Source organism: Zophobas morio, unplaced genomic scaffold, assembly GCF_036711695.1.
Source record: "Zophobas morio isolate AGI-343-1 ecotype UQ-CSIRO unplaced genomic scaffold, CSIRO_AGI_Zmor_V1 ptg000029l, whole genome shotgun sequence".
Classification (NCBI taxonomy): Eukaryota; Metazoa; Arthropoda; class Insecta; order Coleoptera; family Tenebrionidae; genus Zophobas; species Zophobas morio.
In genome coordinates, this window is record NW_026972134.1 from 675,905 (window position 1) to 804,845 (window position 128,941).

The window sequence follows — 128,941 nt, forward strand, 5'->3', positions numbered from 1 at the left end:
TGTGGGTGAGTCTGCAGCAGTAGATTTGAATGTTGTTAATGACTGGTTAACTAATGTTTGGCCTCATATTCGGAAAAACTATGACAGTGAAGACATTTTTAACGCTGATGAGACAGGGCTCTTTTATCAAATGACTCCTGATAAGACTTTAAAATTTGTGGGAGAAAGTTGTGCTGGAGGAAAGTTATCTAAATTGAGGATTACAGTTTTAGTAGCTGCCAATATGTCTGGAACAGAAAAAAGGAAATTGTTGGTTATAGGCAAATCTGCCAATCCTAGATGTTTCAAAAATAAACAATTGCCCGTAAAATACAAATCAAACCGTAACGCGTGGATGACCTCTGAAATTTTCACAAATGAACTGCTTGAATGGGATGAACAATTAAAACAAAAAAATAGGAAAATTGTACTTTTAGTTGATAACTGTACAGCTCACCCTGAGATTAAACTAAACCAAATTAAATTAGTTTTTATGCCACCGAATACGAGTTCAAAATTACAACCGATGGATCAAGGTGTAATTCATTCATTAAAGAGCCATTATAGGAAAATTTTACTCGCGCAGATGATAGAGGCTATGGACAACGGAAAAACATTTTCAGTTAGCATTTTAGATGCTGTAAATTTTATTCACATGGCTTGGCAAAAGGTTAGCAAAGATACAATAGCAAACTGTTTCAAGCATGGAGGATTTTCTGAAAAAAGTGCTGAATTTGATGCAGACGATGAGCTTCCCCTAACAGAATGGTTAAAAAAACATGAAGATGATCCTGGACTTATTTTCACAGATGTGGATAATGCAATTGAAATTGCAGTGCAAGAGAAAATCGGGGAATTTAATTTTGAAGAATATGTGGAAATTGATAACGACATAACGGTAACAGAAAGACTAACTGACGAGCAGATTATAGAATCAGTGACATCAGTCATGGCAACAAGTGACGAGGCCGAGGGTGAGGAAAATGAGTCTGATGAAGATGTTGATGTTTATGTTCCTTCTCTTAATGAAATGGCGCAAAAAATGGCAGAGACTCGCAACTTTTTAGAATCGCGCACTGTTCCGGAGCCTATATGGAACAGCTTTTGCAACCTCGAACGCTATATTAGTGACATTCACTTTTCTAATAGATATGTACAGACAAAAATAACTGATTTTGTCAAGTAGACTTGTGTTTATGTGACGTCTTGTTATATGTAATTACATAAATAGCTATGTTTTTTTTTATTTTTAGTTTATAAACCAAGAAATATTTTTTGAATTGTTCCCAACGTAGAATTGAAGTAAATTGAATTTAAACAAACGCAGTTTTTATTTTTCCGTTAATAGTGAACTTCGGATATAATGAACTAGTTTTGTTACATTTTTTGAGTTCATTATAACCGGACGCTACTGTAGTTAGTTTATCTTCTGCCTGAAGACGGTACTGTGTACCGAAACACGTGTATACCAGTGACTACGAATATATTATTTAAACTCTGAAAGTTTTTTCATTATTATTAAAACTATTTACCTATATTCACTTCGTTGGTTTCGACAAAACCTCAAACTTTACCGTTATTCGAGGATTTAATTTGAAGTTTTCAATATTTTAAAATTCTCAAGACATAATTTACAGATTTGATTGATGGTAGAGATGTACCGACTGTAGGTCTGGCCGACTAACCGACTAGCCGATTGTTCGGCCAGTAAAAACCGACTAGTCGGCCGACTGTTCGGCTTTGCTAAAACCGGTTTATAAATGCGACAGACAGTGTGTTTTTTTTTCTATTTCTCTGACTACCTTAAAAATTTGTTTTATTTTAATAAAAGGAATAACTAAAGTTCCTTCGTTTTCCAAAAAATGTGTTAAATTTGTTTGGATAATTTTAACATTTAATTTTTTTAGTAACTCAGTACAAAAATAAAGAATAACACAATTTAGGGCCAATTTAAACAATATTTTAACTAAGATTAAGTTGATCGCGCATTTAACAAGGCCATTAGCGACGTCTGATTGGCGTAGAGTAGGTCACATGGTACTTTAACGCGGGGTTAAAAATTAAATCGCAATTAAATATTTAATTGAGGTTCTGTAAACCGGGTTTAATTGTTTTATATACTATTTTAATTTTAATAAAAAAAGCCGACTGATCGGCTGTTTAGCCGACTAGTCGCCGACTGCAGCCGACGATGAAAAACGGCCGAATAGTCGGCTTATCCGACCGGTCGGCCACTAGTCGGTACATCCCTAATTGATGGTGAAAATAATTCTGTGTCGTTTTATGAAGTTCATTAAAATGCCGAGAAGACGACAAGCTCACATAGGTCGAAGTCAATCAAATGTGCGACGAACTACCTCAGGTGCAAACCGCAATGATTTATTTCATGGGTAATTCGGATATGGAAGTTGATCAGCGTTGTGCTCATAATCAACATAATCAAACATTGAAGCCAGAATAGAACTGAGTAGATACTCATATTCGTAGTACGAAGTACCTACTTCATTATTAGGTATATATATACCTGAGCATCTACTCTATGTACTGAGTACCTGCTTGGAAACACTGTATCTCCCCGGACACAAATTGAACATCTACGCGTTTTGTGAGCATTTAATCTAAAAATGAGCATCGGCGTGGCAAATAATTGAGCTGTCTGTAAAGCAACTTAGAAAACGAATAGGATCGTTGTAAGAGTGAATTTTAACTAAACATGGCGACTTTCATGAACGTGGAACGTCGTCAAAAGGTACATTCAGTTTGAAAAACACATTAGGAGCGGGAATATTGAAAATTTTTCAGGTAATTAACTTTTATTTATGCATAAATTGTGCAGTGGGTTTTTTCTAACACTGGCCATAGAGATTCCCATCTCAAGGTGTCTACCCCATACTAACTTATATTTTGATGACTCGATTTTTGCCTTGATGGTTGAACACTGTCACTGTTTTCCTTTTTTGTTGTATCGAAATGATACTTGAGCGTCAACTGTTACCTACTGAAGTACCTATGAGCATCATCTAGAAAATCTAAAAATATTTTGATATGATATTCGAGTAGATATTTGGTGTTTCGAGTATGACCATCTACTGAGTTTTATTTATATCAACCATTGTCAAAAAATTGATCGAACGTTGTTTCGACAGAACTTTCTTCGCACCAAAAGTATAATGAAACATATTCAGCATTTTCGAGTTGAGTCTTTCCTTCACACAATTTTGTGATGACCTAATCAACATTTACGATCAACACGTATACCACCTTGGATTGGTGCAGTGTAATACAAAAAATAACTGTATTGTATATTCCCAAAATTATCTGCGAAAATCGAGTGAGCCATTCCATCAATTTTTTGGGGGGAATAAATAAATATTCTTAACAATTTACCATGCTTACAATAACTTTAAAACGTCTGCAAGATCTCAAAGTATTCATTTCTGCAACTCTTGAGTTATTCACTAAAATAAATTGACTGATCCAAATAATATTTTTTTTAGTCACTGTAAAAGCAAATCCAAAAAATATATATGATAAATTACGAAAATATACTGATGATATTTTGCGCATTTTCGATAGGATTTATTCGGCAAAATCTTGAGATGACGTCATCAAGTTTTTGGGCTTGATAAACAGATATATTTTGATTAAAAACGTACCATGTCAAACAGTAACTTCCAAACGTTTGCAATATTTCAAAATTCAGTCTTGCAATTCTTGATTCAATCAATAAAATAAATTGACTCAGTGATTAATTTTTTTGAGACACCCCCTATAAGCAAAACTAAAAATATGAATGGAATGATAAATAACAAGTATAGTCTCATCCTATTTTGGACATTTTAGATAGGATTCATTTGGCAAAATGTTGGGCTGACGTCATCAATTTTTTGGACGAGATAAGTAAATATATTTTGAATAAAAATTTATTATGATTATCATATGTTTAAAACATTAGCAAGTTTTCAAAGCATTCGGTTTTGCAGATTCAAAATTAAATTTTAGGTGAAACGAAGTTCACGGGGTCAGCTAGTAAAAATATAAAAAACATTATTATAATTCCTCTTACCAAACTCATAAACGAATGCATCGCGAAAGGTGTATTTTCAGAATATTTAAAAGTAGCAAGGGTGATTCCACTTCACAAGGGTGGAGAGACAAAAGAAATGAATAATTTTAGGCCTATTTGAACGTTATTCTCTATTCTCCCATAAACAGTTTGGTTATAAAAAATCCATAAACACAAATGATGCCATTTCCGAGTTGTGTAAAGCGATAATTAAGGGTTTTGAATAAAAAAAATACACTGCAGTACTGTTTTGTGACCTACATCGCGCGTTTGATTGTGTCTCGCATAAGATTCTATTGGGAAAATTAAAACATTTTAAATTTATTGGAAATAGTCTAAACATTTTGAAATCATATTTAGAGAAAAGAACTCAACTTACTGACGTAAATCAGGTATTATCAAATCTAATACAGTTGAAGGGAAATGCAGTACCACAGGGGTCGATACTAGGGCCTACCCTCTTTCTCATCTACATAAATGACATGGAGAGTGGGTTACCGGGAGTCGATCACTTGCTGTTTGCCGATGATACATCCGTTTTCACCTCTCACAAAAGCCTAGAAGTTCTGAGTAATAGAATGCAAACGGCAAAGTTAAATGTTTCCAGATGGTGTAGGTATATCTAATTCACTCCATCTGAATGAAGTTAAAACAAAAAATGTAATATTTTCTTTGAAAAGAAACATGCCTGATCTCAACCCGCCGACTGTGAAGTTCTTGGGTGTACATCTTGACCCATCATTATCGTGGGATAAACACACAGACACCCTAGCAAACAAGTTAGCAAGAAGTATTTTTGTAATTCGCAATTTAACTGAGTTCCTCCCACTGCATGTTGTGCTTATTGCATATCACGCCCTTTTTGTTTCTAACTGTAGTTATGCACTTCTAAGTTGGTGACATGCAAGTAGTTTCTCTCGAATATGGTGCCTCCAGAGAAAAGTAGTAAGAATAATGTTGCACTTAGGGTACAGGGATGATGTAAAGTCTTACTTTATTCAGCTCAATATCTTAACTCTTCCCTGCCTTTATGTTTTAACCTCCCTAGTATAGTTATGTTAAAATAAATTTAGACAAATACGTGCACTGCAAAGATACTCATCATCATAATACTCGTAGAGGTACTTCGATTAAAACTGATTTCTGTAGACTGCAGACTAGTCGTAATGCAATTAATTACTATGGTCCAAGATTTTATAATAAATTGCCGGAAAATGTTAGAGTACTAAGTACAAAAATATACAAAGCTAAGGTAAAAAAGTTTCTATTAAGTAAAGCTTACTATCATGTAAACGAATTCTTACTGGATAGTGTTAGCAGCGGTGACTTTTAATAGTGTAATAGTGTATTGTACATTGTCTTGTTTTGTTGTAAGTTGTTTCCCATTTGAATATTTTGACGTTGTGTAAACTATTATGTATTAACACAAAATAAACTCAAACTCAAACAATTCGTAGCTTCCGTGGTTCACTTTTGATATTATTAGGAATGTCAAGTCCAAGTGGAAATTATGGCGCAAGTGGAGCTCAAAGCTAAACCTCCAAAATTTTAAATCTGCTCGCGAGAGAGTTTAAAAGTGCTATCAAAAAGGCTTATTTGCAGTACCCTGTTAATTTGGAAAACAATATTAAATCTAAACCCACATTGGACACATCAAAAATCGGAATAAACGGTCAGGTATTCCGTCTCAAATGAATTATCGCCATATTACTTTATACAATCCGGTCAACCTAGTGAATACGTTTGCAAAATATTTCGGTACTAATTTTTCTAACACCATTTTAAATGCAGATGATTTACTCAAATTTGTTGATTATTCCTCTAACACCACTGTTCATATTTCTTCTGTTGGAAAGAACGAAGTTCTTGAAGCTCTTCAAAGGGTAAAATCCAACTGCACTAGTGGACATGACAACATTCCGGGCTTTCTTCTTAAGGATTGTGCTAATATTTTCGTTCTGCCGTTGTCTATAATTTTTAATCTAATTCTAAAATCTGCCGTTTTTCCAGATGTTTGGAAACTTTCAGTTAAGAAAGGCAACAAAGATCTCATTCTACATAAAATTCTATTGTTTAACCTTCGCAGCCGCATAAGTGAATCCCAGCATGAATTTCCCAGTGGTTGCTCTACAATAACCAATTTGTGTCTAACAACTTTGATAATAAATATCAAGTCGACGTAACCTACACGGATTTTTCGAAAGCTTTCGACAAGCTGAGTCACGAGATATTGCTGGTGAACTTATTGTATGTTGGTCTGTCAGATTCAGCTAATTTATTATAATTTGTCGTCAAGATTTCAGTATGTTTAAACATTATGCTTATGAATCCGATAAGATATGGGTAAATTCAGACGTTCCCCAGGGATCTATTTTAGCCCCTCTTCTCTTCGATTATATTAAATCTGAAGTTTTGATGTATGCAGATGATTTAAAAATTTTCCGGCGTATTTCATCTGTAAATGATTGTCTGAAACTCCAGGAAGATATTAACACACTTCTGGATTGTAGTAAATCTAAAAATTTACCAGTAAATTATGATAAATGCCGCATTATGTCAGTGACAAATAGAAATAAGAATTATAGAATATATGACTATACCGCCGATGCATCTGTGTTATTAAGAGTTAATCCATTTAAAGACTTGGGAATTATCTTCGATACCAAATTTACCTTTTCCTACCACATTGGAAATGTAGTTACAGAAGCTTTTAAAAATCTTGGCTTTATAATTAGGTCTAGTAGCTGCTTTAATAACATCACCACTCTTTATAATTTGTACTGTGCTTTTGTAAGATCCAAATTAAAGTATGCAAGCATCGTGTGTGGGCTCGGTCGTCTCAAATTTATGTTGATCCCCTTGAAAAAATTCAAAGACGGTTTCTGAAATTTTTAACGTACAAGGTTGATGGTGTCTATCCTGTCAGAGGAACTCCTCAGTTCCATCTCTTGCACAGATTTGGCTTTGATACTTTACAGTCTAGGTCTATTAAAGCTTCATTGTTCTTTATTAAAAAAATTATTCACCATAAGATCGATTGTTCACAACTGCTGAATCAGATATGTTTTGGCATACCTAAACGTGAACCGATCAACACGCCAGCACGAATGCGAATGAATCTATTAGGCACTAATCTAACCAGGTCCAGGTATCCATCGCAGGTAGAAAAGTTCACTAAACACAGAGAAACGATGACGGACGCCTCTGAGGGTGCGCCCATTGGAAAATCCTGGATATGTTTCATTGTACTTCAGGAGCGAGGGAAGTTTTGTCGAAACAACTTTCGACCAATTTTTTTCTCTTCTAGGACATTCTATATATTTTATTTATGTTTCAATCCAAAGGTAAGTTCGGAGGTAAATCACTGGCGCTAATTTTTTCTTCGCCATCTTTGTTCTTAAACAGTTCTAATTTGACTTCTTGAGCACTAATGGATAAAATGGGACGTGAAAGATAGAGGGTAAAAAGAATAAGCAATTACTGCCATACCGACAATAGTATATTATTAGCCAAGGTTGCAAAGCCAAGCATTCTAGACCGAGCGCAAATTAGAACCCGAGACGCGCAGCGTCGAGGGCTCTGAAGGGCGAGATCTAGAAGTGGCTTTGCAACCGTGGTTAATATACTATTTTTTTCACTAGCAGCCATGAAGCATGCAAATGTCGACTCATTTAGAGGTAGCAAATTCAACGTTTGCGACCACCGGTTCAAAAAGAAAAATTGCGGTTATGTACGCAATGTTTGATGTGATTATTTCTTAAGAAATGAACAAATGTGTGCTAAAAACATTACTTGAGTATACGCATGGTAGTTGGTAGACGGTAGAAGATAAAATGATTAATTCAGCGACAAGTATAAACGGTTTTCTTTGTGTTGAAGATTTAGATTAAGTATGATTAGAAATCAAAACAAAATCATGTTGCGTCAAAAAATTGAACGTTTATTTTATCAATTTATTATCTTATGGTTTCTACTAGTGAAAAAAATACTTTTCCTAACGGCGTGCGGAAAGTGACTAGTTTCCGCACGCTAACCCGTGCGGAAAGTGATACTTTTCCGCACTAGTGCGGGAAGTAAAATGTAAGTACATTTCAAAGATTTATTGATTAATGATTACAACTATTTATATTAAATGTAAAAGAACAATTTATATAGTTATTTTTCTCTTTGCTTTCATTTCGATCTGTCTCTTCAGTGGTTTTCATCTCAAACACCTTGCTAACATTTGCTGCCTCCTTTTGTTCAGATCCAACTTCAGCTTCGTTTTATCGGTGATAGTAGGGTAAATGTGTACAAGAGTGCGCATATGTATAAGAGTACGCACTGATGATTTCTGCTTATTAGTGCCATCTGGGTAAGATGAAGTTATACCATTCACAATCCAATGCTAAACTTGAGATAAAGGTGCAACAGTGACCTGTATGTAGTTTATAGTTTGATCGTACTGACGATTTTATGTTTAAGCGTTGTGTGGATGTAATTTTTACCGCTCATAGTTTTAGTTTTTTGTAAGGTACGTACCAGTTCTTTTATTTTACAGTAATAATGTTCATTAGCTGTAACTTTTAAGGTGTCGTTATACACTAGCAGTTTTATACTTTCTATACATCAAAAGCTTTTAACTTTGAAAACATTAGGTTATGTACAAATGTACAAGAGTGCGCAATACTTGCGATACGTAGTCTTATAGATACATATAATACTATAATGAATTATTTAACTCTACTGCTTTGTACTGCTTCTCAAGTTGTGTGGTGGTGGTTATGGTGATGTTTGTTTTTTAATTTTTACTTCCTGAGCGTAAGCGAATGAAGTATTGTAATCGAGTCCGTCGACCGACTCTCTACTTTTACGTTTTCTCGAATTTCAAGACCCCTAGAGTACGAAGAAATATGGATCCCGTTGTATGTGTAGTCTGTAGTCACTTGTCCCTATTTATTTTCACCTTAGAAATAAAGATGTAATGCGCACTCATAAGCGTTCAAATGCGCACTCTTGTGCAGTGGACTGTCTAAGAGTGCGCATTTACACATCTTGACAAAAATTGAAATTACTCTTAAAATATAGTGGTCTTGGGACGTACAATTAAATATATCTGATCTCTAAACATGTATATGACGAACCCATATCATAAAATTTGTCTATCCAAAAAAATTAAAAAGTTGTTGACAGTTTTACACTAAGTGCGTACTCTTGTACACATTTACCCTACAACTTGTACGCCAATACAACAACTTCTGAAACTTTCTTTACTTGCTTTTCATTGCACCATGCCCAAAATTCCTTATAAGCCTTCTCATATCGGTCCTTACATGTTGTCGGTATTAGGTCTTGAATTGCATTCTCTGCTTCAGCAACTATATCCGAAGGAATAGAATCGCTAGAGGAATCTTTGTTTTCCATCTTCGATTGGACACACAGAACACAACACACACACTTGTTAGGAAAATAACTAATTTCGCCTACCTAATTGACGATTATACGCCAAGGGACAAAGATGGTTCAATTCCTGGTGGCATTTGACTATTGCCATCTTCATTTGACGGGACAACAGAGTTCTAGTTTGTTTTTTATTGAATTGTCCATTTTTAATTTAAAAATTACTCTTTCAACAATTTGCGCTTATCTAAAAACGTCAAATTTCGTCGCTGCCAACCGTATTGAAGAAAAAATTCAAGCAGAGCAGGGTAACCAACCCCACTTTTTATCAAGTGGACAGGTAGAAATGGCGTGGACTTTATGTATTAACATTTCAACTTTTCAGTGTATTTACTGGGGTATTTATGAATGAATGACGTGACAGATTCTTTGGAGGGAGAATAGATCATAATATCAGAGAACATAATTACAATTATATATAGTGAAGCAAGGTTTTTATTGGCATCAACTATTTAAATTTGGCGCTTGCCTTTGGCGGTTGAGGACTCCATTGTCAATAAGGGTGGTTTTGCAAAATCAGCCTCTATGTCGCTTCTCTATGTTCTCTGATAATATGTACTTGGTGTTTAGATTGTTTAGTATGAATCATGTGATTGGTGAATAATTCGACATCTGTGATTGGCTAATAAATAATATTGTCATAAATGCTAAAGAATTAATGCAGTTTTCTATTATTTAATTTCAATTGATCTGTCTAGGCGTTGCTGCGGTATAGAAAGCTAATGATATAAATAATCCAAACCACCCAATTTGTGCTTTCCATCAGAGGTTTTGAAGAAAGTTATGAATGAGGTTTCCTCACGTTAATTCTATAGTATCCGAAATACTACAACGTTATATGGCCCCACTAAACTTAATAATGGGATGTCATCATTTCCTTTGTGCGGCTGGTAGATTAAACCAACACAAACACAATTTACAACCGTGGCTTTGCCTTATTAGCTGCGCCTTGTCGTCTTCACAATACCCAAATTTTACAACAGCCATAGAACCTTGTAGTGTTTTGGAGACTATACCACCACAGTATATCATATAGTAGAGACATCTCGTCAAATATTGGAATCATGGCCGACTAGTATAAAGATTATGGCCTGTCCAAAGGTACCATACGTGCTGCCATCTATTAATAATTCAAAAACGACAAAAGAATTATTAACACTTTTTGAAAGACACAAAAGCATTCATACCGAAACAAACGACCATTAACGTTTTGAAGTCTCATAATGTCAAATCAAATTAAAATTTTGCTAAATTATTAAGTGTAATTATTAATAGATGGCAACACATATGGTACCTCTTGGACAGGCCATAATCTTTATACTAGTCGGCCATGATTGGAACAAGGTGTCCTTACCCAACCGTTGTTATTAGGCGGTATTTTTGAAACGAAGTGGAATATTGGTTGCCTAAATTACAACTACAGCTCGTCCGTAAAACAATGTAAAAGCATGATACCACAGTAGAGATAACAATTGTTATCTCTACTGTGATGATACCATAAACATCGGATGAATATTAAGAAACTGAAACCAATTTTTGGAGTGTGGTATGAAGACTACGAAGAAAATACCATTTTGAACAATAAAAAAGAATTGTGCTTATATTTATTTTATTCATTAATAAAAGTCTATCACTTTACCATGATACAATAAATACTAGGTATGATATTGCGCTCGTACGGAGTGGGGGAGTGACGTCACTCGGTGAGTAAACACAGGCATTTCGCGCGTATTCTGCGACGTTTTTCTGTCTTCCACGTATTTTTTAGAAAGTTTAGTGGCTATACGTTATGTTTTAATAATTTTATAAAGTCACGACGATATGTTGTGGCGTTTTTGGGTGTAATAGCGATAAACAATCAAGACATTTTCAAAAAGACTTACAATTTTATTCATTTCCAAGAGACAAGTATGGGTTATTTCTTGTTGTCGTTCGGATTCTTTTATAGTAAAAAATGCAAGAGTGTGTTCACAGCATTTTAGTGAAGACGATTTCGAACGAAATTTGCAACACGAACTTCTGAATTATCTTCCTGAAAAAGGAAAAAAAACTAAAGTCTGGAGATCAGCCAAGTTAGTTAAAGAAATTTGTTCTAGGGATAAAATCACAGAAATTAAGTAGGTTATTTTACTTGAATATTGATATAAATCAAACAAATTCAATTACAAAAAATGTTTTCAAAGAACATCTTATAGGACTCTTTTTTAGCAAATATTTAATATTTTCATTTATTTTATAGCACTGAAACCAACAACGCAAGTGCTGCTTTGGATGATAAAACAGAATCTACAAGTAAATCTGTTGGGTATATTGAATATATATTATTTATTGTATTTACTCAAGGAAAGTGCTTTTTTTTTGAAGAATAACTTTTATGTTTGCACGGTTTTTTTTTGCATGATGTATATTTCTTTCTCAAGGGAAACGATTATTTGAAGACCTAGTATATCCAATATTTAATTATGTTTTTTACATAGTACAAATACAGATCAAGATATACAGAGAGAAGATCTAGAAGCAAAAATTGCTTATCTTAAAAACAAAACGACGAACTTGTTTTCATTGCTTGACGAAAATCAAGCTATGAAAACAATTTTCACTCCAAGAAAAATTGTTAATTAACATGTAGATTACAGTTCAATAGTACAATGTATTTATTTTTAGTGGTTACTGTTTCTTGTACTCAGTTTTTGAAAGTTTAGAACAGAATTTCTAAAATAGATTTCTGTTTAAGATAATTATGTTCACGTTAAATGTGCACAATTACCATAACAACGAGTCTGTTCATGATAATCAATAATGAAAACCTAAAAAAAAGCAAAAAATGGATAATTCTGAAGATCTTGGCATTTTCAGATAACCTGTGCGCTACTAACCAGAAAAATAGCACTTTTTTTATAATCATCTCCAAATTAAAGCCGCACTTTTCTATTGAGTACACGAAAGATAATATTAAACGCGAAATTTTAATTTGTTACACACAATAGAAATACATATCAAACTCCGTTAAATTCCTTTTTACAATTTAATTCAGCTAAATGATGTAAATTTAGTTTTCAGGGTTTTTAATGCAGCATTATAATTATTATATTATAATATAGAGATATTATAATGCTGCATTAAACAACCTGAAAACTAAATTTACATCTGTTGTATAATACATTTTTTAAAATACATAACGAATTATAACAATAAAATTAAAAAATATTAGCGATTCTTCGTGCTTTTATGCTGAAATTCCACTAGTTCTACTCACCGAGTGACGTCACTGCGCGAACTGGGATAATTTTGAGCCACACGAGTATCATACCTAAAGAATTATTGTATCATGTCACTTTACCAAGTTAATTTCAACATAAACATATCAATTACCTATTTTGTCAATGCCTTCAATTTTCGCCAAGTGTTAACCGTTTGAAGAGTTAGAAAGTGAACGCTGTTGTTTTCATCTTCCCTGGGAAAAGTACTTTGATGTTTTTGGTTGAATTGTTGTTGTTAATTAAATTAGTGGCGTGATTCTGAGAACCTTTTCATAGTAACATGGACTGCAGTGGTAGACCACCTCGTGATTGCAGGCACAATGAAAAAACCTGCTTCGGGGGCTTCTTTAAATTTCCCTTGGAATCTGTAAGATAAGAAAAATAAAGAAGTTTATTCTATTTTAGAACCATAATCTTATTTATAAGCACCCAAATGCGGGCATAAATTGGCCTTTTTAGCACAAATCTGTCAAAAATTGCTAAGCAACGATTGATTATTCATTTAGGTACGTTATTTATTCAAACAAGCTTTGATATTCGACACTTTTATTGAAATTGAGGAAAATAATACATTATTCTTTACTACAAAAATTAAAAGTTCACTAACAAGACCGATCCTTCAGCTGTCACATTTTGATAACGTAAATCATGAAGTTCTTCGCGTCTACAGGCTCCATGTATTCCAAAAGCTGTAACAACCTAGAAACGAGATTTATTAATTAAGAAATATTAGAACTAACGAACAGGTTTTATCTTGACTAACAAATATGTAAGATCTGGTGCCTTTAACATAAACTCTTCAATTTCCTTTCGTTGAAGTACCCATGACTTTTTAGCTTCGTCACCCACGGAGTTACTCTTCATATATTCAGTAACCAGAAGAAATTTCGAGATATCGACGTTTTCTTTAATTTTTAACATTTTTTTGAGCTTAGAGTAGGTACACCACAGTGATGAAGGTTTGTAAACTTTTGACTATAGAAAACGAAGCACAATTTATTAAATACAATAATTTTAAATACTATCACTTACCATTTGAGACAAGTATGCCATCACGAATTTTTCATCGCAATTAGTAACATTTTTCGAGCACCGCCACTCGCAAAATTTGTCATACTCTCTCGTGTAAAATTCCTTTGATTTATGGGGAATCAGTTTTCTCTGGGCGACCTCAAATTCTTCAACAATTTCTTTTGAAACATTTTCTGCTTTTTGACTTTCCATTTTCAAAACAGAATTATTTAACAAATAAACAACGTAGAATCCATAGCAACATCAAGCTAGCCAGCTATGTATTAAAGTTTGCATCGGCACAATTCACACAATCTTGCCGGAAATACTCAATATTTCGTTAAAAATATTTTAGAAACTAAAATAGAATAAAACGTTGTATGTACCACGTGCATAATTGTCGATTGTGGCACTCGGGAAATTAAAAGCCCTCCTTCGTCGGGCTTTAAACATTCCCTCGTGCCACAATCTCCCTGATTATGCCCTTAATACATAAATAACTAATATTATTCTACAATCAATAAAAAATTATTTGGTATCCAATTTTTACAGCACAGTGAAAATGCCAATAGTTGTAATGATTTAGGATCTATTTTACTAGCAATTGAATCTAAAGAGAGTAACCAGTGTCAAATTATTAATACAGTTTTAAGCTGAACAACTTTTGCACATAAATCTGTGGAAGTAAATATGACAGACTACAGACATCTGGACATGGGGAAACAAAATTCTTTAAGTTATGTCTGTGGGTACTTAATGAAGAAATGCTTGATGAAATATACCCGTGAAACATGTAGTTATTTTGCCGTTGCACGTAATGTCATCATATATGATAAACTTCTCTCTCCCATCAACCCCTTTGATGATGATTCACCATTTGGTAAACCTAAAGCTGGCCATTTACGTTCCTACGCCGCAGTACGATTGTATTGGATGCAACTGTTGTAGAATTCTGTTAAAAAGCAGCAGTGCACACACACGTTACAACCTTGCAGTTAAAAATTTGCGATCGTGATGACAACATGTCCGACGAAATGACGAAAGTGTACTTTTATAGCTGCCCTCATGGCCTGAATAACATACACTGTCGAGTCGTGTCCACACATGATCAAATTTCCATCCAATACAACACGATTGTACTGCTGCAGACAGACTTGTTCACCAACCGTCCACATCCAACCGATTTGTTTGATCGCATACACAGACGTTCAAAAACACTTCAATTTCGTCGTATCCAACACAATTGTACTACGGTGTTAGAACGTGAGTGGCGGGCTTAAGATGCTACATGAAGCATTCACCTTTTATGTTGCAGCCCTAGAAAAACGATTTGCTTCACTATTTTCTACCAACTCAATTTTACCTTCATGTGGCCGATATATAAAAGCAGCCCTCGTATCTGTGTCCATTCTAGTCCGTTACGTACATTTCTTATGGGCTTTTCAAAAGCTGTCCTTACTGTGTAGTATTCTGTGGCTGTTTGCAATCGTTGAAAAATCTTTTAATGTGTAACCTATTGCAGTTTACTTTTCTATAAACTAGAGAGATATTACCAACAATCGTATTATCTGTTTCCCATGTAGGCGGTAATTTTCATTCATTTAACTTTCATTCATTTAGTTTTGTCGGTTGTGATTAATTTCTGCTAAAATTTTAGCAGTATTATTTCCTGATGAACTGATTAAGGTGACCAACTTTCCTAGAGACACAGGCGGGACGGGAGAACCCCCACTAAAACAAAAAAATCGAAGAGAGAAATGTGATGGTACTTTGCTTACCTAGGCTTATAAGGAATAATTATAAGAATTATAATTCGAATACTAGACAATCATTGAAATTTGCTGTATTGATTAGACGTAAGGAGGTCGAAACTACAGTCTACAGATTTTCATTGCGTTGTCTAAGTGTTTGTTAGTAAAAAATCAAAACCGGAAGAAAATTTCAAGACAGAATTAAAGAACACAAATCACTCTTCCTTAATAAAAAAGATCATTCAACATATGCTAAACACCTGCTCGAAAAAAATCACACATTTAATGAAAATTTTAGCATATTACACACAGAACGTAAAGGTCTAAAATTAAATTCGTTGGAATGCTTAGAGAATAGAGATTAATATATAGAACAATCTTAATACTTATACTAATTAACGACCAAACTGAGATGTACAGGGTGTTTGCGAAATGCACTGACAAAAAAATTGGAGGGGTTCCCGAGAGCAGAAGGAATGAAAAAAACTCCTGTTGTATTATCAAAAGTTGCAAAGTAAATTTATTCTTTTAATTCACGTTTTGTAAAAACATAGCAACCAAAAACTGACAACGAAAGGTGAAGTTTGAAAAATGTCAAGTAAAAAGTCTAAAGTATTTTTTCAGAAACAATCAATTGGAAACAATTTTAATTGGATGTTTAAACATTTTGGAGTAAAGAATTAATTTAAATGGTAGTAATTAGTGAACAGGGTCGCGGATCTTCTTTCCCGTTTTTGGCGTTCCGCTGTGTTTTTTTCAGTTCTTATAACAACGCGGTTCTGGACAGTGGTCCGCCGATCTTGGTTCCATTGGAATTCCGACGTGAATTTGCAGGCCGAACATTGCCTCATCAGTGATGACTCTGATGAGGCAATCTTCGGCCTGGAAATTCCTCCTGGTAGAGACGCTGCGCTTCATGAGCAGTTCCAAATGCACTTCTGTAAATCAAGACCATATCGGTCATTTTGGCATTAGAAAAAGCTGTCACGTGCTAAAAGTCAATAAATTTGACGAAATTGTTAGAGTTACTAAGCAATGAAGATTACGTTTTTTTTTTAATTTTTACAATGCACCTACAATGGTACATTTTTCTTAGTAACCTTATTATCTTTTTAATCACTATTAACTCAGTAGCGTACATGCTATTTTGACCAAATTTTCAATCAATTTTATTTCGAAAACTAAAACACTTTTATTAGAACATTTTTTTCTTAATGATATCTACTCATCCAGAGCAATTTTCAGTTTTTTTTGTCGGTGCATTTCGCAAACACCCTGTATAAATCTCATTTACTTAATCTTAAGTTGTAAATCTGTTCCGTCAAGTTCAGATATATAAATTAACATTATTAGCTTAGATACATAGTCATATTTCAGTCATAGCATTCACAGCAGTGCAGTCGGTGAATGAAGACCAGTGCCAGTGTGGTGAGTTCCATCCATGTTTAAATTCTTTTGCACGTTTTGTGGACTCGGTGCTATGCTGTGATTTGACCCAACAAGTGAGCTGTCGCCAGTGAGTTTTCAGTTTTTTTTAGATCTCGTTTCTCCTTTCTCTGCAGATTATTATCTGGAAGTCCTTCGGATAAAAATCCTCCGACAAGCTTTCAAGCATCCTGGTTCGTCAGGAACAACCAGACTCCTCGGCAGGCTAACATTCCAAAGTTAAGGCAACGGTGATCTGCCGTAGGCATTTCCCCTTCCACACAAAAGAAAAAGAAAAAAGAAAACAAGTTACACTTCTGGTAACCTGTGTATCGAAATATTTACGTATAGCAGTGTTCTATCAATATATTATTTTGAATTCGCAAAGTGTTTACTTTTCCTAATTTAGTAAAGATGAAGTTTAAACAAGTAAGAGCCTCAATATAGTCATTACCTTTTATATATAGGTAGTGTTACTGTTACGAAGGAAACCCATACGCCGCCCCGGTACGACGCCTATGGGTTCTAGCACGTACGGCGATGATGGGTGACTGATCGTCGGTGACGGCGGCCGGACGGCGTTCGCTAAAGAAAAACCTGAAAGCGGAAGTGTCGATTGCACCGTCTAGAAAAACCTCGAACCAGCGTTCGCGATCCATCCAGATGAATGTATGGCTTTAAATAGAGGCCACCCTCGGGAACGATGATTATTCAGTTACCGAGTCGAGTGGAATTGAGACAATTAGACCCAATTTACAAAAAGTGAAGTTAAAGTTAATTCGCGATTAACTTTTAATTGAGGTTCGTCGCTAGGCAACGTGCAGGTTTTAACCAATCACGGCCTCATATTCCACATTTTAATCCTCTGCTAAACTAATCGAGGATTAAATATTTAATTCGCTGTTCTATAAACCGGTCCTTAGTCGTGTAAATTCGAGTTACTAAGAAATAAATTGCTGAGTTTTACCCACACCGATTTTAAATACCCGTTCAACGTAACAATCTACTGTGGGGATTTCTGTGATATTGAACACTTGGATTTAATTTTTGGTCGATAAAAAAAAATAAATTTATAAACATAAAAAAATTAAAGTTGGGTGAAATAAAGAAATATATATACCATCACTATTTTACGACAGTTCGAACTTATGCTAAAATAACCACTTTTGAACAGTAATCTTGTTGATTATACATAGAATAAAATAGAAGTGTTTTATTTCACTCAAATTTATTTTTTTTGTTTATAAATTTTATTTTTTATCAACTGAAAATGAAGTAAATATCTAAGTGTTATATGCTATATATATTTATAAGCGTAGTTTACCAATCCCTCAAAACCCGTTCACAAAATGTCCTGAAGTGTAAAAAAAAAAATAGGTTTGCGTAGCGACGCCGACGCCATATATACGTCATATTTGCAACGTACTAAATTATTAAGTTAGGTTATTAAGAAATTTGTAATTAAATCAAAATAAAATACGTTTGAGAACTTGCACTTTTTAACTTTGTAGTGTGTCTTTATATTTTGACGGAATTTCAAACAAGAAAATTGCGTAGTATTCATTGTACACCATCTCTCTATTCAGCAAAAAACAATGGACTGTTCCGTACAAAGCGGGACGATAACGAAAATTCGGGACAAATCGGGATAGAATTTTGAGTGGAACCACAAGCAAGAAACCTAAACCTGCGCTGCTTAAATCGGGACGGTTGATCACCTTAGATTTGCTATAGGTCCGTAGTTAAACACTTTATGGTACGAATTCCGAATTATGCGGTAGGAATGACATAAGCTGGAAAGTTATTGATAAAATAGCATAGAGTTAGATGTGATAAGTAAAAATCTGCAGAAAATGCTGATAAATTTAAATGACGACTGGATTATTTTATGCGCACAGTCAATGGAGGTAACTGAATGCTATTTAGCTTTGAAGTTATATTCAGTTGAATCATCCAACATAAAAAAAGTAGTCATTTGTCGGATGGACCCTATTACAATACTTCTTTAGTTTTCGTAAAAATACTTCTATCAAATTCAATGAAACACTTTATTTTAGTCCAAGAAAATTTAAGCAACATTTTGCACTAATTTATCTCCCACATTAGTATCCTTTTTTTTACGATTAGAACATTTTTTGTATGCATGTAGGTTTACCTTGTTTTAATAGCACTTGGTTGATAATTGTGTGTGTGCTTAGTGATTTACTTGAAAGTAGGCGAAATGCGTACAGTTCAGTTTGCAAGAAGCAATTGAAGTTCATCACAGTCTAATTTTATAAGAAAGTGGTTTGTTGCGACCTCCCGTATCTTCCACTCGTGAAATGTTATGAGAGTGGGCAAATGAACACCATGCTCACTGATTTCATTCATTCTTATTCACATAGTGGCAGTGGTCGGAAAACTTTTCACTTTTTACAGTTTTGAACCGTGTTTTAAAAATATTGTTCGCCATGTGTAATGTGTACGTTTATGTTATGAGTGTGTTGCGGTAAATGTTACTTGACATACTTACTTGGAAATAAAATGAAAAAATATCAAATTTAAGACAATGCTAAATTTAGTGGAGAGAAATTTTGTAAATTATGGATGTGAAAACCAGACGATATTTTACTCCAAAGGTTTTGAAATTTGCTATTAAATAATTTGATTTGAAGCGGTTTAGTGGTTTAGTAAATTTATTGTGTTGCATAATAACTCTTACAATTTGAGTTTAATACTTTCTCGTGTATAAAGAAGAATGACATAGTTTGGTGTTATTTTATAAATTAGAGAGTAAATAGGGAATACAGGTAGGTACTTTTCTTTTGAATAATATAGTGATAGTGATTCAGATTGTGTTAAATGCCACATAATCCATCAATAATTAGTAGACATCATTAAACTTGCATTTGTTATAATTTTTTAAATATAGTTATTATTAAAAATGTCACTACTAAGTTTGGCGTACTTACTTCACTGCTTGTGACGAAAAAAATACAAGTCTTTGTAGGGTAATTTTTTTAGTACTTAATCGAAAATCCTTCTACAGATATGAAGGATTACTAATGCTGTTGACACACTTATAATGCAAATTATCGGTACCGATAACAACGACCTTCTAACAGAAAAATTGAAGTGTGCTTCATTTATAAGAAAACTTAATAATTTTTGTAAATTTAAATAATCATTACATTATTCTTGCAAATATTTTTTGTATACGTTAAACATCGGTTGCGAGGTGGGAGAAAGAAAATTTTAGTCATTTTGCTGAAAGTGAGAACATTTTTGAAATATGCTTGAAAGTCTAAGCGAGTGTTAACAGAAATAAAACAAATGATAAGTGATTAACAATTATAGGATAATTGACATAAGAACAACGAACTCAATATTACTACAAAAATTATAAATGCATACCTACGTTTTTAAATCGATATAAATATTACCCATATAAAAAATTGTTATATATATTACGTTGTAGTCATTTACTGAAATCCGTCACTTCGTAAATTTCCGGGGCGATCCATGAAGTGCCGTCATTGAATGTAATTAAATTGTTTACGCTAATCGACGTCGTCTTTTCATAAAGAAACGGCTTATAATATAAAATAGTGTTCTTCAGCACCAGGCTATTTTAAATGAACTGCACTTCGTGCAGACCCGGCTTGTTATATAGCAGGAAGAGAAGGAGCTGAAGAGACTAAAAGAAATATCATCTTTAGAGATTATTTATTTGCACATGATACGATTTTGTGGTATCTAGTGACTGTTACATTTGATTTGAAGTTTTATTATTTCGACATTGCATTTTTGAGGGTTGATAATTATATTTGGAATAACCTTACCCTCCAAAAAAAGATTTCTTTATAAAAAAGATCCATTATTAATATTATCAATGTTAATTAAACTTTGTCAAAGGCGAAGAAAGCCAAAAACAACTTCAATCAACACAATAACATGGTAACACTATTTGGTGGCTTCAGTTCAGCGTTTTAGTGAAGATATTATTTTATTGTCTTATGCATTAATCAATATTTTTTTGTGAGTCCTCTATAAGTTGAAATAAGCATAAGTATATAATGTTAAAGTACATAAATGTAAAGAAGCGTGCTACGCGCATATTTCAAATGAGTTTTTTTGAGATGACGTCATCAAGTTTTTGGGAGGATAAATAGATACTTTTTGATTAAAAATTTGTCATGCCTATGATAACTTTAAAACTTGTCAAGATTTCAAAGCGTTTGGATTTGCAGATTCAAAATTAAATTGCAATATGTTATGCTTTCTTTTTTAAAAATCTGGACGTCTTAGGCAAAAACTCAACACGGATTTATAAACTACACGTGTAGAACGATGTTATTTTATGCAATTTAAAACCCATTTACTATGTCTTGTACAATTTTGAGGTGACGTGGTCAAATTGTTGATGGACATGATTAATCAAAATTTGGTTAGCAAGCATCTTACCGTCTACATGATATTCGTAATGCACATATGAAATTTGACAACAATTGTAGTATCGGAGATTATTTGGTAATTGTATTTTTATAAGACAGACAGACATACAGACAAACGGAGGGCGTCCCATTTTTTCGTACTCTGGGGGTCATGACCTATCGAGAAAATCTGAAATCTCGATTACAATACTTAAGTAAAAAGACACACACGCTCACACGCACGATTAATCCCGTTGCATAACTATGTAAATTTATATTTAGAATAGTAGGCAACACAGATAATAATTTTATTATATAAACATTTAAAAAATAGCTGCTATATAATGATAGTACCACTGAACTTCTTTCTATTTAATGATGAAAAGTACAGCGTCGTCAACGAGTACCTACTGTTTGAGGTGGCAATGGAATGAACCAATTCTAAGAAAATTTTCTTGCGCTACTATTGTCAAATTTGATTCAAATGGATGGCGCAATGTCGTTTTTAAGCACTCAAGAAATGTATTAATAAACTGCAAGCGTACGCTCATGTCTTTTTTGTTTGTGTAATTTTTGAAGGGTTGTATCGGACAAAATTTGACGCTGCCCTCATTAATTTGGGGGAAGGGGGAGATAAAGTTTCATTAAAATGTTGTTATATAATTTTAACTTTTTTCCAAAAATCTTGATGCCTATACCACGTGTCTGGAAAATGGCGTATTAACTCTTCAGTACGTTATATACGGGAGTTTCGGGAGTTCCAACTGAAATGGTAATTAAACATGGTCATGGGCGAGAAAAATATTAACTAAAAGTTTTATTACTAGTTATTGTGATAATGAATGAGTTGTTTAAGTTGTTAAACGTAGCAAAAGAACCAATTTTAAAATCATTATAACTCCACCAAAATGTGAGGAGTAAAAATTGACACGGATTGATTAACTACAAGTGGAATGTGTGATTTTATAAAATGTAAATAACATTTACTTTTATCAAATTTGGAGATGGCGTCATGGTATTTCGTGAAGACCCGGGTTGTTATAAATGTTATAATGCAGAAGCGACAGAACTAAAGAGGCAAAAGGCAACATCATTTTCAAAGATTATTTATTTGCACACGGTTAAATCTGCAAAACCAAATGCTTTGAAATCTTGCAGATGTTTTAAAATTATCATAAGCATGGTAAATTTTTAATCAAAACATATAGCTTATCCCCCAAAAATTGATGACGTCACCGCAAAATTTTGCCGAATAAATCTTATCTAGAATGTCCAAAATATGATGAATTGATGAGTCTATGCTTGTGATTTCTTGCTGCATCTTTTTTTTTTGAGATTTGCTTATTCAGGCTGACTCAAAAAATTAATGAATGAATCAATTTACTTTATGATCAAATCAGAAACCGCAAAACCGAATGCTTTGAAATCTTGCAGACATTTTAAAGTTATTGTAAACATGGTAAATTTTTAATAAAAATGTATGTGTTTATTCCCGCAAAATTCTCATTAGATGTTGTTGATAGACATGTTATTCTGAGACAAATTATTTAATTACTATGAGAGAAAGTTCTAAAGTGAATAAATTTAGAGGAGCAAATATTGTTAACTCAATTTCTAATTTATTTTCCAAATATATATTTTGCTGTTCATGCTAGAGTAATTTGGCCACTTACTACTTTGTTTACTACTATTAGTACCGACCTATTTAATGCTTTTTTCACTTCTATAAATACTTTCGTGAGCCCTGGTATGGATACAATGAATATGTAATAAGTAGTAATTAAGTGCAGTCTGTGAAAACAAATGGTTTGCTAATTACTAGCTAATTTTACAATTTTTGTTATTGATTTTTTTTTTAATTTATTCCATATTTTTACTTCCCGAGCGTAAACTAAGGAAGTATAGTAATCGAATCTATCTAGCGACTGGCTATTTTCACGTTTTCTCGACCTTTCATGACCCCTTGATTATGTTTCCGTCTGTCTGTCTGTCTGTCTATCTGTCTGTCTGTGTCGATTTTTATTAGACAGATAAACTCCGAAACTAGTGGACCGATTGATGTCAAATTTTGTATGTATATTAGGAATATCATGTATAAGGTAAATCGCTATCATCCCCACCAACGGTTTGATGAAGTCATCTGAGAAGTGTCTACATTAAAATACATAATTTGACGAATGACGACTGAATGTAAAGCACGGAGTAAGTGTCCAAATAAATGATCAAATAAATACTACAGTCAGATGAGTCGCCTATCAAATAATTCAACTAGATTTCACTTTAGTTTTTTTTTTTTGCTATTTTGGTCATATTTATAATACCTAATATTATGTAATGTTATTATATTACAAGTATTATTTATACCACGACTGCACCCAATTTACTAAGTAAATAATATCTTTTTTAGATTTACAAAAACCTCAATAGCATGTTGCGCTGGTGCAAGTATTGAAATTACATATTTTATTTTAAAAACATACTAAATAAATCTACGAATCCTTTCAGTTTCATTATTACACGATAACAACAAAATAGATGTCATCATTTCACTTAAATAAACTACGAACTAAAACTACTTTCTCTTGGACCAAATAACAGGCGGAAGTTACACTTTGAAGTTATGCAAATACCACTGACTTACATCAGGTCCGTTGAAATCATCACGTTACCGTGTGCCGTTATAGTTTGTAACGCAAATTAACTATAATTCATAAGCAATAGTCAATACTAATTACTGTTACAAATGCAGTAAACAAATTTATACATTTGGAGTTTAGCTAATCAATATTTTGATAAGACAGAAGCAGATACGTAACTCAAACAAGAACTGAGATTTTTTTGTGTACCCACCTACATAAGTATTAAGTACAAATGTTATCAGGAATCAAAGTAGATGTAGACACTTTTATCGTTTTTATATAATGAAGGGAATGAACCTGAATAGTTTTTTTCATTTCGTTATGTAGGTTGTACGTTCCTTATCAACCAAAGCATGAGACAAAAGTGTAAATCTATTATTTTATAGATAATGAAGTACTTCTTATCGTTAAATGTGAAGTATTATCTAGTGTATGTACCTCCAATAAGTCAGTATTCATTCTCTAACTTCAATGAATGCATAATAGAGTTCTGTTTGAATTTATATACACCATCATCGCATAGTACGTCGAAAACAGGTAAGTTTTAAAGATTTTGTTAAAAAATATCTATAAATGGCAAAGGATGTCAAAAAGATTTTTTCTACAACTGTCAAAAAACTTTGTAGGCAATAAATGTTTTGATTTTTAAATGTACAGTGTAGTACATAATTATTACAACATTTTATAATGTTACTGTATGGTCAGAATTATAGAAAAACGCGGTTTTTAGAGAATCTGTTTAGTCACTTTTCAAAAATAAAATTCACTTATTGAAGCAGAAGAAATTCATCTTGTTAACCCAAATGGTTTTTAATATGTCAAGAATAAATCAACTTTTCCATAAAAATTTCAAAGAAGTTTTGTAGTTTTACAAATACAAACTTATAACATTTTTTCTTAAATAATAGTCCTTACACCCAAAATTTAGAAGAGGGTATATTTTCTTTTTGTTTTTATACATATTAAAATTTATGGACGGGATGATTACACATATTTTGGTTAGCAGTTTACCACTCCTACGAGAATATTAGGGAACAAATATTTGAAACTTAATCGTAGTAATCGGTACAGATTACTCATTCAAAAATTTCCTATAAAGAGAAAGAGAGAATCCCTTCAGATTAAGAAAATCTCCACTTTCGTAATCTAATACATACCAATAAAATATAACATAACATTGTTCCGATTACCTCTGTTAGCTTAGCTATCGTTCGGGGAGACGACAACCCACTACTTTATTTAACATGCTACATTAACATAATTTGTTTAACAAAGATAATCTACGTCCGCTGCTTAATTTGACTGGTATCGACTGAAGTGAAACAGTAATTTTCATATTATTATTGAAAAATAACCATCAAAAACAGTAATCCTTTATTTATATTTGAATATACTAAGCAATAACATGCTATATTGGAATATGTACAATAATGATAAATGAATCGTAAAAGAATAAAAAGTATTTGAGGCTCTTCGAAAGTTTGTTGGGCCAAGTATGGCAATAATATTATTAAAAATAAGTTTATATAATATATAGTAGTATATATAATATATTAAATAAGTTAACAATATTACATTTTGTTAACTCCAAATGGTTGTATAATGTTTGTCATATAAAGTTACCACTTTTTCAGAAAAAAATATTTATTTATACAGTACTATTACTTAAGTACGCATTTACATACTGATTTGAAATTATAATTCTTACTTTTTTATAAAGATACCAATTTAGTTTGATATTTAATTATTCAAAATTTAACTTGACGGAGATAATATTCCAACAAATTCCAACGAAAATAATAAACAACTTTTTGTACTATTGCTAATTTTTATACAATCGTTTGACAGGATCAGTTACTTATCTTATTAAATCTAATAAGAAACAGTGGGCACACGTAAGCTGCTGCGGAACTAATCCGTTCATCCTCTCCAGCCCATGTTGTAAATTTTTAGAACATGTAAATTGCAGAGGATAATAAAATCAAGTATCAGCCATAAGTAGGGACATTCATTTACCTACAATGACTGGGAATTACAGTATTTCTAAAGAATATTATTATTATTATTATTGAGCTTAATCCCCATAAAAGTATCCGAGTAACCTGTAGTTTCCAAATATCTTTAGAAACACTTTACTCGAAACGCATTTCTTCGTCTTAGCAAATCTGGGTCTGTGATGCTTCTTCTTTAAAATATCGTCACCATAGTTTTTAGAATTACTTAAACAGGGTGGGTGAAAAAAATTACTGAATTCGGCAGTTTGTTGGAGCGAAGAAACAAATCAAGATCTATTCACTCCATTTTCCGGAAAATTTCAGAATACAATACTGTTATTATTAGAGTTACACTGCAGGTATCCACCTTGGTATACGTGTCCTTGTAAAAATGTTGATGATTAATCACAAAATTTTTTAATTGAAAAACTCACTTGAACCAATCCTGCATATTAGCTTTACTGTAACATTACACACGTATCTTTATTTTAACTTATTTTTATTTATTTATTTATTTATTTTTTTTTTATTTTATTAATTACGTCCCCCAACAGATAAGAGTTATCATAAAAAATATATGAATTAAGATAAGTCCTATAATTTTTTGAAACTTCTGCGATTTTAAAGTCACCCGCTCCCTCATTCTTATAACTTAGGAACTACTGGAAGTACAGTAGTATGTATGTATTGAGACAAGAAAGAAACATATTTATTGAATACACAAAAAGTATGTTATCTTAAATGCTCGTTATAAGCTCCTTAGACCTGTTGACAGATATAATAGCCCCAAACATTTAGTGCGTTTATGGTTTTGACGTTTAAAGTATTTTACAGAGGACGTTTCATAAAGTTTAGTAAAAGACAGACTAAGAAAATATAAATAAGAAATATTTAGGTATTCCAGATTCGATGAACTACCTGTATTTTTACCCGAAAACCGAGAAGATCATTTACTTAGAAATTCGTGCACAAGGAAACTTTAAATTTCTTGCGAATCTACTGAGACGTTATACTCAGGATCACGAAGCAATGCGTACACGTCATGGATGACGTAGATCCGTTACCAACACTAAATCAAAAATACGCGCCGCAATACGTGGCAATACGGATCAAAATCGATCAATTTGGGGGAAATTATATTGGTACGACTGATAGCGAAACATATGCTAAAGTTTTATCGATTTCACAAGTGTCATTGGTGTCAACTTTGGTTATGTTGTGTTATTGTTTGATTTTTCGCGTTTTTCTACTTTTCTGCTCGTGTAATCGTATCAGTTCTTTTCAGAACTATAACAGTTCTTTATAGAACTCCAAGTTAACTGTCCTGTACCGTGGTACGTGTCGCTTGCTTGGACGTAAACATTCCACCATGCCGAAGCCCTTGCACAAAGATGTAAAGCAAATGGACGATAATTTAGTGGACTATTTTGCTAAAGAACGCGATAGCGGGGAACCTCTTTTACCACTAACAGCTGTTCAAGACGTAAGTAGGTGTATTTTATTACAATTACTAATGCAGTCACATTGTACAGAGGGTTGCTGCTGCTCTGGGTGTATGTGTGCGAACAGTGAACTCCGTGGTACAACAAATAAAAACCGGAGAAGGTGTACATTCTCCCAAGAAATAGAGACCCCCGAACAAAGCAAGTGTGTGATATTAGCACTTCGGAGCAGTGTGCTATTCGAGAATGCTTATATGGAATGGTCGAAGAAAGTATGAATTTGATGCGCACGCCTTATAGATACTAACGACTATTTTACAGAAATACATGTTACACGATCGCCATTAATTGATTGCTTGAAGGAGAAACATATATTTGAGGGTTCTGTGAGCTCGTTAGGAAAAATTTTACATTCTCAATTGGGTTTCGTTATTCGCCAACCAGTGTACGGAAGCGTCTTATGGAATTACAACATGTTGTTCATGCAAGAACCAAATTCTTACGTGAATACATGCACAATCAGCAGAACCCAAATTCTTTGCCATGTGTATATCTTGATGAAACATGGATATTTGAAAATGGTTCGGTAGTTAGGTCATTGCAAGACGATAGTGTCATAAGTATCAGGATGTTCAAAATAGAAGGGAAAATTTAGTAATGTGTCAGTTTCACGTTAGTTATTTATTCGTCTCACTATATTTTAGGTATATTGTATTACATGCAGGTACAAGCAATGGATTTATTGATGAAGCAGCGCTAGTATTTTCTTCTAATACCAAAAATCCAGACTATCATGGCGAAATGAATCAACAGAATTTTCTCAAGTGGTTTCAATTGCTCATGAACCTTGAAGAACCATCACAGATTATTATAGACAATGCAAGCTACCACAGTACCTTTGCAAACAAATGTCCCAGTGGTTCATGGAAAAAAGCAGAAATTCGTGAATGGCTTTAACAACATGACATAAGTTCAGATTCACAGCTGTTAAAAACGGAACTTCTTCATTTGGTTGCACAGTAATGCATATACTATTCTCTATCATTTCATTTAAAATATCATGTTTTTCAGAAATAAACCTCCAAAAACGTATGTTGCCGTGAATTGGGCCAACAGAATGGCCATAGAGTATTGCGATTGCCGCCATATCATTGTGTGTTTAACCCTATAGAAAATACTTGGGGAATTACTACAAATTTTTATTCCAAACACATTGGGCGTGATGGTTATGGTCAAAAAATTCCGTGGAAATGTGGAAAGAAGCGTTAGCACATGTCACGCCCACAATGTGGAAAAATACTGTTGACCATATGAATAAAATAATACGGGAGTGGTGGGAACGGGAATTAGTATTTGACCGTGAAGAGATTGCGCCGTTTATAATCGACATTAACGAAGATTCACATTATAGTTTTAGTGATTATGACAGTGAAGATTCTAATACTGCAGAGGGCATTCAGCCACTGTAACATGTAGGTTATTTTCCATTACCATTCTAATTGATTGTACTAGCGGCATGTTCTGCTGATGTCTTTTATAATCACACTATCACTTCACTGGCCAAATATACAAATCACTGGTCAGACGACGACGTTGTGCAACATGCATACTTATTATTGTTTATACTTTACTTTTGTATCTATTCCATGTCAATAAAGTAACTTATTCTGTAGATGTGACGTGCCTATTGTGGCATTGAAGACGGTAAGCATATTTCTCTAACTTGAAGCCTGTCACAACTGTTCAATGCTGTCTGTTTGAGACGTATGTTAACATTCTCGTTGGTAGCTTTAAGTACAGTATGAAGCCTTGTACCACCCTCCAAGTATATGTTTAACACCCAATTGTCAGCAGTTTTTACCAGCAGTCAATGCAAAAATGAACGTTCTTAAAGCCAGTCATTCACGTTCCAACGCCGGGGTACGATTGTATTGGATACAACTGCTGTACAATTTTGCTGAAAAGCAGCAGTACACACACGTTACGACCTTGCAGTTAAAAATTTGCGATCGTGGTGGCAACATGTCCGAAGAAAATGGACTTTTATACCTGCTTTCACGGTTTGTATAACATACACTGTCCCCACACGATTAAGTTTCCAACCAATACAACACGATTGTACTGCTGCAGACAGACTTGTTCACCAACCGTCCACATCCAACCGATTTGCTTGATCGCATACACAGATGTTCGAAAACACTTCAATTTTGTCATATCCTACACAATTGTACCGCGGCGTTGGAACGTGAGTGGCAGGCTTCAGTGACTAGGAACACGTGAAAGGGGTTACAGTCGTGATCTTTCCTGTGCCTGAGTTTGTAATTCATAGCGTCTATGCAGCCTGCAGCATGCCCTTGTATGCTGAAACACTGCAAGTGTAGCTTATTTCTAAACTGTTGCTTCACACTAACGGTCTTCTCATGCTATAATCATAAATAGAACAAACCAAAACAATAACAAGCCGACATGTTTGTTGACAGTTTTCAAACCGATTCATTTGTATAATAAACGTGGTAGACGCATGACGTCATACAGAGTCCGTGACGTGTACGCATTGCTTCGTGATCCTGACTTTACTTGATTTGTAGAAGCGTTTTCGGCAAGTTGTATTTAATGTGTGTTATTAATGTTATTATTGCTTTCTGTGTTTATTTTTTTATGTAAGTCTTTTTAAGAACTCTGTTTATTATGCAATTTAAAAAGGGATTTTAATGTTTATATACTAATTATCTCATTGCGCACTTTCACAAATAAGCAAGTATAGTATAGGAGCGAAGTATTTGAATTAGAGTTGCACATACTGAATTCTACTAAGTTCAGAAAGCAGAAATGGCTTCTTATTTGCTTTAAACAAGGATAAATATATAACTATATACATATTGACATTAAAATTTTTAGAAAGGTAATTTTTATATTCACGTCTGTAATTTAAGTTGTCCATTATTTTGATTATTCCTTTTTGAATATTCAAAATATATATTTGCTTACATAGACTAGTACAATTGTGTTTACAGTGAATGATAGAGTGCTAGAACCAGTATCTTTTTGACAAAAAAATCTCAAGTGTTTAGTGTAATAAATACCTATGATATTAAAACAGACCTCAACCTGAAAGCATATTCTTCCCTACTGACTTTAATCACAAAAAAAACACGAACCACAATGACATCAAAATAAAAGATTCTTAGGTCTTTTATTAAGCTAAGAGAAAAGAGAACACCTACAAGTATTACAAGAGAATAGTGCCCCATTTGTTTGAAGTCTTGACTCTTGACTATAAAATTGATCAAAATACGCCCAAATACAGTTATATGTAGGTATAGTGCAAGTAGTATAAGACCGGCAGTGGTGAAGGTCATCGCTAATTACACTTTCACTTTCACCATGCATTCATTAATTAGGTACTGATTATCATTATCAAAATTCCATTAATTGTTGGTTTAATTATTAACCGGATCATTAATTATTTATTTTTTCTGTGAGAGGAAGAGACACAGATTGTCTAGTGAATACGAAATTCGTCTTTATGTATAGGTATGTTGCATAGTAAATTTTTCCAACATTTTTTCGACGTAGAAATGAAATTTCAATATTGATCATGAGTAATAATAAATGTCCCGCGGCTAATTAGCATGGTGAAAGTAAAAGTGCAATTAGACAATGAATTTTACTGCCAATACACTTATGAAATAAATTTTTGATTCAATATAATTGTTAGAATCAATCAATCAATATGTAAAGTATCATTTATTTTAAACTGTGAATGATGATTATTATTTAAAATATTGTTTGTTGTAATATTTATAAAATATGGACCTCTCAAAAAAGAAAAAAAAAAACGCTGAAAACGAATTGCCTAAACAATAATATTTAAACAAAAAATATTATTTAAAATTAATAATTAAATCGATAGTGGAGATTGATTGAAACTTGTTACATTTAGTATCGGGTTTTAAACACTATCAATCTATGTTGCTAATTACCAGCTTCTTAAGGCAATTTTAATGAGAGTGGGGGATCTTACCGAAATCTTTTATTTTAGTTAGAATAGGGTCTTCGTCACGGGTGCACATGTAGTATGTTTGCTTTTTTTTTTAAATAAATTGTGACATTTTTGTGAATTTAACATTCTTGAACAGAAGGGCTGCTGTAGTATTACATTTTGTCGTCACTAGGCCTTAAACACTATCAATCTATATTGCTAATTACCAGCTATCTTATGGCAATTTTTTAAAAGGAACTTTACCGAAACTTTTTACTTTAGTTACTCGAGTGTACGTTGATACGTTTATATTTTAAATAAATTTTGACTTTTTGTGAATTTAGTACCCATTACATTTTGCCTTCGGTAAGTATACCAAAAATTTATTTTAAATAAATTTTTTTGCTTAAATATTTTTGCTTAGTACAATTCGTTTGTAACAGATTTTTTTCTTTTTTGAGAGTTTTCTCGACGCTTCATGAATCGTAAAGGATGAAAGCAATGTCTCCCGTTTCCGTATGTCTGTCATGGCGATATTTTATTAGACAGATGATAATCTCCGAAACTAGTGAACTGACTCTTGTCAACTCATCTATTAGGAATATCCTGTAGATAGTAAAACGCTAACCAAAATTTGTCTGATAATCCTCACCAACAATCTGATAACGTGACCTCAAAATTTTGCATAGTAACTACTATTTAAATTTTAAAATAACATATTCCTGTCTTTACGGTTTATCAATCCACCTTGATTTTTTTTAATATTGTTTTAATTTTTATTGTTTCATCCTTCTAATCGTAAAGCTTAGATACATAATACGAAACAACAGAAATGTGACTTTTGTTTTTGCAAATGAAGGACCCCGGATTCGATTCCTGGTATCTCCAAATTTTTATTAATCAAATTAAGACCAGTTTACCGTATTTTCCCGAAAATTTGTTTATATATTACTATTCTGATTAGTATTACATTACATTTACTCACAGTTATACAGATGTGCCTATTAAAATATTAATGACGTCTTTACAAACTTTTATTATGGAAAAACTCACTTGAACCATATCCATAGCATGCTGATTTACTTGCACTTTAACGGTCCACACATGTCTGTATTTTAACTTATAGGGGTTATCTTAAAAAAAATAAAATTTGCAAAATTAAATTTTATAATTTTTCGAAGCTGCATTTGTTCGACTGTACTTCAGGACAAGAAAGCTTTCTCTTTGTATCAGATTTTTTGGAGTTTACCTTATTCAGAATTACTTAAGCTAGTAGGACAAACGCTAAAAAATATAATAATAAAAAAAGCTTAATGAGCTAAAATTTGAAATAAGTTCGAAAATGTTACAAAATAAAAGTTGTCCTGTTTGAATAAAACTCACAATTTGCAAATTTAATAATTATGTACAAATAAATGATAACACACGTCAACTTTTTATGTTTGTCAAGACAAGGTATCAAAATAAAAAATTCCATATGTATATTGACAAGAATTGCTTAATAACTTTTGACTCTAATACCGCTTTTCTCTTTTTTAATGGTGTGTATTAATGCACACCATTAAAAAAATATTTTCAAAAATCTCCGTATCTTTGAAAATAATTCTAAATTGTAGTCCCAAATGAATTCAGAATCAGAGATAATTAGCCTCAACATCCCCAGGACACCTGTATGTAAATGTTACAGTCAAAATGTCAAATCTTTCAAATAAAAACGACGAGACATATGGCAAAATAATTAATAATATTCCGAAACGCGTTGTTACAAACCAAGAATCTTAATAAGTAGAACGGTAAACTTCATAACATAGTAATACGAATGTAAGTCGAAAAAGTAACCATGATAAAACAAGATAACAAGTCTTTAAACATGTTCCAGACTTCAGTCTATATTAAATTATCAGTATCATAGTTGTTTAAAATACTGGATGTTGGTTACGAAATTTAAACACTTATACGTATATTACATTCCAAATAAGATAATCAGTAGCATGAGTACATGATCAATAACCGTTTTTGACAACACGTACTGAGTAATATTTTATAGCACCTATTATTATTTTTTACTCACAGTCATTGTCTTGTTACAATTTTTTGGTTAAAATAGAACATATTGTTTATTATGAAAATGTATTTAGTTTTTAATTAATTATTCTTTTACGTCGTTGGCAATGGTACTAGAAGTTTCAGTAATAAGGACTAGTTCTGTTTTTACTTATTTTTTAAATTTAGTTTATGATTTTACCCACCGTGCAGTGTATAACACGTTCAATTAAAGAACTAATATGATCAATTGACCGACTTCCTGTGTAATTTTAAATAGGTATTACAAAACACGCGTCGTCACAACACAGCGGAGTGCCATTATATAAAATAATTTATTTAAAATAATGTGAAACAGATCAAACATTATAAAATTACTGCGAGGTAAATCTTTTTTACTATGTCTCTTGTATTAATTTAAATACTACTTTTATTTGTGAATTATTTCTTTGTTTCAGAAAGTCAGTAAGATGCCAGTAAAAGAGTGGTTTCGAAGTTTGCAACCCATACAACTTTACATAATTCTCATACTGACTGTGATGTTTTTCATAACGGAATTAATTTTTAGTCATATCACACATGCTTTAACACTTTTAATGGACTCTTATCACATGTTATGCAATATTTTAGCGTTGACTGGATGCATCATGACTATTAAGGTATGTATTATGTACACAAAGTTTTTCATTTCCACTTACATTTAAATGTTTGACGGTTCTTTTACTGGTAAATGTGTAAGTTTTTCACAGACATGGCTATTAAGATATATGGGTTTTGCATGAAACCTTAATAGATATGTGTCCATACTTCGTTTTACATACCATTAGTCCTCTTCGTTTTTCAAAATGGTTACAAAATCTTATCTTATTTTAGTAGTAAAATTTAAATAGTAGAAAGAATCGATGTCAGTTAAAACTTTTTTCGACTTTAAATCCCACCTACAAAATTTCAAGGTTTGAGGTAACATAATTTCATTTTTACTTCGCGAGGGTAAGCTAAGAAGTATTGTAATCGAGTCCACTGGCTACTTTAATGTTTTTCATAACGCCTAGAGTACGCAAAAATAGGTTTCCATTTGCCTGTCTGTATTTCTGTATCGATTTTTATTAGACAGGTAATCTTTGAAATTACCGGACCAATTGTTGTCAAATTTTGTATATATATATATATATATATATAAGGAATATCCTGTAGATGAAAAAACGCTAACCAAAATTTAGCTAATCGTCTCCACCAAGAATTTGACAACGTCGTCTGAAAAGATTCAATATTAAAATGATTTAAATATTATACAATCACATACTTCTACACGTGTGAATCCGTGTTCAGTTTTTACCCTAGATAAATATGGCCGTATATGCTTGCCTTCCCCCCTCCCCCCCCCATGGCGTCATCTTATAATAATGTTCTTTAAAATTTATAAAATAATATACTCCTGCATGTTTGTACCCTAGATTTCCAGATTTAACAAAAAATCTATATTTTATAACGAAAGCCTTGAAACTGCAAAATCCAATCCCCCGAAATCGTGCCAGCATAATAAATAAAACGTTAATCAAAATTTATCCGTTTATGGCTCTCCCGAAAATTGATGACGTCATCTTACAATTTTGTTTAAAATAAATGTTTTATAAAATAGCACACTCATGCATTTATAGTTTATGAATCAGTGTTCAGGTTATAACAACCTCTTACACTTTAACTTTGGAAGCGCAAAACTGAATAGTTCAAGATTTAACAAACGTTTTAGGGTTTCGTAAGTATGATAAATAAATAATGAAGCATTATCCCTCTCCCCATATTGATGACGTCATCATCAAAATTTACCCGACAGATCTCATCTGCATACATCTTATCTATACAAAAAAGCAAAATAAAATGTTATAATTTTTTAAGGAAGCGAGATTTGTTAGACTCTACCGTAGGGGCGAGGAAAGTTCTATCGAAAAAACTTTCGACCAATTTTTCTATTGATTAATGCATACAATCAATCCAAAGACAAAAAAATTGAATTTTTGACATTAATAAACGCAACCTTGTTTTGAGAAAAATTTTGATTAACAATTAACGATGCTTACGATAACCATAAAATCTTGCAAGATTTCAGAGGTTTCCGTTTTACAGTTTCAAAGTTAAATTTTAAAATGTCCTTATTCATTTTTCATTTTTTTTTTCCAAAAATCTGGATGCCCAGGGTAAAAATTCAACATGGATTCGTAAACTAAAAAAGGAGGAGTTATTTTATAAAATCTAAATAACATTTACTATTGTAAAAGTTGGAAATGACGTCACATCATTGCTGATGCGGATGATCCGATAAATTTTGGTCAGCATTTTACCGTGTAGACGATATGTACGTATAAAATTTGACAACAATCGGTTCAGTAGTTTCGGAGATGATTTGTCTATTAAAAATCCTCACAAACGCGAGCAGACGGCAGATAATAGACGGCAGACGGCAGGCGACAAACTGCAGACGGCAGACAGATAGACGGAAACGGGGAACCTACTTTGGTACTCTAGGGGTCCAAATGGATTCGATTACACTCGGGAAATAAACATCGTAATAACTATTAACTTTAGATATGAAAAATACATTACACACATTATTTACTTTGATTATTTATAAAATAAAGCGTAGGTACGTATTTTAAGGGTACCTACCTTAAAATGGATATTCTAGTTGGAAACTTAGAAAAACGTTACTATATTGCAGAAACGTACTTAGATAACCCATTGTCAGTTACAGATGATCGATTTCAATAATAATTACCTATTGTGTATTTTGATCTAAAAAATAAACAATTTGATATGACTACACCGAAAGAAACAGAGAAAAGTGTTAACCTAATTAAAACGACGTAGTACTATTTAACGATAGTCAGTTACATGTTACTCTTAACCTAAATTGCCATCATGCCCTTAAAATATAGGTGCTGTCTGTAAGATACAATGACACAACTTTGTTTTTTTACAAATAAATAATGACCTCTAAAATTTATTGCCAAATTTAAATTAAATATTTGCATAATATCTAAACTTAACATACAGATTGAAAATTTATGTATACCTTGAACATTTTAAAGTGACGTCTTCTGATAGTATGTCCTTAGTTAAAAATGAAATACGACGTACTTCTTTAATGGTATGTAAAAGTGAAGAACCCATCGTATGTTAAAAAAATCAACACGTGTAATAAAATCATGATAAGTTTTAACCATTAAGTTTGTGCAAATGTATCGTTAATAATAACGTTGTTGAGTAATAATTTAGATATGCAAGCTACTATTAAAGTTGTATGTTGCTTTAAGTAGCATACATGCAGACGGTTCTGTTTCTTCGGCCTAACACCCTATATAGTTTTTTAAAATGGAACAACCTCTAGTTTTTATATAATCTGATTGTCCTCTTCTTAGGCGTTATAGTCATAGTTTATTTTTGAAATTAAGGTTTGCCATGTTATTCCAATTATTTTGAAATTTATTAACAATGCCACAGTTCACAAAAAACTTTCAATAATGTTATTTTTACTTCCAAAGCGTAAGGAAGTATTGCAATCGAGTCCATCGGCCGACTTTTATGTTTCCTCAAACTTTCCTAACTCATAGAGTACGAAAAAATATGTCTCCCGTTTCCGTCCGTCTGTCTGTCTGTCTGTCTGTCTGTCTGTCTGTCTGTCTGTTTGCCGTCTGTCTGGATTTTTATTAGACATATAATCTCCGAAAATCCTGGAGCGATTATTGTCAAATTTTGTATGAATATTAGGAATATCATGTAGATGGTAAAATGCTAACCAAAATTAGGCTAACTATCCTCACCACCAATGGTATGACGTCGTCTGCAAAATTTACAACAGCAATTTTTTTAAATTTTATAAAATAAGATATTTCTGCAGTGGTGGTATATGAATCAATGTCGATTTTTCGGCCTAGACATCCATATTTTTAGAAAAAATTTAATAACTATAATAACCATATTTTGAAATTTAACATGGACGATGCCATCTCAAAATTTTGCCTAACACATCCTCTCAGAAATATGCAAAATGTATTGTGCATATTTGTATATGCACAATATACAAACCATAAATGTATATGTACTCTATATTTATGGTTTGTCAATACACTCGTAGTTTTTAGTATTACTTATACAGCGTTGTTAAAAAAATTAATGAATGGGTCAATTTATTTTATTGATTAAATCAGGAACAACTCACTCCCTTTTCACGAAAATTTGGGAATACAATGCTGTCAACACAAAATTTTCTTAAACTTTTGAAACATACGCACAGCAGGCTTCTTTACATTTACTTAAAACTTAAAAAGCTGGCCAAAATTTGTTTGATCATCGCCACCATATGACGTCATCGACAACTTTTACAATAGTAAAATGTTATTTAAATTTTATAAAATAACATCCTCCTTCACTGGTAGTTTATGAACCCGTGCTGAGTTTTGACACTAGGCATCCAGATCTTTGTAAAAAAATCAAAATCGTGTAACATTTTACAATTTAACACGTTGGCGGACACTGGCAATATTTTTTCCTTCTATAACTCAATAATTCTTGTTCGTAACAATATCATGTGTTCTCTAGGGCAGTGGATCTGCTGCACCATATAAACACATTGAAATACGCCCTGCTGCAGCCGGTGCGACGTATTAGTACTGAAAAGTCACGACGGTTGTACCCTGTGGTTGTACCCGGCCTGTCATGGTAAGCGCGACTGCTATAGCAGGTCTGTCCGCCAACGTGTTAACTTCGAAATTGCAAAACCGAATGTTCTGAAACTTTGCAAACGTTTTAAGGTTATTGGAAATATGGTAAATCGCTAATCAAAATGTATCCGTTTACGCCCCCCCTAAAAAATGATAACGTTATCTTACAATTTTGGCGAATAAATGTTATTTAAATTTTATAAAATAACGTACTCCTTCATGTATGATTTATCTTGACTTGTAAACTTTTAGAAAAAAAAAAACAAAACTGTATAACAGCATTTTTGAACTCAACTTTAAAACTGAAAAACCGAATGCTCTGAAATCTTGCAACCGTTTTACGGTTCTCGTAAGCATAGTAAATCGTTAATTAAAATTTACTTGTTTATCTTAAACATTGCAATTGACAGAGTCTTAGTCTGATTGCCATTGCTACTCCTAATACCGTGGTTTTCAAAAAATTTGGGGCAAATGACATTGACATGAATGTCATATTCCCACTGCTTTTCATTGATCTATGAGAACCTGATTTGCTCATCTTGCCCGAAATTTTTTGGAAATGCGAGCAGCGCTAATTTTCTAATGACTTTTTGGCACCATTCATAGGCACCTTAATAATATCGCCAACCTTCATAACAATAAGTCCTTCTTACTGTACTAGTTGTGGAATAGTTATTTATGTAACAAGTGTTGAAAACGGTCCATTGCATTACGAACGGGAATACGGCGCGAGACGCAGTCGAGCGCTGTATGTAAGTGAGTAATGCAATGGAGTTTTCACAAGAGTATCATACAATATTTTTTGCGCTGCCTTTTTGAAAAAATAACATTTTTCAATCGCTAAAAGCATAAATATCACTGAACCGAAATTATGTTGGTATTGAATTTATCACCAAATACGTCAAATACCAATCTGTCAATTTGTCCGGGCTAGATTTTGAATTTCAAAGTTGAAATGGAAAATCGTGCACGTATTCAGAGAACTGCAGATAAAGCAACTGCAAATTTGTTGCCTGCAAAATCCGCAGGTCCATATGAAGCCGAATATCAAAAATTCATCAAGTGGTGCGAAGAAAATAAAATACGCGAATTTTCTGAAACGACGCTCTTGGTTTATTTCCAAATTAAGTCGGAAATTATGAAAGCATCCACACTGTGGACAATATATTCAGTTCTGAAAAGTACTCTTGGCGTCAAACATAACATAAATCATTCGAAATTTTATAAATTAACAGCGTTTTTAAAGCGGCAGAATGACACAAGCCCAAGAAGTCTGAAATAATTACCAGTGGAAACATTTTTATATACGGCTCCAGATCAGAGAGAATCTTGTGATTATGATTCAGCGTGAGGTTGCGAATAACGTCAAGTTTAAACGGTTTTTTTAATTAACAAGAACTACTAACAAACAGTAATAACATAATAGTTGTCAACAACATAAACCAAACCACCGATTAGTGTCAACTGTCAAATTACTACAAATCTAAATTTTGATCAACAAATTCCCCTATTTAAGATTACAACGTAAATTGCACTTTTTTTAAATTTCGAGCCACTTTTTGTTATAATAACTTTAGATACATGATTATCAATTAGTAGTAATTACTTTGTGATAATCAATTTATTTTTTCAAAGCTTAAATTCCTCGTTTGTATTTTGCAACACTAGATCCTTTTTCATTGCCAATTATTAAAATTAAAAAAAAAATTGATCTTAAAAGGTTAGACGTTGATAGTTCCTTCTACTGCATACATCTTTAAAACAGAAATCGTATTTGATTCATTATTTTAAAATTAAAATGTGCACTTTGTTTCGCGAACATTCCTTAATTTTTAGTTGGATGTCTTCTTCAGTAATATAATTACTGGGATATATACATATGTAGATACATATTATATTACCCACTTTATTATTCATAGAACAATGATTCTAATAATTTAGCTAAAAAGCAGTGTATTATTTTATTATATAAAAAAAAAAACTGGAAAATGACAGTCACATGAAAGTCTTATTCCCAATGGTTTTCATTGATCCATAGGAACCTGATTTACTCATATTCTCCTGTGTTTTTTTTCTTTTTTTTTTGAATAAAATAGTACTACAGGGCAAATAACTAGATTGTCAATATCTTAACAGGTTTCAAAGTTCTCATCTCATCTGTTTTTTTTTTCTTTTGTAGGACAGTAATAGCACTAGTGACAATTACGACTGCACCAAAAATGAAGCTACTTCAGAAACAAGTACAACTAGCGAAGAACTAACTTCCAACCACAACGGTTGTTCTGATAAAAGGCCAAGTCAAACGAAAAAGTCTCCTACAAGAAGTAATCAAGAGAATAAACTGAAAAATACATTTGGTTGGGCACGAATTGACGTAATTTCGTTGTTAATCTATTGTATTTTTTTGGCTTCTCTCTCATTTTCCGTATTCGCGGAAGCGTTACAAACACTAGTCCATATTAATCACTTTGACGAAATGCACCATCCTCTATCAGTTTTATTTATTGGTGCAGCTGGTTTACTGCTAAATGGTGTATGTTATTTGTTAATTGGTGGATACACTTTCCATCAAGGCAGTTTTTTATACGTCACAGAAAGTGGCGACGTTATTTTGGATAGAGTTGTCGTACCTGATGTTGTTAAACAAGGTGGACGAAGACTGTCGAGAACTAGAAAAATACCTCCCCCTCCAAAAAAACAAAGACAAGGCTTTCTAGAAATGTGTAGAGATATCATAGGTATGAACTTTGAGTAGATATAACAATTTTTTTTTATACAAACACTATTAAAAGTAGGTTTTTGACGTCTGTCATGAAACGTTAAAAGTGTCATTTTATGTCACTGGTGTTAAAAGTGAATTACTTTTAACACTAGTGTTCAAAGTAAAATCTATCATATATTTTATTTTAAGGTTTTGTATAAATATTTATAGTAGAATTAGTGCAACTGGACATTGAAACACCCTGAAGGATAGGTTCCCTGACCATCTCTCGTATGTATGTGGCAGCAGCAGGTAGGAAAACACTAGACACACTCGTGAGGCCTCGGACGTGGGAAGAATTTGACAAGCACTATTCTTATTGTTTTCAATTGAGTTCTCTATATATCTTTCTGCCAGCATACTCGATTTCAATCTCCCATGTCTATTAATTGCTGTAAGGTTAGCACCAGCGTCTTCCAACAAATTGACCGAAGACCAACGGAAAATGTCCAGTATAAAGTTGACTGACAAGTCAGGAATTATGCTATGTCGGGCAAATACATTCCTAAAAATTTTGATTCCAATCGAAGTTTTGATACACTTATTATTTACGTATTTAATAAAAACTCGTCGATAGTTGACATTCACTGAAAGGAGAGAGATGTAGTTTTCATAAAAGTTGATGTACATTTCACCAACAACCGTGAAAATTTGAGATATTTTGATTTTCGTGACAGTTAGTGAAGTTCCTAAATCTGCAATGGTAAAGTTTTTCTCACGGGCAGGTTCCAAGTATACCAATAATTGCAGCAAATTTTTGTAATGAGGTTCTTTTCATCTTGCGCTTTTGTGAGGAATTTATTGATTTGTTCCAGGCTCAGGATTTTAGATTTCTTTGCACTGCACTCCTCACCCTTTCGTTTCAAAAACGCAAAAAGCTTATAAAACTTACTTATGGCTTGATTATTTCTTATGTCTGCCATCGCTTTAAAAATTTCTATATTTTGAACTTTTACGCTAACAATATGCTTTCATTGTTCCTACCTACCACATCTTTACGTTCGCACGATTCCAAATGACCAAATATCGACTGTAAGCGATCTCGTCCTGCTGCCTCGATTTCGTCGGGAGCAAATGGAGGGTAGCTCTCTTAGCTGCTTCTTCGATTTCCTCTGGTACTGCATCATTTTCTTTATTTTCTTCAGTATTCATGTTTGTAAATATTTATGCAACGCATTGTTTATAACTAACAACAAACTGACAATTTCTATGAATTTGTTCACGGTGTTGTTCATTTTGTTTGTAAAAATTAATAATAAGCTTTTTGCTGCTTTTTACAGTGTTTGTATAAAAAATAGTGTATGATATTATTCATGTTAAAAGTAATTTTAACACTTATATCTCTCATAAATAACTATTTCTTATAATTATTTCCTTTCAGGTTGTGTGTATGTTATTATTTGTGCTTTAATAGTATATTTCACGGACAAAAATGTTGCCAAATATGTGGATCCTTTAATGTCGGTGGTCTCAGCTGCCTCATTAATGTTCCTCAGTTATCCACACAGTAAGTAATTAAGTATAATTTTAAGTTGACAATTTTATGAACAAAAAAGTAAAAGTACCTACTGAAAAAGACGGGTTAACATTCATATATTATCTTCTTCAATGAAGCTATACCTATTGAATAACAGAAAATATTTTACACATAGAATCCAGTTTTATTTATAATTTAACCGACCTTGTAAAGTCTTACGGATTTCAATATCGCACTACTGAGGAATAATAAAAAAACAATCAAAGCTAGTAACCAAATAGTAAATTTAGAAAACTTTTTATTGAAGTTGATTTTCAAAAAGCTTTATAATAATTGTATGACAAAGAATAAATTGTTTTCGTAGAGTGGAAAAATTTTTGTACTGTTTTTAAAATTCCTTAAACATGTAAAATGTTAATTTATATACAAGACGCTAATTTATGTCCTTCCCAAAATTTAAATACAGACTTTGACAATGACATTTAAAAATCGTAATCTGCGTTGCTTTTTACCATCAGTAGTAGCAAGAACTACAAATTCAAAATGAACTTCAAAATAATGAAACGTATCTACATTGGATTCGAAACATTTTTTAATTACCAAACTGCAATAATTACATCTTTTCTGCAAAAAATCTGGTGACATAGCTTGATTCGATGTAATTAAAATTATTACACTTTACGCCAAATTTTAAGTGCAACAATTTCAACACAGTTTTTTAACAAAGTCTATTAAACATTTAAAGTTGTAATTAATTCCAAATTGATCTCCTTATGGATAAAGAAAAGAAAACTGTGCTCCAAACAACAAGAATCTAATTTGTACTAAAAGGATTAATCTTATTTTTTATTGCGTAACTGTGTGGTGTTCATGTATACCTTCCGGAAAATTTTTTAACCTTACGATTTCCACAAAAGGGTATCGTTATATCGTTAATTTCGCATGAACGTGAGTACATTGAAAGCTAAATCAACACCTAACTTTGACGTATGTCGCATGTAAACGACGAATTTAAACTTGCAGTAAATATCACTTGAAAAGTCGTTATAATGATCTAACAGCACACCAAATCACATAATTTAAAGGACAAAAACCAAATTATTTATGCAATACACACAGCACTTTCAACCTCGTGGCAACTAATAAATATGCAATTCAGATTACATTGTTATTTTTAATTAAATCATTGCACACTTTATTTAGAAATTATTTTTGCCATTAGCATTACAATTAATTAAATGATGTCTTTCCGCAACCGACGAACGGTTTGATTTATAAGAATCGCGATTAAAACAATTCACTGTTTTGTTGGTTTATTCATACGTTGATATTTAACTTTAATCAATTTGAGCTATTTTTATAGGAAGCCCAAACCTATTCACTATTTGAAAATTTGTCTTTACTTAACATTGGACATTGTATATACATCATTTTACTTCGTGTATGTATTGTAAATAAAAAAAAAAACACTCTTAATACGTCGATTCAAGTGTGACTACGTCGTAACTCAGATAAACCTTAAATGTACAAGAAAAATTGTGAGATTATATTTTTTTAATTAATTTTAACTATTGCATTATCTTATTCAAATTTTATTTTACAATCTTTTACAGTGAAGGAAAGTTGTTTGATTTTACTTCAAACCATACCGGACTCCATCAACATAGATGTTTTAAAAAAAGAGCTTTTAAGTCACTTTCCAGACATTATTAATGTTCATGATTTTCATGTCTGGCAGTTGACGGCAACGAAGATTATCTCCACTGTTCATATAATATTCGAAAATCAAAAGGTAAGAATAGTAAATAAATAACTAATTACATTAATATGTAGCATACTATTTTGAGCGTAAAATGTAGGCTGTACATGAGGGTGAAACCGAAGGCGAGTGTGTAAATCATCCAACGGTAATACAGTCCATTGTACTATACTTTATTTCCAAACCAAACATTTTTTGTCGAAATGAAAATTATTATTAAAAATTTGAATTAGTTTCGCTCCTGCGTCGGTATACAGGGTAGTAGATGATCGTCTTAAACAGTATCCGATGTATTCCTGTATTATTACAATACTTCCTTAGCTTACTTAGACTTGGGAAGTCAAAACTAGAATTATGTATGCATGAATTAATAATACATTGTTGAATACCATTGTTGCTAAATATTTAATACCAGGTGCTTCATTAATGAAAATGTTAATTTCATCTCTTGTAAAGATTTTGGATCTCTTTGGTCGATAATCTTCTGCAGACCTTTTCAAAAAGGCTCGCATTTTTGGGTATGATTCAATGTTGAAATCATATTATTTTGAGAATGGGCGTGCTCGTCAACATGGAGTAGTAAGTCCACAATGTAAACTGCTTTTTTTAATTCGTTAGATTACATCAATAAAGTATCTTTAGAAAAAGAGGTCGTATTGTTCACCAAGCGCGAATCCATGAAGTTTTTGTATACCTACGATTTTATAGTATTTTTTTTTATTATTCGGGCAGCAACCTTCATATTCCACGACCAAATAATACGAGTCACATTATAGTATTGATTTGACATATATAAAGGGTTCATTATTTGACTGTTGGAGATAAATATTTATGTTTTTACGGTGATGTACTTTTGTTTTCTGCAACTTTAATAACGAAATATTTTAATTTCATAATGATATATAGAAGAATATTCTCCACCCAAAATTATTAGTTAACCACATTATTGTAACAATAACTGAACTTTTATAATTTAATAATTAATCATTCGGGCTTGGTAAAATACACGATAACTTATTTTTAGAGCTACAGCAAAATAATGGATGATATTAAGGAATTCTTAATAGAAAATGGTATTACGCAAGTGACAATTCAACCAGAGTTTTATACAAAAACAGGAAGTCCAAATAAGCTGGTGACACCACTTTGTCTGATGCAGTGTCAAGGCGAAGGATGTAAACTCAACCATTGTTGCCCCAACTATGAAACTAATAAAGTAGTAAGTATATGGAACTTTTTATTGAGGTGTGTATTTATATATCTGATTTCAGAAATTAAGAAAAGGAAGCAGGTCAGATACCAAAGAAGCCAGAATGTTAAGAAACTCTTTACCAGATTTACGGTCGATTAAAATAATCAGCAACGAATTTTCGAAGACAGCAGAATGTTTAACGAATGCCGGGACAACTCAGAGTAACAACCAAATACAGTTGTCACAAAATTAAACTTAATGATTGTTAGATTTCTGATAATGATAATGAGATGGTCATTGTTAAGTACAAATTTTTCCTACCTTGCCAATATACATATTACGTTTGTATTGTAGCTAAATTTTAATAATTTAATATTGACGTTTAATTATTATTAAGTTTCCTTAAAATTATTCGCTTAAAACTCGCCGTAACAATTAGTATCTTATATACTAATTAACGTACTAGGAGGGTAAAGTAGGCTTAACATTCGAGCATATGTTTACCACTCGAGCGGGCGAAGCGAACTAAAGTGAATCTAACAATAAATTTAAATTAAAAATTAATTTTTCATCCAAATCATACTGCTTATGCATATTTTTTTTTTTATTATAATACCATGGCTATAGTATTATAATAAAAAAAATGTCTGACATTTTATGGCGAAACACATAGGTACTGTTGCCAAGGCTTTTTTTTAACATTCGAGGTGCATGTTAAGGATGTCTTAACATTAAAGGTAGGGTTACCATACGTCCGGATTTTCTCGGACATGTTCTGGTTTTTCGACTGTCCGGGGAGGTCCGGCCGGATTTTTATATTTCTGTCCGGGTTACTTCGACAACTAGATTTAAGTGGTGATACTTTTAACTAATGAATTTTATGTTGTTTTCTCTGCAATAATTTTTTTTATAAGTACTCGTAATTTTTTTGTATCAAAGTGTCCGGTTTTGTCCGAATTTTTATAATTTTATGCCCTAGAATTAACTTTTAGAATATGGTAACCCTAATTAAAGGTGAAGTTTAAGAGGAGCTTCACATTCATCCCCAGCATGCATATTAATAAGAAAGTTTAACAAACAAGTGAACGATCAACTATTTAACACACTATACAACTATGAAGAAAACTGTCGATCTATCGTAAATTTTGTCTCGACAACGGGACAGCACCGTAAATGGTACAATTGAAGTGGGTATCTTCGTTTGATTTTCCGTTGTGTACTTGTTGGGCGTACAACTTTATGAAATCTTGTAAAGCGAACATGTGCTAGGTTACATACCGTGACTGTGGAACAACTTGAGAATGATCACATTATACACATGATTTTCTTGACTGGTTACCAGTTTCACAAGACAATAAGTGCTCGGGTGCGATTTAAGGATTTTTTTTGTAGAGATCTCTATACGGCAAACTGGTGTGGTGTAACGTTTAATATAAGTTATTCTTCAACAGCACCCTACCTTCTAGCTCTCGTTGTACTGTTTTCATCTTTGTAACTTTTTGCACACCTCAACTTAATGGTGTCAATTCCGCCTCATTTCGTCCATCATCATGTCTCTCGATATGGGGGTTTGCTGGCGATGAAATCTATAGTGCGTTCGGTTTAATCACAGCATAGATAACAATCTATTGTTATCTATGCTGTGGTTTAATTCTCTAACAGGTGAATTTCGTGTGGTGAGAAAATAATAATAATATTCACTTTCCAAAAGAATAACCTCCCAATTACAGGATAATATAAAGTAACATAAGTAATTCACTAATTACACAGAAAGAGTGGTTAAGTAATTATTTTAGATGAAATATTTTAGATGAAATTCATAATAAAACCATATTAACGTGTATCAACTAAACATGTCATCGTATACAGGATGCCGCATCCAAGTTTGGACATAAGAATAAAAAAAAATAACATGGGAAATTGGCTTTTATTTTATAATGTCTCCCCGGATCACTTTAAAGCTATTATTGAGTGATACATTTGTGGAGGGAAAGGAGGGCTATCGGCCAGTATATTTTTCAAATCATTACATCGCCCTCATTCCGTGTAAAAATTGTATTTTGAAATTCGCGCTCGGCCCAATTTGTCGCGAAACGTTCCGTCTCAGTTCGACAATCGCGTCTTTGGATTAGCCATGGAAAATCGAAATGTCCAAGTATGGTCCAAGTGAATTTTCGAATGCCACTCAGAAATCACTGAACAACTCAAACTGAATTATTTTATCCAGTGTGATGATTAGTGTAAGTAAGATAAGTTACACGGAATAAATACACAAATTAATCCAATCATTGGTGCTGGATGCAGCATATGAACCCCTCTACGAAACTCCTGGTCATAGTGCGCAACCCCGTCAAACGAGCCATCTCGGACTACACCCAGCCCACATCCAAAAAGCCCGACATGAAGACCTTCGAGCAGCTCATCTTCCTCAACACCTCCATCAGCAGAATTATGGCACGTCCTGGAGGGCCGTCAAACTAGGGATTTACTTGCGCTGCCTCACTCAGTTAGCACTGAATAACTCAAATTGAATTATTTTATGCAACACAAAACAAAACAAAACGGCAATATAAAAAAATATCACAACAAAACAAGGCACTCTTCAAGTGTTGTTCACCAACAATGCATCCTGGTCACGACACTAAAATTCTGTAATAACCACTACGCGGAAATTTATCTCACTCCCTCAGTGCCGTCGCGTCGAAGTGGGGGCACGTGAGCCTCGCCACTTCGAGCTAGCGCGAGCACAAAGCGCAACGAAAATCCTTCCTAGGCGATTCCTCAACGTTCATCTGCAGACACGCGTGTTGCTCTGTTCTAGCATCGTCATTAACGTTGCATGCTTGCATGTATTAACTCAGGTGAAAATCGTAGTTCAACAATTTGTTTAGTTGTCGTCAACAAAGAGTAGTGCATCATTTTTACGTTTTCGTTGAAAGAATTTCATGTATTTCGTTCTTTTTCGTTGTAGAATTGTTAATTTTATTTCTTAATTTTATTTCGATTTCTACCTTACACGTTTTATTTGCAAGACTTTCATTTAGCTCGTTCTTTTTCCTGTTAGAATTATTAATTGTATTTTGATTTCTAGGTGTTTCATTTTATTTGCAGGAATTTAATTTATTTCTTCGTGTCGTGTTTTAGAATTATAACTTTTATTTTGATTTTTACCTGTGTAAGTTCATTTATTGTTTCACATTTTTAGAATTTTTTACAAGTTCATTACTATGAGTAGTTATCTGGATGAATTTGGCAATATTTTTACGTTTGTTAAAAAAAATACGGTAGTTTGTAATTTTTGTTCCGTTAATTTACAATTTCGAACAAAAACATGTTTACGAAGGCACATACGAACTCAAAAACATACTGCCAACGTTGTAGGACAATCTAAAACTGATTTCTACGAAGATATCTGTGAGGCATTTATTTCAGCCAACATACCTCTCACCAAACTAAACCCTCCTGCCTTTAAACAGTTCATGAAAAAATATACGGGACGCGACTTACCAGACGAGTCTACCATACGGAAACAATACGTTACACCCTATTACCTCAAGACTATTACAAAAATACAGAATAACTTAGCAGATAATTATATATGGATTAGTGCTGATGAGACAATAGATATAAAGGGTAGGTACGTTATCAATGTAATTGCTGGAATTTTGCATCCACAAACGCCATATCAACCATATTTAATATCTACACAATTTCGAGCTAGCGTTAACGCCGAAGAAATAGCCACTATTGTAAAGGATGCCATTGCCAATATTGCCATAGACGATGCTACTAAAATTTTGCTTTTTGTATCAGATGCTGCTGCCACGATGTTGAAAGTAGGTAAACTTCTAAAGCAGGCTTTCCCAAATCTGTTACATTTAACGTGTTTTGCCCACGCAATCCATAGGGTATGCGAATTCGTTCGCGAAGCTTTTCCAGCTGTAAACGAGCTTATCAGTACTTGCAAAAAAATTTTATTAAAATCTCCGTCAAGGGTTTCCTTATATCGGGCACACTGTCCTAATATACCTCTTCCACCAAAACCTGTGATTACACGGTGGGGAACGTGGTTGCAAGCAGCACTCTTTTATGCTGAACATTTTCAGTTGATAAAATCATTTGTTTTAACGTTACCCGATGAAGCCGTCAGCATAAAAGATTGCAAAAAAATTTTAATGGACGCAAATTTGCCACAACAAGTACAGTTTATTAGCACCAATTTTGAACCCATTTTACCGGTGATAAAAAGTCTTGAACAACAAAATGTGCCCCTAACATCAAGTTTTGAAAAATTCGAACATTTATTTGACCAACTAAAGGCCGTTGAGGTACCCGTCGTTAAAAAATTAGAAGACAAACTTCATGACATAATAAAGCGCAATCCTGATTATACGATGTTAAGGCAAATTGCCTTTAATTCATTTACAGACGATGCCGTAGCTGAAAAATATTTTCATTTACTAGACTGCTTCGCTTTGGCTCCAGTGACTAGTTGCGACGTGGAAAGGTCATTTTCTAAATTTAAAGACCTTTTGACGGCAAAACGACATTTTTTTACTGAAGAGAATTTAGAAAAATTTGCAATTATTCAGGGTTTTAATAGTGCTAAAACCCGTACTACCAAGAATGGCTCGAATGTTGGTGACCCTTCCACGAGCGGTATAGAACCTCCGGTAAGCAGTACAAGTAAAGATCACTAGTGTTTTTTTTTTTTTAATTTTTAACTTACTATTCCCACAAGGTCTCTTTCATGAATTCTGACACATTTGTTACCAACGGACGCACACTGAATCAATTAAAACCTTAAACTTATCAGTTCAATTATGTGACCGCATTTTTGAAACTTGCCAACAAACAAATGCATTCAATAATAAATTTAATTACTGACGTTTATTCTAACATTAGCAGTTATATATATTAAAGATTCCTCAATTCATTTTGTTGCTATAACAATACACGGCAATCTGGTTTCTTATTTAATCAATCTTAACCATTTTGTTACAAATGTGTTTGCCATTTTGTATGATATAACATTTCAATATAACAAACATGCGGCCCTGTGGTGTAAAAATTAGAAAGGGGATCGCGTATTATTATTTGAAGTAATTTTAGCGATCGTAAACACTCCTAACGAAATGCACTGGCAACGTCCTTGTGGACCAGATCAAAGCGTCCCCACTACTCGCTGTAAAACACACCTTACTTCAACTGGGGAATTGCACTGCTGAGATACTTTTCCGCGCGTTGGTAATAACCCAAACCTTCCGCCAAAATTAAGGCATGCGCACAATTTTAAAAACCCATAAAAATTTGAAAAGTGGTCTTAAACTGTGATTGTCAACAAGATGGGACCCTGCGTTGTGTTTTGAAATGGTGGAATGTGCTCTGATGTAAAGTGGTGAATCGCAAAGGTAGAAGAGTGACCTTGAATTAACGACACAAAAATATGGCGGGAATAATTTTATTAAGTCCTTTCTCTCTTTTTTTGGAGGGGGAGGGGGTGGGGGTCTGTATTTTCCAGTTACAAAATCTCTTTCTTTTCAAGTGCAAGATTACAACTTTCGATCACATAAACACAGCTTGTTTTTAAATGTACATCATGCTCTAGTTTGCAATTTCTTATCTAAGGGTGATGGAACTGTTTCTTTACACTAGCCACAGCTACATACATACAACCAAGCCGCGGTGCGCTCACAAACGCCTGCTATCTCTATGCTGTGTCCGCTGGTACATGGCTGGTACCTGCGGCCGCTGCTTCAAGTATTATTCCGGAACTATACACCCTCCACCACGTGACACGACACTGGCAACCCCCAGTAAAGTTTTCTTTACTAGCAGGACACCCTCCGCATATCGCTCGTTGATGGAATCCGGTATGCGATTATGAATGACAGGAAAAATTTATCAGTCTAGACTTAGGTCGAACTCGGCAACCGAATTCAATAAAGCAAAATTAACGAAGCAAGAGTACATCGTGCATCGAATTCTCCAACACATAAATACATAAAACACGTGTTAAATATGGTCAAAAACACAAAATATCGTTCGGTACCTACGTCGTTTTGAGAGGTACATCCGAACTTAAATGTTCCAAAATTGGAGTCATAGAACACATAAAACATAACAAAAAATCGGCATAAAATACCACTTGCCCTTTCGAATCCACGATGACATTTATTTCGCTAATTATGTCCAACTCAGTCGTTAAAATTTAAATCTTGAATATTGCCCACTACTATGTTAGGATTCCAAATGAGAATCTATTTAATTTAAATAATAATAATTTAGAAAGAACCATCGTCCCGAGAGACATTTCACAATTTACAATATTATAAAATATTGCATCGAAACATTTCTGTTTTTTTTTTTTTTCACTAGCAGCCATAAAGCATACAAATGTCGACTCATTTAGAGGTAGCAAATTCAACTTTTGCGACTACGGGTTCAAAAAGAAGATTGAGGTTATGTACGCAATACTTGATGTGATTATTTCTCAAAAAATGAATAAATGTGTGCTACTAATTGCCCATTCACAATGGACATAAGGCATAACAAGTACATAAAGTTTACATAAATACACAAAGTTGAAACGATGGAAAACGTGTACCCCTGTTCACAGTGGACGAACGTAATTCTTATGCTTATGAACGTTTTATGTAATCCTTGTGTGCGTACACAAAGTTGAAACAAGTTCAACTTTGTGCACGAATTACGTCAAAATTATGTTAAAATCTAGGGACTTTTGAGTGCTGCTATTGAATTCCCTTTGACAGTTGGCACTTCACACCTTTGATTAAATTATATAAATTATAATCAAAGCTTCACACTGCGAGTCTGTTCTGTACTGCGAGTTGTCAAGTTCGAATATCGTATGAAATTGTAGGTTAGATATTTTGATTGACTCAGTTTGAGGTTAGCAGTTTCTATGTTTGGCCGGGAGTTATTCCGTTCTGCGTTTGCGCAGTTTAACAATTCTTACAGAGTTCACTCTGTCCATTGTGAACGTAGATAAGCATAAGCCAGACACAAACCAAAAACGTAAATTATGTTATGCGCTCGTTCTTATGTCTTATGTCCATTGTGAATGGGCAGTAACATTACTTGAGTATACGCATAGTAGTTGGTAGACGATAGAAGATAAAATGATTAATTCAGCGACAAGTGTAAATGGTTTTCTTTGTGTTGAAGATTTAGATTAAGTTTGATTAGAAATCAAAACAAAATCATGTTGCGTCAAAAAATTGAACGCTTATTTTTTCGATTTATTGTCTTATGGTTTCTACTAATGAAAAAAATGGTATATTAACCACGGTTGCAAAGCCACTTCTAGACCTCGCGCTTCAGAGCCCTCGACGCTGCGCGTCTCGTATTTTGCGCTCGGTCTAGAATGCTTGGCTTTGCAACCTTGGCTAATAATATACTATTTTTGTCGTCACATAAGAAAATAAAATGTATCATTTCTAAAGATTTGGTGAGATTAAGTAACAATTTTGTGGATTTTAAGTCCGAACGCATCCGGGAAAATCAACAACTGCCCAGTCAATGCTAGTGTAAACAATAAATGACGCAATGTGTCGAATTTCTGAACGTCGCGTCTCGCCGTTGTCGCAATAGGCAAATAGGTGAGATCAACGAATTATCAATTAAAAATCATGTTAAATTTTACTTACACATGGGGGTAATGAAGGTGTTTCTTTAATCTAGTGCCAATTTGCCCTTCAGTTAAATCCAAACTGAGTTATTTATTTGTTATTCTGAAATTGGATTAATATAATATTCCTATACAATTCCACAACCTTCAGGTAGAACACACTACGATCACCTCATTTGAAAGAATTGCATTTTAAATGTTGCGGCTCTAGATCTTACTAGAAAAATAATTCTTCACTAAAGACAATTGATTGTCATTTTCACCTATGACAGAACAAAAAATTGGCCTAAAGAGTTTAGACAGTACTTCCCTCACTGTCGGAAACGTGACGACTGCATGTCTATTATGTTTTTTTTTCGCAATAGATTTCATTATTTTTTTTGAGTCACCCGGTATATGCAAATTCAAAAAATATTGATAAATTACAAGTACAGACTCATCATATTTTATTTATTCTAGATAGGATTTATTCGGCAAACTTTCGAGCTGACGTCATCAGTTTTTTGGAGAAGATAACCAAATATATTCTGACTAAAAATTTATTATGCTCTTTATAACCTTAAAACATCTGCAAGATTTTAAAACATTCGGGTCTGTAGTTCCTGATTAAATCAATAAAATACATTTACGCATTCCTTAATTTTTTTGGGTCACCCTGTATATGCAAATCCAAAAAATATGAATGGAATGATAAATCACAAGAAGAGACTCATCATATTTTGTACATTTTAGATAGGATTTATTCAGCAAAATTTTGTGGTGACGTCATAAATTTTTTAAGGGGGTGAGCAAATACATTTTGATCAAAAACTTACCATGCTTATGATAACTTTAAAACATCTTCAAGATTTCAAAGCATTCGGTTTTGTAGTTCCTGAGTAAATCAATAAAATAAATTACGCATTCATTAATTTTTTTGAGTCACCCTGTATACACAAATCCAAAAAATATGAATGGAGTGATAAATCACAAGTCCAGACTCATCATATATATTTTGTACAGTTTAGATAGGATTTATTCGGCAAACTTTCGAGCTGACGTCATCAATTTTTTGGAGGGGATAAGCAAATATATTTTGACTAATGATTTATGATGCTCTTTATAGCCTTAAAACATCTGCAACATTTCAAAACATTCGGGTTAGCAGATTCAAAATTAAATTGCAAAATGTTGTTTTATAATTTTGATTTTTTTCCAAAATCTGGACGTTTCGGGTAAAAACTCAATTCGGAGTCGTAAACTACATGCGTAGGACTATGTTATTTTATACAATTTAAAACCCATTTACTATCTACAGTTTTGAAGTGACGTCATCGCATTAGTGGTGGGGATGATTAGACAAATTTTGGTTAGAGTTTTACCATCTACATGATATTCCTAATACAAATACAAAATTTCACAACAATCGTTCCAGTACTTTCGGAGATTATCTGTCTAATAAAAATCCGGGACGGCAGACAGACGGACAGGCGGATAGACGGACAGACGGACAGACGGACAGACAGACGGAAATGGGAGACCTATTTCTTCGTCTTCTAGGGGTCATGAATGATCGAGAAAACGTAAAAGTAGAGAGTCGGCCGACGGACTCGATTACAATACTTCCTTTGCTTACGCTCGGGAAGTAAAAATATATAGTATCAGTACATGCTTAATTTCTATTGCTTATGTTTATACACCGAAGGAATGCGACGATTGAGCACGTAAATAGTAAGCTGCCTGATTCGAATGATTTTGTCTCTCTCCTCAAAACAAAGCAGGCGACGAAAATTATTAATTAAGCTAAGTAGAATGAAGCAAAATGTTGTGAATCATTTTGACTTGATCATTAAAAACAATTGTTATAAAATTTTGATTTTTTTTCCTAAAAATCTAAATGTCTGTGGCAAAAATTCGACACGGATACATAAACCACACTTGCAGAAATATAAAATTTAAAGAGCATTTTTTCGGCAAATTCATTTTTGGGGGCCGGGGGGCATAAACGAATAAAGTTTGATTAACGTTTTACCATAACATTAAAATGTTTGCAATTTCAAAATTAAGTTGCAAAATATTTTAATATATTTTTTTTTTTTCATAAATATGGATGTCTAGGGTGTAAGTTAGTAGTTTACGATGCAATAAACCTAAACAAGCCCATTCTAAATTAGATATATTTTCATTCGACTATTTTTTTTTTCAATGTGATTTACTTATTTACTTTGGTTGTTAATATTAACAGCAATTATTATTCATATTAACCCAATTAAAATATAATCAGTAACCAAATATTCGCTAGCAATTTGCTCAGTCGGTAAATTGATAATGTTTTATAAAAAAGTTAAATGTTGAATAAATAATTAGCCAAATCCACATTACATTGTGATTTAAAGATTCATCTGATGTGGTTGCAGGTAAATGATCCAAAACACTATGCTTTGTTAATGATCAAGGTAATTACCATTATTCGCTTTGAACAACCGGCCATTATTCAAACAATATAAAAGTTGACCCTGCAGCAAAACTTTTTACATAATAGTAAAAATGTCTGACAGAAACGGACGTGTTTATGTGGTGTTAGTTTTGGTAACTTATATACGTACTTCAACAGCATGTGTAAGTAATTATCAATATAACGACTTTTCGAAGATAGTTTTAAAATTCCTACATTTTCACTAGAATGGGTATACGTTGAAACTCAACAGCATTAAAAACTGTATCGATGACAGTGTGATAAAAATTGAAAATCCTGGTGCAACTTTAGATAAAGATTGCAACATAATTTTAAAAGGTTGTTTGAATTTTCCAAAGGGATTCAAAACAGCGAAGGTAAGTCAATTATGTGTAGTGTCCACAATATTCGTTTTTTTTTTCAGGGAAAATATGTTCTCAAAAAAGCTCCGATGCCTCCTATGGATGGAGAACTTGACTTTTGTGAAGTTGTTAGTGGGTTAAATGATCCGCAAATTGGAAATGTGGCTAAAATGTATAACATGCCTTCTAAGTGCCCAATACCCCCAGTAAGTTAAATTGGCTACAAACCAGCCAACTTTTGTCAGAATTTTACTCTTGGGAAAAACTTTCAGATAAACCACTTTTACCATTATTATTATTATTTCAGGGTAAAGTTTGTGGCGACGCTAACAAGAAGATTAACATTAGCAGATTTAAGAATCAGTTAGGTATCGCGAGTGGAACGATCGATTTGAAGCTTGATGTTGACCATGATACTGGTAAAAGTTGTATTGATATAAATGTTACTATTTCGAAAAACAGAGCTAGAGGATAATTTTTATGTTGTTTTGTATTAGTTGCATACACAGAATAAATATGTATTACCAAGATGACATCTTTAAAAAACCGCTATTAAAATTAACAACTAGTTTGATATATTAGTAGCTGAGAAACAATACCACAACACAGCACATACTGATTGCCAAGTAATAGTTCTTAAAGTGTTTTTGTTAAAATTTAGAAACTAACTTAGTCACAAATCACAATAATGAAAACTACTGTAAGATGTGTTAAAATATGCACAAAATGGATTGATAAATAAAACAACTTTGTTTGTAAAAATGTATTTATAAATAGTTAAGTGTTAACAACTTGTAGCAGTGATGTAGTTTAAAATTAAACTAACTTTAAAGTAGTGTAATTCATTATACAAAGTTAATAGTGGTACCACTTTTGCCAAATAAGTTTTAAAATATATATATGTTCCATATATAGGTTAACTACCCAAATATGGAACATTTTGATTAATACTGAGAATAATTTTTTTATTAAGAAAAACTCGATATACTTATTCTATATCGGCACACACAGTTTCAAAATCAGGTTCTAATGTGTCTTTTAGTTTTCATTTTAACACATACGGCACTCCTAACTACCAAAACCAATGTAATAGCATTACATGTTTTTTTGTTTACAATATTGTAAATCAACGTAAATTAAATCAACTCTTCGCCAATTGTTATTATGCATTTATTTTTTGGTACACTTTGCATAAATTAATAGTGTGGGTATAGCTTCTTCTACTTGTTTACTCATTCTAATAATCAAGCGTTACGTTTTAGATAAAATTAAAATGTAGAATCTTCAGTGTGCACAGTTATGAATGAATAATGTTTATTTTAAAATTTTGAGGTTGTTTCTTTGATTGAATATTGTTTTTACAAAATGATTTTGCCATTTCTAGTATTTTTACTTCCCGAGCGTAAGCAAAGGAAGTATTGTAATCGAGTCCGTCGGCCGACTCTCTACTTTTACGTTTTCTCGATCTTTCATGACCCCTAGAAGACGAAGAAATAGGTCTCCCATTTCCGTCTGTCTGTCCGTCTGTCCGTCCGTCTGTCCGTCCGTCTGTCCGTCTGTCCGTCTGTCCGTCTGTCCGTCTGCCGTCCCGGATTTTTATTAGACAGATAATCTCCGAAAGTACTCGACCGATTGTTGTGAAATTTTGTACTTATATTAAGAATATCATGTAGATGGTAAAACGCTAACCAAAATTTGTCTAATCATCCCCACCACTAATGCGATGACGTCACTTCAAAATTGTACATAGTAAATGGGTTTTCAGTTGTATAAAATAACATAGTCCTACACATGTAGTTTACAACTCTGAATCGACTTTTCACCCGAAACGTCCAGATTTTTGGAAAAAAAATCAAAATTATAAAACAACATTTTGAAATTTAATTTTTAATCTGCTAACGAGAATGCTTTGAAATGTTGCAGATGTTTTAAGGCTATAAAGAGCATCATAAATCTTTAGTCAAAAAATATTTGCTTATCCCCTCCAAAAACTTGATGACGTCAGCTCAAAAGTTTGTGGAATAAATCATATCTAAAATGTACAAAATATGATGAGTCTGTACTTGTGATCTATCACTCCATTCATATTTTTTGGATTTGCATATACAGGGTGACTCAAAAAAATTAATGAATGCGTAAATATACTTTATTGATTTAATCAGGAACTACAAAACCGAATGCTCTGAAATCTTGCAGATGTTTTAAGGTCATAAAGAGCATAATAAATGTTTAGTCAAAATATATTTGCTTATCCCCTCCAAAAACTTGATGACGTCAGCTCGAAAGTTTGCCGAATAAATCATATCTAAAATGTACAAAATATGATGAGTCTGTACTTGTCATTTATTACTCCATTCATATTTTTTGGATTTGCATATACAGAGTGACTCAAAAAAATTAATGAATGCGTAAATATATTTTATTGATTTAATCAGGAACTACAAAACGGAATGCTCTGACATCTTGCAGATGTTTTAAGGTTGTAAAGAGCATAATAAATGTTTAGTCAAAATATATTTGCTTATCCCCTCCAAAAACTTGATGACGTCAGCTCGAAAATTTGCCGAATAAATCATATCTAAAATGTATGATCAGTCTGTACTTGTGATCTATCACTCCATTCATATTTTTTGGATTTGCATATACAGGGTGATTCAAGAAAATAAATGAAAGCGTAAATTTAATTTACTGATTTACTCAGGAACTACAAAACCGAATGCTTCGAAATCTTGAAGATATTTTAAAATTATCATAAGCATGGTAAATTTTTGATCAAAATGTATTTGGTCGTCCCCCCTAAAAAATTTATGACGTCACCACAAAATTTTTCTGAATAAATCCTATCTAAAATGTACAAAATATGGTGAGTCTCTTCTTGTGATTTATCATTCCATTCAAATTTTTTCGATTTGCATATACAGGGTGACTCAAAAAAATTAATGAATGCGTAAATTTATTTTATTGATTTAATCAGGAACTACAAAACCGAATGCTTTGAAATCTTGCAGATGTTTTAAGGTTATAAAGAGCATAATAAATTTTTAGTCAAAATATTTTTGGTTATCTTCTACAAAAAACTGATGACGTCAGCTCAAAAGTTTGCCGAATAAATCGTATCTAAAATGTACAAAATATGATGAGTCTGTACTTGTGATTTATCATTCCATTCATATTTTTGGATTTGCATATGCAGGGTGACTCAAAAAAATTAATGAAGGCGTGAATTTATTTTATCGATTTAATCAGGAATTACAAAACCGAATGCTTTGAAATCTTGGGAATATTTTAAAGTTATTATAAGCATGGTAAACTTTTGTTCAAAATGTATTTGTTCATCCCTCCTAAAAAAATTGATGACGTCACCCTTAAATTTTGCTGAATAAATCCTATCTAAAATGCAAAAAATATGATGAGTTTGCACTTGTGATTTATCATTCCATTCATATTTTTTTAGATTTTCTTAAGAGGTGGTTCAAAAAAATTAATGAAGTCAATTTATTTTATTGATTAAATTAAAGGCAACACTTATTATTAGTATTACACCCCAACCAACCCAATTTGGTAGACACAAAATTTGTTAAAGGAAAAACTCGGTTGAAACATAAGGGTAGCACGCTTATTTACATCGACTTTAACATTACAGACCTGCATTTGTTTTATGCGCTCACTTGGTTCCGCGAATGTGAAATAGACATGTTTAATCAACCAATTGTGAATTTCACCGTCAAGAATTAAAATAAAACCCAATGTTTTATATAATAAGCGGAAGTCGAAGCAATAAAACCGATGGTCGTTTTGTTTACAGTTTCTCTGTTTGACTCTCACGTATGCTGTTACGCTTGTCATCTTAAATTAAGAATGTTTATACGTAAACGATTTTCAGTTGCTTTTCATATTAGATTACACACCGGCGCCGTATACGTGAGTAAATTGTTTCGTTATTTTATTGAATATAAGAAATCAATATTGAAAACGACCCAATTCATTTTCCCGAAAATTTGGGAATACAATAATTTTATTCTTAGTATTACACTACATCTATCCCAACTGATGTACGTGTCCTTGCAAAAATGTTGATGACGTCATCACATTTTTTTTTTAAATTCCCACTACAAAAATGTAATGAGAAAAAAAAAACACAATAGGCATGCAGTCGTCAAGTTTCCGACAGCGAGGGAAGTACTGTCTAAACTCTTTAGACCAATTTTTATGTATTGTGTTAATTTTTGTTTAGTTAGGACTTATAAAATATCAAGTAATATGTACTAGCATATTTTTATCGTGAGAAAGCAAAATCTCTAAAAGAAACGGCACTAAACGCCAAAATCACAGCTATTTCTTTGGATGCAGAATGATGTTCCAGTCACAAACGGTAAATTCGTCTTATTGTAAAACTTAATAGTCGGAGTAGGTAAGCTTTTTTTTATTGACATCTAAAAAAATTTAAAATCAACGTGACTGAAGAGTTTTAAGTAATAAGTATGTAGGAAGTCGGTCACCGCAAGGAAAAACTCCATGACGGCTTCTACTCATAGATACAATGTTTCAATGTACCTAAAAATTATAAAAGTTATTTATTGAAACCAAAACCAAAAGCAAAATAAGATATATTCTAATAACTGAAAAATAACATGGTACCTGAAACAGTTTAAATAAGAAGTGGTAAGGTAAAATGTTTCATCAATTTACAATACCAAATTAATAGCTTCCTTGAACTTACCCATTAACTTACCTTACAGAGCAAAATTTTTCATAAGGAATTAACACTCGTGATTTATCAATCTACATTGTTTCCTGTATCCTGTCTTCAAAACAGCAAACGCAGAAAACCCGTTTCACAAAAATGAAACGTGAGAAATTGTATACAGAGAGCTCTTTCCTTCAGCGTGGAAAAATACATATCTAGTCCAGCCAAAACTGAAAAGGATGGTTTATTGCTAGATTGATTCTTCTTTTCGCCTCTGTATGTGAAGTTCTTGTTCTTCAATTGTGAGACCAATAATTTGTAGTTCCATTTCTTAATTTGTAAACATATTGTAGAAATTTGCTACATGATAACCACCTTGATTCACAATGAAAAAAACTGGTCGAAGGTAATTTTGACAGAACTTCCCTCGCCCCTGAAGTACAGTGAAACATATCCAGATTTTTCTGTTTTGAGAACCCCTATACTATAAATTAAAATGAACATACATATGTTCATTTTAATGTAATGTTAAAGTAAATGATACTCGTATGTTTCAAATGAGTTTCTAATCTACAAAACTTTGTGATAACGGCATCAACATTTTTGCAAGGACACGCATATCAATTTCGATAGGTACACTATAATACTAATAAGTAATAACATTACTGTATTCCCAAATTTTCGAGAAAATGGATGGGAGCTATAGTGCCATGAACAAATCCACAGACAGATAAATGTTTCAAAGTTAAAAGTAGCTTAAGTGATTAACATCAAACGTAGCTAAGAACCATTCCGATAGAACCAGCTTTCAAATGAAAAGCCGCATTTAAATTGGTTTATCCGTGAATGAATTATTAACACTCGGTAGCTCCTTGTTCGATATTTTTTAAGGTCTTTTATATGGGACACATAATTTTTCCATAACTCTGCCGAGATTCCCGCGAATTCTTTTCGAGTTAATTCAATAGTTACATGAATTTTAGAGAACGATTATTATTATTTCGAATTCTAGATTTAATTTGTGACCACACCATTTCTATCGGGTTGAGTAATGCAGTAATGCGGTGATAAACGAAGAACACCAGAACCGTAATTTTTGCTCCCCTGTCGATGAAATACGATTTTTTTAAATTTTTGGTCTTAAGAACTTACAGTAATTCTTTTTTGGTATAATTTTCTTCGAAATATAAATCATTCTCATATAAAAATCTATAATTTCAGGGTGAATAGTTAGCGTTATTTTTTTTTTTTATTTAGACGGAATGCGTTATTGAAAACTATTACGTTATTACAAGGTAACCATGACTGAAATATACCTGATGACATATTTTCATGATAATCCAAGTTTAATAATAGTCTTTGATATTATGTGCCGATAAAAGTAAAACGCGATCAACTCAGTCATTTTCCCTCTTGATGGTGGTGCGTCAATTTTACAAAGCCTAAGTTTAGAGTCATGAGCCAAATCTTTTTTCCATGATGTGTAAGAAGCATAATGGCGATCAAAGTACATTTCATCTAAATAAACGCTCTTTGTGTTTTCACTTCTATACTCTTCGATTTTTTCCAAATATTTTTATCTCCAATTCTATCAAGCGTCGACACTCCATTATTTCCAGAAAGAGCAGTCAATATCCGTTTCGCGTTCCATAGCGTTATAGTACATATTTCGGATGTAAATGAATAGCATAATTAGGGTAGTAATGATTGATTAGGATAGTTAGGAGGATAAAGTTATTTTTGGTTATTCAGTTTAAAGACCCTGAGTTTCCTAATTCTGCTCGGATTAGAAGTCTTAGAGAGGTCCCTACCACTCCAGATCATGCACCAAAAATGAAGTAAACTGTTCCAATGTCCTTATAGTTGGTAGAAAATAATCATTTATTCGGTAATATGGCTGAGGTTTAAGCGATAAATTGTAAATTTATCAAAACTTATGATGCGGTGTGAGACGGAAATCTTGCCTTTCGGCGGCTTGGCGCCGCATTTATTTTGCTAATTTTGTGGTTTTATTAGCAACTTAATGCGATTTTTGTTTCGTTCTTTTTCGCCATTGACTGCATTATCGCTATCTGGGTTTCTTTTTGTTGTGGTCTGTTTTCATAAACATAGCCATAAAATGCCATTAATATTGTTGCCTTTCTAACTATGCGGAATAAGCATATTTTTACCAGCTCCTCAGCATGCAAACTGGTCAAATAAACACCGCTGAAAAATAAAAATGATTTACAAATTATTGTGCAAGTGGATCTAGAGACTTATAGAAAGTCTAAAAAAATTCTCGTTCAGTCTGGAGTGTCTCAGGGTTCAATTTTGGGGCCCCTTTACTTTGATATCTACATAAATGATCTAGTTAAGGCGATCAGGTCCAATATTCTCTTATATGCAGATGACGTAAAAATTTTTAAGGACGTTTCTAAATGCGGGGACTACTTCATGCTACAAAATGAACGACTATTTGTTTTGTTTTCAAAGAGTGCTGCGTTTTTCTTTTATCATGTTACCTATCCATCCCTTACCTATAGTACTATAAAGCCTTTGATATCACTCCATCAGACTTCCAGAATGCGTTTAATCAAATTACTCACTTTATTTGTTTTATTTAAATAACACAAATTAGTATTACCATAGCAAATATTTGCCATATTTAATTCAATCAAAAATTAATTGTCATACGTCAGTTAAAATGGTTAAAGGATCAACCAAAATTTCAAAAAAGGTACGTTAGTTTACAAAGTATTTTTTTTAATACCTTTTATAACGGAACAGGGTGAACATTCTTCTAAAAAATCAGAAGAAAAACAGGAACAAAAACTTCCATCTACAACACAACTTCCTGAAATAGATACAACAAATTTCAATGAAATAACAGTTACTATAGAAAGTTATCAAAATATGGTAAGATTTTAAACACCGTTTTAATCTTATTGCAAATTCTGGTAAAACCTCGTTAAAGGTTCCCGCTTATCGATCATCTTACATATTTTCAAAAATTCAGTTTGGAGGAATTGATCTAGGAGAATCCCCAAAAATCCTCTTAACAGATGACCCCATACTCTTGGCTGATCATGAATTCAAGTTAAAATACAACACCGAATCTCTTAGTGAGTTAGACAAGTTAATTACAAATCCATTAATAGGTAACTATCTAAAAGTAATCAACGCTGTTTCATAAAAATGATTTACAGTCAAAATATTCCAATTTCCTAACTTAGATTCAGAAATATTTGTCGAGGACACTAGTAAAAGCGAAGAAGATAAATTGATTTTAGATCAATCTTTATCATCGGTGGAGAGTGCTATAAGTTTATACGAAGCTCTTACTGGAGACACTGTTGAAAAAGTAGATTTTCTTGCATCCCCAAGTCGCGAGAAAAAGCTCAAAGCTAAAGGAAAAAAAAATGGTAAAAAAGAAAAGAAAGGAAATAAAAATAGCAGCACTACTAAGAGTAGTGGAAACAAGCATGCAAAAAAATCCAATAACGACAGTAAAACATCTCAAAAATCTAGCAAAAAAGGTTCCAAAACATCTCATAAAAAAGGAGTTAGTAAAGAATCTATAGGAAAAACTACCTCCAAAGCTGTCTTTGACGCCACAGAAAAAGAGACTGGAGTCTGTATTTTAGATTTGATGCCATTCATTTTTGGTAACAAGTGTAGAATAGATAGATTATTTGTAATTTCTGTTCTTTCAGAAAAGTCGTCGTTTACTGAGTTTTTACAACTAATAGTACCGGAGCCGTTTTGTGATGATCGCATGATACGGTATTCATACCCACCAGGAATAGTTGTCACTGTATCGATAGAAAAACCATTGACTTTCACTTGCAAACCTAAACTGTTAAATATCACGTTCGACTCCATTTACAATATTCCGTCCATTATGAATGAAGAAATGGAGTACCATTTATGCCTTACTTTGCCATCTGTGGACCAGGTATTTTTTTCTAACGTTACAGACTCAAAATATTCACAGAATATAAGGATTTGCCTAGTTGCAGATCTTTTTTAGCTAATTTTAATTATCTTGTCAATTTTAAACATTAGTAAGTAATGTTAACTAGTTAATGTACATACAAGTTTTTACCTGTTCATAATCTTGCTTGAAACGATAAAAAAACTAAATTAGATTTTTATTTCTTTGGTAACAAATTTTGCTACATCAATTTAGAATAGTGTCCAACTGTTATTTGCAGACCCATCAATATATTTTAATCAAAGATGGTAACTACAGCACATTTCCCGAACGAATAAACCATAAACAGTGGCCAAATATTTCCAAGGATTATGCGAACGTAACTCTTTACCGGTAAGGACGATCGAAAATGTATACTTTACTATTATTTTTTTTTCGTTAGTGCCGACTATGATCCTAATACGATAAAAAATTACGTAGACAAAGTTGAATTACAAAATACATTTGAGAGAAACCAACCTAGAATTGAGTTTAACTTAATCAAAAGAAATGTTTTATTAAAAGATGGTTTTCTAGCATTTTTTGATCACATTAGAAAATTTCGCAGAGTTGTTCTTGAAATTCATGCATTTAAGAAAACAGACGTAAATAATGAACAAAATTTGTCAATACATTCGTATAATATTTAAAATTCTAGGAAACTGTTCCAGAAAGTTCAAAAAAATCTAAAAGTAAGAGTAAAGTAAAAGAAGTAACAAGTGTCGAAACGACGGGCAATGAAAAACTTTCTCCTTATTTACATTTGATGGCTGTACTTGAACTTTCATCGCTGTTGTATCCCGGAGGTAAGACTATATAATTAAAAAGTGTATTCAATACCGATCTGAAACACCTATATTAAATTTAAAACATCGTCAGACTACACTGAGTCGTAAAGTTTTCGTAACAAATGTTAATAATACCTTTTAACTTTTTTCATAACATACTGTCACGAAATAAACCCATACGCCGGTCTGGTACGACGCCTATGGATTTTCTAGAATCAGAGTAGAAGTCAAACCCGGATTTGCGTTCGGCATTATTCAACCATCATACACCTCCAAGAAGAATCTCTCTCATAATTGCGAGTGCTTTACTTAATACCGATTCTGACATACCTGTACGCGTCGCAAATATTTTTCCCAAATCCATGCACATCAATAGTAGGGAAGTTCTTGCCGTCTGTGAACCGATCACGAAGATGTTTCATCAATCATCACAACCAAGATCTTTTGATAACAATGATGATGAAATAAAAACCAACTTGGAAATGGCTGCACGGCGGAATGTTTGCATCTGGACAATCCTCTGGGCGCACAAACATAGTGCGACATCGGATAAACACTGGGTGAAGGCGTTATAGAGGAATCAAACAGTACATGGTCTTCGCCTGTAGTGCTAGTCACCAAAAAATGGGTCGACGAGATTGTGCGTAGACTACAGGAAACTAAACGATGTCTTAAGACTGGCAAACTTCACAATAATGCAGACTCTTTGTCATGGAGACCGTGTAAGAACTGCAAACACTGCGACAAGATTGATCAGAGCAAAGCGTCGTTCAGCTGTGAAAGGACAACAGTCGCAGAAAATGAAGTGTGGACAACGTCTTAGCTTAGAAAAGACCAAAAAAGAGACGTGAATATCGAACCACACCTCAAATGGAAAGAAGAGGTAGAACGGCGAGGTTGGTCGGAAATATCAGAGGAGTCAATCTCTTTCAAAGTTTTATGGACTCAGTGGGACTCCCTACGTATCGAGAACGGATTGCTTAAGCAAGTTTGGGAAACATACCACCATGGAGTTGGTGGTTCCGGCCATCAGAATCAAGGAAATACTTCGAGAAATGCACAACGGCAGCGCTGATACCCATTATGGAATTAACAAGACGCTAAAGTTAAGGCGGAATTCCACTGAGGCAACATGTAGCATGCGGCATTGACGCATGCTACACACAATATTTTCATTGAAGGAACACACAGCGACATTAATTGAAATTTTGTGCCACATTGTCGCACGCCTACAACAGGCAACACTAGGCAACAAGTATCAAGCAACATGTCGTTCAGTGTTGCTTCAGTGGAATTCCGGCTTTAGGGAGAGGATTTTAACAATACAATATGGGTTCGCCTTTCGAAAGAATTGCAGTGGACATAGCAGGTCCTTTCCTGATGACCGAGGACGAGAATAAGTACATAATGGTCGTCAGGGATTATGACAGCAAATACCCCGAAGGTTACGCCATAGCGAACCAAGAAGCCACTACGGTTGCAAAACTGCTGATTGACAATTGGGTTAGCAGGATTGTGGTACCAATGGAAATGCATTCGGAGCAAGGCAGAAACTTCTAATCAAACCCATTGCATTATTGAAGTACTAGGAATACAGAAGACACGGACTACGCCGTTGCATCCACAATGGGATGGAATGGTAGAACGGTTCAATCACAACATGAAAGAACATCTTTCGAAAGTGGTAGCTAAACACTAGTAAGATTGGGATAGATACCTTCCACTGTTCCTGATGTCTTATCGATCAGCTGTCCATGACACAACGGATCAGACACCGGCGCGCATGGTTTTCGGGAGACAACTTCGTCTACCTTGTGACATACTATTCGGCTCTCCAAATGAAGGACCAAAGGAGGTCATAGATTATGTCGATGACTTGAAGGAGAAGCTGTTGAACATTCACGAAATGGTGCTCCACAAGATTCGGGTAGCGAACAACTGTATCTTCCTTTTTACTTCCCGGGCCTAATCTAATGAAGTATTGTAATAAGGACCGTGCAGCGATGTCTACTTTCATGAATACGAAAGAATACGAAAGAGTCGATCTCACGTTTCCGTCTGTCTATCGTCTGTTTGTCTGCCGTCTGTCGTCTTATTAGACTGATTTGTTTTTAAAGTGGTTTGCACAAATTTAACCCACAAATTCCTAATCTCTGTCCTTCTTGGATACCTAAAATTATATACAGGGTTATTCACGAGAAATTTCACTCTGCTCTCTAAATGTTACCATATATGTCACTAAATTTCAGTCCAATCGTACTCTTGAGAGTAGTGACGAAAGTCGTGAGTGACATTTACCATTGAAGTGTGCGCTACTCGTGCGAACAAAAATGAACACAAACAAAACAAACTATAAGGAATTCACGTTCGGTAGATGTAACTAGATTTGGTAACTTTTTTTTTTAAGCTGTGTAACTGCGGACATAATTGTTCTAGTGTATAATGTATAACGGGAACGTCAGAAAGTAGGTATCAAAAATGTGACATGTAAGTAAGTAAATGTCAAACATCGAAAATGTGATGGTTTTGTGGTAATCTGCTGAATCTATTTTTGAACCAAGGAGAAAATCACATCCCTCTCAAAGCCCAAAGAGGAACCCGCATGTAAAATTGTGAATCTTTTCCCTTCACTAGTTTTTTTAGGAGGGCAAGATTTGATGTCATCATCATGGATCCACAATTTTACCATAGATCCGTTTTGGTATATCCATGTCTTATTCAAGAAAATGAAAAGTAAATCTTCACCACTATCACGCAATTGGAGATACCCCCCTAGTAATTTGATTCTGGTAGCGTGGTAGCTATAACGTGTTTAAAATGTGAAAAACTTTGCCTTCGGAAACCTAAATTTATACGTGTATTACGTACAATTATTCTCAAAGCCGAGTGTTTTCCCTCTTACAAAACAATAACGATTATAATATAAAACTTAAAAACCAATTGTAGAGCGGAACCAACAAAGTATGTGGGTGTATGTATATAAATCTGCGCAGTCGTCTTTCTGATTCTGATTATAAAATTAACGGCACCGGCGCCATTGTATTGGTATTATTTTAAAATTCGAAAAGCACTCGACAACACCAGCGAACTTTACGGAAAATATTTCTGCCACCAGTTTAACTGTTTCCGTTTTACCCAAGCGTTGTCCCTTTTCTCTGCAATTTTTTGATAACCACGAAATATTTCTTGTCTCTTTTCCTTTAAAATGGGCTTTCTTGTGACTACTTTTGTGAAAATTGTTTCCATGCTGTATTTAAGGATTTTCTTGAAACGAAGCGTGTTAAAATTAGAAAAACTTTGTTTTTTTCCACACAAGTCAGATTTGACATTTGAATTAGAAAATTAGACAGTTGATACCAATCTTTAGTTTCTAGTGATCTAAAGATTGCAACTTAACCACAGAAAAATTTCTGTCAGCTACTTCTACCGAACGTGAATGCTTATTACCTAAAACGATTGAGGACAGCAAGTAAAATTTTCTAACCCACGACATTGTTTTCACGTTTTCAGTGACATTTAAAGTGACATTTTAGAAACTTCAATTTCGGAGTACAATTCACAAAGACACAATTTTACACATGACAAAGTGTAGCACCTTCGAAGAGCCACGACTGTACTTTGAACTAACTGAACAGTTAAAGTACATATTTTGAACTGAATGTATTAAATCTGACTACTGCCAACATTATTTTAATTTTGTTAAACATGTTACGTATTAAAAAAGGTTGAAATTTTTCGTTCACGCCAATTATTGTCTCTTGTATTGTAATTGTTGAATTTCGTTTAAAGACCCGGTAGAGCGAAAAATGCAGATATATTTCAAAAATAGTCCCAGTGTTTAAACTCTACATATAGCAGTTAAATTAATAATTTTAGGTGAAATTAGATCTGCGCTGAGTCTTATGTTGTTGACTAAAAGTATTTATCTTTTTCAAAAAATGTATCAGACTAGATTTTCGGTATCAAAAGCAACTTTTACTAGAGTAATTTTGAGCCTCTCTCTTAAAATTTTACAGTTGTTAAATTGTTAACATTCATTCTTTTTAGTTACAAAAACTAAAATTGCCATTCCTATTACAACATTTCACGAGCAGGAAGCACATCTTTATGGTGGATTAGAAAACTCATACTTTTTTCCTCCTGCTGTAAAAGTTTTTGACAAAAGTACTAGCAAAGTAATTGTGGGGAAAAAAGACAAGAAAGAAAGATCAAAATCAAAAGAAAGTAAAAAATCAAAAGGAAGTAAGGATACGAAAAAAAGCAAAAAGGCGAAGGAGAGTAAAAAGAAAAAAACAGAGAAAATAGATGATGAAGATTTAAACTTAAAATCCGTAATAACAAGTTTTATACATATCTTAAGTTAATATAGATTAATTTGTAGAAACTACCACCAACACCGACTCCTGAGCCTCCACCTGAACCTAGTATCAAGTTATATGATGAACACGGAAATCCTACATTCATCGTTTTAGAAATCGAATTAACGGAATCTTTAATAGAACGAAGAAAAATTGATGACCTACACAACAGGTTTATAATTTATAACTGTTTTCTTAATAATTAAAATAAATCATTGTTTTTCTTTTAGTTTAAGAGAAGTGGTACAAATAAAACCACCAATACCAAAAGTAGTCTTTGATAACCAGGCGGCGATCAAGCTTTGTCGAAATATTCTTCAAGAAATTATTAAAGAACTTAACAGATATTACACAGTATATACGGAACAAAAAAGCTTATGCTTCTGTAAGTTAGCGTAAAATTTCAATCACATTCAAAAAAAGCATTTGACAATTATTAAGGTGAAAAACAGGCTGACTTCATAACATATATGAAAAGATGCGGAATATATCAGAACTACTTACTTACTTTAATGCAAATTAGTAGCTTCATAGCATCGTTTAAGCTAAACCTACTGGAGGAAAGTATGAATCAGCAACAGCACCAAAATTTCGTAGAAGATATTTTCAGAAGACTAATAACTGAAACTAATGAAACTTTGCATAAAATGACTGTTATAGGTCGTAATACTGTAAAACTTCCCAAAACATCATTTAATTCCGTACTATTCTTTGCACAAGAAGCAACAGAAATAGGAAACTTAGATTTGGCAGATAAATACTATCTGGAGGTAAGAAATAAAAATCTAACATAAAATATGTACAAAAATCAAAACTTCACAAGACAATAAAATCGTGTATTACTAGTTTACTAAAATATACGAATGCTGTCTCATAAATTAGTCCATGACCCATACAGACTCTGTGCTAGGGCAGAGTAAATATGACAACGATTTCGTAAGTTATCTTTGTTACAAAATTGTGTTAACAGTCAAAATTCAAACGTAAACTTTATCACTTCAAAAGAGTAAAGCAAATTTAAATAAAACCATGACAGATACAAATGTTTAAAATTCTATTCATTAAAATACAGAAATTAAATGTACCATGAACGCGTGGAAATAACAGTAGTCATGGAGGAAGATTATAACTACATCAGCTGGTTTCACAAAAAACGGGATAAGATAAGCAAATCAGGTTCTCATAAATCAATGAAAAGCAATGGGAATATGACGTTCATGTCACTGTCATTTGTCCCGTTTTTTTTTTGAAACCAGCTGTATATTCGTTCGTCCATGGGAATGGTTGACTGCATTATGGAAAGATTTTTATTTCCCGACCCTAAGCTGCAAGGAAATATAGTAATTGGATCAATAGGACCAATGTCCATTTTTGTGCTTTCTCGACGAAAAAAGTGGTCTCCCGTTTTCGTCTGTCTGTCTGTCTGCCGCCTGTGTCGATTTTTATTAGATAGATAATCTCCAAAACTACTGGACCGATTGTTGTCAAATTTTGATGCATATTAGGAATATCATGCAGATGGGATTACGTCATCTTCAAAATTCACAATCTTAAATTGTTTTTTTAATTTTTTAATATAAGATCCTCCTGTACTTGTGGTGTATGAATCCGTGTTGTTTTCAACCTAGACAACCAGATTTTTTAAAAAAAGTCAAAATTGTACAGTGGTGGGTCAGCTAAAAGAAATATTTCGAATATTTTTTTATTTATTAGCTAAAAGTAATGATATTGAATTTGCAAATGGAGAATAATAGTCCGCGCACATACGTAAATGCACTGCTTTAAGAAAAGCAACGGAAAAATTAGACAGGATGTCTCAGGAATAAGTAGATTAATTTTAACCAGTAACGGAACTCATGAAAAAAATAACTTTTTATATACAATTTTTTCGAAAACTCAAGTCGAATTTACAATTTTCCAACCCATATACATATTCGCGGGCCGTCTGTACTCACCTCAAATAATAACAACATTACAACAATAAACAAGGTATCCTAGCAACCGTTTTGACACTAATAATCATTTCTATGTCAAGTGTATGTTATTAAACATCGTTTCTTTAAAATTTGTTTGACACAGATTTCTAATTTGTAGACGAAATGTGTTGAAATGACTTTGTTGTCAAACCGTTCTATAGCATCTTCGACAGTACAGATCTTTTAAACCTGCAGCTCATGGTCGGAGTAGGTTGGTTACGTAGTATAGTTTTGGAAATTTCATTCTACCCTATACAATTTCATTGACAATAACGAGACGGACAGTAGAACAATAGTAAGAAATATTTATGGCTCACACCAGTTCACCCGTATTTGTAGGAGAACATTTAGCAGGTAGTTGTACTCATAAAATAATGATCATTTTCGTTCGTGAGTAACGATGGTCCCGACCTGAATTATTCTGCTTTGTAATATCTGGGGATTACCGGCAGGCGACAACTTTAAGTTGTAAATATCTCTTGATATTGTACTACTGTACGTCTCGTTAATGCCAATAAAATTTTACAGGGTAGAATAAAATTTCCAAAACTATAATAGAATTGCTGATTTTGAAGAGGCTGTTTGAGAGTGTCGAAGCTCGACCGAGCACTAGCCCGCGAAGGCTATGATGTACGGAGTATCGGGGAGTAATGCTTAAAGAATACTCGGAGAACAACTTGTACTCCTTTCACTACCAGAAAGTCCATTTATTGAAAACAACAAATTTACCACGGAGCCAAAGCTTTTGTGAGTGGGTTAATACAAAAATAAACGAAAAAGCAAATTTTGTATCTCTTATACCATCAACTGATGAGGACGGATCCACACCCACATTTGGGCAGATGAAAATCCGTACGCCATTAGGGAACACAACTTGCAATTTCTCCCTAAATGGTTGTCATGTAAGTCGATAATCGTCGCTCAAACAGCTTTAATTCACCAACTACAAGGTGAAAGACTCATGTCACACCTAGTCAAAAAAACAAAAACAGAAGAAGGATTTTCCTTGGATAAACGAGTCGTGTGAAATTTTAAACACACAGAATAATCATTAAAGTAATACCAACGTTTTTCTCAACTACATGTTTCCTGAAACGCACACTTCACTGAATCAACAGCATCATTAAATGAAGAATCCGCGGGTGAAACTACAACTCACCAAAAGAATGTGAATGTAGAACAACCACTATTGGATGATTCGCAAAATTTTAAAATGGTTGTTTCCAAAAAAAGACTAAGTCAAATGTGAACAATTTTAAAAAACTACAAAATTGAGATGAATCAGAATGAGCAAGTTAACGGTCTAAAAGAAGTGTCAAAAAAGGCTTTCTTATATGTACTGTAACTTCATTTGACATACACCTGTTAAAACTTTTATGAGTTAAGCGGCTTAAGCCAAAGCACCTTTATAAGTCAAACTGGCTATTGTAAGCTTTGTGGACCCGAACCGCAAGATTATTACTGTCCATTGTTGGCATAATGTAGCCGTGAACTGAGTTAAGTAATACAATAGCCAGTTTGACTTATATGGGTGGTTCGGCTTAAGCCATAAAAGTTTTAACAGGTGTATGTCAAATGAGGTTACTTTATCTAGACTTCTACCCCAGACCACCCAAAAAGAGATAAGAAAGTCTTTGAAAAGTGACTTTCCGGAAGTACAATGCGAAGCCCTACAGTTTAAATATCCTGATTACTACTCGTCGTATAAAGTCATCATTGACTTAGTCAACAAAGAAAAGGCGATGGATCTCAACCGTTGGCCACAAGGTACTTACGTATCACAATTTTTTCATCGAAACATGTGACGCACTTAGACAAGTAGTTGCATCTGCCCTAGTTCATCCGCTTACAATAAAAACTATACATAGATCTGCATCTTCGACTTCAGCAATGCATAGTGAGTGGACTGGGAATCGTGGCTTAAATATGGCTAGTTTTCGAATTTTGTTTCTGAACATTCAGTATGCCAGAAATAAATTTAACATGCTACATGCATTATTATCTGATTTAGAAATAAATTCTTTGTGCCTCAGTAAACATTAGCTAACTACTTTTGAATGTGACTATATAGAAGTGATTGACTACAATACTGCGACGTTTTTTGCCCGTCCTTTCAAAACTTGTTCGGTCCAGTCAGGTAAACCGAAGGAGAAGGGGTGCAGCAGACTCCACCCTCTCACCCACCACCTCCACTTGTAAATAACATGTAAATATTTTTAGTAGAATCGAATAAACCGTCAAGCAGAAAGGTTCGTGTCTCACTGAAGCTATATTTTTAGTTTCATCATTTGGTCATCCATTGTGACCCCTTATTTTTGGTCATCCATTGTGACTAACATTTGTGGTCACCCATTTGTGACCGCTGGCCCTTCGAGAACACACAAACTTCCGTTAGGTCACCCATTTATGATCTAACAAAACTCATGGCTAATTGCCAAAAAATTCCCAGTCCAGTTGATGCCTTGGATTGCAGAGTTTTCAATAGAAATTCATTGTGAGATAACTGGATTTGTCGTAACAAATTATAACCTAATAATTGTAACAGTTTATCATTCACCTCTAGGTGACTCGAAAATTTTTTCTATGTACTCGTAGTAGTTCAAATAATGTAATAATTGGGGGAGATTTCTATGTGCATTTTGAAACACGCAATTCAAATTCTAACGCTACGAACGATTCGTTCAAATATTATGGTTTGATCTCACTCACTGATTTTCCAACTTGAGGGAATGCAGTTATAGATAATAATAATGTTTTTAGTAATATGTCCGCTTATAATATAAGAGTTACACCAGTTGATAATACACTGTCTGACCTTATAGGAATACGCACCACAATTAAATTTAATTTGATTGAAGATCATCGAACAGAAATCAAAATAGCCAGGCCTAATACTAACTATGGCAAAATTGTCTTCCACAACCTACCACAAGACTAAAGAGTGACACTTTATTGATACAGGTATCTTCAAATAAATTAAACACATGTTTAACTTCTGAATTTTGTCAGATAATCTTCCGGAAAACCGTTGCCTCAAAACTCGAATCGTATCTGGAATACTTCTGCGACATTCTCGATACACATAATGTGGATGAACTTGTAAAAATCTTTTGATCTATTAGTGTTTTATTTTTTATGAATTTTGAAAGAGTCTTGAATGTCGCAGTGTTTTTTTTTATTCGGGAGACTCTTAGGTACCCATGGTGTATTATTTTGGGAACCCACGGAGATTTTATTGTAAATTATTTAAAACAATTTTGGAGGACTTTGGTGTTCTATTTTTGGAAAATTCTGATCTAACCTCTTTTTGAGTTAATTTTGGAATCTCGTTTTTTTTTTCTTAATTTAAGACAATCTTGAGGTCTAGGTATTTATTTATTTATTTATTTATTTATTCCATTATGTCTCCAATGGGCCGGAGGCCCAATTACAGGAGACAGGACAAACACAACAGGTATTCCTGTTTGGAAAGAATTTGAAAGTGCTTTGGAGCCTCTAGTATCTTTTCTTATAATAATTTCATTAAATTTTTTAGAAGATACGTCTTATTTTAGCAGGGACTAGCCCCAGCCGCCCCCCCTCTATTTTCTTAGAGAATATGTCATTTGTCAAAATCAGTCTTAACAGGTGCTAGCCCCATCTACCCGCCCTATTTTTATTAGAGGGTATGTCATTTGCCAAAATCAGTTTTATCTTAGCACCTACTAACCCAACCCAGCCACCCTCTCTTTTCTTCGAGGGTATCTGATTTGCCAAAATCAGTCTTATCAGAGCAACAGAGCAACAGATTATCTCTTCATTTCAAAAATTGGCAAAAATAATTGTTCCGTCAAGATTGACCAAAAATTTTAAGGAAAAAACACGCAAATATTTTCATGGTTAAGTTTGTTTTCAACTCATTCATTAAAATCCTTTTTTTTCTGCCACTTCAAGAGCTAATTTCTCAAAGAGGAATAAACTTTTCCGAAGTTTTCTTCCACGGAATACTTTAATTTCAACATGACAGTTGATTTTCTTCAAAATTTTCAAATATCTCACGTAAAATAATAGATAGATAAATTAATTAAAATTAAAATATATTAATGCAATGATAAATTACAAGTAAAAACTCATCATATTTTGCACATTTTTGGTAGAATTTCTTCGGCAAAATTTTGAGATGACGTCATTAATTTTTTGGGGGGAATGGAGGCAGCAAATGTTAGCAAAGTGTTTGAGATGAAGACCACAGAAGACAAAGATCGAAACGAAAGCAATGAGAAAAATAACTATATAAATTGTTCTTTTCCATTGAATATAAATAGTTGTAATCATTAATCAATAAATCTTCGAAATTTACTTACATTCACTTTTTGCACGGGTTAGCGTGCGTAAACTAGTCACTTTCCGCATGACGTTAGGAAAACCCTTTTTTCATGCTTAAAAAAATGAAGACCTATTTAGATCAAAAATGCTTGATGATTGTTTAGTAAATGTAGCCATTTTAAGTATCAAACTAAATTCCTTTACATAAAATCCTTGAATTGTTTTCTACTGGTCATCGAACACACGTTTTGTTTTAAATTGAAAAAATAGTGTGCTTTATTAATTATTATTTTATTTTTTATAGAGAGATTATAATTGTTTAAATAAATTACGTAGGTACTATGTTTCAGTTTCTATTTTTCCAAAAAAGTAAATGGCCCAGCTTTCAAAATTTAGGCCCCAAGCTGACCCACCTTGATTTTAAAGTCTAGCATAGCCACTGCATTTGATATAACTAAAATTGTTGAAATTATTCATTTGATGAAATAAAAGACGAAATAATTAGTTGTTTCGCTTCAACTCACTGCTGAAAATTGTGATGCAGCGTTTTCTTTAATCATCAACTGAAGTTTCTGTTTCTCCCATCTAAAATCGAACGAAATGGCCCACGCTCTATAAAATCAAAGCTACTAGAACTTTTCCGTAATGAAGCAGCCGATTTCAATGTAATTATACATTTGTTAAATACTCCTATAAGTAATAATAAGCAAGTTACTAAGTCAATTCTTTTGCTTATTAAGTGTAGAAAAAATATAGTGTGCACACGTTTGAAATTTTTCACACTCCTTTAAATTTCAGCACTGTTGCACAATATAATCAAACACTAATTCTGATTAACATGTGTAATTTGTAGATATTACACCATGGTTCCAAGAATGCAGATCATTGGTTCAATTATGCGGTGTTTAACCTTCAACGGGGTCAGTTTGAAAAAGCGTTTATGTGTTTACAGGAAGCTTTATCCAGAAAGATTTACCACAAAAACAGGTGTTCGTGGTTTAAATCTTAAAAAGTAATATAATCATATTTGTAGTTTACTGTTAAATGGAATTCTCTTGGCAGAAAAAAGACGGTTAGTGGAAGCTGAATTATGTTTACTTACTACAATGGTTCACCAACCACGTTGGGTAGAAGGTAAAAATTCCTAAAGCAATATTCCTGTCGACACTTCGAATTTTTTTAACAGGTTGGGTCGTTTTATATTTATTTTACAAAGATGTCGAAAATGAGGGAGGAATGGACTTATCACTAGAAATGGCACTAAAATTCTTAGATGATCCTCGCTACAAGGACGATGCTTTCTCAAAAAGAGAAGATTTAATCTGGACATCCAGCATTTGTCCCAAAACGATATATTTTAAGGCTAGTATCCTCCTTCTGAAAATGAGAGCCTATTCCGTACGTATAATGTTTAAATAGAAAACGATTACAATTTACTTCATGTAGTGGGTAGAAAACGCTTTAGCGTGTGAGCTAAAACACACAGGAATTGTTCACTATATGTTGGCTGTAATTTGTTATTACAGAAAAAGATATGAACACTCTTTGGAACATTTAGAAAAAGCTCGATTCTTTCATGGTTCCGTAAGTACACAATAATTTGTTTATAAAAAAACAAAGTAGGTAGTCGAAATAATGGATATTTGATATCATTTTTTAGGATTATCCTGTTGTAAGTTTGACGGGCCACTGTTATTTAGCCCTTGGAAAACCGGAACAAGCACTTTATGAATATTTACAAGTGTTGCAATCATTTGAAAGACCAGACGACATGCATCTACTTTATATAAATTGTGCAGAGATAATGGACAACATACAGGAAGCTAGAAAAATACTTTTAATAGCATGCAAAAATCATCCTACTCCTTATACATGGATGGCTTGTGGAATCGCATATCTAGCGGTATTTGCTGTTATTTTTCATCAATAAGTTCTACATTCTTCTAAATGCAGTCTATTATATACTTTTAGCAAAATGATCTCCTAAGTGCCGAAGAATGTTTTTCGGAATCGGTTCTATTAAATAATTCAGTTGGTGTGTGTTGGGGTTACTTGGCCTTAATTAACTTAAAAATGCGACATATAAGTGAGGCTGAGCTTTGTTATGGATTAGCGCTTAAGGTAAATAAATAAAATAATTATAGTGTAAACAAGAAAAGACAAATACACTGACCGGCAAAAGAAACCGGCCACCCTAAAAAATTTTGTGAAACCAAACTTTAAAAATTATTAATCTTACTAGTGATCGTTATTTTATTAAAGAACCATTCACTATTGATACATGATGTATAAATTAGCAAAAAAAAAGAAGTCAAATAAAAGCAGAATTAAATTTAATTTAACAAAATAACAGAAACAGAACGACAATTTGAGAGACGTCTGGAAGAGTTAAAGGAATTGTTTTCGCGTGAAAACGTTTATTAATTGCCAAACTTATAATCAAATGATGAAAAACACTGTTTACAACAACAGCCTCTTTTATTGTTTTTTTTTTTAAAGGAGATGTCGTACTTGATCTGTTTCTGTTGTTTTGTTGAATTAAATTTAATTCTGCGTTAATTTGTCTTCTTTTTTTTGCTAATTTGTACATCATGTGTCAATAGTGAATGGTTCATTAATTAAATAACAATCACTAGTAAATTAATAATTTTTAAAGTGGTTTTGCGAAATTTTTCAGGGTGGCCGATTTTTTTGCCGGTCAGTGTACTAAAAAAGATCATTAACTACTCACACTAAACGCATGGTAAAGAATAACGGGAGATGCATTTTTATAGAAAACAATTAGGTATTTCATTCCATGAGAACAGATTTTGATGCACCGTAAGTATATGCGACTATTTTGAAAAAACACAAAACCCTTTATACATCCCGTTATTGAAAGGTACGTACAAAATGAAATCGACAATTGGTCTCGAAGTATGGGTGCTAAAAGTAAAAAAAAAGTTCAGGTAAAAGTGTTCTCCTTTTATAAAAATTATTAAAATTTATGTCCAAACTCGTTGTACGCCTCTGATAAAAAGATCATCTTTCGTTTCTATAGCAACATTTAGTATTGACAAAAGTTTTATTGTTACAGTTGCTACGTTTTACTAAAATTAATTAATTTTACCTATTTAATAGTCCTTCAGTAGCGTCTAAAAAGGTTGGCGAAGGGTTAATTTTCCCCTTATAATTTTGATAACACAAAATAAGTTTTTCCGACTTCTTAGACTTCGCGAAGAACTGTCCATTTTGTTGTAGCTACCTTTCAATAACACCCTGTATACTTAGTTCAGAAGATGACGTATGACGTATGACGTATGTACGTATCAGTACGTTTTTGTATCAGTAGAAATAAATATTTTGATAATTTCTGAAATTAGTTTTTTAACATACATCAGAAAATTAAAAAAAAATCTGGGTGTTCCATAAAAAAAATAAGTAGGCGGCCTTGTGTGTCCATGACCGACTAGTATAAAGATTATGGCCTGTCCAAGAGGTACCATACGTGCTGCCATCTATTAATAATTCAAAAACGACAAAAGGATTATTAACATTTTTTGAAAGGCACAAAGGCATTCATACTGAAACAAACCACCGCTTCAAAATGGTTAGAACTTGCTTTGTGTGTAAAAACAAAAATTGGTCTAAAGAGTTTAGACAGTACTTCCCTCGCTGTCAGAAACGTGACGACTGCAAGTCTATTATGTTTTTTTTCGCAGTAGATTTTAAAGCATACGGTTTTGCAGTTCCTTAGTAAATCAATAAAATAAATTTACGCATTCATTATTTTTTTGAGTCACCCGGTATATGCAAATTCAAAAACTATGAATGGAATGATAAATCACAAGAAAAGACTCATCATATTTTGTACATTTTAGATAGGATTTATTTAGCAAAATTTTGTGGTGACGTCATAAATTTTTTAGGGGGGATAAGCAAATACATTTTGATCAAAAACTTACCATGCTGATAACTTTAAAACACCTTCAAGATTTCAAAGCATCCGGTTTTGTAGTTCCTGAGTAAATCAATAAAATAAATTTACGCATTCATTAATTTTTTTGAGTCACCCTGTATATGCAAATTCAAAAAATATGAATGGAGTGATAAATTACAAGTACAGACTCATCATATTTTGTACAGTTTAGATAGGATTTATTCGGTAAACTTTCGAGCTGACAATGACGTCATCAATTTTTTGGAGGGGATAAGCAAAAATATTTTGACTAAACATTTATTATGCTCTTTATAACCTTAAAACATCTGCAAGATTTCAAAGCATTCGGTTTTGTAGTTCCTGATTAACTCAATAAAATAAATTCACGCATTTATTAATTTTTTTGAGTCACCCTGTATATGGAAATCGAAAAAATTTGAATGGAATGATAAATGACAAGAAGAGACTCACCATATTTTGTTCATTTTAGATAGGATTTATTCGGCAAAATTTTGTGATGACGTCAATTTTTTAGAGGGGATAAGTAAATATATTGTGATTAAAATTTTATCATGCTTATCATAACCACAAACTATCTGCAAGATTTCAAAGCATTCGGTTTTGTAGATTCCAAATTAAATGTCAAAATGTTGTTTCCTAATTTTGATTTTTTTCCAAAAATCTAGACGTTTCGGGTAACAATACATCTCAATTACTTACTACAAACTTACATCTGTAAGACTATGTTATTTGATACAATTTAAAACCCAATTACTATGTATAATTTTGAAGTGACGTCATCATATTAGTGGTGGGGATGATTAGACAAATTTTGGTTAGCGTTTTGCCATCTACATGATATACCTAATATAAATACAATACCATCTACATGATATACCTAATGTAAATGCAAAATTTGACAACAATCGGCCCAGTACTTTCGGAGATTATCTGTCTAATAAAAATCCGGGACGCCAGACAGACGGACAGACGGACAGACAGACAGACGGACAGACGGACGGACAGACAGACAGACGGACTGACGGACAGACAGACGGAAACGGGAGACCTATTTCTTCGTCTTCTAGGGGTCATGAAAGATCGAGAAAATGTAAAAGTAGAGAGTCGGCCGACGGACTCGATTACAATATTGCTTATAAACTGTAGATTCTTTTGTATGTTTGTGTTTCACTCATAATTAAGTTGTTTCACAATTATATAATTAATTAATTCTTATTTTGTTAATTACATTATACTATGTAGGTATATTATACAATGTGTTGTCCTATAAATGGTGTATACTGTTTGGCAATAAATGCTATTACTATTATTATTATTAAAAAGGTGTACTACTACTATTGCATAATGGGAATAAATATCTAGTACTGCCGACTACATACTCCATACAAACTGCAGAAACATGTGCAATTTGATAGGCGTTTTAAAAATTGTAGCTTTAGTAACTGACTTCCAGTCTGGATATACCAATCAAATGTGCTTCTTATGCAACTGAAATACAAGAGAGAATTCATTTCAACATCTGAAAACAATATTTTCTAAGCTTTCTGCTGCTAACATAAACCAAGGTAAAAACTAAAAGATTACAGTGAATTTCAGTTTTCATATTATGTACGTTTTCTATATTTAGGAATTTTCATTGGGCTTGAAATTCGAATGAAGGATCAAATGTTCTATTTGAATGATACGGAAAAATTTATTTGGGAATCAATTAGATTAGTGATCAGTGAATTTTTAGGAAACAAACGTTCCACAAATTATGTCTCATTTAAATTGCTTTGCTGATAATCTTTTCATCGAGAAATCAAGAAAGTCGAACAAAGATTTAAGAGAAAGACCCAAGTATTCATTCTTTCCGAATACATGAGGCTTTTATAAAGAGTTAGATCCTTCTACATATTCTAGACAGCTTAAGTATTCGTAGACGTAATTAAAAATTTGATTTTTTTTTGACGACATGGGTATATTATCTCTTGTTCAGCACAAAATTACCTTTCCGACCATGTTGAAAAAATATATGCAACAAAAACACTGTTCTACTGTGTTATTAATAGATGGCAACACGTTTGGTGTCAAACCAAAAGCGATAAAAAAAGGAAAAATATTGTAATCAAATCGCCATGTTTAACTATACCTATATCCACACCAAATTCCCAAAAAAAAGCTTTTCAAATAAAGTTATTCAATCGTTCCGGGACTTTATACTAATCCTGCATATATAGATTTAAATTATTATTTAACAACACTTACACTGCATGCCTCAAAAATATGTTCGTATAAACAATGCGTTTGGTTATGGATTATTATAAATTATTTTTCAGCATAATATAAATGATACTGAACTGGTGGAAAAAATAAAACATGAAGCGGAAAAATTAAAATCACCAAAAAACTCTGTGTTTTTTAATACATTTATGTAAAATTCTATCATAAATATAATAAATTAGTTCGCTTATTAAAATGCGTTATTATTGCCAATATCACAACCAATCGTTTTAAAAACTACAGCACTGTTAAAAATGAAGCAAACTAAGTACAATCGGTAAGTCGTTCTTCAACAAAAATCCTAGTTGTCACTTAATTTTTTGTTAATTTACAATGCAGAGATCATTAATTAATTTATGGCAAATGGCAGCTATCAATTTCTTACGAAATCCTTCGTAAGAAATTATAGATTTGCCACAAATTTTATTTATTTGCACAATTATTAAATACGAAGATTTTTTTTTGAAAAATGATCTTACTTTTACTGTTGTTCGTTTGCTTCATGTTTCATGCATACACTACATTTTTTATATACATGTTTCAAAAATATGAATTAAGTTAATAAAAGATATGAACCTGATTATTTAATTTTTGGAAGTCCATAGAAGTGAAATTCAATAGTGGACACGTTGCAACTTGTGAAGTTACTTTTAAAAAACAAAAGACTTGGATAGAGAAACCAGGTGGGCAATCTAGATTGATTAACAGACAACATGAGCACTGTGGTCAGAGCTTCATTCAACTGTCAAAAGAAAATATAATAACTGCAAATTTCACTTTATAACTTTTGAAACGTGCATATACAAAAATCCATGTTAATATGATACATAATATATAATCTCCAATCTGTACAAAATAAATTAAATTTTGTTGTTAATAAAACATAGTTATAGTAGTTTACATTAATTATGAAATCATAAATAAAATATTAATACAATTAAAACATTTATTAAATAAGTACTTTAAGTACTTTGAAGGGTATTACTTCAGTTTAAAATAATTTAGAATAGATTATACTCTTGATTACCTTTGTAGTAATAACAGAAAACTGCATTATATGCTTTCAGAGGTACATTCTTCATTTTTACATGGTACTTGTAAAGTCTCACTTTCATTCATCGTTAAATTTTCAATACCCTTTTGTAAAACAACATTTTCATCATCATTAACCTGTTGTATTTTCAGTTCACTCTGAGGTTCTTCTTGACCTTCTACGTCATCATATTCTTTACATTCTTGAGACTCCTGTTCACTAATGTCTCTTGTTTTAGTTACTTCATCATCCCAATTTTCTTCAGTCGTACTTGAAATTGGTGTTATTCCTTCAGCATTTGTAACTTTACCTGAAACTGATTCATTTTGCCATCTGTTGTTTCTGATCGTTCTGGTATGATAACTTCTTGGTCCTCTTCCACGCCCTCGTCCTCTGCCTCTAAATGAACGGTTTTGAACTGGCCTGTGATCAGGCACATGTTTTATTGTTGGTAAAACTAAACTTTCATCCAATTTATATACATGTTCTCCAGTTGAAGTTGAAAATTCAACTTTTATATTTAATGGATTTTTGATATCATTATATTTTACTTGACTTGTTGTTTGTCCTTTTTGATGTTGTCTGTCTCTTTTAAAATTATCATTGTTCTAAATTATAATAAAAATATTAATTACAAGTCACTGTTAAAAATGCGCAAGATATTTACTTTGGGTTTTCGGGGAAAGGTCTGCCTCGACTCTTGAACATTTTGTTCTGCACTTTCTCTTAAAGGATCCTTTAAATAATTATAGGAAGGATCAGAAGGGGGCACACCACACTCCTACAACATAAATTTATATAGCGATTAACTACACATTTAGATACCACCATGGATACCAATTCAGACTGTCATCTGTACGAGGTTTATCTGAGCATGACTATACATACTTACATTAATTTGGCCTCGTTCTTGACGTTTACGGTCTATTATTTCTCTCAAGTCTCTAACACCAAGATGTTGGTATATGCGACTGTGACTTGGCCGGGCCCTGTTTGTTGGGACTTGCCTTCTTTGATGATGTGGAGGGTTTTGCTGTTCTTTGTCAGTCATTATCTCAGTCTTTCTAACTAACCCTTGCAGATAAATTATATTCATTTACCTAAAATCTTATCATGAAACTGTGTTCAAAAATATAATCGACTGATTACATCACACATTAGTAATGTTAAATGGTTCCCCCACAACCAGGGACCCACAACTGTGGAGTGTTGATTAACGAGTCAGATTACTGTCAGTAAAGTCAAAACCACGTGACAATGACAGGAAAACAGAAACAGCAGTGACAGCCGTCAATCGCCGGCGAATAGCTTGGACCCCAACCACAGTATAGACATCAATCAGTATGGACAACTCGTGTCGGCGCCTTTGATCTTTCTGAGCCAAATTTTAAGCCGTCATCGGTGGTAGTTGCCCAAAATATTTCTAGATGTCGCCACCCAAAAGGATCACCATGGCCGACTCCATTAATCTCTAAAGAGATATGGCCGTTCCATTCGGCATTTTTTGGCAAGTACGGAAAGTATGCCATGAAGTGACCCTAAACTGGCGGACTCTGGTGGTCCTTACGCATTATAATTTTTAATTACAGATTTCTTTATTGACTGACAATGATGTTTTATCCTAATTTGAGCGGTAATTGCAAACAAATCGTTAGACATGAAGAAATGTTATTTATGTGGGAACAGTACTAAACCTTTCTTTGGATTTCCAGCTGACAAATATTTAAGAATCAATTTGTGCAAGAATATTGAACAACGTGCAGATATTTATTCCGCTTCTGTCCCTTTTTAGCAGGGTACATTATAAAAAAATTAGATGACAAATTTCACTGTGATGACTGTCTTTCTCCGCTATTATCATTTGAACTTCCTGGACCTCTCTTAAAATTATTTTTTTTACAAGATGGTGGGGGACTAACTTATCCGAATTCTCGTTTTGTAGGGGTTGTGAAACAAATATCGGACATTGCATTGCAAATTTTTCCACTTTTAAAATTTGAAAGAGCTTGTGAACAGTTGCTGAACATAATATTTCCTCACCTAGAAAAGAACCCTCTATTTAAATGTGAAAAACATAAACGTTTAGTATGTAAATTTGTAACAACAACTGTAAAACCTGTTTTGGACAACATGTCTTGAAACCACAGACTGATTAGTCAATGGTCAAGATAAAATTGTTGCAGCACAAACCAGTCCGCAGAAAGGTTCTAAAGTTGTAATTTTCTTTTTATTATTATTTAGTGCATAGGTATTCAGGTATATCTACTTACATTAACATGATTAAAATTTTCCATTGTTATTTTTATTTATTTCATTTGATATAATAAAATGAGTTCTGTTATGAACATTCCTGATCTGAATTTATTTGACGTTACTAAATTACAAATTGTCAAAATTTAATGTCAACTCGATCGGGGTTGTATTTTTTTAACATTTCCATTGTCAGATGGCACCACTTTAGAGAACTTTTCAATTGTTTGGATAGCCAATTTGTAAACGCCGATTGGAACGGCCATATCTCTTTAGAGATTAATGGAGTCGGCCATGGGATCACAAACGCTTCATTTTAAAATTGATTCGTGTACACAATTTACTACACTTTGTGCAAATGAATTTTTGGAAAAGACTTAAAAATAGTGTAATAACAATAACATTTTGTAACCAGTTGATCTTAGAAACCGCACAGTCTCCTATAATAAATAATTAATTAAGCGCCCTATAACAGAGATGCCGTGTTGAAATTTAGATGTGGCCCGTTTCTCTGATTACGGTTTTACATTTCATTAATTTCTTTTTCATGATGGTGGTAAATGGTTGTAAAATTCAACGTTATTAGAAAACGCTAATATACAGGGTTAGTCACGAGAGAATTACTTCTGAAAATTATTTTTACGCAACCCAAAATACTAATACCCTGTACCACTTGATATTATCTAAATTTAATATGAAATGCCTAATCCACGATTGCTTTGACTTTGGCAGTGTCACTTTGACGTTAATTAATTTTTAACATTTTTTTTTCATCGTTGACTCGCCTCTAGAGCCCCATTGGATCGACGACATACAGTCAGATAATCTGGGCTATACTGAAGCCGTAAGTGCTCTACCAATGTTGTTCGCCGCTAATGTGCATGTGTTAATTCGCCATCTCTGCGTCACCTAGACCCTCTTTGAAGTGCAAATCTGCAACCTCTGGACTTCTTCGACCATCCATTTACAAAAAAGCCGTAGCATCCCTCCAAAATGCCCAACATTTTCAACAGATTAGTAGTTAAATTATTTACTTACTTGTTTGAGTTTGTGTTGTAACCTTTGAATAAAATGCCGTAAAAGGAATTTTTAGAAATAATTTTCTCGTGATTAATCGGTTGCAAAAGATCAAGAGGCACACTGACAAATTTATTAGCGGCGCCAAAGGAGATTTCCGACTGGATGCGGTACCACCATGGGCACTCGCGTAACCTCCTTTTCCACAATTGTCAAAATGAGATTGCCAAACTCAAAGCAATCATGGATTAAACATTTCATTTTAAATTCAGTTAGTATCAAATGGTACATGGTATTCGTATTTTGGGTTGCGTAAAAAAAATTTTCAGAAGTAATTCTCTCGTGACTAACCCTGTATGTACATTTAATTTTTTTACAAAAAAATTAAATAGTAAACAACGGTCCTATGAAAACGTGAACAACGCTTTTTAAAATGTCTCTGTGAAAATTACATTTAACTGCAATAATTACACCGGAAGATCAGCCTTAAATCATCAAAACCAATGCAACTAAACTGCCAAATTTCAAATATTTCACATTAAAGTCACTAGATAACCAAAGTACCGCAGTTCAATGTCCCAATGTGTAAGAAAGAAAAGTACCTTGCGTTGCGTGCTCTCATACGGTCACAAGACAAACGACCACCCATGAAAACGGGTCAGTAAAAAGAGGGAGTTGTCTCTACTGATTGATATCTATACTGTGATACAAATGAGTCATTTTAGCTGATTAACCTTGCATATATATATAGTCACTGGTTTAGGTATTCCAATATAGATATTGAAGAAAAAAAAATCAAATACAGTGCCAGGTGTAAAAAAAATATTGTAAGTAAACAATAAGCCGTGCTAGCAAAAATTACAGCAATAGATCTAACATAATACACGTTCCTCATATAGGAAGCACGAGAAAATGCCGGTGGCGCCCTCGCGCGGCCGATTGCTCAACAGATGACATAATCACAGACAATGACGGCTGAATGTTCCGTGGAGGATTGTATGTGTCTTTACAGTTTATAATCAGTGTTTTTACGGATTTATTAGTTACTAGTGCCAGAAGAAGTTGATAAAAGATAATTTGATTGGCGTAGTTTGAGTCGAAATAGAGCCAGCAAAATTAAACACCAGTTTTCACGTTATGTGCACTAATTGTTGCGTCGTCGGTTGTCACAACAATTACACGAATACGGATAAAAGTGTCAATTTTTATAGATTTCCTTCATTATCACACGAGAAACAACGACGTACACAATGAATAAATGCTGTTAAGAGACAAAAGTACGTAAACTATTCCAAAGTCAAGTCCATTTCTGTGACTTACGCGCGTTAACCTCAAAAATAGAAATGTCTTTTCGAATATAGTGCAAAATTCAATTCCACTAAAATGTGTTTAAAAAAATTCAAAATGATAAACATCATACGAATACACATAAAAAACAGTAAAATAAACCTTCTACGCAAACATGTTTGTCCAAAATTGAGGTAGACCGTCTGAATGTCACAGAAGTGGATAGCAAAAATTGTACAAATAATATGGTTATAAACACCCGTTAATTGATGCCGATAATACTACTTAAAGGTCTGATACCAAAAAGAGTTGGGAACCAAAACCATATTCTAGAATTTACAGTCAGCATTTCATTGGAAATACGAAATCAAACCACCCTCATAATTCAGAATTTATACCTACAATATTCCCAGACGTACGTGTTTGCAAATTATTTTACTTCTATTTCCACAGAATAGGGGGGTAAATTGACGTTGGTTTGTCGCATTACGTTGGCCTATATGATGGAAAAGTTTACTAATTTTCGTTCTTTGACATTTATAACGTGCCCAGCAAGCACTAATGCTTCACCTTTTTATTCACTTACACTAGTTCTGTGGTTAAAATGAACTGATTCAAACCCAAAATTCAGTTCAATTTCCATCACAACACACAAAATAACTCAAGTCACGTTAAAACCTATTGTAAAAGAATAATTACGGCTCGTATCTGCAGAAATACAAAGGTGAAATGACAAGTTTGACCTTGTTGTTATGCCGATGGTTTCGCTGTCATTCGCAGGGGGCGCTTATTTAAAAATTCGCTCGCCGCCTATAAGGTGTTAGAAACGCAGCTATATAGGCTATCAGCTGAGCGCAAGCAAAGAAATTGATAGCGGAAGGTAAAAAGCCTCAAGACTGAGGACAATAAACAATCTAAGCAAAATGCACTTATCTTGAGCAAAATGCGAAGCGTAGTAAGCTCAACAGACCAACCAGACCACGATAGTATACGTGTATTTCTCCAGAAAAATTGATTAATTTTTGTAAGCTAACCAGTAATATGACCACAAAATCTCAGAGCACATTTGCACCTGGTACACAGTGTTTTCACTCCTCACTTTTAATCAATACATATATAATATAACACTACTTAACGATGTTATGCCTCCTTTGCAAACAGCATTGATCACAGGGGAGGATACAGTATATATTCCTAACATGAAGGTTCCCTGTGCTGTACGACGACAGGATTACGTCGAGTGGGGGGGAAGGAAGATTACGTTAATTCTTCACAGAATGTTGGTATTAAATATTGAATTAGAATCAACTGAAGAAAATATGACATTCCAACAAGAAATGTAAGTAGGTAAAAGCAAACAATAATTTTAATTTTTACAGTTTTCTTGTTACAGCTTTAAAGCATGGACCCCAAGTCCACCAAGAGAAACATAAACATAATTAAATTTTTCATAAATACTTTTTGTAATGTAACTATGCATTAAAGTAAAAATAAAAACCATAAGTAATGTTGCAGTTATTTATTGTGCATGCAGTTGAAAACCCTTTTTCGATTCAACTGATGTCATTCCATTGTATGATAAATGATGAAATCTAGGATAAAGCTTGCATTTGCCCAGGCGTTTCTAATTTACAGACCACAGTTTATCTCGCAGACTAGGGGTTAAAAATGCTCCAATCAAGTTAAAACTCGACATTTGCTTATTTCTTAATACGAAGATTGTTGATACAAAATTTCAACCCGTTCGGAGAAACCGTTAAAAACTACCCCAAAAGAACCTTGCAGACTTTGCCTAATACTCTAATCACGTCAAAATTTGACATTCGCTAGTTTTTCAATACGAGAATTATTGAGGCAAAATTTCACCCCATTCGGAGAAATCCTCAAAAATCACCCCCAAAACAACCTTACAGACTGGGGGTTAAAAATGCTCCATTCAAATCAAAACTCGATATTTGCTTATTTCTCAATACCAAGATTGTTGATTCAAAATTTCAAACCGTTCGGAGAAACCCTTAAAAACCACCCTGAAAACTGATATGCGGACTGGGTGTTATTGTATACTCATTAAAAAAAAAGTACAAAATGTGTGCATACTAAAAATTTTGCACATTTTCGTAAAATTAAAACATATTTTCTTATTTTTCTGCATATATATATGCACATATTTTGGCCAAATTTCGTGTATAAAATTCCGGACTCTAATCATCAGTCAAAAAATACAAAGTGATGTCCAGAAGAGAAAATTTAAAATTCAGAAGAAACAAAACCTTAAAGATATTTTAAAGAAAATTAGAGACATTTTTAATTTCTGAGAAACCTAACGTAAAAAAAACGTTTTGAGAGAAAGTTTAAATTAATAATAGGAAGCTCAAACTTAATTTTATTTGAATTTCAAAACGAACCCAGAAAAGTGTGCTAATTTCTTAATTAATTATTATTAATGGGAAGATAGATAAAGATCCGTTATATTCAATACGACGCAAAATTATCTTCATATGTAGGTCTTACAGCCTTTGGATGGTGTCCACGTCCATTTCTCTAACTTGTTTGTAAATTGTTCTTCTTAATTGTATTTCTAAATTGCCTTCCCAGCCGCTGTTGTAAACCTTTCTACTTAGTATTGCCCACTGACCTTCTTTAAAAATTATTAATTTAACTAGTGATCGTTATTTTATTAAAGAACCATTCACTATTGACAAATGATGTACAAATTAACAAAAAAAAAAGAAGACAAATAAACGCAAAATTTAATTTAATTTAACAAAATAACCAATTAAAAACACAAGTAAATTTGCTGCTGCTGCTTTTATATGCTTTTTTATGAAATTATTTTTGTTTTATGCCTAGTATCCCGCAAAAAACGCTTTCGAGCACGCCACTGGAACAACCAGTTTCTCGGAGGACCTGGAAGAACCATTTATGCAGTGGCGGCTCGTCAGATGAGGCAAGTGAGGCGGCGCCTCACAGCATATATCTTAAGAACAGATTGACTTAATTTATAATTAAAAAAGAGCTTTCAATGTATTTTTAGTTACAAAAATATGTTGAAATAGCAAATCTGTACATGATTTTTTATTTTTTACGCTTCCTGCTGACATTTTCCGTTGAATACCGTACGATTAAGCCCCTAGTTCTTTAACTGAAGCGCCCAGAACGTCGGTTCACTTGAACCAGCGAAGCCCAATCACAGACACGGATTTCCATGGCTCAGCTCCTATACTCCTATACATGCGTTCGCTCGGAACTGAGGCGATATCTTCGGTGCTTCTCGGCCAATTTCGGCGTACTCATTAAACCATTTTTCCATTTATTTTACAGAACGGTAGGGTTGCGGGGTGCGTGGGTAATTAGCATGAACGTGAATAAAAACCCACGTGTTGGTGTTTTGTGTTATTGTCTCTTTCATAGGTACAGGTGAGTGAAAAATGAATCCCGAGTACGATATCGTCATGTTGCTTCTTGAAACGCCGTTTTCACGGCGAACCGAGCTAGAACGTGGGCAAATTTTGCTAAATATCGAGCAATCAAAACCGTTAATTCATTTAACTTCCATTGATAAGCGACAGATCGTCAGTACTCCAAGTCTTTTAAATCAACTTGGTACCTACGAAACATATAAATGGCTCTGCCGTAATATTTACATAACATCCGGGGATATAACGATTTAAAGAATTTCATCCGAAGTGGAAAGTTACATGAAAGTTCCAAAGTACACATTAAAAATTTCATGGGCTTAAAACGTTTAGAAAAGGACACAACAACTATTCCCGAATCCCTCCAAGAAAGTGCTACTTTCAACAAAATTTTGACTTGTAAAAACATCGTTGATTGAATGTGTTATGGGTGTTATTATTATTATTATTAGGACCTACCACTGACCCGGGAATGACCGGTATTCAGGCAAGACTTCTATCATTACTAACTAGTAAGACCAGGTAATATTACTATTATTGTCAAATTTCTATCATCGCCTCACCACATCAGACAGTCACGAGCCGCCACTGCATTTATGACCCCAGTAGAAAGCGCAGTACCAGGCATTTTTTTCAAACTATCTTACCTCCTCTCATTCTACCTCTATGATACTTTGGAAATATGTACTGTTTCTTTATATGTGTCTGAAATTTTTCTGCTACTTGTACTTTAAATGAATCTGAACTATCAATCATTTTTATAAGTTGCTTCAAGGTGATTAAAATTTAACATGATGATTTTTTATGTAAAGAACTCAGCAAGTGGTAACTTTCGACTCAATTGGAGTGCATACTTTTAAGCTCCAGTATGAAAGATTACTTTGGGGTACTTGTTAAGAGCAGCTTAAAATATGCTGTGTTTTTTTTGCCTTATCACTTCTCGTATAGATTAAAACTAAATACTAAGTTTCGATTTGGTAATAATATTTTTAAGGTCCAGTCTACAAGGTTGTTTAGGGGGTTGTTTTTAACAGTTCCTCCGAACGGGTTGAAATTTTGCATCAACTATCTTCGTATTGAGAAATAAGCAAATGTCGAGTTTTGACTTGATTGAAGTATTTTTAACTCCCAAGCTGCAAGTCTGTCTGGAGGGTTCTTTTAAAGGGTTTTTGCGAACGGGTTAAAATTTTGTCCCAACAACCATCGTATTGAGAAATCAGGAAATGTCGAGTTTTGGCTTGATTGGGGTATTTTTAACACCCAGTTTGTAAATATGTTCTAAGGGTGGTTTTTAAGAGTTTCTGCGAACGGGTTGAAATTCTGTATGAACAATATCCGTATTGACAGATAAGCAACTTACTGTCCAATTTTGACTTGATTGAAGTATTTTTAACACCCAGTCTGCAAGTCTGTCTTGGGGGTAGTTTTTGAGGATCTTTGAGAACGGGTTAAAATTTTGTGCCCATAATCTTCGTATTGAGAAATAAGCAAATGTCGAGTTTTTACTTGATTGGAGCATTTTTAACTCCCAGTCTGCAAGGTTGTTTTGGGGGTGATTTTTGAGGGTTTCTTCAAATAGGCTGAAATTTTGTATCGGTAATCCTCGTATTTAGAAACTAGCGAATATCAAACTTTGACTTGATTGGAGTATTTTTAAGGCCCAGTCGGCAACGTTGTTTTGGGGGTGGTTTTTAAGGGTTTCTCCGAACGAGTTGAAATTTTGTATCAACAATCTTCGTATTGAGAAATACGCAAATTAGGAGTTTTGACTTGACTGCAGCATTTTTAACCCCCAGTCTGCAAGATAAATTGTGGTCTGCAAATTAGACGGGCCCAACTTTACAAATTTTTGCCACATATGTTTTCCCCCCGAAAACCCGTCAAGGTCACTTACACCAAACAAATTTTGAAAATTTACTCTAGTGGTTCTATAGAAAAGATCTCAACTTTAGAATAATTGACAATCGCTGGTTGATAAGTCAAAATCTGTGTTCAAAACGATTCGTTCGAACTCGAACCATTCGATTTGATTCGTAATTTCGTTCCTTCCAGAGGTTCTTCACAAACAACAGGTCAAAGTTATAGGTTAGGTTAACTCCTGGCTTGTAGGCCTAAAGGCCTATGTGGCCTCAAATTTAAAATACGTAAATGTCTGAAACGTGAAATAAACGCAGCCAAACCGTGTTTAAAACTATGATAAGTTATATGTATTTTCAGGATAAGTTTCGACTACGTGTAAAGTACGGAATAACTGTTTTGGTTAAAATTTATGTGCAGATGTTTTATTCTTATCACAGGTGTTTTGGCATATTCCTGTTTGCACATTGAAAAACATTATTAGCAGGTATGTACGCAGATAGCTTGTGAAGGTGAGCAACGTTTAATTAATATCATTGCATCGTTACACTGTTTACTTTCTATCTATTTGATTAAAAATAATTGTATTTATAATTTTAGATCGCTTTCACATCAACAACTCCAAGCAAGTTCAGACAAACCCACTTTCTCTTGCCTACTTAACTCAGTCATTACTGTGTGCAGCAAGAAGCAACTAAATACAATGGACATCTTATTAAAACTAGGCATATGTAAAGTATTTTTTGCATCAATAACATTTATCATGGTTTTACTGGGAACCCTCATAAATATTTGTGAACCGTACCTGCCAGTGATTATCATAAAAACGTTTCGATATGGAAAATTTGCATCTGAAGGGAAGTCAGCTTTAGTTACAAATGTGGAACTTCCAAAGTCGTATTTTAAGCATTTTTATTTAACTAGTGCTTTTATATACAGTCCAATTGCTATATATGAAATTGTTAGGGTATTTATACTGCATGGTGAAGTTAGTGATTGGCACAAGGCAATTTTAAATATATCTTGCGGCAGTGAAAGAGTTGCTACAAGTAAAGAAGCTGCTTCTTTGTGCAATGTATTTATAGTGATTTATTTTCAGTTTCAGCTTTACGAGTTGTGATAGCTACAGTTTTGCTCGTGTTGCAAGTGTTTAGAAGATTCCATGATACTCATTTTGTTTCAGTTTTTAGCAAGTCAGCTACTATAAATTTAGGACATTATCTTGTAGGAATGGCATATTATCCTGCAGTTTTCCTGATAATATTCAGTGAAGCACCAAAATTTGCTATTCCTTTTAGTAATGATCAGAGTAATGTTCATCTTCATCATTTAGGAATAATGGAAATGTGTGCCATTATTTTGTTTTTGTGGGCTTGGTATCATCAGTATGTTACTTCAAAAATATTAGGAAATCTTAGAAAAAACACAAAAGGTAGTGAACTAAAAGCAACACACATTTTCTTTTATTTGTTGAAAATTGTAGGTGATGTAGTCAGCCAAAGTTATAAAATTCCTGAAGGTGATTGGTTCAATTATTTATCTTCACCCCATTCAGTGGCGGAAATTATAATGTACACTGCATTAACTTTATTATTAGCTAACAACACAGGATGGTGGTATGTGTATGCTTGGGTTTTAAGTAACCAGGTAACTAGTATATATTAATTACATGTATTCAAATAAACTAAAAACACTATCTATTTAGGTTGAAACAATACTGTTGAGTCACTGGTGGTATCAAAGTCACTTCAAGAATTTTCCAGTCACACGAAAGGCGCTCATTCCGTTTATTTATTAATTGTTCCTTCTGTTCAAAATGTTTTTCACATTTCAACAATGTTATATTATAAATAAAAAATTATTGTACAGTTGTGGCCATTGAAAACTAGACCACTAGGTTTTGGCACAGTTCAAAATAATTTAAAAAAAACAGGATTGGATTAATGTTTTGTTTTTCAAATCAAATAATTTTGACAAACTCACTGACCTGTTTTTCATGTACCACGATATTCTAAAAAAAATTACATGACTAAAACTTTGTGAATGTCAAAAAATTTTATAACGTAACAGTTGTACTTACGTCATTTAAAAAAAAATAAATTTTTAACTGAATGGATGCAGGTGAACCGATGAAGTTAATTTTGGGAGCTGTCAGTTCGAATTTATACAAAAAAATTGGTCTAAAGAGTTTAGGTAGTACATCCCTCGCTGTTGGAAACGTGACGACTGCATGCCTATTATGTTTTTTTTTCGCATTAGATTTCAAAACATTCGGTTTTGTAGTTCTTGATTAAATCAATAAAATAAATTTGCGCATTCATAAGATTTTTTGGGTCACCTGTATATGCAAATCCAAAAAATATGAATGGAATGATAAATCACAAGAAGAGGCTCATCATATTTTGTACATTTTAGATAGGATTTATTCAGCAAAATTTTGGGGTGCCGTCGTCCATTTTTTAGGGGGGATGAGCAAATATATTTTGATCAAAAAATTGCCATGTGGTATAGTAATCGAGTGCATCGGCCGAATTGTCACTTTCATATTTTTCCGACATGTGGTCACTCGTTTCTGTCTGTATGCGTTTTTATTAGATTATAATCAGTAATCACAGTTATAATTTTCTAAAAAGGTGGGTTTGTTTTATTGTCTTTCACGAGCAAGGCAAGCTTTTTCGAAATAACTTTTGATGATTTTTTTTTAATTTTCATTGAGTTGTTTCATAAAAATAGGTATACCTTAGAAGAGTTTCTACAGGATCATAGATGGCACACAGTTTATTCTTGATAAAACAAATTCATATAACACTGTTATTGTTATTTATATAATAGTCCTAATAGTTCTCTTAAAAATAAATAATTTAAATGGAACTGATGATACATGAACTTTCACTTTATAAGAAAATAATAGACAGCACATTTATTTTAAGATCCTATTAATACTGAATCAATATAATAATTTAATAGAACTTGTCCTGTTATCTTTGACTTGTACTAGGCAATAAGGGCAACATATCTCCCAATTTGTCCAAATAATAATCAGCAACCATTTCTTTGTCTTCTTTCTTGTGGGAATTTTTAAGTATTGTTGCTTCTTTGGAAGTTGTTACTCCACTAAAAACCAATAATGTTTGAAATCCACATCTACTCCCCAAAAGAATATCAGTATTAACTCTAGAATAAATGCAATGAATTTACTGAAATATAGGTAACTCTATATATTTATATACCGATCTCCTATCATGAGAGTTCTCTTTGGCACTATAGCATATTTTTTTATTAGATCTTCAACAATATATGGATTAGGTTTACCCACAACAATGGGTTGTCTTTGTGCACATGTCTCCACTGCTGCTACAATTGCACCTGTTCCAGGGATAACAAGCTCTGTACTCATTGGAAACCTCTCATCCGTATTAGTAGCAATAAAGTGACAGTTGGGGTTATTCAGATATGACGCAGCTTTTAGCATTTTAATATAAGAGAAATGTTCATCATAGCCTACAATGACAGCACCCACGTCTGTTTCTAGTTCTAGTTTCTCAATTACATGGACAAGTGCGTTTTGCAAAACATCTGGCTAAAAATTGCATGACTAAATAAAACAGCTAAAATAGCTATATGAAACCTACACCAACTCCATAATGTTTAATCCCAACTGCGTCCAATTCTTGTGTGATTCCTTTTGAGCCAATTACGTAAACAGATTTTTTAAATCCTATATTTTTTAAGTACGCTGCTGCTAGATATGCTGTTGATATGATTTCATTCTGAAAAATTGATTTTAATGGTAGAAATATTTATAAGAAATGGAAATGATTACCACTTCAATGTTAAAATTCATTCTTTTCGCCTTAATTGCAAATTCGTTTCGCATTTTGGTCGAGTTATTTGTTACGAAGAATATTCTCTTACCAAGCTCACGGAGTCTATTGACTACTTCCACTGAACCCGGAAGTGGGTCATTCTCCAGCCACAATACACCATCGCAGTCAAACAAAATTGTATCAATGCTGTTTAGGAACTTATTCTTGAATTCTTCTTTCGTAAGTTTGGCAAGGTACACTAGTGACATGTTCGACGTATAAATAAATTACAATTAGTACAGTGAACAGTTTCGGTTTCTTCAAATGTTTCCGCTAATACTTAAAATGGTGTGGCAGTGTTTTATTAATTTATGACCATCAAGGTGACTTTTACACTTGGAACTTAACCTTTAACATCAGACATGCTTCCCCGAAGTGTCAAAATCGTTTGATGGTTGCGTTGCGGTTGGTTTTGTTTTGGCGGGTTTCGTTCAATTTTGAAAATCAAATGAAAAACAGTAATTCCAAATAAATTATAGGATTGCGGGAAATATAACTGCTTGGATAAAGAAGCAAAACAATTTTTGTTACTCTCGAATGGAAAATATCAATGACAGTACTGGTACTAGTATGTACTTACACGATGAGGTAATTTCAAGAGTTGAATATAACGACCTTACACAACGAGCTATACTAAAATGTGGCATTTTTGGTATCCACAGATTGTAGACGACCATTTCAATGATTCAAGCCGTGAATGATACACTTATATTACACGTTCAATATTTTTTGACATTATTCCGCAGTTGTTTGTATAGAAAACAATTATAAATACACCTTATCATAATTTGTGTTAAGCTTAAAGAATGGTAAACCAACAGATGCAGAATTCTGATAAAACTACCCGTTTTATTTATGTAACTCAAATGGTATCACGTTAGGTAACATACTGAAATATTGGGGCATCCTTGAACATCGAATTTTAGCGCCGTGAATTTAAAAATGTTCCAAACATTCCGCCAAAATTGAAACATGTGAACAAAATTCGAAAACCCCAAAAATTTGAAATTTGTGGCCATCAAGTGTGATTGTCAACAAAAAATGGAAACCTACGTTATGTTTCCAAATGGCGGAATGTGTTCAAATGCAAAGTGGTGAACCGCAAAAAGATGGAAATGAGTTTAAACAGAGGTTTAAATGAACGACACCAAATTGTGGCGGGAATAAGTTATTAATTTTTATATTGTATTTTGTCAACTACAAAAATCTTCTCGTTCTTTTGCACACACAGTCTGTTGTTAAATGTAGATAATAGGCTACTTGCACGAATTTCAGTTTTGCCAACAGACAGATGTAAGTAATTTGGTGCAATTAAAACAAAAATTGAAACATTTTTTCATGCATAAAACATTTTCAAAGTTGGATTTCTTCAAACTTTGCGCCAAGTTATGTTACACCACTCATGGTACAAGAAGACTGTCTTCTTGTACCCTGGCATGAATTAGAACAGAGTCGGTAGAAATAGTCACGACAAGGCAACAACGCTTGTTAAAATTTGGTATACTGGCCTGGGCCTCCACTATAGTATTTTACAACGGATCCTTCATAAAACTCAACAGCTGCTAAGCCCGGTACGTGCCTCAAAAAGTTATGCAAAGGGCCATACTTCTACTGTCTTCTCAGGCAGGCGGATTCGTCACAGAACGGTGTGCTGGGTTTTTCAAATTTTATAAAAGTTATACTGCAATTAAATTTGTTTTTAAAATTCATATATAATATATACTTTTATACAAACAAACATTTTTGTAGGTAATTAAAAAGTAACAAGCGTTAGTGCGGAAGTAGGCAATCATGAGTTTCATTTTGTCGCAAACATTGCGTACGTAATGAGAGGACCAACCAGTGAATGGAAACAGCTACTTCCCGGACAAGAGCCCCGCCGAATTACACTTGTCACTGACGTGACTCCTTGTTAGATAGAAAGTCCGTTTTTATACCACTAAAGTTGGCTAAATATTATAGACAACACACTGAACATCTGTAGACTGCAACTTCGATCTTCTTAGGTCTCGTCAGTACAACATATTTCAAAAGTTGTCTATTATTGGAAAGTATTTTATTAAAGTTGGGTTTTCACATGGGGGAAGGAGCCTAATTGCAAAATCGATATTTTCTTATAAAAATTTTCCATTTGAAGCATGTTTTAAGGTGTTTTAAGTTTCATGCTGTGAAAAGAAGTCTACACATATTAAAACAAAAAGGCAAAATGTAAGCCTGCCCACCCGTCCTATTTCAATTGTGATTTTTTTTATTCGCCGTGAACCAAGGGGGCGGAGCTTAACTGCAAAATAGTTATTTCTTTACAAAAAATTAAAAACATTTTTTGAGTATCGTGTTATTCAAAGAATGCAATGTTAATGTATATTAAGATAAAAAGGCAAAATTTAGACCCCACCCACCCACCCTAACTCAATCGTGATGACTCTTATTCTTAGAAACTTAAAGCACGTTTAAAATGGTAAATTTTTGTAAGAAATATGGATTTTGCAATTATATTCCGTCCTTAGGTCTGCCAACAAATGAAATTATTACTATTTAGATCAGAGTAGGTATGGGTGGCTCTAATTTTTTCTTAATATACATGGTATTCTTTGAATAAGACGGTACTCAAAAACATGTTTTTTATTTCTTTTAGAGAAATCAGGATTTTACAATTATGCTCCGCCCCCTTGGCCCACGACGAATAAAAAAATCATCAGAATTGAGATAGGGCGGGTGGGCGGGGCTTCTATTTTGCATTTTTTTTCTTAATATACCTAGTCATCTTTTCACTACAAGAAACTTAAACCATGGTTAAAATGGTACATTTTTGCAAGGAAATATAGATTTTGCAATTATGGGGCGGAGCCAAATAGCAAAATCGATATTTCCTTATACAAATTTTCTATTTGAAGCATGTTTTAAGGTGTTTTACGTTTCATGCTGTGAAAAGAAGTCTAGACATATTAAAAAAATGTTTCGAAATGCGATATGCAAATGGCTCAATGCACATCGCCACAGCGCATAAAACAAAGTCCCTAGATATATAAATAAAGTACCCCAATCCACTGTGGCACTGTATTGAAAGGTATGGTTTTTGTCATATACCTAATAACTTTGATTGGGGTCTAAGCTATTCTACCGCTAACTGTTGGTGCGCCATCTCTTATTCGCCGGCCTTCACCATGTTCGCTCCAAAGAATAGGATGAGGATGGACCTATCTGTATGCACTTAATCAATGCGTGGTCTTAGTACCCGTAATTTTTAATTTTTTTATTAGTAAAGATATTATTACTAACAAAAAAGTTCACTCATTCTATAATTATTTTCTTTACTTTCCACGGAAGAACTACAGGTCAACTTGCGTTAACTAATTTTTCATTTAACAGTTTTAACACCACTTGACATTGTTTTAATATAGGGTCATCTTCTTCTGCTACATCCTGAACAAGACAAACCTGTTCTTGTGTACTAGAGCTTTCAGCTTCATTTTGCTCACTAGTCACTCTCTCGTGAATTTCTTGTAGTGTGCCTCTGACTATCAAACGAGATGATATTGATTTTTTTGCTTGTCCTTTATCACGGCGAATTTTTCGTTTCTTGTTCATCTTCCATTTAAAATGTCTCTCCAGATGTTGCCTTCGTGATTGCTGAAAGTGATGTGATAGTTATGATGATTTATAACTGACATTTTAGTACATACCTTTGTTTTAAGAACAACTTGACACTTGGGATAAGTGCACTTAAAAGTCTTGTGTGCATTGATTTTTTGATGAAAGTTTTCAATATGATATTTGAGATTTCTTTTATAAAAGAAGAACCTTTTACAATCTGGGTAACCACAAACAAACACTTTTCTTTGTGACTGATCTACATGAATTAGTTTATGATTTTTCATATTCCTTTCTTCAGAAAATACTTTATCACAAATATCACACGCATATTCTAAAAACACCTTATAATTTCATATATCTTACTTTGGTACTTTTTAACTTACGTTTTTTATGACATATCTTCCTATGTGCAAGTAGCAAGGACCATCGATAAAATACCTCACCACAGTCACAGTAGTAATCACGGTGGTGCCTTTTATGTTTGTTTAAATAATAATTCGTTGTGAATTTCATGTTACATTTATCACAACTAGAACGACACACTGATTTTTAAAAACGTGAGCATAACACGAGATTTACCTGAACATGGCTTCTCCAGTATGAAGGTACATGTGGTGCTGCAACTGTTTTTTTCGATCAAAGCCTTGAGAGCACTCACCACACTTGAATGGGTAATGCTCAGAATTATGTTTACGGGTACAGTGCTTTTTGAGTGAATACATATTGGCAAACGTAGTTCCACAGCCATCATAGTTACACATAACTCGTTCAGTCTCAGTTTTCGGTCCATGGCTATTTTTTTTATGTCTTTGCAAGTGGGAACTATTGGTGTAGGTTTTATCACATCCTTCTTCATCACACGCAAAAGGACGCTACGATAACGTCGTTTTTTAAATGTATACTAATGTTATAAAAATTATACTTCGCCTGAATGTCTTTTGAGATGGTTAACTAGTTTTCTATTTTTCGAAAACGATGCAATGCAACCGACTACCTTACATTTGAATGGTTTTTCTTGAACAGACGCTTCCGAGTCAGAATCCATTAAACAAAAAGTCAGCAGTTTTTCTTCATTTCAAAATATGTGACCCACTAAATCCTTCACTATTTGAACATTGCAGCGTTCAACTTCCACACGTGTTGGACCTACAAAATTTGACGTTTTTCCGGAAAGTAGGGTTATGCTGTTCAGACTCTGACAGTGTTGCCAGAGTTAAATGATAAAATTCCGCTACATGTCGAAAATTCTGCTACAGGCCGCTACAAGCAAAAATCGCATCGTCACGGAGGGGGCGAGGGAGGTGTTGATGAGTTGGATGATTAAAAAATTTCGAAGTTTGCACCCGCCATTCAAGATAACACTTTTTATAAATACAATACATAGTGCCAAAATGCACGAAAAATCCTCGAATTTTCCAATTTTCAGGTCTCAGAAAAATTCCGCTATTTTTCCAGGTATTTTGCGCTATCGCCGCTACGCCGCTCTTTGATCAAAATTCCGCTACGTCTGGCAACACCGTTCAGAAGTGAAATCAAAGATATTGAATAGATAGATAGAGCGTCGTTTACGCTGATTCGAATCAGCGTAGACGACGAGATAATACAGTTTGTCTTATACCACAGTAAATACCAGTACCGAAACTTAGGCAATATTTGTGGAACGGGTGTAGTGTAACCTTGAGAGGCCGCTCCCGCGAAACACGAAGATTCAAATATTTTTGCATCATTCGAAGCCTAGATTAGAAACGCGATGAGTAAAGGAAAGACACTTTCCTTTGCGTGTCATACATGTAACTTTTTCGGATATTTCAATTTCAATAGATTTCTTTAAAAACGTATGAGAAATAAAGTCGTGACTCTCGTGACAACGGTCTGACGATGAATGTTGCAGGCAAGTACAGACTGCCATAACAATAAAAAATGCGGCGTTGGGAAGATCGAATCATAGACACAGTAAAGGAGTTTAAATATTTAGGATTTAAGTTTACAACAACCAACACGGTAAAACCACACATAAGAGAAAGAAGGGTCAAAGCAATGCAAATAATGGGAATGGTGTGGAGTATAGGTGAGAGAATCTTTGGACATGACGTAAGAAGAAGGATGAAAATGCTTGATAGTTTAGTTAGGAGTGTATTAATGTATGGAGTGGAGATATGGGGATAGAAGGAATATGCAGAAATGGAGCAGTATACTGCTACCTATAGGTACAAGAAAAATATTTGAAGTGGATGTTAGGGCTACGGAAAGAGACGCCAGGCTATATAGTAAGAGAAGAATGTAAACGAGAGAAATTAAGAGTATACACTGGGAAAAGAGCTGTAAAGTATTGTGGCCGCCTGGAAGTAGGCAACCAGTTATACATACATAATGCAGCCACCGGATTGGCAGTTACAACACGCAAGCCCAAAGAGGAAACGCCACGGTGGAAACGTAAAACAGACTCTCTTCTTCTCCGACCCCTCACCGTGTACAGACGTCCTCCTCTCTTCAAGACCTCCACGTGGACATACACATACAACCTTGGGCCTTGTTATCATTTTTGTAGTTGGTATTGTAAATAAACCTGTACTAAAACCGTTTCCGTTAGTAATTCGACGACAACAATTACAATTGGTGACCCCGACGTGATCGAAGAACTACGGGTACGAACATGCCGACTGCCGAAGAACTGCAACAGCAACTCGAAAAACAGCAAGAAGCCATCCGGAAGCTAGAGCACACTCCAGCCGGTCACAGACGTAGCGAACCCACCAGACAAAGAGAGGTACGACACAATTAAGAAGAAACTGATAGCCGCCTACACCGACTCACAGGAGAAGCAGCTACGAAAGCTGATAAACGAGATGGAGCTAGGGGACCGACAACCATCCCAGTTATTCCGCGAAATGAAGGCACTCGCGGGGCAGCAGATGAATAGCGAAGTCGTAAAAACGCTCTGGCTACAGCGACTCCCACCACATGTCCAACTCGTGCTGTCGGCGAGCGAGGGAGTACCGCTGGAAAAGATGGCAGAAATCGCGGACAAATTGGCGGAAATACACAGAAGCAACGCTATGGCTTCCAGTATCAACGCGATAGGCGCCACCAGCGACACGACGCGGCAGAACACCATCGTACCAACGCAGGAAACTAACCTCATTACGGTAATTGCAGACCTCCAGAAACAGATGGCGGCCTTGTCGATAGCCGTAACTCATCTAACCAACACGAGAGGGCGCAGTCCTCAAGCACGGCAAAATGACCGCCGAAATCGGTCAAGGACACACAGCAGGCAACGCACGGATCAAAATGGCGTTTGTTATTACCACGCCAAGTTCGGTGTAAACGCCCGAAAGTGTTTCAAACCCTGCACGTTTGTACAGCCGGAAAACTAGAGGCGCCGTCGGGTATCGAGGCGGTACACGACGACGCGCGTCATCATCGTCTCTTCGTCACGGATCCCAAATCCGGTATCAGGTACCTAGTCGATACCGGAGCAGAGGTCTCAGTCCTGCCGAAAACGTTTTCAGGTAAGGCTCAGTCACAGACACAAGATACACCCGCCCTATTTGCAGCGAACAACACACCCATCCGCACGTTCGGCCAGAAATTCACGGTGGTTGACTTGAAGCTACGCAGAACTTTTAAATGGGTTTTCATCCTCGCGGACGTCGAGAAACCAATAATAGGGGCCGATTTTCTCGAGTACTACCACCTCCTACCGGACCTGAGAAACCGGAAGCTGGTAGACCCCTTGACACATCTCTCTTCCCCTGGTTTCGTATTGGCATGCTCCGTACCACGTATTACGACGGTGGCAAAAACCTCCAGCTACCACAACCTGCTGGCGGAATACCCGGAATTGACGAAAGCACCACGTCCGGGAAGTCAAACATCCAGCTCCGTAGTGCATCACATATACACGACCGGCCCTCCTGTAGCTGAAACACCACGCAGACTACCACCGGAGAAACTCAAGGCTGCCAAAGCTGAGATCCAGTACATGTTGGAGCAAGGGTGGTGTCGCCCCTCCAGCAGTCCATGGGCCAGCCCACTGCACCTCGTACAGAAGAAGAATCCTGGGGAATGGCGTCCTTGTGGGGATTATCGGAGGCTGAACGGGGTAACAATCCCAGACAGATACCCCATACCACACATCCAGGACTTCTCGGCCAGACTAGAGGGAAAAACGGTGTTCTCCACGATAGATTTGGTACGTGCTTACCACCAAATTCGAGTGGCCGACGAGGACATCCCAAAAACTGCAGTGTGTACGCCATTCGGTTTATTTGAGTTCACAGTGATGACTTTTGGCCTACGCAATGCCGCGCAAACTTTTCAAAGACACCTCAATAATGTGCTCAACGATTTAGACTTTTGTTTCGCATATATGGACGATATTTTAGTTTTTCCGCGAACCCAGAGGAGCACGTGCGACATTTAAAAACGCTGTTTGAAAGACTGAAGCAACACCAAATCGTGGTTAATGCAGCAAAGTGCGTGTTCGGGGCAAATGAAGTGGAGTACCTAGGACATAGCATTTCGACTCACGGGACCCGTCCAGCAACCGCGAAAGTGACGGCGATAAGTGATTTTCCTAAGCCGCAAACTGTGAAGGACTTACGAAAGTTTCTCGGCATGATCAACTTTTATCGTCGCTTCGTCAAAAATGCCGCATCTATCCAAGCACCTCTACATGTGTATCTGCGAAATTCGAAAAAAAAAAAAAAAAAAAAAAAAAAAAAAAAAAAAAAAAAAAAAATGACAAGACGCCAATCAGCTGGACCAACGAGGCGGAAGAAGCGTTCAGCCAGTGCAAGAGCGAGTTGTCCAGTGCTGCGCTGCTAGCACACCCTTCCGAGAACGCCTCATTAAGATTGACCACCGATGCTTCGGATACAGCCATGGGGGCTGTGTTGGAGCAGGAGGTTAAAGGCGACTGGCAACCCCTGGGATTTTTCTCAAAAAAGTTGACCAACACCCAACGAAGGTACAGCACGTACGACCGCGAACTGCTCGCGATATACGAAGCCATCAAATTCTTTCGCTACATGGTAGAAGCGAGAGTCTTCACGGTTAGAACGGACCACAAGCCTTTGATTTACGTGTTCAAACAGAACTCAGAGAAAGCTTCCCCGAGGCAGCTACGCCAACTCGACTTCATCAGTCAGTTCACTACGGAGATAGAACACATACCGGGCGAAAACAACATGGTGGCGGACACATTATCCCGAATCAGCGAAGTTCACACGGCAGCAGTGATCGACCCAGACGAACTCGCCTCCGCCCAAGAACAAGACCTGGAGTTGAGAAACCTGCTGAACTCCAGTACCAGTTTGAAACTCCAGAATCTCACACCCATGAACTCGGATACGGCGATCTGGTGCGACACAGCCACGGGGAGAATTCGCCCCTACATACCCCTCCACTTACGAAAAAGGGTATTTGACATGGTACATTCTAAATCACACCCAGGCGGCAAAGCCACATTCAAGGCGGTACATAAAAGTTTCGTGTGGCCATACATGGAACGCAACATAAAAAAATGGGCGCGCGAATGCCTTCCTTGCCAGCGGTCAAAGGTGAGTAGGCACACTAGAACACCCCTAAAACATTTTGAACTTACAGAATGCCGATTCGAACATGTACACATGGACATCGTTGGGCCATTACCACCATCACAGGGACACCGGTACTGCCTCACGATGACAGACAGGTTCACCCGATGGCCAGAAGTAATTCCCATGACGGACATGACGGCGGAGACGGTGGCGAAAACCTTTTACGCAACCTGGGTTGCGCGGTTCGGTTGCCCCCACCGTATTACAACTGACCAAGGCCGGCAGTTCGAGGCCACACTGATGTCTGCCCTCACAGACCTTTTGGGCACTAAACGTTGCCGAACCACGCCATACCGACCACAGTGCAACGGGATGATCGAGAGGTGGCACAGAACGATCAAAGCCGCCATCATGTGCCACGAGACCAGTGACTGGTACGACATCCTCCCTACGGTGCTGTTAGGTTTAAGGACAACAATCAAGGATGACCTTCAGTGTTCCCCAGCCGAGCTGACTTACGGCACGCAACTACGAATCCCGGGGGAATTTTTCTTCGCAAACGACGAGCCAGAAGTCGACCCCAGCAATTTCGTCGACAAGCTGAGGCTCCACATGCGCAACGTCCGACCAAGGCCAGCAACCCACCATGGCCACCACAAGACTTTTGTCCACCCAGAGCTGTCTGACTGTTCCCACATCTTCCTCAGAGATGACTCAGTCAGGAAGCCACTACAACCACCATACACCGGACCACACCACGTATTACGACGTACAGACAAAGTGATAGTGATAAGCAAGAATGGAAGAGAAACCACAGTGAGCCTGGACCGAGTAAAACCGGCTTTCATATCGGCAGAGTCCTGCACTCCGCCTCATGTGCAGCCCCCAACGCAACAGGTCCCGACAACACCTGCGTCGACGAGCACCACTACAAGGTCAGGAAGAACAGCCAGGCCACCAGTGAAATTCCGCGACTACGAAACGTAGTCACTGGGAGGGGACTACTGTGGCCGCCTGGAAGTAGGCAACCAGTTATACATACATAATGCAGCCACCGGATTGGCAGTTACAACACGCAAGCCCAAAGAGGAAACGCCACGGTGGAAACGTAAAACAGACTCTCTTCTTCTCCGACCCCTCACCGTGTACAGACGTCCTCCTCTCTTCAAGACCTCCACGTGGACATACACATACAACCTTGGGCCTTGTTATCATTTTTGTAGTTGGTATTGTAAATAAACCTGTACTAAAACCGTTTCCGTTAGTAATTCGACGACAACAATTACAGTATGATGAAAGGTTGAAAGAAAGAGAGGAATGTAGGATATTGTATGAATGCTGCAAGGAAAAAAAAAGGAAGCAGGGAAAGAACATCACAAGGGTAGACAAAGATATTATGAAAGACTAGGATACGCATGGATGGAAATAAAGAGAAAGAGAGAAATGGGGGTGAGTATGAGAGAAGAGTTGTGTATGCGTGACAGAGACACAGATAAACAAGAGAGAAGAGCGAGTGTAAGTAAATCTAGGTACAATGCAGACTATAGAAAGATAATAATAGAAACAATACCAAAGTACCTAGACAGAGAACCCAGGCAACATGATGTCCTCTTTTTCACGTGAATAAATGGTCATCAATTACGTCATAGTGACCAAAGATTTCACGTGATATTGACGTACTAATGACGGTCAAATGTCTCGTCCAGATGACGTCATTTTCTAACGAACTATTGACGTGATGTACTGACGTCTTAGAGACGGCATTTATTGTCCATTTTAAGGCCTTTCTTATATTTTGATTTCTAGAAAAAAATATGCAATAAATTTAAGGGATTACAGCTTAAAGCAGAAGACAAATTCTGAATTTTAAAAATGCTAAATTTACTTGAATCTAACGGATAATCGCAAAATGGTTGCATTGACAAAATCGTATAACCTATCAGGAAAATTAAGTTACCAACCAGTTAAAGTATCGTAGTATTACAGGCATCTACCTGTACCTATATAATATCTAATATTATGTTATATATGTATATATGAATTCATTGTATTTTTTTTAACTTACAAAGAAATCTGCTTGTTCTAATATGCAAATATAATCTTGTAATTCGTCAAAATTTGTTTAGGTGTGGTCTTGGCGGCATAACTTCTATTTTTGTTTTCTTTTTCAGTTGTCAGATTTGATGACGTTTCCAAGTTGGGGATTTTTTCACTCGTTTCCTTTAGCATTTCTTTCGTTTCGCACATGTGTTTCGTATAGAAATATTGGAATGCTTCTCTGTGAAGTGCAATAAACATAAATACCAAAAAAAGGGAAAGTCCGAATGCACACCCCAAATATCTGATGTATTGTATAGTAAATACGGAAGTTGAGCATTATTTTTTCATTAGATGAAATAAATTTAATAAAACTAAATATTCATCACTCTAATTTTTTTGGTAGCCATCATCACTTTAAAAACGTCTTTATAAAATCAAAATTCGACGAGGGAATTCTTCAAAACCTTGTCCCGTTTTAGGGACAATGGACAAAGAATTTTTATGACTTTGTTTGTGTCGTTGGGTCTTTTCGCTCAACCCCAGATGTTCTATTTATAATTGGGTCGTAATTAAGTGTGCATTATTTTTAATACTTTGTGCATTAAATTTTATACTATGCGCAATAACATTTGTGCATTAAATTTACTATGTTGCGCCATAAGTTTTTGCATTTTGTGCATTATATTAAGTGCAAATTGGATAATAAAATTATTGTTTTGGGCAATGATTTTCTGTACTGCGTGCATTATTAAAACTGTATAGAAAATAACAAACAAAAATAGACCTGCTGTATTAAAATGTGTTTTATGAATGCATACAAAATTAACAAAAACATAAGATATTCATAGCAAAAAAGTAGCTAAACAAATTAAAAGTTTTAAAAAAATTAACAAAGAAACTTAAAATAAACATTCTTTCATCAAAAAACTCAATTACTAAACATTATTAATTTATTGAATAATAATTAATGTTTTTTTGGCTTTAGAAGGGCGGATTCCTTCCCTGCCGAACTGGCGTGAAATGAAGCACATGACACGTCCTTTAAAGAGTGGGAGTGTAATGCCCACTTTACTGTGAACTAATGCACATTTTAGTAATTTAGGGAACATTTGAAATGCTCGTTTATTTTTTCTCAAATACAAATTGATTTATTAAAGAAACAGTTATTTTAACGAATGAGCAAATTTAATTAAATAATTCTAAATTGCATTATTTATTGCGCAAATAGAAAAAATAATCTGCCATTATTTTATTTATTGCCCTTTCAGTTTTACAAATGCTGAAATAGTTTCTTCTGTGCTGAAATGTTTTTAATAATGCTGTGACTTATTTCACATTTCATTAAAACTAGTGCGCATTTAAATTGTTCTCTTTATAATTTGCCAAGCAGGTACTTACAATACAAAATAACACTTCCAGAGTAAACAAGTTTTCAGAAATAATTATTTTATTAGAAATTATTAGAATGAAAAAACTTGCCTGTTTTTAGCACTGGACAAATTTTGGCAATTTTCCAGGTATTTGGAAAAGTGTTAGCAAATAGTGCTAAGTTAAATAAGATGTGAAGAGGTTTGAATAAAGCATATCTGCAATCTTTAATTAGATAGCTTGGTATTTGATCTGGACCCGCTGTTGGTTTATTTTTTAAACTTTTTAATGCTGATATAATTTCATCGAACGTTATATTAGAAACAACCACATGTTGGGGAGAATGGTTCAGCTCAGGGGACACGTTGGCTGAGATAGTATCAGGCACAGCATATACACTCTTAAAATATGAAGCAAAACTGTTCACTATATCATCAGGAGTTTCATGCGAACTATGTTTTTCATCGGTTACTACCTTTGGAATTCTAGTACTTCCCTTGTTGCTTTGAATATAGTCCCAAAGTTTTTTTGGATCAGCTGAAATGTTATGTTGCACATTATCAATATAAATCCGATAGGCTGCAGACATTTGAGCCTTAATTAGCGATCTTAAGTCTTTGAACTTTTGTAACTGGAATGCATCACCGCTTTTTCTACATCTTTCATAACATTTAAATTTATTTTTTATGTTAATTATTAATTCTTTGCTGTACCATGGAGGATACGAACGAGAAAAGCATTTGTTTCTATAGCATGGGACATATAGGTCGAATACAGAATATATTTTATTATAAATTATTTATTGACGTCAGTGAATTTTTCTAACTCAGACCAATCAAGATTCAAAACAGCATTATAGAGCTTTGGAAAGTTTGCTTTTTTAAAGTTATACACTTTGGAGTTAGAAGCACAAGGAAAGTTATTAATAACTGGTTTAACTAATGTAAACTCAATCAGCAAAGAGGGATGATGACCGTCTTCAGTAAGCAATGGACTGCACTCTCGTGACACATTGCACTGAAAATCACTATAACTAGAAAGCGGATTTCTGTCGGACTACGCAAGGCCAAACTCGGTACGGCTCGTACGGGATGGGAATTCATTGCAGTTACGGGCTGCACAGACCACACACTTTAGACAAGAAAGTCTTATGGAGAGAGCGCAAACAAAATTTCAGTGGTTTGCGTCTCTACTAAATGTTACTCTGGCGTCCGATATGGGGCGCTGTTGCTAATTAAAATTGCACAGTGAGCAATACGCATGTCGATTTTGGTTGATGAATCATTTTAAACAAGCCAATTTGGAGAAAGTTCTACTGAACGGTATTTTGTCTTTTCGTCTTGTGATTTCGTTTTGTGATTTCCCAAAGAGGAACAGCTGCTGAAAAAATGGATTGAAAATGTCAACGCGCCTCTTTTTAGTTCCATGGAATCAAGCGAAATCTATAAAAAATATGTGTGTGATAGACATTTTTCTACCGATTTCAAAGTTCCTGGAACAAGACGGGGACTTCGTAGAGATGCTTTTCCGAATATTTGTTTATCAGCAGGTATGTACAAACAATTACAATTGTATTACAAAGTGTCATCAGTAATAAGTAATGAGCGATAAAAAATATACACTGCCGAGCATAAAATTCGGGTCACCCGTAATTTTTTTCCGATATAACATACTCTACGAACTGTTTGCTTTAAAAAAATGTTGTTGTTTCGATAAGCGTTTGACAAAAAAGGAGTCCTCCAGCCAAATTCTTAAAAACCATTATCAGCATTGTTTTTTTTTTTGGTGTTATCTGTCAATTGCAAATTCATCTGCAAAAAGTGAAAAATGTAAACATAAGCGAGTGGACAGTTCAGATTTAAATTCCATTCAACATGTTTGTGATGAGATAGGGAAACGTTTACGCAGACATGTGCCGGCCCCCAGAAATTCTAGAGAGCTTCGCAACATAGTGGTGCAGAAATGGAACAATCTTCCGCTGAATATAATCCAAAATCTTATCCAAAGCATGCCTCGTCGTTTGCAATTTCTTTTGTTTCATCGAAAAGCATATCAGCGTAAAATTGTTCATTTTCATTACTTTGCATATCAAAGTAAATTTGTTCATTCCCATTACTTTCAACAGACTTTGAACAACAACTTTTTGTATTGCAGTTGTCCTACAAGGGAAAGAGAAAGATGACGTCCATTTGACGTCAATGGTTGAAGAAGCAGCCTCAGTAACTAGTGATTTTATTCAATCACCAGTAATCCCAAGTGAGTAACCATGAATTACAATTTTATTGAATCTAGAAATACCTACTCATTATCTCATTATTTATAACATCATTTCATTGTTACAGATGTAGAAGATGAAACTTGTTTCATTCAGCAACAGCTAAGAAACCAGAAACTTAAACCCAAAAGTCGCAGATTTACGTTAAAAGAGAAATTATTGTCTCTAACACTTTTTAAGGCCAGTGCGAAAGCATACCGCTTATTATCCAAGATTTTTTGTTTGCCGTCAACTGGGACATTAATTAATTTATTAAATAAAATTCCACTCCGCCCTGGCTTGAATAAACGCCTAATGGACAGTTTCAAGCAGTCAGTGGCAAAATTAAAAGAAAACGATGAACAAGATGAAGGTGTCATTGATGGCGCAAGTGTTCAGTTTTAAAGTGGGATCCTTGATGAAACGCATTTCACAATGGGGTAAGTAATATTGTATTTACCAGAAAATCTTAATACTAATAATTTTTCTTTTCTTTTTTTTTCTAGGTCTTCAGTGTGACAACAGCTTACCTGCTGAAGCAGTGCAAACTGCAGATTTCATCTTGTTTATGGATATGTTATTTGACAGCCTCAATGTTAATGCAAAACAAGCGCCAGTAAGTAAACCATTTAAAGGAGGGGTTTCGACTGATTCTGGACATAAAAAGTGGTGGGAAGAATCTGTGAAAGTAATTAAATCAATGCGTTTTTGGAATAGTAAAAAGGGCATATATGTAAAAGTCCCATCGACCAAAAATTTAGTTAAAACAATTGAAGGTTTCTTGTATTTACGAACAAGATTGTTGACGCGAGTAAAGTACTTTTTGCCACGTGCTTTGAATCAAGAACACAGATTTGTGATCTTGAAATGTTATATTATGTTGATATAGTTCAAAAGAAAAATATATTTGTAATCAAAGTATCGACGCGGCGGCACTGGATCGAGCGTCTGAAACATCATTCCGCCCGTTGATAATAAGACAAATTTGATATTATCGTTATCTCTTTTTTATTATCAACTTTTATACAATTTATTTCACAATAAATTAGACTGTATTGATTTAATATATAGTTCTGTTTTATACTGATTCTAGCCGCACAAACATCTCAGTTTGCTTTTCAGTTTCGGCTATGTCTAATTTATTCAACAAAATTGCACATTTATATGATATTAATTTAGATTCTAGTTGTAGTATTTGTAATTGCATTGTAAATTTGGTTTAATGTTTAATTAGTTATAAATACTTTTGTTTTTTAAATATTTATACTTTTTAGTTGCTGTCATGAATTAGTTTAGTTAGTTTGATATTATTCCTTAATTGGGTGTTACCTGTAGGAATAAATATTATTGTCTCTGTGATTTAATTAGATTAAGTTTTAATTAAATTGTTTCAATAAATATTATTTGTTTAACATAAAAGTTTCATTTCAATCTTACTAAAAAATGTTCATTATGGTTCAAGCTATTGTCACCCTAACAATATTTCGGTGACAATAGCTTGAATCGTAATGAACATTTTCTACTTCACTTTCACATGCTTTTATTAATAGCGATTCCTTTAAAATTCGCGCAATTTTTGATTTAGTTGGCCCCACCTCCACTGGCGGCGCGCTGTTTCTATTACCATTGGTAGTACAGTAGATTCCCATCTAAACTGTGTGGTCTGTGACGGGCTGGACTTCGTTTATTTGAGATAAGAATAACGCTGCTTCGTTGTACTCTGCTGTTAATTCCCTTTCTCATTTACTTAGCCGTTTGATTAATAAATCGTTACTTGTATTTATGGAATAAGTGAGGATCAGTGGTGGCTCCTCAGAGGAGGCAGGGGAGGCTGAGCCTCCTCTATTTTTTGGAGCTGAGCTTCCTCTAATTTTTTTCGATGAAAGAATTTATATTTTTGTAGACATTTGTTATTTTTCAGAATATTTTCTTGGATTTCATTTATTTTCATCATATATCAGGTTAAAATGTCGGAAAAATTTATATTTGCGCCCTCACAATCATAATTCACATTCACACCACTCCGCGTTTGGTTTCAGCGGCAGAGGCTTGCTAGCCGCTAGCCTCCGAACGACGATGCATCTGAATAATGAGACCGTAACCTTGACGCATCATCAGTGCGTATTGCATTGGCTAAAACGTTGATCGGACTGCCGCTCCAAGCCGCTACCCTCCGGCTAGTTCATCTCTTTTCAGATCAAGTCGTACAGATAACTTTATCTCTTTCTTATTAGTTGGAGCAATCGGGTGTAAGTAGGAAAAACATTGAAGTGGTTTCGCGAGCTCCCTGGTCGGTGGTGGTGATGTTTAGGCTTTACGTAGGTAAGGGTATAAAAGGGAAGACCAACACCATCACTCCCATTAATGGTATTGACAGTTACAATTAGAAACAAAACAGAGCATTTCATGAAAATAATTATAATAAAACTAAATAGTTAACGGCTTCGGTTTTAAGAAACAAATTATACTGTTGGAATTGTGTATTATTTATAAGTGATAAACTGATAAATCTTCCGCTTGGGGTAAAACAGGCTATAATAATTTACAAAATTTGTCACGAGCGATAGAAAGGCATGAAAAATCACAGGAACACATATTTTCTTCGATTAAATTAGAAATGCTTGGTAAGCAAAACATTGCCAATAATTTAGATTCGGATCATAAAAGGGAGAACTATTACGAGAAAGTTGGTGAAAATTGGGCAATTTTGAAAAGACTAATCGATGCGATATAATTTATCTGTCAACGCAAGAGTGTTCTTTTCGTGGGCATGACGAAAAAAATTATTCAGATAATAAAAGATATAAAAAGTAGTGCTTTTCAATTTGAGCCTCCTCTGAAGAAAACTTCACGAGCCGCCACTGGTGAGGATTAAATTCAGTGATTCTATCATTTCTATCACCCGCTACTGAGTCCCGGCGATCCAGCGCGTCCCCACCTATAATCGTGTCGTAGCCCGACAGAAATCCGCTGTCTACTAATAACTAAATCCAAGCAACGGTTATTGTTATTAGTAACAGTATTAAATTGATCATAATTACAATAATGTAGAAAGTTAACAATTAACTCTGATTTCGACTCTTTTTTGTGCTGTTGATAAAATTTGGTACATTGAAGTCGCCTAAAAGCAATATTTTTTTTTATCAAGTACAAAAGACTCAAAAAGTTCAAAAAATGACTCGAGATCATGCAGTGAAATATCAGGGGGAATATATACAGAAAATAAATAAGTAAATTCATGGCCAAACTTAATTTTACATCCCACTATGTCAATTGCAAGAATAGAAAATGCCGAGAGGTCCAAACCAAGAGCCACATACTTGCTAGATACCGCTATAAGTGCACCACCTCCTCTTGTTTTATTTGAAACTTCATGATTACGATGTTTCCGAAACCACAAAAATTATTTGTAAACTATTCCGAGTTAATCACATCACTAGACAACCAGGTTTCGACTAAACAAACACAATCGTACTCACAGGGATCTGCAGATAAGTAGAGATCAGCAGATTTCCTCAAACCACGTACAGTTTGAAAATATATATATATATATTGACATGCATTTTATCAGTGAAAATGAAGGTAAGTTAATGCTGGCTAAAAGTATGATGTGTTTCTTTTGTTCTTATGTATCAATGTATCAATACGGCTAAAGCAAATAAATTATAAAAAACGTAGATATGTAAAATGATCAATTTTCTCAATATTTCTTACAGAATCCGATTCTGAAGACAACATACCCCTCATGCAACTTGTGCGAAAACAACAACCCAATGATGTTGAACTGAATTCAGTAAAGTCCATTTTTTTGCCAGAAATGCACCAAGATGCCGAAAACGGTCTACGTGGATGGAAAAGAACAATAAATGAAGTCGATTGGGCTAGAAATAAAAACAAAATGCTAAGAAATGGTGGGCAGTTATACAAAACGAAAACAAATAAAATAGTTCCTGCTAAAATTTTGAATTCCGATTTTGATTGTTTTTGTTCCAAACAATGCGCTAAAAAAATTAATCTTGACGATTTAATAACATTTATTTTTCACTCGTATATAATGTTTGTTTTATATCCATGATTTGATAAACGTAAAGCGGCATCTTATATCCGGGGCACAATGAGCGGGCATAAAGAGTTATTACGCCCTCTCATTATGCCCTATTTTGCTAAACCGAATTAAACAAAAATTTTAAAAAATTATTGTTTATTTTTAACTACTTATTTATTTTTTGACAATTTATTTAATAACGAAGATACAAATTACAATTTACAAACTTGCTATTCATACCAAACTATTCAGGTAAACTTAAACTTTTCGGAGGTGCCTCTATTGGAATTATTTCTGCCACTGCTTCCATCCTGCTAGCACCGAATAACGTATTATATAAAAATCTTGAATTGTGTTCACTCATCCTCCAACTACCTTTACAGCATAAAACATTCGTATTTAAATTAGTTACAATCATCAAAAAATAACTTACTTAGTTTACCTTCTGAAGTAAATATCTGTTGTCGGAAGCATCTTTTAGAAATTGCAGGACTTGTTCGCCAGTCAAAACTCGGGATTTTTTTGCCACATAACCTTTTGGGTTTTTTATAGAAATATGTCAAACGATGATAATTAGAAATGTCTATGTTGTCGTTTACTCTTAAAGTTGCCTTGACCATCGAGTATTTTCACCATAAGGAACTGGGTGAATATTTTTCTGACTAAAAATGAAGAACACAGTTAAATAATTATTTTATAAACAGAATAACTCACCAATTCTTGGAAGTAAGCCACGTCTTAATCTTCCAATTAAGGAAAATTTTGTATTCTTTTTCATATATGGATCTTGATGTTCCAGGTAACACATTTTCATTGGCTTTTTGCGCTTTCTTCACAATGTTTTCTGGAATTTCACAATTTTCCTCATTCATTTCCGCGGTCGAAAATACACGTGTTGACACCGTGAATAGCCGCCGTGTTTGCAATAAACATAGAATCTCCTTGACAACAAAATCAACGCCACGTAAATTTTTTTTTTTACAAATTAATTATATAAATTAGTCTTTTTTTTTAGATTTTCTCGTGAAAAATAAAAGTTTGTATGCACCACGGGCACAACTTGATGTTTATAAATCTCGGGCAACTTACAAAATCTCGGGCCAGAGGCCCTCGATTTTGTAAACGTTGCCCTCGAATATAAACATCTTCTTTGTGCCCTTGGTACATAAATAACTATTTCGAACTCATTCTGGAAATTAGCTGATTATACTAAACAAAATGTCTTTCTTCGTGGTTTAGTGAAACTTTCAAAAATTCAAAGAAAGCGCCCAAGAAATGGTTTTGGACGAGAAAAACATTCATCTTTTGAATATAGTTACGATAAGAACGAAATCAAACATCAACGTTTGCAAAAAATGTTTTCTTCATATCCTGCAAATTAGTGCGGGACGATTGTATCGATGTTTAACCAAACCTGAAGTCTTTGCTGTAATAGATCATCGCGGAACAAATATTCCAAATAATAAAATAGATGACTCGGAGGTTATTATTCACATAAAATCTTTCCCTTCATACCAGAGTCACCACAGCAGAAAAGACAATGAACAAAGGAGATATCTTCACCCTAGTATAAACCTTAGAAAAGTGTATGACCTATATGGCGAGCAGTGCGCTCAGAAAAACAAACAACCTGTAAAGGAAAAATTCTATTATAGGGTATTTTCATCAAAATTTAACCTGCACTTTATAATACCTAGCAAAGATACTTGCCGCCTGTGCGATGAGTTGCAATTGAAAATACCGACCAAGCAAGAGAAGCTTTAAAATCGGATAGCGAAAAAACTTCTGATAAGTTGTATGTCTGCACGTTTGATTTACAGAAAGTTCTTCTCTTTCCCAAACTTTCAACATCAGTTGCCTACTATAAGAGAAATATTTATGTTATAACTTGGGCGTACATTCTTTTAACTTTAAAACAGGATTTATGTATGTCTGGGATGAGACGGAAGGCAGTAGAGGTTCGCAAGATGTTGCTTCTTGTGTTGCTAAACAGCTCAAAGAAAATGCTGGTACTCACCATCAAGTAATTCTGTACTGTGATTCTTGTACAGGGCAAAACCGTAATATCAAGATGGCGCTTACACTCCTTAGGTTCGTATAAGATGCTCGTGTAGCAGTGAAAACAATATTGATTGAAATTTATGGTTTCTGGTCATTCATTTCTACCAAAGGATGCGGAGTTTGGAGTGATAGAATCGGCAAGCAAGAAACAACAGAATATTTTTGTGCCACAAGATTGGTTTGACATCGTTAGAAACGCAAAAAGGAGAAATCCATGCTTTACGGTCGTGGAAATGCAAAGAAATGAATTTAAAAGTACTGCTGCATTGGAAGAAGCAGCACAGTAGAGATAACAATCAGTAGAGACAGCTCGTGTCGGCGCCTTTGTTCTTTCTGACCCGAATTTTAAGCCGTCATGGGTGGTCGTTGCCTAAACTATTCCTAGATGTCGCCACCCAATTTAAAAAGTATCACTTCATTTACAATTTCAAAAATTGATTCGTGTACGCAATTTATTGCAAACTGTCTAGTTTGCTCAAATCGTATAATCGTGAATCGCAATAAGAAAAAAGAAAAGTCGATATTTAATTTATAAACACGATGATTTGTTACAGTTTTTATTTTATTACTTACACAATTTGACAATTTGCACATTCTTTCCCCGAATACTTGAGGTTTAATTATCATTGTAACAATAATGTAATAAATTCATCTAAAAAGAAAGAGCTTTATTTAAGAAAAAATAAATAAAATAAAAATTAAATTACAAAAAGGAAAAAAGTTAATGCTGCCAAATTATTTTGTTTCTATTAATTTTTTCACCTTTGGCATTTGTAAATTTAAACCTAGCATTTACAAATTTTAGTGCATAAAATAATCTCATCCTAGCATACAAAGCAAGCAAATAATCGTATGGAAAGTTTTGGCATGGATGAACAAATGTAGCTTGCTTATATAAATTTAAAAATTTCAACAAATTAGTTGTTTGTAAAATTATATTTTCAAAATTTTCACTAAAACTTTGCTCTAATTCACAAATGTAAAAAAAAGAAATTATCTTTTGGCATATATAATTTACCAAATAACTCGCAATTCTTCGTTTGGTAGGCTCTGAAATGTGAATATATGCTTCTCTTGTCTAAACTTTTATGTTCATTTGCATATTTTTCACATTCACTACAACTGTGTACTAATAAACATTCCGAATTAGGTAGCCACAGATATATCTAATTGCGTTTTGTTCAGCTGTGCGAAAGTGATAATCACAATCTTTTAAGGTGGTCTTCTGCAGCCCCGTAACTAGAAAACTTATTCAGGGGGGGCAAGTTTGTCGACAGAGGGGGCTTCATGTAAATATATATATTTTAATAATACTACTTTATTTTTTCTCAATTTTTACATTTTGAAAGAACATTAAAATAAATGTAAACGTCGATTTTTTACGCTATTAAATTTTCGTAAAAACCTGTCGAAATCCAAAGAATTGGTACGGTACTTTTCAAAAGCCAGAAAAACCAAGTTTGTCAATCTTTGATGCGTCATTGAACGCGCCGGACGATTTATTCCGGTTAAAACAGATAATGTAGATTCACAAACAGCTGTACTGCATCAAAAAATTCGTGCAGTGGCCAATAACACTAGGTAACAACCAATTTGTTTGAGTTTATTGTTAGATATTAGAAAAGGGAGACCCTGTAGGTTTGCCATGACAACAAACAAAAACACATGAATAATTGTAAAAAAAGTAATGAGCTGTCGTTTTTTTGTATTCTGTATTTTTGCGTTGTATTTCCTAAAGTTCATTAAAGCTTCTACGAACACGTACCTCTTGACTACTTTTGAGTTGTGGACGGGCAAGAAGCCCAACGTTAGCTATTTTAAGACTTTTGGTTGTCGTGTTTTATGTCATCAGAAGAAACCAAATCAAGATAAGTTCCGACCAAGATGTAAGGAAGGCGTTTTCGTCTGATATTCAGAAGAAGTCAAGGGATTTAGAGTATGGTTCCCAGAAGAGAGAAGAGTATACATAGCTCGAGACGTAAAATTTATAGAGAAAATAGATTTAAAGTTGAATGATGACTGTGAAGATTTCGTTCTTCAAGATCTGGAAGAAGGAGACGTCATACCTCCAACTTTTACGATCGACGTTCCCATAGATCCTATGAGATAGATAGCGACCAGAGAGCAACAAGTGAAGAAGAGGGTTTCGAGAATGAACATTTCGATCAAGAATAGGCGGCATCAACTAGACGTGGTCCAGGCCGTCCGCGAATTGAAAAAACTGGCTTGAAGGGAAGACCTCGAAAACGACACAACCTCAGAACCGAAGAAACCACGTTGGCAAGCGAAGCACCAGTATTTGGTTTTCTTTCTGAAATTCCATTAGATCAAGCGTTGAACGGTGCCGATGCGAACGAATGGTTTGAAGCTATCTGCCAAGAAGTAGAAAGCATTGTTAAAAATGATACTTGGAAGATGGTACAGTACCCCAATGGAGAAGAGATCATCGGGAGTCGCATAATTTTGAGAAATAAATACAAAGCTAATGGTATGCTAGATAAAAGAAAAGCCAGATTAGTGGCACAAGGTTTTAACCAGAAGCCAGGTGTACATTTTAATGAGACGTTCGCTCCTGTAGCTAAAATGAGCTCTATACGTCTGCTCGTATCCTTGACAGCAATTCACGACATGAAGATTGAACAGCTCGATGTAGCGAGTGTTTACCTGAATGGTCCCCTGGAAGAGAAGGTCTTCATCAGACCTCCAACCAATCTAGCTAATATTCTTGAGTCTATCATACAGAAACGAGGCCGATCGAGTGTAGTCGGCGAGAAAGCCGCAAGAATATTGGAAGACTTTAGGGATGGCAAGCGAATTTGTCACCTACAAAAGTCCCTGTATGTCCTACGCCAGTCCGGTAGAAGCTGGCATATGATGTTGGACAAGGTATTGCGAAAACTTGGTGCGATTCCAACCAACGCCGATCCGTGCGTATATTGTGTTGGACGAGGGGAAGATGCAACGATGGTTGTTATTTATGTCGATGACATACTGATAATGTCAAGAGATTCTAAAAGAATTAAGCAATTTCTAGAAAAATTGTGAAAGGATTTCGAAGTGAAGAAACTCGGTAATGTTGGCTATTGTTTGGGAGCCGAGTTTGAAGTTGAGAAGTCAAAGATAACTATGCACCAAAGAGGCTACATCTTAGACCCCCTCAAACGTTTCGGCATGGAGAATTGCAAGCCGATATCAACTCCCATGGATCCGCAGACAAAACTCGTCAAACCAACGACCGCTGAAGAAGTGAAGAATTTCCCGTATCGCGAATTGATAGGTGGCTTGACATATTTGGCCATCACGACTAGACCTGACATCAGTCACGCAGTGAGTTCCTTGGGACATTTCAATAACTGTCATGGCAAGGTCCATTGGACAGCAGCGAAGCGAGTGCTTCGATATCTGAGGGGTCCTCTGAACTATGGTCTTGTGTACACAAACTGCCCCCATCTTGTAAGAGGCTACGCAGATGCCGACTGCGCAAATTGTGCTATTGACAGACGATCTTATACTGGATACGTCTTCATGTTAGCAGAGGGACCCATTCCATGGGATTCCAGGAAACAAAAAACTATGGCATTATCATCTACAGAGGCTGAATACATGGCATTAACAGAAGCAGTCAAGGAAGCCACTTTCATCCAGAAGTTCCTGCTGGAGTTAGGGTTCGTACAGTTGTCACAAATGGTGCTATTCAGTGACAACCAAGGCGCATTGAGACTGGCTCAATATCCGGTCTATCATGCGAGGAGTAACCACATCGACATTTTAGACATCACTACATCAGAGAAGTGCTGAAGAATGACTCATTAACTATACAACATGTCCCTTCCGAAGATATGATTGGTGACATCTTCACCAAGGGTCTAGCAAGTATAAAGCATGGTTCCTTCACGGAGCGGCTAGATCTAGCACAACCCCGGGTCGAGGGGAAGTGTTAGATATTAGAAAAGGGCGACCCTGTAGGTTTGCCATGACAACAAACTAGAACACATGAATAATTGTTAAAAAAAGTAATGAGATGTCGTTTTTTGGTATTCTGTATTTTTGCGTTGTATTTCCTAAAGTTCATTAAAGCTTCTACGAGCACGTACGTCTTTATTCGTAATATTTATTTTTTTCCATGTTTAGTAGTAGGCTATGGAATAAAATGTGACATGACAGTTGATTTTTTTATACGATCAACATTAACGTTAGGGTGATATTGCCAAATAATATACCTTGTAAGAAAATAAAGGGCGGGTGGGTGGGGCTAGTAAATATGCTTCAGCAATTGGCATTATATTGAAATTTTATTACTAAATTGAAATTTTTAATGTGTAAGTCTTCCAGGGGGGGCAACCACAACTGCTAGGGGGGGCTCAGCCCCATCTTGCCCCCCCGTAGCTACGGGGCTGGTCTTCTGCATCGTGGTGACTTCTTCATCAAAACGACGACCTACATTTAACTTTAAAATTTCTTCCATATCAGGCTCGCAGTTTTGATTACCTGTGTTCGTTTCATCAAAATAATCTTGTATGATTAATTTTCTAAAAGCCATTTGAAATTGATTAGATGTGGGATTAATAGAATTTCCATTTCGTTTCCTAATCCATCCAAAACAGTTTTCTAGTGTGTCTGTCTTGGCAAAGGCGTCTTATTAATATGTAGTCAAACCCATTTTACCTAACAATTTAACCCGTAAGCGTAATATCATATAAAGTAAAATTTTTATTTAAAAAAAAAAATATTACAAAAAAAATGCATATTTGTCGGCTCACATAAAGTGCAGGTAATTGGTATGGGTCGACGCAGGTAAGAATAATTAAGGAATTCATGAAACCGGAAGTCCATAGGGATTAAGCGAAAAAGGATATTTGACAAAATGTACGGCTTGGGTCATTTTTATCCACGCGCGACTGCTTATGGGTTAAGCAACGTTTCAAAATAGAACTCAAGATTGTGTAGGTCAAAAAAAATATATATACATGATGAATAAAAAAATTGTTTATTGAGAGAAGGTCTGCTTATATAATTTTTTTTTACGTGTAGTTTGTTTCTTATTATTTTTATATTTAATTTTACCACAACAACGGAATCATATATAATAAATTTTTATTATTTATTTCATAACCACCGTTGTTGTCCGTTTGCGACGACTTTTTAAACAAAAAGTGTGTTATGTTTACCATCTTTTCCAAGAATTCCAAACACGATGGAGAGAATAAGGCGCACAACAGGGATCCTGTATAAAAATTCATCGGACAAAGATTTTACCTTTTATTGTGAAAATTACATTTTTGCACTATTTGTACAATTCTACCGGAAAAGCAGTCTTAAACAATCAAAACCGGCAAAAATATTGTAACAAAACTGCCAAATTTCAAATATTTTAGACTATAGCCACTATATTTCATATAGTAGCGACATCGGGTCACTAACTGGTCCCACTAGTGCTGCCAACTTAAAATCCAGGCGAAAAATGGCGCCTCCTTTAAATTAAAAATTGTGTAAAATTAAAATTTGATACACAAAACAGGAAAAATTGTTATTATTAATATATTTATATATATTAATTATTGATTTTAACGCAAATCTCCACACGAATAACAGAACATACTTACTTGCAATAAACAACAAAATGATGTTTTGAGTTTTGACAACAAAACAGGGTTTGACTCTGTGCTACGTTGTAGTATATGAATCTCTCCAAGAAAATGGGGCAAAAAAAGCATATGTACCTCCTATTATTTTTATTCATAGACTTTGAACTGTACACTATTGTTCTGTTATTTTGGTTACGTTTTTTTACATAAAAATACACCCTACTTCTTATATATAATTTAACAATACTTTCAATTATGTTATTGCCGCAGGTACGAAACATTGTTTTTTCCAAACTGTTGAGTACCATATTGCATATTTGATCATTTTTAATGTTATTGTTATTTAGAAGATGTAAAGTGTTTCGAAATATTTTTTCCATCTTCACAAAAATATCAAACATCTCTGATGTTGGAACTGTTAGTGAATTCACTTTGTAGGATTTTAAATGAAGCAATACGGCATATTTTGAATTTTGCACTTTGTCATATGTTGTGATTAGGTTGGCAAAACATTCGCTGCAGTGAATCCTACTTCCTTTAACTTTCATTAAAATATTACACACGCACTTGCAATTAACAACAAAATGGTCTTTAGAGTTTTGACAACAAAACATGTTTTGACTTTTTATGCTACGTTGTTTACACCAGGGTAGACAACACAAAACACAACCAAAACATCTGACATTTAGTTACTTCAGTGCAACCAACACAATTTGGGACCAGCCAGGAGACCCAGGTGACGCTACTATATGTAATCTAGTGGCTATATTTTAGACTAAAGTCCCTAGATTACTAAAGTAACGCGAATAGGCGCCATTTTGGCTCAAATAAACAACCGCCAACTTTGAAAATGAGGACAATAATTGCTGGTATAATCAGTTATGACTACGAGAAATTACGAGTGTCTAACAATATGAATGTATTCTACGTGTTTTGGGTGCCTAAACTTTTATCTTAAAATAAAGTCAAGATTTCAATTTTTAATCATTCTATTTATACACTAACTAAAAACAAAATTAAAAATTAATTGACCATGTCAACAAGGTTTCGCATTGCAAGACTACGACTACTTTTATTGCTTTTATTTTTTGTCTCCAGAGACTTATTTTTTAAAGAAAAATGAAGCCTACACTTCAAAAAAAATGTTGTCATCTTGTGTATAATATTGTGACATGTAGGGATGCGTAATTTGAGATTTTTCAAACAGATGATCAGAACAATTTGGTGCAACACCCAGGCATTTTAATTGATTTTTGTAGAGCAAACACTTTGACACACTTGTTCACAAACGTCAGAATCAATTGTCAAACGGCCATTTTGGCTCAATTTGTGTCTGTCTTTGTCTAACACACGGGCCTAATGAATCGCGTTACTTTAGTAATCTAGGGACTTTATTTTAGACGTCAGTTGGGCGCCCTCATTCGGTCATAATGCGAACGACCATCCACGAAAACGGGTCACGAAAAACGGCGAGCTGTCTCTACTGATTGTTATCTCTACTGTGGAAGCAGTGTCAAACGGGAAAAAACACATCGACAATGGTCCTGTAAATTGCTTAAAAATACGTTGGCTGCGTTTTGAAAAGGGGCAGGAACGTATATTGAGCTTCAAAGAAAGTCTCAGCGATGTATTACCATTTCGTAAGGTTAACCTTACGAAAACAAGAAATGTAGGCAGACCTTTATTGTCGCTACTAAACATACAGCAAGAAAGTTTGTATAATGACCGTCGTTCTGTAACCTTAGAGAAAAAAAAAAAAAAAATGCAGGACTTGTTGCCTTACATTCCTCCAGTTAGCCACAGTTTTTTCAAAAGCTTACTGCGGTAAGCTGCTTGCGAGCAACTTTCACCCGGGAAGCTTCCGCAACACAACCGATTGAACTGGCAGACGATGAAATAATATATGATGACGCCTTATAACAACAAATAAGGGACTATTTTAGAACTGATACAAAATTGTGTTATATTAATTAGAAATAAAACTGTTTAATTTTGATTTGTTGTATGCTGCACCACAATAATTTATTCACAATGTTCACTGCAAAAATGAACCAAGTCCAACATTGAATCAATAAAAGATCTATTAAACAAATGTTAAGTTAATAAATGCTCCAAAAGTGCTACTAAATCTTAAGTTATGAATTCTGTAAAATATTACCACAACGAAAAACAAAAAAAAACATGCGAATTAATTATAAATAAAAAAATTCAAATGCGTTTATTTCGAATTTAGTTTGAATGGACTTGGTTCACTTTTGCTCTGAACCCCTCATATGTGACACCCAAGTCACATACATAATCAGAACGTTGCAGGACTCTGATCCAAGACGTAGTTGTGTACAACATTTGACAGTTTAATCGAATATGACTTGACAATGCATTTATCAGCATTTAATAGTAAATTGTTTTTTTTTGACCATAGCAACACACGATTCAAGTTGTCTTGAAGACGAATACAATCCAAAGATGACTGTATGCGAAAAAAGATTTTCAAATCATCTGCATAAAACAAGGAAGGAACGTCCAAAACATCTATAATGTTACTGATATACATTATAAACAACAATGGTCTCAAGACCGAGCCCTGCGGTCAGGGCCGGCTCTAAGGGACCAGGCGCCCCGATGCAACTTACTGTTCAACGCCCTTAAAAACATTTTTGTAAAAAAACAACAAATAAAGTTTTGTAATCACATATTTTTGTAGAGAGATACTGTTTATTAACAAACATGCATAAAATTATGATGAATCAATCTTAATATGTATATAAAAGTGTTTGTCTTAACTGACAGACTGACTGATTCATCAACGCAAATCCTAAACTACTGCAGCTACAAACATGAAATTTGGACAGTTGGTTCATTTTCTGTCATAAGCACCCATTAACAAAAGATTTCTGGAAATTCCGTCCCTACGGGGACAAAATAGGGGATGAAACTTTGTGCAGAAATCCCGTGAGTTTTTAAGTCAGACGGGTTCACTGGGGCCCTGAAGGAGTGAACGAGATGAAAAATGATAATTTCGGAGATTTTCACGGTCGGAATCAATACATGATCGTTTTCCGGGTTGGAACTGTGTACTTTCTCAAAAAGGTTTCGCCTCTGGTATGGTTGACATACTGAGTTACCGTGCTCTTTTGCCTTATACTTAACCCTGCTCCTGAAGATGCCACTTACGAAAGTGTGCGAAACGTTGAGCCCAAAAACTCAATTTACACGTTTACAACCCGGAAAACGATCATGTTTGAAAAATGATGAGTCCTAATTGCCAATTCCACGCAAACGGAGCTGCAGGCAAAAACTTTTCTATAGTTTAGGAAATATCGTTGTACCCTATAAAATTTTATTGACGATAACGAGGCGGACAGTAGTACAATAGCAAGAGATATTTACAACTTAAAGTTGTCGCGTGGCGGTAATCCGCAGACCTTAAATTTGCGTACAATTACCTGCTAAATGTTCTCCGACAAATTCGGGGGGATTGATGGCCATAAATATTTCTTACCATTGTACTACTGTCCGCTTCGTTATTGTCAATAAAATTTTATAGGGCACAACGATATTTCCTAAACTATACATAGTATAAGTATAAAAATATTTATATTGCAAACGTTTTTCAATTTTTATTATTGTAAAATTGATACGATTTCAAAGTTATTTTTAATTTAGACTTACCTCAATGTTAATCGAAATTTAAATTTAAAATTAATGATGACAAGAAGCCACGAAATGATACACAGAACCAAATTCGGCTACAAACAGGAACAGTGAAAAATATAGCAAAACTGTTGAACAATCACCACAACCAAAACCAACCGACTAGACTTGGAAAATAAAATTTTTAAGTATGCCGACATGGACTTTTATGGTAAAAATAAACGTGACAAATGTTAAGAAAAACATCTGGTTGTGATCATACCGCTGTCTCGTCAAATTGTTACCAAGATAATGCATCATAAATCTGGTTATTTTTTGTCGGTATTGATCTCAAGGTCCCATCACCCAACCCAAAGGCGTACTCTTTTTCAATTATTACAGTTTGATAGTGCCAGGAATTGACTTCTTGGGATCTGTTTTGGTGGTCATAGTGGAATGTTAAAATGTATGTTTGTCTGAAAAGTTTTCGATGGGCACCTTGGTCTGTTACTGCTATAATATTTTGTTGGTGGTGATTCAATGCAAATCTAACATTAATTTATTTTTATAGAGTTAATACATATAAAAGCATAGGCGGCGCCCGCCGCCCGGCGCCCCTTGTCACGGGCGCCCCGATGCGGTGCATCTTTCGCTTACCGTGTTGAGCCGGCCCTGCCTGCGGTACACCAGATGTCTGTGGAAACTGACGTGAGGAGCAACTTTTACAAAATACATACTGATATCTGTTGCTTAGATAAGATTGAAAGACATTTAGCAAACCGTCGGAAAAGCCAAAACTCTCCAGTTTTTGCAGTAGAATACGATGATCAATACGATCAAAAGCCTTGCTAAAATCCAAATACTTAAATGCAATCAACTTGAAGATGTTTGTCAAACATTTCAGAGATATATTGTGTCTTGATCATCAAATCCGTGACAGTCGACCTTCCTTTAATGAAACCATGCTGCATTGGTGACAAGTGTTGCGAAACATGCATTATTATTATTATTATTATTATTATTATTATTCTTATATATTCGACAGGGCGAACCCCATTTATGGAATATATTTCTGTTTGATTCAGACCGATTCAAACTTTAATTTCTTAATGGTATACATATTTGTATTAAAAATATCTACCTGACGGTTAAGCCAGTTACCTATGTAACACAATCTGTACACTGGTGAAAACTTCAGAACATTCGTTCTAGGTGTTGGTAACGCAAATAACTCCGGTTTTCTAGATATAAGTAATCTAGGACTTCCATTAAAACATATTCTTCTCAATATGTCATGACAATCGAATCTGTTATTAACAAGCTTATAAATAGTGACTGCCAAAAATAATTTATTACGGTTTTCTAATGCTGTCATAGAATATCTCTCCAAAAGTATAATTTGTGGAAATCCAACCGGAGGATACGTTCTCTCCTCTCTAAAATACAGATATTTAAGGAACCTACGCTGCACCTTTTCAATATTGTTTATATGTATATTATAGTAAGGGAACCACACCACATTTGCGTATTCCATTTTGGTTCTAACCAGTGCAATAAAAAGTGAAATTAACGTCTTTGTATTCACAAAATCCTTTGAATTTCTGAGTATGTAACCAAGAGACCTAAAGCACGCAGAGACTACATAATCGAAGTGAGCATTAAAAGACAATTTACTGTCAAACTTAACTCCTAAGTCATGAACAATGTTCGGTCTAGAGACTAACTCACCTAATATGCTGTAATCAAAATAGATAGAATTTTTCATTTTAGAGAAGGACATAACGTAGCATTTTGTTTTATTGACTGGCAATTCATTAACTTTGCACCAATTTAAGACTTGATTTAGGTTGCCATGTAACTTTACACAATCTGCCGATGACTTCACTTTTGTGAATATTTTTAAATCGTCCGCATATAGTAAATAATCAACATTCAGAATGTGACTTATATCATTGATAAACACGGAAAATAGAAGTGGCCCCAGCACCGACCCCTGTGGCACTCCAGAAGTTGGAAATACATCC

The 128,941-nt window shown here is 34.2% G+C and overlaps 12 protein-coding genes and 1 long non-coding RNA gene across 18 annotated transcripts in view; 8 read left to right on the top strand and 5 right to left on the bottom strand.

The window, feature by feature from the left end:
• Positions 1-1,165, top strand: part of LOC135137718 (tigger transposable element-derived protein 4-like) — a 1,563-nt gene extending 398 nt beyond the window's left edge. Inside the window, exon 1 of the mRNA XM_064067435.1 lies at positions 1-1,165. This exon is cut by the window's left edge and continues 398 nt beyond it. Coding sequence (XP_063923505.1) covers positions 1-1,165 — 1,165 coding nt within the window.
• Positions 1,166-13,353: 12,188 nt separating this feature from the next.
• LOC135137183 (uncharacterized) lies at positions 13,354-14,237 on the bottom strand. Its single transcript, XM_064066767.1, has 3 exons — positions 13,777-14,237; positions 13,508-13,719; positions 13,354-13,443 (listed from the first exon to the last, which is right to left on the bottom strand). The coding sequence occupies exons 1-3, from the start codon at positions 13,966-13,968 to the stop codon at positions 13,371-13,373; spliced, it is 477 nt and encodes a 158-aa protein (XP_063922837.1). The 5' UTR covers positions 13,969-14,237; the 3' UTR covers positions 13,354-13,370.
• A 5,044-nt stretch (positions 14,238-19,281) lies between these two features.
• Positions 19,282-45,703, top strand: LOC135137475 (proton-coupled zinc antiporter SLC30A1). Of its 3 annotated transcripts, none has more exons than XM_064067143.1 (7): positions 19,282-19,720; positions 33,902-34,102; positions 40,341-40,899; positions 42,304-42,429; positions 44,013-44,191; positions 45,183-45,377; positions 45,430-45,703. In XM_064067143.1, exons 2-7 carry the CDS (start codon positions 33,914-33,916, stop codon positions 45,601-45,603), a joined length of 1,422 nt encoding a protein of 473 aa, XP_063923213.1. In that variant the 5' UTR covers positions 19,282-19,720; positions 33,902-33,913; the 3' UTR covers positions 45,604-45,703. The 3 variants fall into 3 exon arrangements, with proteins under 3 accessions (XP_063923213.1, XP_063923214.1, XP_063923212.1); XM_064067144.1 differs by lacking the exon at positions 19,282-19,720 and adding an exon at positions 24,401-24,519; XM_064067142.1 differs by lacking the exon at positions 19,282-19,720 and adding an exon at positions 33,718-33,827.
• On the top strand, positions 26,989-29,090 carry LOC135137476 (uncharacterized). 2 transcript variants are annotated; one of them, XR_010281817.1, is made up of 5 exons: positions 26,989-27,459; positions 27,509-27,690; positions 27,740-28,090; positions 28,143-28,437; positions 28,490-29,090. It is a non-coding gene; the product is annotated as an uncharacterized LOC135137476 (long non-coding RNA). The 2 variants fall into 2 exon arrangements; XR_010281818.1 differs by having other exon boundaries at positions 27,740-28,072; positions 28,123-28,437.
• A 9,824-nt stretch (positions 45,704-55,527) lies between the features above and the next one.
• On the top strand, positions 55,528-56,490 carry LOC135137678 (uncharacterized). The gene is made up of 4 exons (XM_064067393.1): positions 55,528-55,599; positions 55,663-55,812; positions 55,860-56,003; positions 56,105-56,490. Exons 1-4 carry the CDS (start codon positions 55,528-55,530, stop codon positions 56,270-56,272), a joined length of 534 nt encoding a protein of 177 aa, XP_063923463.1. The 3' UTR covers positions 56,273-56,490.
• A 6,641-nt stretch (positions 56,491-63,131) lies between these two features.
• LOC135137719 (cilia- and flagella-associated protein 70-like) lies at positions 63,132-82,223 on the top strand. Its single transcript, XM_064067436.1, has 19 exons — positions 63,132-63,203; positions 63,254-63,382; positions 63,441-63,624; positions 63,673-64,131; positions 64,180-64,421; positions 64,681-64,793; positions 64,843-65,044; positions 65,098-65,245; positions 69,275-69,558; positions 69,609-69,757; positions 69,816-69,970; positions 70,027-70,355; positions 76,720-76,853; positions 76,900-77,000; positions 77,053-77,264; positions 77,313-77,450; positions 77,527-77,769; positions 77,838-77,987; positions 82,125-82,223. Exons 1-19 carry the CDS (start codon positions 63,171-63,173, stop codon positions 82,221-82,223), a joined length of 3,504 nt encoding a protein of 1,167 aa, XP_063923506.1. The 5' UTR covers positions 63,132-63,170.
• Positions 82,192-85,283, bottom strand: LOC135137252 (uncharacterized). The gene is made up of 4 exons (XM_064066861.1): positions 84,251-85,283; positions 83,994-84,201; positions 83,769-83,882; positions 82,192-83,709 (listed from the first exon to the last, which is right to left on the bottom strand). Exons 2-4 carry the CDS (start codon positions 84,195-84,197, stop codon positions 83,122-83,124), a joined length of 906 nt encoding a protein of 301 aa, XP_063922931.1. The 5' UTR covers positions 84,198-84,201; positions 84,251-85,283; the 3' UTR covers positions 82,192-83,121.
• A 7,701-nt stretch (positions 85,284-92,984) lies between these two features.
• On the top strand, positions 92,985-94,796 carry LOC135137210 (polyprenol reductase). Of its 3 annotated transcripts, none has more exons than XM_064066804.1 (6): positions 92,985-93,215; positions 93,289-93,415; positions 93,529-93,977; positions 94,028-94,360; positions 94,412-94,575; positions 94,634-94,796. In XM_064066804.1, exons 3-6 carry the CDS (start codon positions 93,632-93,634, stop codon positions 94,724-94,726), a joined length of 936 nt encoding a protein of 311 aa, XP_063922874.1. In that variant the 5' UTR covers positions 92,985-93,215; positions 93,289-93,415; positions 93,529-93,631; the 3' UTR covers positions 94,727-94,796. The 3 variants fall into 3 exon arrangements, with proteins under 3 accessions (XP_063922874.1, XP_063922875.1, XP_063922873.1); XM_064066805.1 differs by having other exon boundaries at positions 92,985-93,156; XM_064066803.1 differs by having other exon boundaries at positions 92,985-93,415.
• An 892-nt stretch (positions 94,797-95,688) lies between these two features.
• Positions 95,689-97,630, bottom strand: LOC135137209 (glycerol-3-phosphate phosphatase-like). Its single transcript, XM_064066802.1, has 5 exons — positions 97,375-97,630; positions 96,752-96,993; positions 96,561-96,698; positions 96,159-96,508; positions 95,689-96,102 (listed from the first exon to the last, which is right to left on the bottom strand). The coding sequence occupies exons 1-5, from the start codon at positions 97,469-97,471 to the stop codon at positions 95,907-95,909; spliced, it is 1,023 nt and encodes a 340-aa protein (XP_063922872.1). The 5' UTR covers positions 97,472-97,630; the 3' UTR covers positions 95,689-95,906.
• A 2,396-nt stretch (positions 97,631-100,026) lies between these two features.
• Positions 100,027-101,584, bottom strand: LOC135137233 (zinc finger protein 239-like). The gene is made up of 5 exons (XM_064066838.1): positions 101,311-101,584; positions 100,968-101,260; positions 100,772-100,917; positions 100,478-100,719; positions 100,027-100,424 (listed from the first exon to the last, which is right to left on the bottom strand). Exons 1-5 carry the CDS (start codon positions 101,431-101,433, stop codon positions 100,131-100,133), a joined length of 1,098 nt encoding a protein of 365 aa, XP_063922908.1. The 5' UTR covers positions 101,434-101,584; the 3' UTR covers positions 100,027-100,130.
• A 1,457-nt stretch (positions 101,585-103,041) lies between these two features.
• LOC135137720 (uncharacterized) lies at positions 103,042-105,102 on the top strand. Its single transcript, XM_064067437.1, has 4 exons — positions 103,042-103,129; positions 103,185-103,711; positions 103,766-103,847; positions 103,901-105,102. The coding sequence occupies exons 1-4, from the start codon at positions 103,042-103,044 to the stop codon at positions 104,812-104,814; spliced, it is 1,611 nt and encodes a 536-aa protein (XP_063923507.1). The 3' UTR covers positions 104,815-105,102.
• A 4,319-nt stretch (positions 105,103-109,421) lies between these two features.
• On the bottom strand, positions 109,422-109,928 carry LOC135137721 (uncharacterized). Its single transcript, XM_064067439.1, has one exon. It carries the CDS (start codon positions 109,926-109,928, stop codon positions 109,422-109,424), a length of 507 nt encoding a protein of 168 aa, XP_063923509.1.
• Positions 109,929-110,465: 537 nt separating this feature from the next.
• On the top strand, positions 110,466-112,681 carry LOC135137615 (uncharacterized). The gene is made up of 4 exons (XM_064067308.1): positions 110,466-110,888; positions 111,494-111,595; positions 111,682-112,033; positions 112,100-112,681. Exons 1-3 carry the CDS (start codon positions 110,765-110,767, stop codon positions 111,996-111,998), a joined length of 543 nt encoding a protein of 180 aa, XP_063923378.1. The 5' UTR covers positions 110,466-110,764; the 3' UTR covers positions 111,999-112,033; positions 112,100-112,681.
• The last annotated feature ends 16,260 nt before the right edge of the window (positions 112,682-128,941 follow it).

Coding starts and splice junctions, on each gene's coding strand:
- LOC135137615 (XM_064067308.1), top strand. CDS start 110,765: ATGGAATCAAGCGAAATCTATAAAAAATATGTGTGTGATAGACATTTT. Junction 110,889..111,493: donor GAATATTTGTTTATCAGCAG/GTATGTACAAAC, acceptor TTTGTATTGCAG/TTGTCCTACAAGGGAAAGAG. Junction 111,596..111,681: donor TCAATCACCAGTAATCCCAA/GTGAGTAACCAT, acceptor TCATTGTTACAG/ATGTAGAAGATGAAACTTGT.
- LOC135137720 (XM_064067437.1), top strand. CDS start 103,042: ATGCCGACTGCCGAAGAACTGCAACAGCAACTCGAAAAACAGCAAGAA. Junction 103,130..103,184: donor CACTCCAGCCGGTCACAGAC/GTAGCGAACCCA, acceptor AGAAACTGATAG/CCGCCTACACCGACTCACAG. Junction 103,848..103,900: donor GATCCCAAATCCGGTATCAG/GTACCTAGTCGA, acceptor AAACGTTTTCAG/GTAAGGCTCAGTCACAGACA.
- LOC135137721 (XM_064067439.1), bottom strand. CDS start 109,928: ATGTCTGCAGCCTATCGGATTTATATTGATAATGTGCAACATAACATT.
- LOC135137252 (XM_064066861.1), bottom strand. CDS start 84,197: ATGAATATAATTTATCTGCAAGGGTTAGTTAGAAAGACTGAGATAATG. Junction 83,883..83,993: donor AAGAACGAGGCCAAATTAAT/GTAAGTATGTAT, acceptor TTTATGTTGTAG/GAGTGTGGTGTGCCCCCTTC. Junction 83,710..83,768: donor CCTTTCCCCGAAAACCCAAA/GTAAATATCTTG, acceptor ATTATAATTTAG/AACAATGATAATTTTAAAAG.
- LOC135137183 (XM_064066767.1), bottom strand. CDS start 13,968: ATGGAAAGTCAAAAAGCAGAAAATGTTTCAAAAGAAATTGTTGAAGAA. Junction 13,720..13,776: donor TGGCATACTTGTCTCAAATG/GTAAGTGATAGT, acceptor CGTTTTCTATAG/TCAAAAGTTTACAAACCTTC. Junction 13,444..13,507: donor GCACCAGATCTTACATATTT/GTTAGTCAAGAT, acceptor TCTCGTTTCTAG/GTTGTTACAGCTTTTGGAAT.
- LOC135137719 (XM_064067436.1), top strand. CDS start 63,171: ATGGTTAAAGGATCAACCAAAATTTCAAAAAAG. Junction 70,356..76,719: donor CAGATAAATACTATCTGGAG/GTAAGAAATAAA, acceptor TGTAATTTGTAG/ATATTACACCATGGTTCCAA. Junction 77,265..77,312: donor TGAAAATGAGAGCCTATTCC/GTACGTATAATG, acceptor TACTTCATGTAG/TGGGTAGAAAACGCTTTAGC.
- LOC135137678 (XM_064067393.1), top strand. CDS start 55,528: ATGTCTGACAGAAACGGACGTGTTTATGTGGTGTTAGTTTTGGTAACT. Junction 55,813..55,859: donor AGGGATTCAAAACAGCGAAG/GTAAGTCAATTA, acceptor TTTTTTTTTCAG/GGAAAATATGTTCTCAAAAA. Junction 56,004..56,104: donor CTAAGTGCCCAATACCCCCA/GTAAGTTAAATT, acceptor TTATTATTTCAG/GGTAAAGTTTGTGGCGACGC.
- LOC135137210 (XM_064066803.1), top strand. CDS start 93,632: ATGGACATCTTATTAAAACTAGGCATATGTAAAGTATTTTTTGCATCA. Junction 93,978..94,027: donor CAGTGAAAGAGTTGCTACAA/GTAAAGAAGCTG, acceptor ATTTATTTTCAG/TTTCAGCTTTACGAGTTGTG. Junction 94,361..94,411: donor TCTTAGAAAAAACACAAAAG/GTAGTGAACTAA, acceptor TGAAAATTGTAG/GTGATGTAGTCAGCCAAAGT.
- LOC135137475 (XM_064067143.1), top strand. CDS start 33,914: ATGCCAGTAAAAGAGTGGTTTCGAAGTTTGCAACCCATACAACTTTAC. Junction 34,103..40,340: donor GATGCATCATGACTATTAAG/GTATGTATTATG, acceptor TTTCTTTTGTAG/GACAGTAATAGCACTAGTGA. Junction 42,430..44,012: donor GTTCCTCAGTTATCCACACA/GTAAGTAATTAA, acceptor AATCTTTTACAG/TGAAGGAAAGTTGTTTGATT.
- LOC135137233 (XM_064066838.1), bottom strand. CDS start 101,433: ATGGATTCTGACTCGGAAGCGTCTGTTCAAGAAAAACCATTCAAATGT. Junction 100,720..100,771: donor GAAGATATGTCATAAAAAAC/GTAAGTTAAAAA, acceptor AGGTGTTTTTAG/AATATGCGTGTGATATTTGT. Junction 100,425..100,477: donor AAGTTGTTCTTAAAACAAAG/GTATGTACTAAA, acceptor CATCACTTTCAG/CAATCACGAAGGCAACATCT.
- LOC135137209 (XM_064066802.1), bottom strand. CDS start 97,471: ATGGTCGTCTACAATCTGTGGATACCAAAAATGCCACATTTTAGTATA. Junction 96,994..97,374: donor TCTTGAAATTACCTCATCGT/GTAAGTACATAC, acceptor ACATGTCACTAG/TGTACCTTGCCAAACTTACG. Junction 96,103..96,158: donor ACTCTCATGATAGGAGATCG/GTATATAAATAT, acceptor CATTTATTCTAG/AGTTAATACTGATATTCTTT.